Source organism: Haliotis cracherodii, unplaced genomic scaffold (assembly GCF_022045235.1).
Source record: "Haliotis cracherodii isolate W230 unplaced genomic scaffold, xgHalCrac1.p SCAF_3, whole genome shotgun sequence".
NCBI lineage: Eukaryota > Metazoa > Mollusca > Gastropoda > Lepetellida > Haliotidae > Haliotis > Haliotis cracherodii.
In genome coordinates this window covers 48,362,122-48,506,300 of record NW_027266286.1, presented here as the reverse complement: position 1 = coordinate 48,506,300, position 144,179 = coordinate 48,362,122, and the positions used below count along the sequence as shown (strand labels likewise).

At 40.1% G+C, this 144,179-nt stretch overlaps 3 protein-coding genes and 1 pseudogene across 4 annotated transcripts; 2 read left to right on the top strand and 2 right to left on the bottom strand.

The window, feature by feature from the left end:
* The first annotated feature begins 16,069 nt into the window (after positions 1–16,069).
* On the top strand, positions 16,070–16,834 carry LOC139475491 (hepatitis A virus cellular receptor 1-like). Its single transcript, XM_071258691.1, has one exon. The coding sequence runs from the start codon at positions 16,070–16,072 to the stop codon at positions 16,832–16,834; it is 765 nt and encodes a 254-aa protein (XP_071114792.1).
* A 38,969-nt stretch (positions 16,835–55,803) lies between these two features.
* Positions 55,804–58,387, bottom strand: LOC139474739 (small conductance calcium-activated potassium channel protein-like). The gene has a single exon (XM_071257854.1). It carries the CDS (start codon positions 57,767–57,769, stop codon positions 56,396–56,398), a length of 1,374 nt encoding a protein of 457 aa, XP_071113955.1. The 5' UTR covers positions 57,770–58,387; the 3' UTR covers positions 55,804–56,395.
* Positions 58,388–91,637: 33,250 nt separating this feature from the next.
* LOC139473914 (3-oxoacyl-[acyl-carrier-protein] reductase FabG-like) lies at positions 91,638–132,668 on the top strand. Of its 2 annotated transcripts, none has more exons than XM_071256721.1 (9): positions 91,638–91,751; positions 95,805–95,938; positions 99,000–99,092; positions 100,441–100,526; positions 115,241–115,334; positions 117,115–117,184; positions 129,065–129,101; positions 130,722–130,785; positions 131,872–132,668. In XM_071256721.1, the coding sequence occupies exons 1-9, from the start codon at positions 91,703–91,705 to the stop codon at positions 132,028–132,030; spliced, it is 786 nt and encodes a 261-aa protein (XP_071112822.1). In that variant the 5' UTR covers positions 91,638–91,702; the 3' UTR covers positions 132,031–132,668. The 2 variants fall into 2 exon arrangements, with proteins under 2 accessions (XP_071112822.1, XP_071112821.1); XM_071256720.1 differs by lacking the exon at positions 91,638–91,751 and adding an exon at positions 92,012–92,070.
* Positions 132,669–133,777: 1,109 nt separating this feature from the next.
* LOC139475490 (uncharacterized) lies at positions 133,778–136,615 on the bottom strand (annotated as a pseudogene).
* Between the last annotated feature and the right edge of the window lie 7,564 nt (positions 136,616–144,179).

Sequence of the window (144,179 nt, the reverse complement as noted above, 5' to 3'; positions counted from 1 at the left end):
GAAATCCATGATCACGGGCGTGGGTGTTGACAAATCCCCCAAAGTACAGACTTCGCAATACCGGTCTTATTTCACTTTGGGGTATGTTTTGCTGACTCTGCATTTTCTTAGCTTCGGTTCTTGATAAGTCCTTTCGCCAACCCAGTCCAGACTTCAGGCGGATGCCCATTGTGTGTTTGCTTAATGCTTTCGTATTTTCGCGAACCCGGTCCGACATCATCAGAGGGAGCAACTTCATGCGTTTCATATAAGTTTCAAAAATAGCGTTTTGATTAAAGTTCTTCTTCGCAATCGTGTATCAACATCATATGGAGCTCAAAAAACATAATTTCTTATTGTTTCGACATTTACCATTCTGGAGCAAATAAACTGAGGAACAAAAGAAACTGTACTTCTCATTTGATTGTATCATATTATTGATGTTCACTTGAAATAATCTAAAAGTAAGCGATATTATACCACAAACAAAATTATTAGATACATAATTTGATATAGAACTTTTAAAAGTAAAAAACAAATATTGTCATATTACACAGCTGCTGGTGGGTATCTTTCACAAGTTATCTTTAAAAAACTTTTCAAAATGTTAAGGATCATGATGATATGGTTTTAAATTCATTTCTTTCCCAAGTCTTCCCTGAACTAATTCAGTTTTACACAACATAACACACATATTACTTTTTACAAACTGTTGCAGGAATAAGTGATGGTTAAATAGCCCGAATCAAATTTAACAACAGTTCTTACTTTTTTCAATAACATAAACAGCTCGTGTTCTTTCTTTTACTCCCTCAATTTATTCCTTTTTTTAAATGCAAAGACACACAATTTCAGATGTGACGTTTTTGATAAACGTTTGCTAGCAGTATTCGTCATTGGCCAAACGTTGTAAATATGAAACGCCAATGCAAGAAAAAAACAGTCTTGATTATCCAATGAAACAGATTCAGTTTGATGAGAAGGGCTATATAGCTGTAAATTATATGAATGGCCCATTGAGAATCAGTGATGACACCAGGTGTTCGCGAAAAGGGTAAGCATGGCCGGTATCAAAAAAGGTAAGTAAAACAGGACCCGGTGTCATCATGTTATCTTGAATGTCACTTTAATCTCATTTATAATCTTTTCCTGTAACAGAACTAGGTATGAGGCGCAGTTTTAATATTTATTCCCGCATTTATTATACGAACAATTCATTGATTGATATGTTAATTTGACATCACAAACTCTATTTAGTTATAATGACATATGTAATTCAATTTAATGATGTCTTTAAACCGAATTCGTGATATCAGTTCTTCCTTATGATGTTTCTTGAAATATTTAATTTGCTATGTAGATATCAATAAATCGAAGTAGTGACTACATTATTCCCTCGGTCTTCTACCACATTATTGACATTATTAGCACGTGTAGGTCATGTGATCGATCTCATAAGAGAGTTAAAGAGAAGTTTGATAGCGCCAGGTTTGCAAAGGATGGGCGTGGATTGTCATTTACTTTTAGAAGGCAGTTACTGTAGATAATTGGGAATATCAAATTGCGTTCGTGAAAACGTAATGAAGGTACAAATAATGATATCTGCTAATTTAATTTTGTATTCACTGTGCAACTACATACATACCACGACTAAAGTCGGTCTTTTGTAACATTATGTCGACGAAGCCGTGACTCATGAACTAAACAATCAAATCGTCAAATAGACCGGTAATTTACGAAAGAGTAAGTGAATTATTTCAACGTTTATCACACGTTGAGTATGGCTTCAGACAATAGTGAATACCGGAGAACAGCGCCCCAACGTTATACAATATGACGTCACTGTTGTAAATTCGTTGCATGACATCATGGCATTGTTTGAGGTCATCAATGCGTCGTCGCTGTACGTTAGACATTGAGGGAATGTCAGCCTCGTTATAATCCATTTGCTCAAAATGCGCATACTAACATAGAGAAAATATTATGTTTTCTCATTGAAGAGCGTTTTATCCGTATGTGGTAAACTATAAAGTTAAAGACTATTAATTAGGTTTGTGCAAAATAGACGGTGAGTGTTTTCCCGTTATTCCCTTACAGTAAAGTGTAAAGGTTATAAGTGCGCCCAGCGCAAAAGGGGTATATTAAACCCCTTCTTTTTTCTTAACAATACCTATGTTTATACATTAACGACTATGTACATGTATCGTCAGATAGTTTTCATGTTGTGGGCATGATTAACCCGAACCTCAAGTACTCGAGATAGAAGACAATGGTCTCGACGAATCATGAATCCATATCGACACTGTGGATAAGTTACCAACATTCCGCTTGTCTCGAACTGCGGATAACTGGACACATATTGACTTGTATATGCACGACTTTTTCGGAACTGTATTTAAGACGATTAGGATACCGGCTGATGTCAGCCATTTGATTCTGTTCCATATATACTCGAGTATTTACAGACCGCCGGCATATAACTGGAATAGATACTGGGCTAGCCATATGCGATTTATCCTGAAATTTTCGAATAAAAAATGGCATTCGTCGCACTTTTTATTCCTAATTTATATGTATTGTACTGAGACAAGTAAAACATCCACATTCTGATGGAAAGCGTGTATATCTTATCTACAAAACAATATTTCTTTGTTACGAAATTATTTTTAGAATTTTATTTATGTATTATTGATACCTAACACCTGCGCATCTTGTCAAATGAAATTCAACCAAAAGCCAATTTTATTTTCTATCAATTCAAGGCAATATTTACATGATAAAGCATTAAATGAATGTTATGTCGGAAAAGCGTTACTTTTTTCTTTCTGAGTGGATGTTTTATGCAATAATGAAAACCTTGCGATATTAAAAAATCAATAAAGTATATCAAGTTCGTCAAAAACATAAATTAGTAACACAAGAGAACAATCAGTCTCGATTGTACGCTGAAAAAGAAAGATTCTATTTGGCGTTCAACGCAAAATAGCGAAAGACATTATATAAATGGATCACTGAAGTTCAGTGATGACACCAGGTGTTCGTGAAAAAGGTACACATCTCCTGCCTTACCAGTAACACCCGCCACTCACCCAGTTGGCATTAAAAGCAAGACTTAGTGTTTGTTGCCTGATACCGTCCAGCAGTAATCCTGCCATGCAACGGCCGGCTGTGAACAAACCAGGCAATCAAGTGATCGATGGACCAGATGTCCTGGTGAGATCACGACGATATTTTGTCATATTGTTATGTTCACAAGCTGTTAAAACACAAATATCTAACATTAAAATCGTGTACTTTTTGGTCCCATCGCACATCATTTGGTCGATCATTATGTCGTTGTCATTTTGAGGCACTTTACACACTCACAGACAATCAAAAATCACGGACTACACTTGGTACTGTCCGGTTGTCAAATCCATCCATATTTCCTATTTTCATTAACTTTCTACACTCCTGTGTAACTTTATTGTCAATGTACAGCCGCGGGAGTGCCAAGCTCCCGCAATTTTCTCACAACGCCCACTTGTCAGAAATTTTGAGTAAGAAACATGACTAGTAATCCAGAGGGTTGAACTGTTTACTGGAGCTTCCTTTGTCAGTTCATAATTTCTACTGCGTGATCAAAAGACGTTGGTAAAATTAAGCATTGATCTGACTGATCTGACTGACTGGAAAAGAATAATTGTCATTTGTCATTTTTCATCAAAGCATCTTTTCAAACGTTACTCTTACAATTACTATATTGGCCGGATCTCTATATTACGGAATCCTTAATATCAACTACAGTCCAGTTTCTTCGCCCAAATAGTCGCAAGTCACCGAATTTGCCATATTATCGAGGGAGCTGAGAAAGATAATCGAGTGCACACTGATCCATTGTTTGTTTGTTTGTTGTTTAACGCCGCACTCAGCAATAATCCAGCTATAGGAAGGCGGACTGTAAATAATCGAGTCTGGACCAGACAATACAGTGACATCATGAGCATCGATCTACGAAATGGTTGGTTTGGTTGGTTTGTTGTTTAACGCCGCATTCAGCAATATTCCAGCTATATGACGATGGTCTGTAAATAATCGAGGCTGGACCAGACAATCCAGTGATTAATATCATGAGCATCAATCCACGCAACTGGGCATGCTTTGAGCATGCGGTAACAGAAGGCCTATATCCATTTATTATTATATCATTATTATCTGACTGCGCACACTTGTACAAGTCTTGTATTCCAGTAGAAAAAAACGTAAATAGATATTTGATTAGAGGACAATGTTGCACTATAATGTTACAGGCATGTTATAAAAGTAATATAAAGAGGTTATCTATTCACTGTTGATACCTACGTTGATATGTCTTATGTTTCTCATAATATCATTTACATAATTGTGTTTCTAGCGTGAAAGAAGAGAACTCGTTTTCAAATTACCATCATCTATCTGTGTGGTTCTGAAATCTTGCACTATAGGGCTCCTGCTGTTTATCAGTAAGAGCGTTCTGGAGGAGCTCGTGTTCATCAGTACGAGTGTCATGTAAGAGCGTTCTGGAGGAGCTCGTGTTCATCAGTACGAGTGTCAGGAAAGAGCGTTCTGGAGGAGCTCGTGTTCATCAGTACGAGTGTCAGGTAAGTGCATTCGTGAGGAGATCCTGATCTTCAGGACGAGAGACAGGTAAGCGCAGCACGGAAGAGCTCGGTACTCTTTGACACTGATTCTCTCCACCATTTTCATCCCAGGCTCGGCAATCGTAAATACAATAAACATGTTTTGCACCAATAATGAAAAATACCCTCGAGTATAAGCAATGTGAGAGTTTGAGAAGGTACATGTACATTAATGAATCCAGATGGAAAACTCGTTACTGCTTTCTTCACACTGATCAATAATACAGGTTACATGTGCAGATATACAAGAGGATGATCCCAAAGGGAAAGTTACAAAAACGAGGGAGTCTAGCAGATGGAAGTACATTCGTTTCGGTATATATCGTCTTCAAGCGGACATGAGGAATATAGTATGCTGTTTGTTGTCATAAAACTAAAGATGAGCTTGTAATTGCACAGTTGAAAGTGCTCTCGGAAGTTCTACAGGCTGCAGTGAAGGGACTAAAATACCTAGGACTTTGTCCTCACAGCATTGTCTTCACAGCTGTACGTTAATTGGAAGCCCAACTATGTGTAAGAGGCTGTGGTGTACAACTCGTAATGTTTCCTTTGGGAGTACATACACTGCTGCTAGAAGACATAATACAGACCAAACAGAATGTAAACACTTTGGAAAGGTCAACTGGTAAGGATTCGAGAACGGAGTTAATTGCAATGGCCATCGCGGAAAGGTAACGAATGCGAGCTGACGTACCATCCCGGATTAAGGGAAAAGAAAGGGAATTCATTACTGATATCCTACAGGAAGATTAGTGGCAAACGTGGCATGCATCACATCCATTTTGATTTGCAATATTTCATAAAAAGTCTGTAATTTGTGCAATGAGTTGATTCATGTCACACATCTGTTACATTAACGACACATTTTGAGGGCCTCCCACAAGAGATGACATACTGCTGACTCAGACATTATGACATTTGCAGACGTGATTGACCCATAAGATCTCACTAGATGGAATGCATTTGACATAATGATGTAAAGGAATATTGGTAGCTGACATATATTCGATATATTATTTATATTTTTAACTCTGCAGATAGCCATCATAACTATATCCTGCAATCAATAACACTTGGCTGCAGCGTGTAGTCAATGTAATTCTCATTCTGTCTTATTATACCGTTCTCCCAACACTACACGGACAACTGGGAACTGTATTTCCCTACATATAAATAAGATATAGACATTACCATATATCGTCTCCCAACGGACACATTTTCTTAAATGCACTTGAGTATATACTCCTCTTAAACAGAAAAGCAAAGGCAGATTTGTGTGAGGTTGGAAAATACATTTATACGAGGAACCGTACAATGTATTGAGCCCAAATGCTGTGGAGAGAACACTTGGTGACGAGTATGCGAATCCCATCTTGGGGAATGGCAGCCCAATCAGCCTGCAACGCAAAAGCCACCTGCTTCAATGTTTGGGGTTGTGGTTGACGTCGGCGTAGCCGTCTATCCAATTCATCCCACAGGTGCTCTATCGGGTTCAAATCCGGGGATCTGGGGGGCCAGGGGAGAACATCAATGTTGTTGTGTAGACAGGCTCTTGTGATCCGTGCTGTATGCGGTCGAGCGTTGTCCTGCTGGAATACACCGTTGCCGTTGGTGTAGTTGGGGGGACGTGTGGTAGGAGAATTTCGTTGATGTATCGTTGAGCCGTAAGATTGCCCTGGATATGGACCAAACCTGTCCGGCCATGATGAGATTTAACCGCCCACATCATAACGCTACCACCACCAAACTTGTCCACTTCCTGTACCCAGGTCCCGGCGTAAAGTTCTCCCCGACGTCTATAGAACCGTGCTCTTCCATCACCTCGACGGAGGAGAAATCTTGATTCGTCGCTGAACCAGACATCTCTCCATCGCCGTTGAGGCCATACGCTGTGTTGACGACACCAATGCAGTCGTTGTTGACGATGTTGTCGACTCAATATGACGCGTGTAACAGGACGTCTTTCTCGTAGACCTGCTGCTCTTAAACGGTTTCGTACGGTCTGGTCGGAGATTTTGCGCAGTCCGGGTATTTGTGATGCGGTTGAGGTTGCTGTGGTCGTCCTTTCACGTAGGTGACTCAGTGAAATGTAGCGATCTTTGGCGGGGGTGGTTAAACTTGGTCGTCCTGACGTTGGCCGAACACGTGTTGACCCATGCTGTTGAAACCGATCCCATGGTTTTGTGATGGTGCTGGGCGCTACATGGAAAACCCTGGCTACAGCTGATCAGGATTCCCCAACGTGCAAGCGGCCGATGATGTTGTTTCTTTTGCACTTCTGTTAATCTTAGCATGTTGTTGAACTGTCACTGTTCGATTGACGCACATGCCAGGCAATCAAAAACCCTGCACTTTAATACCTTTCATAGTACTGATCGGTGCACGTGCTGTACGTGCAGCTCCATGGCCCTTTTGTCAATGCACTGGGTCTGTTTTTCCGAATCGTACGTGTTTCACGACTAACGGTTTGCATGTCCTTGTTGTGATCATTTTGGTCCGGGAAATTTGTGACTGTCACTATAACACATGAAACCTCTTCATTTTGCACCTCTTGGGTCACTAACTTTGCTTTTATGGCCAAAAATATCCGTATTGCGTTTCTTTTTGAAGAGTATATATAAGAAAGACAAGAAATAAAACTTGCATCCTCTGTTGAAAGTACAAAAATGAAAAATGATAAGAATTAGACTGTGTGGCCTAGAGAAGGCCTGGAAATATATACTAAACAAAAGAAGTCTACTTTTGAAGAACACCAAATTCTTTCATTTTACCATACACTTCTTTTTGTGTGGTAAACATATGATTACTTTACAGTCGTTTTGTTCACCAAACGTTCACCACTTCGGTGAAACCCACAAGTACGGGTATGGTGCTGACAAACCTAGAAACTGGCATATGTAATCTCATGGTAACCGTCATCTCCACATTAAGAATTCACATGGAATTCTGTTTGTACAACGTATACAATATTAAAAACTCCTCAAAACCACTGCATGGTTGGAACTTGTTATGACTGTGTCCATAAACGCTGTTTAGATCATATAGTATTTCACCATGTCCAGAGTTGTGCATAGGAGAACAACTGATTGTACCCCGGGTCGTCTGTCTTTTGAACGCACTGCATGATACTGCACACACCATCAAAATGGAAAACCTTGCACGGTGTATTTGCTTACTCAAAGCACATCATCATAATACGGGTAGCTAGTTGTAAGACATACCATTGTGTGTTGGTATACGTGACCAAACAGAGAGCGTAAATGATACTTCAATTAGAAGGAAACTACGTGGATGCACTGAGGACAATTGATGTACATAACACTTGTAAACTAATACAAGACATTTAACTGGTGTTAGTGAGAAACACATGCTTACGGTATAGTCTTCTTCTAGCTAGATTGTTTATGATTTTGGATTCTTTTTGTCGGTTTAATTTATCATTTGTTGGCAGTCTGTCTGTTTATATGGAAGAGCACGGTTCTACAGACGTCGTGGAGAACGTTACGTCGGAAACCGGGTACAGGAAGTGGACAGGTTTGGTGGTGGTAGCCTTATGATGTGGGTGGTTATCTCTCGTGTATGGTACACTTAAACCGTACTGGCATCATCGCAGTGAGGGAATGTAGCCAAAACGTTATACAGATATCGTCACATGTTCACATAGCAAATACCCTTCCACTGACTAACCCACCTTAACTCGTGATAACAAAAACAATTGAAACCGCCTCACCTGATTCGCAGAGTGACAAAAACTTTCAACAAGACTGTATGACCAGATATATGACCTCAATATAAAACGTTCCCTTTACGTCGAGCATTATATTCCCGTAGATATAGCCCACAGCTCCATTTCACATCTTTTAAAGTGTAATCGGGCATTCTCTTTCGAAGATAATTCAAAGAGCATTATGGAATCAGGGACACAATTTATGTCCGATGCAATTCTATATTTTGACTTGTAACATATGTTCTCGGTTTTTTTTCAGGAGAAGACTAGGCTTGCCTTTGCATATGTTTGTGACGGGAAAGGATAAGCTCACCTCTTTGCGAACACCTGGCATCATCGCTATGTGATTTGCTTATGATACAATCGGAATCGTAAAATGGACTTCATGTTATTATGGAACGGGTTCCATCGCATTCATTTGTATGCGTCTTTTTTATTGTCATATCAAACTGACACTTATCTTACCTCCATGTGAGTATGTTGAGATATGATTTGTTCACTTGATCTTAATGAAAAACTACGTACGCATTGCTCACGCATAAATCCCTCTTTCCCCTACACGAAGAAGACAGGCTGCACGTGGATTCTTGCACTCTGTAAAATAATAGATTCTGGACCAGACAATCCAGTGACTGACATGAGCATCGATCCACGCAATTGGGATACGGTGGCATGCATCAACCAAGTCAGCGAGCCTGACCACCGGATCCTGTTAGTCGCATGGGTTACTGCAGACCTATTCTTCCCGGGATCTTCACGGGTCACAATAATTTCTGAGTGGAGAAAGTAAAGCTACGTCGCAAAACGCTGCACGAATCAATGAAAGTCGCGTGACACAGCACAGGTTAACATCACCTCAATCGAACAACTGTTTTCTTTAAATTTTCAACTTTTTTTTACTGTGTGATTTTATGTGTCCCTCGCTTAGTTTTATACTATCCGGCTCGTGGTATAAAACCAAAACGCGGGACGCATTAAAGTGAGTGAGTTAAGATTTAACGTCACAGGACGCATTAAAGCACGTATCATACCTCCTTGTCAGAATCGTGAGATCTGATAGGTGCACTTATTGATAAAATACTGTGTAACCCGCCTTGGAGGGTTATAAATTTCTCAGCGGGGAATAAATTTTTTATACCACGAGCACTACAGGATGCAGCGTGCATTCTTAGAGACAGAATAAATCCTTTATGTCCCGCTTCAAAGCAAAAAGGCGCACGCTTTTTCCGAGCCAATGGATGTCATGTGACATAGCGCAAGCTAACCTCAGCTTAATCGAATTTTGAAATTGATTTGAATTTTGTTACAATGTCATATTAAACATGTCGCTGAGATAAATTCGTTGTAGTAGGATCACTCGGGGTACATAGTGTTTTATGCGTCCCCGGTTTGGTTATATACAACTCGACTCAGGCTCGTAGTATATAACCTAACGCGAGACGCATAAAATCCGATGTACCCCTCGTGATACTGCTACAACTTATAATATACCACTTGGCATACTGCTAACCTTTTATCAGCAAATGATGCACGCGGAATGATCCATGATTAAAATGGTTTTGATGTTGCCTGGAATACGGCCATGATCCAGCACGATTTGAGGAAATGATAGTTCCATGAAACGCCTGTTAAATCAGTTTTTCTTTGAATTTTTCGCGAATTATGTGCAATGTATCCGCTGATTACTCGTGAATGATTCCCACAAGCAATGCATAAGACTATCATAAACTTTGTCCTCGTATAATGCACACTTGTACCAAACAAAACATATCCTATTCGCTAATAATGATCTAAAAGCGATGGCACACAATGAAGGAAAAACGAACATACATGAAGTGAAAGGGCATCGTCTCAGAGTCTGAGCGCACGCGTGCGAGAGTCACGCATTATCTTTCAAACAGTGTTAAACATAACTAAAAACGGTCCCAATTTGCAAGCTATTATACATCCTCTGCTACCTCGACTGCATACTGTGACGTGAGATAATAGAGTTCCTCAAATAGCATCTGTCATTGCATTTTGTCATTAATCCTAAAGATAATGCTCTTTTTATATGACATGTTGAAAATGATATATAACCTGGTTGTATGCGTAGCGTCAATATTTCGGAAAGTTCAACATGTTGCAAGAGAAAGAGTTTTGATATAGTCTTTTCTGAATATACACTTTGAAAATTTAAGCAGCGCTTACCATATGTTTACATTTAATATAGCATTTTGAAATCATATTCTGTGTTTTGTTCTCACTGAAAAAGAGAAATCGATATATCCAAGACGTATCTTGAGAAACAACAGGTTGTTCAAAACTTGCAACAAATGTCCAAATGAGACCAATAACATCTGTTCGGTAGATACTTTCAAACATTCTAAGAACATTGACTTTCGATGTACACGAAAACAAACAAGGGTCCTCAAGTTATAGTTATAGTTATTCGCATCCTTGGGGACCTAACTTCAATAAAACCGATCATTCATCACCATACATGTTTGTTAATTTATGAGGAATTTCTCATATTCAAGAGATACTAAATTGGCTCTATGCACATCTAACAGACTGGTATGTTGTGTGAACAGATGCTCATGAACGCTTCGGATGACGTGTGTGTGCGTGCGTGCGTGCGTGCGTGCGTGCGTGCGTGTGTTTGTGTGCTTGCGTGCGTGCTTGCGTGCGTGCGTGCGTGCGTGTGTGCGTGTGTGTGTGTGTGTGTGTGTGTGTGTGTGTGTGTGTGTGTGTGTGTGTGTGTGTGTGTGTCAATCGCATCCCAAATAGCCCAGACCGAACGAAACCGTTTCAGACCAGCATGTCTACGAGCAGGTCGTCCTCCACCCGTCATATTGAGTCGACAACATCGTCAACAACGACTGCATTGGTGTCGTCAACACAGGGTTTGGCCTCAACGGCGATGGAGAGATGTCTGGTTCAGCAACGAATCAAGATTTCTCCTCCGTCGAGGCGCTGGAAGAGCACGGTTCGGGGAGAACTTTACGCCGGGACCTGGGTACAGGAAGTGGAAGGTTTGGTGGGGGTAGCGTTATGATGTGGGCGAATATCTCTCATCATGGCAGGACAGGTTTGGTCCATATCCAGGGCAATCTTACGGCTCAACGATACATCAACGAAATTCTCTATCCACACGTCCTCCCAATTGCTGCCAACGGCAACGGTGTATTCCAGCAGGACAACGCTCGACCGCATACAGAACGCATAACAAGAGCCTGTCTACACAACGACAACGTTGATGTTATCCCCTGGCCCTCCACACCCCCGGATTTGAACCCGATAGAGCATCTGTGGGATGAATTGGATAGACGGCTACGCCGGCGTCAACCACAACCCCAAACATTGTAGCAGATGGCTTTTGCGTTACAGGCCGAATGGTCTACCATTCCCAAGGATGTGATTCACATACTCGTCTCTTCCATTGGCAGTAGATGTCAGGCCGCTGTCGATCCCAACGAGGGACATACTCGATATTGATGGTTGTTGACCTTCACCTTAGACTTTTCCTATGTACCGATAACTGAGATGACTACAATCACCAAGTGTCCTCTCCACAACATTTTGGCTCAATACCTTGCACGGTTCCTCGTTTAATGTATTTACTATCTCACACAAATCTGGCGTTGCGTCACGGGCGTTTACCTCTTAGGTGAAACCCATAAGCACGGATATGGTGCTGACGCGCCTAGAAATTAGGGTAACGGTAGGTGTGGAATATGAACCCACGATCATAGGTTTTCTGGAACGCCCGAGGGGCGGTCGGGTAGCCTAGTGGTTTAAGCGTTCGCTCGTCACGCCGAAGACCCGGGTTCGATTCCCGACATGGGCACAATGTGTGAAGCCCATTTCTGGTGTCCCCCGCCGTCATATTGCTGGAATATTGCTAAAAGCGGCGTAAAACCATACTCACTCACTCACTCACTCACTCTGGCACGCCCTAAGGGCTTAATTATGCACAACGAATTGTGGCGCTTAATCGACTTGGCCATCAGTGCCCCCAGTAATATTGATGAGTCTGATGGAGGTGTAACGATGTCTACTATATGTTTCGTGACAGCTTCGGGCTACAAACCCTACAGTTACAGAACAGAAATGAAAACATGTGTGTTTCTAGATTATATGTCTGCTTCATATGGAAGCGATAGATATATTTGCCTTGTGAATGATGGCCTTACCGCAGTGGTATCAAGCTGTCCTGAACAATGATTGTCTTCACAAGGTACTCTTGTCGTTGTCATATATTGTTTGTTTGTTTGTGTTTAACGCCGCACTCAGCAATATTCAAGCTATATGACGGCGGTCTGTAAATAATCGAGTCTGGACAAGACAATCCAGTGATTGACATCATGAGCATCGATCCACGCAATTTGGATTCGATTGTCATACATTGTGAACTTTCGATCTTTATTTCAGACTGATTGTATGGCAAGGGGTCATTCACACAGGGACCAGGCCTGATGTCGTAGATGTCGCAGCCTTGCGACTGCAATGTTCCTTGGGTGAGATGTTGTCCCGGACAATGATAGCTAATGTGCAATGTCCTTGGACATCGAACATCCGCTAACAATATCCTAGGACTACTAATCAGTGGCCTTGGCTAGAAAATGAGGTCCAATCAGAGTCGTTTGGTGAACTAATTTTTATTGATGCCTTGAATGCTGTAACCCTGATCAAGCCACTTTTAAGCAATGTCGTATGACGCTTTTTGAAACCTTTGTGGTTCTCTGTTAATATCTATAACATGGTTGACAATGGAATCTTAGATGGGAGATGGTCGCGTTGTCGCATTGTCGCCCTTACAAAAACAAGCAGACAGTGTTAAAGGTAACCAAAGCGCGACAATGCTACATTGCGACATTTTGGCCATTTGTCGCATTGTCGCCTTTGGTAAAATAAAAAAGATTTAATGAGAAGCATGATAATGCGACAATGAACCAAATGGCCAAAATGCTGCATTGTCGCGCTTTTCATAATCTAAATCACACCCTATATTCGTCAGCATGTCGTAAACATCTGCAACTAGTGTGTGTGATGTTTATGCAGTAATTGTTGATGCGAATAGCAGTCACTTTCACGTTCACGTTCACGTTCATACTCATGGTCACGTCAACTCCTCAAAACTTATCTCAGACTGTCTTTTCCATTATTTTTTAGCGAACCGTATAGTCGCGTGCAGGCTATAAGCTTGACAGTTCGCTTACATTTGTATCAATGACCCAACTTCTCGGTATAACGAAGCATCGTGACCCAACATTCTGTAGACAGTCAAACATGAATCCCCCATTTGTCCTTTCCGTTGAAAAGACTGATGGCTAATACAATGCCTTCTATCTCAAGGCGTATACTTTGTTACAGTAGTTACTTCAGTATGTGTTCGGATCAATGAAACAGATATATTGCAAAACAGATGGTGTGCCAATGTCCACGAATGTTGATATACTGCTAGTCAAAAAAAGGTGATCACTTGAAAAAATAGATTTGATTAAAACGTTATCAAAACTTTACTTTTGGTTGAAAACAGTCACCGCAACTCTTCAAACTTAAGGTCCAAAACACAACTATGATACCCGTATCAAATACATCACCATTGAATAACCATTTGTTTACTTTTTAGCCAACATCAAACATGGTGTATACTTTCGTCTACCCGGCAGTCTGTATGGTCTTTCTTTCGAAGCCAACGATACCAATGTAAATAGGATTTGCAACGCATATGGAACGTTATAGTACATAAAGTTTAATGTCATCGCCAGGCTTTTATCTAAAAGTGTTCAACAACGGACAAATGGCATGTGAAGTCTTTATACATGTATGTGCATGTTGCGATGTCGAAGGGTTGTACACAATATTAATGATGTGTGTATTTGTCTCCTCTTTACAAGTTGGGTCCATTTGTTTTACCAAGCACAGACCGATATATGCACTTTACAGTCATGATATTTGAAGGTTGATAATTGATCACAACTACTTGCTTCCGTAGGTTCATTCGGTTTCTCTCATGATGGTGTGGTGTCACGTGACCCGTGAAGATCCGGATAGAATAGGTTTTCAGCAACCCATGCTTGCCGTAAAAGGCGACTATGCTTGCCGTAAAAGGCGACTAACGGGATCAGGTGGTCAGGCTCTTGGCTTGACTTGGTTGATGCATGTCATCGTTTCCCAACTGCGTGGATCGATACTCATAATGTCAGTAATTGGATTGTCTGGTCCAGACTCGATTATTTACAGACCGACGTCATATAGTTTGAATATTGCTGAGCAGCAACAAAAAAAAACAACAAAAAAAATATAAAAAATTGTATAGTGCAGACGTGTGTGCTGTGGTTGCTGTTGTTGTCAGTGTCAACTTAGCTTGGCAAAAATCATTTGTTGATTATAAATGCTTATGGATTATTTATCTTAAACATATTATGTTTTGATCAGAAACAACATTTACTAGTAGACTTCAACTTTAATTACGGAGGAGTTTTTCGTATTGTAAAGATTGTTCCGTAGGCATCCTCAACACCCAACTTATTGACACATCCTAATCTCTTGTAGGCCTTTTTCTTGTATATATTCACTTTTTAAATTTCTTATTGAAACAAGAACAATGGTTAGAATAACAATATATTGTTTGCCGCAATACAACTTTCCAACATACACCAATGCACCAATATGTAGGTATACGCTGTTGGACCACCTAGGCCTGTTGTTTGTTGGTCATAAAATGTTGGGTGACACTGAGATCGAAAAGGCGCTTAAGTTAAGATTACTCACAAGGCTTAGTCGCAGGTAATCTGCTTTCTGTTGGGACATCTGCTATCTATAAGGTTATTGGCTAGGGGTTTATGCTACATGTATATGCATCGGTTATGTCCAAGACGATATGCCAGCTGGTAGTAACGGGCGAGAGAAGCAGCAAAAATGTACCCATGATCAGTATCAGTGAACAAATGTGAAATAATGTGAACAAACGGCATCCTGAAAGAAAAAAAACCCTCACATATTTCATATGAAAATTCTGGAACAGAAAACCGTTATTCGACACTAGTTTGTGATTTGAATATCATTACTTGTGATGTGCAAAGACTTGTTTTAAGAACCCACGTTCGTGAGTTTATTAATAAAAATTATAGAGAAAAAAGCTTACAACGGGGGTCACTGATTTACAAATGGCAACGTCATAGAACATAAAAGAAGATGACGTCACCAAAAAAATTAAACGTGACGGCCAATGACCTCATACAGCAATAGTGAGTGAGTATGGTTTTACGCCGCTTTTAGCAATATTCCATCAATCACGGCGGGGGGACATCACACATGTGCTTCACACATTGTACCCGTGTGGGGAATCGGACCCGGGTCTTCGGCGTGACGAGCGAACGCTTTAACAACTGGAGTAGTCCCTGGTATCGTCACCATCATGTCGGAATCGTACAATGGTTCTCCTATGATTATGAAAATGATATTTTTTGCTTTTAATTTTGGTATGTATGAAAATAAATCAGGTGTGGTGCTTAAGTTTAGTATCTATTGTAGTATTCCTGTATACGTGTAACAATGTTACATACTGTCGCAACTGTAGGTGATGCGGATTGCCCCCAGAGCCGTTTTACTAGCCGTACAAATGGATATTTCATTCGCAATACATCAGAAGAAATAAACAAGGGTTGGCGAGTTATATGCATTGCAATGGTGAGGGGTACCTGGGTATATAATTTTAATGCTTCCATTTAATCACCCTGGCACCACCGCCACCACCCTTAGCCCCACCATCACCCTTAGCCCCACCATCACCCTTAGCCCCACCACCACCCTTAGCCCCACCACCACCCTTAGCCCCACCACCACCCTTAGCCCCACCACCACCCTTAGCCCCACCATCACCCTTAGCCCCACCACCACCCTTAGCCCCACCACCACCCTTAGCCCCACCATCACCCTTAGCCCCACCACCACCCTTAGCCCCACCATCACCCTTAGCCCCACCATCACCCTTAGCCCCACCATCACCCTTAGCCCCACCATCACCCTTAGCCCCACCACCACCCTTAGCCCCACCACCACCCTTATCCCCACCACCACCCTTATCCCCACCACCACCCTTAGCCCCACCACCACCCTTAGCCCCACCATCACCCTTAGCCCCACCATCACCCTTAGCCCCACCATCACCCTTGGCCCCACCACCACCCTTGGCCCCACCATCACCCTTGGCCCCACCACCACCCTTGGCCCCACCATCACCCTTAGCCCCACCATCACCCTTAGCCCCACCACCACCCTTAGCCCCACCATCACCCTTAGCCCCACCATCACCCTTAGCCCCACCACCACCCTTAGCCCCACCACCACCCTTATCCCCACCACCACCCTCAGCCCCACCATCACCCTTATCCCCACCACCACCCTTAGCCCCACCACCACCCTCAGCCCCACCATCACCCTTAGCCCCACCATCCACATAATTAGACTCAGTACCAAATAGATGGATTGTTGGACTTCACTGGATATGTGAAGAGAAATGCGTCCCATTGGTCGCACGTGATGCCATCGTCAAAGATTAAATGCGTGGTATTCTTTTAATAGACTCTTTGCTCTCAATCTACAGGTTAAGAAGTATATGTCTTATTCTCTAAATAACGGGGGGCCTATGGTCGACCTAGGCCATACAGTGATATCACTTGCACATGTGTTTGAGAGAAGTTTATTTGAAACAGTTACTATGAAAGTAAAAATCAATAAAAGCGTTTGCAGTACATGGAAAATCTGGGGCAAATCTTCACTACCCCACAATTATAGAAAACCCTTAAAATCCGCATTTCCATTGTGACATTGTCTCTGGTTGGGTAAAATACATGTGGCATGCATGAATTTGGGATTTCCGCTATATTTTGAAACATTCATGCTTCTATGAACAACAAAAACACAAAACCGTTTTTCAGATAGCATTTTTTAAGGTTAGAACGAAAGATATTGTGTGTAATTTACGAACTGTTGATTAATATAACATCTTGGCTTATTTGTGCATGTTGCTATGCTGCCTCTGTAAATATAGGATACACTTACTGTTTTGAGACACCTTCATTCGATCTTTCACTTTTCTATGCATGGCCCCACCCAGTGCGGATTTCAGATCCCCAATTGGTCCCCAGTGCCTGACCTTTTTTTGGAATCGAGTGCTTGTTCAGATACGATTATTTATAGAAAGTCGTTTAATAGTGGAATGTTGTTGCCCGTTGTGTTAAACAGCAAACAGGCACACGATGTATGTGAAAATTAAAAATGGTTCGACATAAGTTATGTTACATGTCATTTGGGTAAAATCGTTGTCATAATTCATGTATAAATACTTGTACGGACTATATGTAAACATTTAACTTAATTTAAGCCATTACCGTCATACTGAATGTAAGCAACATACCCTGGGTCCTATCCGCAGTGGGTGAGGCCAAAGTAACACTTTTGCCAATGTTGTTTCAATTGTCATTACAAACACTGCGACAGACGTCATATATGGATTTTGATCTGATTCCTTAAAAGCTTCACTTTAGATCAGTAATTATCCACATGAATAACCGAACATATAATTAGATTGAGATTCATAGAAAACCACATCACAATGTATTCACTATTTGAAGAAGATGTATACGAACTTGTGGACGCATTTAGACACTTCTCGACAACATAAAGCCAGTTAATCCTGGTATATAAAATATCCAATGTTACACACGATTCTGGTTATTATTTCATACTAGCTCCAATACACAGTGACAATGCCCACGAAATGTTCATGTTTATGTGTGTAACGCAATCCGTCACAAACATGGGAAAAAGAGCCACCTGCACAGTATGACCTCGCCCCGGGCTATAAGTTTCTGGGAACTAAAAATAAACGACAAAGCATTTTCCCTAATCATAAGTGAGTGAGTGAGTTGGGTTTAACGCCATTCTTATCACACAGGCAGTAGTGAGTGGGAGTTGATAAACGTAACAATGAATGAGGAAGCCCTGGAATCAGAGACGTCAAATGTAACCATGATAAACGTCGATTTTGTTTTGAAGCGGCACAGCATTTTTTATGTAACAGATATTATGTTTCCAATGGCCCTTCTGTCCTACATGAATGCCTTTGTCTTCATCCTCCCAGTGGAATCCGGGGAAAAGGTGTCATACCTGGTCTCCATCTTCGTAGCTGAGTCTGTGTTCCTCAACTTCGTCAATGATGTCCTGCCTAGGTCCAGCAGTCCGCCCAGGATGACATATTTCCTCATGATAGAGTTGTGCCAGAGTTGTCTACCGTTGATGATCACCATGTTTGTCCTCAAACGACACCACCATGGTATTCACGCAGGGGGTTGCTTCAAGAAGACCAACAACGTGGAGAACTTTGAGGAAGGTGTATCAGTAAAGTCTGGATCGGTAAGAGAAGACCAATCTCCTGCAAAGAACACTTCAACTCGGAAATCTGATATTATTTATTATTCTATTTCCATCCTGCTGTCCTGTCTTTCATTCACTGTTTTCTTCATATAAGTTATGACTTAAAAGGTATGTGGTTTTATTTTTTTGCATTGATATGCTACTGAGGATATCCTATTGTGGATATCTTCCATTCGGGCCTGGGGAATTCTCACGGCACATAACATAAGACGGTGACATAGTCATAGTCAGCCTTTGAGAAAAAGTAAATACTAACAATAATGTATTAATCTCAGCATACTGGGAGTGAGTTAGTAAGTATGGTTTTACGCCGCTTTTAGCAATATTCCAGCAATATCACTGCGGGGGACACCAGAAATGGGCTTCACACATTGTACCCAAGTCGGGAATCGAACCCGGGTCTTCGGCGTGACGAGCGAACGCTTTAACCACTAGGCTACCCGACCGCCCTCCGACAGCACAAGAGAGACAAAATCAAAATCTTCACATTTATATAGATCCACTGTCATCATGATACAAAGCCAAAAAAAAAAAAAAAATAGTTTCCCTAACGCAAATCATATTCCATCTAATGTTCTGGTCCTTACGACTCTTGAAGTTCTAATAATCCCAACCAAAGACTAACTTGAATAGTTCTGCCTGCATGACACGTAAAGAAATATTGTTTTGAGTGAACGTAATGAATTCTTACATGAACAACCAGAAAAGCAATGCGAGGAATAATGGGAAACTGCATGGAAGAAAATATCCCTAGCAATAGAGACATCGTAGTTATCGAGAATACAGGGTGTGGGATAACCGCTTGCCAACTGTGATGAGAGGTAAACCCAATACTGATAACAGTTCGCGAGTAACGCTAACAGCTTGTGCTCCAGACAGAATCGAATAAAATGTTGGAAAAATATAAAATTGTAATTTCCCGCATATTCCTTTTTTTAACAAAAAGCAACCATGTATACTGTAATCAGTGTCCACTGTTAAAAGGGTAAAAGTGCAGTCAGCCATGGTAAATGGAGAGACAATAAGGTGATTAATTATAGTCTGTTGCAGAATATGCAGTATAAGTGTATTCATTTATAGATATATACATTGCACATAAACTGATGAAAAACACGATAAGACACAGTGCAAGAACAAATTAAGATGCAGTTTCTATTAAAAATAATTATATGAATATGATTATAGATTTAATTAACATTTTTAATGATTACGGTCTACATACACCTCCAAACAAATGTACAGTCCACTCGGGTAGCCTAGTGGTTAAGGCGTTCACTCATCACGCCGAAGACCCGGGTTCGATTCCCGACATGGGAACAATGTGTGAAGCCCATTTCTGGTGTCCCCCGCCGTGATATTGCTGGAATATTGCTAAAAGCGGCGTAAAACCATACTCACTCACTCACTTACAATCACAGGGATATGCATAGGTGATTGATTACCTTGGGGTAACATAACCGTTAAGAAATCAAAGTAATCTTCGAAAATCAGCTGCTGACATTAGTGAACTTCCTTTTAAATGTCATCGTTTTATATATATTACACACATGATAATTATTACGAAAAGAACGGTTTGTATATTCATGCTTGCTGTCATGCTACATGTGATTCTAATTCTTCTGCGTAAGGACCGCCTCCGTGGTCTAGTGGTAGAGCGTCCGCCCGGAGAGCGGAAAGTCCGGGGTTCGATTCCCGGGCGTGTCATACCAAAAGACGTTAAAAGATGGTACTTGTTCTTACCCGGTGTGGCGCGCGACATTAAGGGGCGAAAACAAGGACTGGTAGGCTCGGAGTCAGTACACTGTGTCTGAGTGGGGTATCCTGCGGCATGATATCTCTGTGGGCTAGCACTATAAATCGGCATCAGTCCGGACTGGTACAAGCAGCCTCACACACACACACACACGTGCATGCACGTTGCTATATAAGTGCAATAATCTTGGACGCGACGTTAAACCCCTATTCACCTCACCTCTTCTGCGTAATGCTCTTCTGCGCTCCTCCCTACAAGCGATTTTGATAGTGACTACAGGGCTTCAGGCTGTCCCGTAGTGTGTTCCAAATAGATTCCCAATTAAAATCTGCATCGCACTTTATTTGCTATAATAAAGTGCATGCGTCGTGATCTAACGGTAAATACAACATGAATCACTTACTGAGACACTTACCTTCAAATACAAGTACTTATATTTTAGATCGTGTGACATCATATATTTACTTGTTGGAAACCGGAAAGGTAAAAAGTATTTATCTCGGCGAAAGCAGCCAAAAATCCGGACCTCTCGATGAGTTCAAACCGATATAAGTAAATATAGAGTTGTGTGATCGAAAATATAAGTATATATTTTTTAAGGCAGCTTTTTTAGGAATTTAATATTTGTATTTACATCATCAATAATGGTAAAATAAAAAGAATGTCAAAGACTCTTTTATTCCTCACCCATTGAAAATGTGCACATGAATGTACAAAATGTGACAGTGTAATTGACACGACCACTGACACGAGTCTTTCAAATTAAATTACCGAGAGATTTTCCAGCCTCTTCAGCTAGCGCATTTGACGTTCGGGACCATCGCTTGTTGGCGCTTTGATATTCTCTGAACGAGAGACATGTTCTTCACATGAATGATGTCTTCATTATTTGGAAGATGATTGCTATATATTAAACATATTGTTTATGAATAAGGCTTGTTCCATATTTAAACCACGTATATAACTGATATAATACATGTCTTATTTATTTAATGCAAATATTATTTATATTACAAAGACGTGTCTTATTTATGTAATACAAATGTTATTTTCATTACATAGTCATGTCCTATTTATGCAATACAAATGTGTACATTCTATGGCCATGTCTTATTTATGTAATATAAATGTTAATAACTATCCGTATTACACAGATGTGTCTTATCTATGTAATATAAATGCTATTAATATCACAAAGTCATGTCTTATTTATGTAATACACAATTTTATTATATTACAAAGTCATTTGTTAATTATGTGAGTAAGTTAAAGTTTTACGTCACATCGGCAGTACCTCAGCCATATAGTGACGAGCTTAATTATGTAATGCAAATGTTATTCATATCATAAAGTCGTGTCTTATTTTGGTACTACAATTGTTATTTATATTACACAGTCAAGTTTTATTTATGTAATACACAGGTTATATTCAGGTTATTTATAGTTTATGTAGGTACAAATGGTATGTATATTACACACACATGTATTATTTATGTGATACATATGCTATTTTTATTACGAAGTCATGTCTTATTTATGTAACACCAATTTCACGGATGGCCCAGTCGTCTTAGGCGCCGCGATTCGCTGAGGAGAGTTGCGTCCCTTGGGCACGCCAGAAACCTATGATTGTGGGTTCGAATCCCGGTTCGACCTGATTATGTTTCTAGGTTTGTTGTGCTCGTGGGTTTCATCAAAGTGGTAAACGTCGAGGACATGCATCACTTCGGGCTTTCCTCCCACACTAAGCCGACACGCCGCGATATAACCGAAATACTGTTAAAAGCGGCGTTAAACCCAACTCACTCACTACATTCAGATGTGGTTACTTATATGCAGGCAACAATGGATGCAGCACATTTTGACTGGCGAAACCAAAAGTCAATTGATACAATAACCCACGTAGTCCTGTACATCAAAGATGTTTTTAATCATAAATATAGTGTTTTTTTTAAAAAATGACGTTAAATGCACCATAAAGATGAGGGGTCTCCCTCCAGTTTCACGATGACCTTAGGTAGCACGGTAAACGGAGATTTGTACTGCGATTCTAAGCTTGTTTCCAACAACTGTGTGTTCATGTAGTTACCGGGTGCCGCAGCTTGACGCCTGGAATGTCTCGGGTTTCGAACGTTCCCTACAATAAAACACGTGTCACGTATGATGTCTCCTGAAGAAAGCGACTTATTCCTGAGTACATCAAGGCAGCAAATGGGTTCCAGGTAGGATGATGTGGAATTAAGAATGCACAACCTCTTAACCCGAAATAGACATGTTGGGTTGTATACTCCACAGGGAGCTCAGACTACATCCTACAAGACACTGTTTCATTGTCTGGGACATGGACTAGTGTATGGAGATTGAGTGAACTGTTCGAGTTAACACTTTGGACCAGGGTCGGTGATTCTGAAAACGAAATAGTGAGTGAATTAGTTTTAACGCCACTTTGAATTATTTCAGCAATGTCATGGCGTGTCATTTTTAATAATGGAATCATTTTGGTGAAACTCTTGTATCACGAAAACCAAGGATCAAAATCGTTGCGAATCTGTGATTCGAGTCCATGTCAATGGAACCACAGACGCCACTTTTCGGCATTTTTTTCATTAAAACATAATTTTGTTTAAAGTGAACATTTCATCAAGAATTTGGAAAATACTCGATTCTGGTTTGTCAGTCAGAGGTTTAAAATCACAATAACAACCTCTGTTCATACTGTTGATTTGACGGCCGCATCTCACCGTCTCTTGTCAGTGGATACCCTGCCTTGGCACAAACAGCGTATCTGAAACGATATATTTATGATATGACGCTTTCCTTTTATTATCGTCTTCGCCACCAGGCATTTATGTGCTTTGTCATCTGCTCAACTACAAATTTAAACAAACCATTCATTTTACATGTGCATGTAGTCACGTACAGCCGCCTGATTAAATACAGTGGACAGATTACTACACGTACGTTCCTCATTGCATCCACTGCGGTGATGCTACAACGTTGCCGGTAGCGGCTATGTTACTGTTTGGTGGAACATCGGCACGTGCAGTGTCTACAACTGACTGAAGAGGCCGTAACGTTACCCTTTGAGTGAAGAAAGAGCGTAGCGAGAATAAAATGGTCTCGGAGTGTCATGATCCAACTTCAACATACATCTGGATACGAGATCTATCTTGACATGTGTAGCGTGTGTGTCAACTGACTATAGTGTGCGTTCGTGAAAGGTGGTAGTTTTCATGAATGTTAATGAATGATGTGGGCATGCAACAGTCAACAATATTCAAACTTTAAACTTTGAGTGGCGATTACCTAAATGTTGTTACAGCCCTCGCAATGACAATATCCGTGCCTGTGGACTTCACTAAAGCGGTAACGTTAATGTCTCATAGCTTCATCACTTCGGACTTTACGCCCACATTAAGTTGATGATTTATGTCTCAAGCATCAAGCAGCAAATGTTATCCTTTGATACCCTTTTAAAGGTTGCCAGGGACATTTGTAAAAACAGATATTGCTTATAATAACAACACTAAATATTTATTTCACAAAAAAGGGAACTATATGATAAACATAATTAATGTTTGATCAAGTATCACTTCATATTTGATTTTTTTGAAGATTTGAATCCTAGTTTACTGATGTATTTATTACAACTAATTTTGTAGTTACTATAGAATTTTTTTTATCTAAATTTGATTCTGTATTTATGTCTTCAAGTCAAGTACCTGACACCAATGGTCGATTGATGCACTACTAAAATACAATGGCCTTACAATTCTAAATACATTATACGCATGTCTATACACACATATCCACTGTTTAAGAATAATGGCTCCCACAATTCAATTAATATCACAAGCTGTTGTACCACACCTTCCTTGATATATTCTCTGTATACTATTGAAATGGAATTGAAACATATATAAAAAGTTGATCATGAGACTCCGTGATATAACAGCCAAAACCTTTTGATCTTTAAAATTAGATAAATGTATCAGTTTATATGAAGCAAATACGAATTCATGCCAAAATAAGAAATTGCATCGGACTTCATTTGGTCACTTGGAAATGTCCTCCACATGTCCAGTATTGTCTGTCTGTAAGCTTTCCGAACGATGTATCCCTGATCAAACAACCACTGTCATTCACAGCTCTCTCCCTTGTCGTCATGACAACGCGGGCGGATTTTTTCATTCAAGGAATAAACACTTGAATATGTAGCTTTATATTTGAAACGATTCACTCGCATCTGTAAATCAATAAACAGGTCCATTCGCCGTTTATTCTGGATGGTTGCAGACTTAACAAGAGCTCTATCTTAAATGATCTCTGTTTCACTTAAACACTTGTTCAACAGTCAGTTTGAAACAATTGCATTATTTGCGATGAACGATTGAAACATTATGTACTTTTGCATTATTAGTGTGAGGAGTATTGATCGCGGTAATTGTTGTGCTTCACTCCAGAGCGTCAATGTCGGTGAATGTGTTTGCAGCAAGGTCGAGTTGTTTTGTACGCTGGCGAAGGTATACCGGCCCCGCCATCCGATCACGCCTGGGCATGTTTTCTGAGGGTGTTATTCATGCTCTTGTGTTGTTTTAGTGAGACATGTGACCTGTATAACATGTTGCTTGGACATGTGACCTGACTCAGCGACGTGTTACCATACTTTGTTATTTGGTCATGGGACCTGAATATGTTACCTCGACATGCGATCTGAACATGTAACCTCGATATGCAACCTGAATATGCTACTTGGACATGTGTTTCGAATGTTATATTACCTGGCCGTGTTGCCCGACAGGGTTACTTGGACGTGTTACCTGGATATGGTACCTCGACATGTGACCTGAACATGTTTTCTGGACGTGTTAGCTTACTATCTTCCTAGGACGTGTTACTTGACCACGTTAGTTTAAGCTATGCTACCTGGATAAGTGACCTAAATATGTTACACTGTGATTCGGACGTGTGACCATGTTATGTTATTTGGTCATGAGACCTGAATATGCTACCTCGACATGTAATCTGAATATGCTACCTCGACATGTAACCTGAATATGCTACCTCGACATGTAATCTGAATATGCTACCTCGATATGCAACCTCAATATGCTATTTGGACATGTAACCTGAATATGCCGCCTCGACATGTAACCTGAATATGCTACCTCGAAATGTAACCTGAATATGCTACCTCGACATGTGACCTGAATGTGCCACCTCGACATGTAATCTGAATATGCTACCTCGACATGTAATCTGAATATACTACCTCGACATGTTGTCTGAATATGCTACCTCGACATGTGACCTGAATGTGTCACCTCGACATGTAATCTGAATATGCTACCTCGACATGTAACTTGAATATGCTACCTCGAAATGTAACCTGAATATGCTACCTCGACATGTAATCTGAATATACCGCCTCGACATGCAACCTGAATATGCTACCTCGACATGTGACCTGAATATGCTACTTCGACATGTAACCTAAATATGTCACCTCGAAATGTAACTTGAATATGCTACCTCGACATGTAATCTGAATATGCTATCTCGACATGTAACCTGAATGTGTCACCTCAACATGTAACCTGAATATGCTACCTCGACATGTTACCTGAATATGTCACCTAGACATGTGACCTGAATATGTTACCTCGACATGTAACCTGAATATGTCACCTAGACATGTAACTTGAATATGCTACCTCGACATGTAATCTGAATATGCTACCTTGACATGTAATCTGAATATGTCACCTCGACATGTAACTTGAATATGAAATTTATGCTACCTTGACATGTAACCTGAATATGCTACCTCGACATGTAACCTGAATATGTCACCTCGACATGTGACCTGAATAATGTTACTTGGCCATTTTACCTGGGCATTTTGTAAAGGCATATTACTTAAACATGCTACCTTGGCATATGACTTGAACAAGTTACCTTGATATGCCATTTGAGCAAGATACCTTCTTTACTTGGACATTTTACATGGTTATTTTATTAGTGTATGCTACTTGAACAAGTTACCAATAGCTTGGTACGTTACTTGGAGGTGTTAACTAGACTTGGTACCACGATATGTTACCTGGGCAAGTTACAAGGACATGCCCAATAGCGTGGATCGATGCTCATGATATCAATCACTGGATTGTCTGGTCCAAACTTGATTATTCACAGACCGCCGTCATGTAGCTGGAATATTGCTGAGTGCGGCGTTAAACAACAAACAAACAAACTAAAGGACAGTTTCTAGGTTTGTTTTTGACGAGGTTATTCTTCCTGTCGACATATTTGTTACAGGAGGGATCACCGGTGACCCAGGTGGTCCAGTGGTCAAAGGCACCGCAATCGCTGTGAAGCTTAAGAGTTGCGTCCAGAAACATATGGTTGTGTGTTCAAATCCTGGTTCTCCCCGATTATGTTTCAAGGTTTGTCCGAACCACACCCATTCACGTGGGTTTCACCAAAGTGATAAACGTTAATTAAGGATCTGCATCACTAGGAGCTCGCCTCCTACATTAAGCTGACGCGCCGTGATAAAAATGGAAGACTGTTCAAAGCGGCGTTAAACCCAACTTACTCTCAATTAATGTTAGCACATAATGTGTATCCTTCGCACAAGTTTATCGTTATATATCGAAGCATAACTGTTATCATTTTAAGCTCTTGTAAATATTCAGAATATGAAGAATACATGTACTCCATGCATTTTAGGTAAGTTTTAACATATGCATGGTGTAAAGAGACGCGATTCCAGCATTTTGCCGTATTGATCTTTGTTGGTGGACCACATTCCTCCATCATGGCAAGTGAAGGACATACTATATCTGGCAGGGCGCAATTTACATCTATAAAATGCAGATGTGTTCTCGCATGGCAAACACGCAATTTAGTATTTAAACATAAATCAATGTGCATTTAATAAGGCGATTATTCAACCTTTTTTTCTGCAATTGTCGGTCATGCATTTGGATAACGTCATTTTAAAGGTATTCTAAAGCTATCAGTCTTGGGAAACCTTCAGAGATATTTAAATTGTGACATTACCAGGGTTTCAAATGTCACCTAAATTGAGCTATAGTGTTTAAAATGATAACCGATTACAATAAGACTAGCATATTGAGAAATTAGCACAACACATGCAGCTGTTTCTCCAGGAGAGTATCTGGCTTTATACCACAAGAGTGTGATATGGCCGTTGTTTCGGCGGGTCGTTAGTCTTCGCAATGACTCCATGCGTGCAACGGGGTTGATATGATTCGATAGAGACGAATGAGGGCGAGTATTGGTTCACACACACACACACACACACACACACACACACACACACACACACACACACACACACACACACACACACACACACACACACACACACACACACACACACACACACACACACACACCGAGACTGTGGGTATTTTTTACCCCTTATCATCCTTGGGGAAGGCGCTAACCGCCACATAACAACCACTTGTGTCGTCGTAAAACAACTCTCATCTGTTCCCCGGCTAAATCAGGGTCAGTGTGCTTGGAGCGAGCTCCACATGAAGGCAGTTATCACACAAAACGTCTGTAAAGTAAAACCACAAGAGAGGCGGAACAGTGTTTGTTCGTGAAACAGTAGCTACCATGGCTTCACGAACACTTCACGGGTTTATACATACGTCGTTAATTCATCATGCCGTAAATACATACGGGACACGAGCAAATCAACTTCCAGTACGGATTCACCCTAAATATGGCTGAGAAGACCGTTAGGGCTGAGTTGAGTCCAATGCTACACATGTAGGCAACAATGTCCAGATGACCACTACAAATGACCCACTGGCTATCGTATCAAAGTAGCCAAAGGCACATACCTCATCATTGTACAGCGTTAGTATCACCAAATATGGAAACCAAAGCTTACCTACAAAATCCCCGTCATGCCACATGTGCCAATTGTTGTTCTATAAATGCCTCTATATATTGATGAATTGTATTTTAATTACAATATTTAAAGATTTGGTCTTTACATGAGGCTTTTCTCCACTTATCCGTGTATGTCTACGCTCTTTCTGAAAACGACAAACATGTACAGTCTTTTTCATCTGGCTTTTCAAAATCACCATTTACTACAATCAGGATGAATCCATGAAAATACCCATGACAACGTATTCATATTGTTGAAAGAGTAGCGGGCATATATAACTAACCTTCTTCATCTACGTGAGGCCATTATATTCACTGGAGGCTGATTATTGCCTGTCACGCATGTGGCCATTATACGGGGAACTGACCGGATGTGTAGTTAATTAATGGGACTCCCACGTTAATGATAATTGCTGCGAGATTTATGGGGATGAAAAGAATAGAAATTTCAGTTCTAATTAGAAGGAAACAGGACTGAGTTATTTCATTAGAATAACATGCAATCTATAGATCACATGGCTAGTGACAGTTGATATGTTGAATGGTACCAGGCACCTGATTCTAAAATTGTGATATCTTCAGATATTGGTATTAGGGAGTGAGTGATAATGAATTTTATACATTGTATCACCAATCAGTAATGATATATTTATATGATATCTATAGCATTCTACCACAATAGAAAAACCCTATGGTCATTCCGGATGAGAATAGGTCTGCAGTGTCTTATTCCTGTCGTTGGAGATGACTACGACAGAGACCCGGTGGACAGGCTACAAATGTATGTGGCTTGACTTGACCACATATTGTGGTGTGACCATTCCACCTCCAACAACGTCATTGATCACAGAAAGTCTGGCATGAAGTAGAAATTTCGAAAGTAACATTAACAAAATGATCATAAAAATGTATATAGAAATATTGTTAAACACATTGTCAGAGATAAATTTACAAAATTTACACTTTTCAGAGGGGTACACAAAGTACGTGATCTAGACTACCAGTTGTCGGACTTTCATTTTGTGGAAACCTCGGTGGATAAGTGGGCTAGATCGCTGACTTTGTGTGCAGGCGATTAGGTGCCTCACTCTCGCGTTGTGGGTTTGAATCCCGGACGGGATTCAACCCCCAAAAGTACGAGAATCTGTACTTTACTAAGAAAGTGTGTTCCCAAATATAACATTCGTGGAGTTGAAAACATGAGTATTGCCGGAAATGGAAAATGTCGAAGCATTAAACAAAATAATGAGGATAACTAATTCTGAACTGAGGGTGTGGTCAACTCCGCTCGGCGATAGGTTAATTGTTGTGTGATCGTACCCCGACAAGATGGGTATGCTTCAAGTCACTGGATTGTTTGGCTCCTCATCGATAATGTACAGGTGTTAATTGAAAAGCTGGAATATTGTCATTCCTAATTTAATCACTTTCAAAGCAACATACCATATTCGACGTAATAAACGCCCAGGGCACTCTCAAAATTAGAAATAGGGGGCTCTTATTAGAATATAATTTTGGCGAGAAAAAAACAAACAGAGTTGGAAGATCGTAATTTCGTAGTTTATATATAGACAAATGTAAACTGTTATCCTTTGGTCGACTATGTAGACAGAATAATTCCTTTATATCGAAGAAACTTTTCTTATGGCTATTAGGCAACTGTATAGCAGGATTCAACATCAACAGCAGTTTTATACTGTTTAGAAAATACAATATAAAAGAAATACTGCTTGCTTATCTTAAATATGGCACTTTTATGGACAAACAGAGATGGTGCTCTGTGGTCAAGAAGGTTCTTAATCAATATGAACAGTCATTAAACTCCAGCGTGCCTCACAACAAACCAGGGCTACAAACCTTTTATGAAATTCACCCGACAGTGCGTATGCATCATTTGTGGAAAATAGCATAGTTACGTTCATCCAACACACAAACTCTACATATCATCCATGATATATCTGGCATCAGTAAAACCTGGTTATTTTATATGTACACCATGTCACACCATAGTACCGGACTGTACAAAACATGTCATCATTGACTGTGAAGGACTCATGCAACAGAGAAATGAGATGTGCGATAAACTTTCTTCACTGCTGCATATAAACGATTTTATTAACTTTTGTGACCAGGATGACAATGCAATGTTGAACTATTTGCTTGGAGGAGATAACAACACCTTATGTCGTGTTGATTTTAGCACTTGGGTACGGTTTGTGTTGGTTGTCTCAAAGTTTGTACATATTTGCAGGTTACACATCAAACAAAGCATGTTATAACCGTCACTGTTCACTAGCTCCTACCTAGAAGGGCATTGTATTCATTTTTTTTGTTATCTGCGTTTTGTTAACTATAGGTCATCTATGGTTTGACCTAACTAACTGTCATATGTACTCTTCAATTATTGGAGGAAATAAAGAATGCCTGCCTATTAGCAAATATCGCTGTGGGCGCTTCTTAGAGCGGGGGCGCTTATTACGTCGAATACGGTAAGTGGTAATCAGCCTGGTTACCTGGTGTCAATCATGTGAGCATACATGTCAACTGTCATTGCTGTCAGTACGGATACGTCACGATGCCTTTTGGAACGTGTTACGTTTGAACGGTATCTCATTTGCATCACAGCGTGACAGCTTCATGCGTACAGACAGCCCCAGGTAAAGCAAGTCCTAAACGTTTACGCACTCGGTACGGCTGATCAAGGGATCAAAACAACTACAGTAAATGACACCTCAGTTCTGGTCTTGAAACGTCAATGTCGACGCTTGCTGTTGCTGCCCGTCTAATTCAGGTGTGAAGGCCACGAGGACGATATATCCAGCCATTTTTGACGTCACTGTAGAAAACCCAATTTCAGTTATAGTTAATTGATGTTTGCAAATACAACAGCTTATAGCTCTCATTATGTGGGTGCTCAATATTTACACATGTACATGAGATTCAATCACTATTCAAGTATACGTAGATGAAATGTTGAGATGACAAAGGTGCATACAAGTATACGTTGGTGAGATGTTAAAATGACCAAACCTCATACACGTATACGTACATGTATGTCGACATGACAAAGCTGAATTCAAGTATACTTAGATGAAATGTCGAAATGTCAAAGCTGTATTTTAATAGGCGTAGGTGAGATGTCGAAGTGACAAAGCTTTATACAATTGCAAGTATACGGAAGTGATAAGCTGCATTTAAGTATACGAGAGATGACCAAATTGTATTCAAGTATTCGTAGATGAAATGTTGAAATGACAAAGCGGCATACAAGTATACGTAGTTGATGAGTCGAGACGGCAAAGCTGCATACAAGTATATGGAGGTGATATGCACAATGACAAACCTCTATAAAACTATACGTAAGTGAGATGTCGAGATGACCAAACTGCATAGTAAATGGACGTGATATGTCGAAATGACCAAGATGTATACGGAGTATTCGGAGGTGAGATGTCAAGCTACACACAGGTATATAAATGTGAGTGAGCAAGATTGCTAACCATTATTCAAGTTTATTGAGGTGAAATGTCCAAACTGTATACAAGTGTACGAATCTGGGACGATCAATGTGTTGTATACAAGTGTACGGAGGCGAGACGATCAATGTGTTGTATACAAGTGTATAAAGGTGAGACCATAAATATGTTGCATACAAGCGTACGGATGGAGACGATCAATATGTTGTTTACAAGTGTATGAAGGTGAGACTGTCAATATGTTGTATACAAGTATACGGGGGGAGAAGATCAATGAGTTTTATACAAGTGTATGAAGGTGAGACCATCTATGTGTTGTATGCAAGTGTATGAAGGTGAGAAGATCACAATGTTGTATACAAGTATACCGGGGGGGGGGGGGGGGAGGAGGGGGGGAGAGAAGATCAATGTATTGTATACAAGTATACGGGGGGAGAAGATCAATGTATTGTATACAAGTGTATGAGACAATCAAGTTGTTATATACACGTGTATGGAGGGGGGACAAGCAAGTTGTTATATACAAGTGTATGGAGGGGAGACAAGCAAGTTGTTATATACAAGTGTATGGAGGAGAGACAAGCAAGTTGTTGTATACAAGTGTACGGAGGGGAGACAAGCAAGTTGTTGTATACAAGTGTGTGGAGGGGAGACGAGAAAGTTGTTGTATACAAGTGTACTGAGATGGGAAGATCACTTTATTGTGTACAAGTGTCTGGAGGGGAAACGATCAAGTTGTTGTGTACAAGTGTATGGAGGTGAGAGGAGCAAACTGTATACAGTTATGTGTGTCATGTCGAGATGACCAAGCTGCATACAAGTATACGGAGGTGAGCCGGCGAGATGACCAATCATCATTTAGTAACTGAAGGTGAGATGTCGAGATTGTCCATCATTATTCAAGTATACGTAGGTGAGATGTTAAGATAGTCAATCAATATACCACTTCACCGACTGACAATTATTGCTCGCACAGTCGAGCCTGGGAAATAATGCACACCGCGTTTAGACAGATATCAGAACAATTTAATCTTTGGGGAAATAATTTAGGGGAAACTGCAGATTATCTTCCTGGTTAGAATTATATTTATGGGTATGGCTGGAACTGTGCGAACGACGTATATTATAAATTCTCAGGAGAGAATTGGGGAATACACTGTGCTCATTTTGTACAGATAACATTCGACCGAACGAAAGCAGACTCGAAAGGTTCAGCGTAGGATTGCTGACAAACATGTTAACTGAGTTCCAGTACTGGTTGTGCAATGAAAGACCACACATCTATCATACTGACTCATCATCAAACTCACTTATATTGATTTCAATTTAATGCAAGTGTTTATATATTCATGTCCGTCTATAGAAATGTTGAAACTAGTGCGATGTCGCCTCTTTCAAGCTACAACGCTTATTCAAACTGAAGCCAATTCGTTTTGCGCCTCCGTTTCAATAGAATTAGCGTAAGCGTTGACTTATGGTATTTCATTTTTACCAAAGATTGCAAAACATATAAGTTGTTCTTAGGACACCACAAGATGTAGTCCCTTTGGTGTGCCAGGATCCAACGATCGTCGTCGTAATTACTATTATTTTTATTTACCGATTAAAATTAACAATGCAGCAAGGAGGGTTTGGGTGATCTTGGCACAGTCAGGCTGGTTTGGCTCATCATCAGCTCAGAGGCCTTGTTCCCTCTACACGCATTTCAGAAGCGAGGTCCGCGTATTTGCCATGTTTTTCCTCAATCTTGTCAATCACGTTAGTGTCAAAAGGGACAGAAACTTCAATGATATAAATGATTTCATTGGATTTATAAAAAAAGGACAACATCAGGTTTGCTGGCCTGGATATGTCTGAGGATATGTCCTATTCCAAAGGATTTTGTATTTATCATTAGCCATTACGCCCTATACATATTCCGAGTCGTACCACGGATGGACCTCTGTGTCAAAACATCAAGCATGACGAAGACGGTAATAAAATGATCGAGCCTACCCATCATGTCGCTCAAGATACTGTGTTTGTGCGAAAGCTGAGCATCCACTAACAATGCGTTGCGTCTCATTAAATTCATTACATAATCGACATTTCATATTAATTTACAGTTTGATGCAAAATCACACATTGTCGGTTTCGAGTGGGAAGTGACTGCTCTTGAGCAGCCAACAAAAAGCCTTCTGTTTCATAAAAGCGAAGGAATCTGCAGGGTTGCTGATCTTCTCAACACACTGCACATAAACTCGACGCAGTGGTCGTTCAGAAAGCCTCTCCCTGGAAAACTGAGTCTGGGCCGATTTGATATGGCACTACTTGGATGTCACTCATTTCCGTACCGTCCAGCAATACAGAACCATCAACAAAATCAACATTGACATTGAGATTATGTCCAGCAGTACATAACCCTCAACATAATCAACACTGACATTGAGAGTATGACCCACATACTTGGCTCGTTTAAGAAAACTGTGGAATGCCTTGTTTTCGTCTTGACATGCTTCACAAGAGGATCATCAGAGAAATGCATGTGTGCAAAAGTGCACAATACAATTATATCATGAAGAGCCTCCACGTTAATCAAACCACGCCCTTCCATCATAATTAGTACAGGGATCGAGGGAAGTGCGAGGGTGGTATCTATTGTCTGACATGATTAATATTCTTGTGAGGGTGTCAATACCCTGAATTTTTTGTTCGTCCAATCAAAAACACCGAAAGAATACGAAAAGAAAGTATTTGTGGCTTGGACTATATTGCAAGCGTTCAGCTCTGAACTCCAGATTTTCTTAAGTCCACATTTGTTCTCTGCCCGAAGTTTGTCCTTGATTTGGGCATTCTGGAGTTTGTCTCTAACCTGCATTCCCAAGTACGTATAGGCCTGACCTTCCACCCACGAGATGGTCAATAACCACCCCCCCCCCCCCCCCCCCCCCCACCCCCCCACCCCCAAGTAAACTAACTGATCCTCCCTCTTCTACCTTGCCACGTTTCAGAAGAAGAATGTTGCATTTATCGAGTACAAAGGACATGCCGATATCATTAGAAAATGATTCGACAATTAGAATCTGTTTTTTAGTGTGGATCCTCCATTGCGAATAAGTTCTAGGTCATCCATGTAAAGGAGGTTATTATTATTATCATTATTTCGCAGTGATAACATTGATATCGACTGGGGGTCACTCCGCTCCAAGCAATTTAATAGCAGCGTGGCCTAGTCACTTTAGTGCCCCCGCTTCATCTTAGATAGTTCTTTTTCCACCGCAATCGTTATTGGACATTCCTTGTCGGCCTCGTATGTGTATAGGACAATGACATATCGATGGAATACCATCAATTATTAAGGGGCCAGAAACCATGTATTATGAATAAGTGGGCATTCATTTTGTCACATGAATGCTTGGACGTTCAATACAACTATGTTCCCAGCAACCAAACACCCACTGTGCTTTCAGAAATAAAACAAACTGTTACATATAAATTGTCATTTTGCTCTGCGATAATGATTACAGTTATGATCTGGGGGACTACACCAAAGTTCAATTGCTTCTTTCGCAGCCCTCGAAACCCATAGCTTTCAATGCAGCAAACATTAAGTTCACAACGGTAATTTATCGAACAGCTAATTGAACATTTTTTCATTTTTGCGTTATACCGTTTTTCATGCTGGGGGTAGAAATGTATATGAGGAATCCACGACAAGTCACGTCCGTTATTTACGCTAAGGAAAATTAAATGGCTCCAACAGGTTAAGCAGAGACCGAATTGACATGTGTTTTCGTCACCGTTCCGGAAGCTACAGTAGATTGTACTGGACTCTAGCGCGTCATCAAGTCGTAGGGGATGCAGCCCGCTCCACCACAGCGCTTGCCTTCTCTTCTACAGCGAAGGCGGTATAGGAACGAGCTGACGTTGTGCAGAGAACTAGAACAGGACCGAAGTGCAAGCCAGTATGTATATCACATGTGGGCTGCGTCTCTTCACGTACACACGGAGCATTCCTAATTGAAAGGAATGCATCATATACATATTGGAATGGAGCCTATTCAACCAAGTAGAACTGTTCATGAACGAATAATAGATCGCCAGCTGGTCAATATAACATACAAGGCAGAATATCCGTTGAACGGTATTTCGAAGTCAGCATTGCTAAAGGAAGGTCAGGTCGACATATCACACATACAGATACTCCTGTTATGCATGAAATACATAATTGATACAGCTCGTGGGGTGGTGGTAACGCTCTCTCTATCGTGAATCAAGTACCCGAACGCGTGGGCATAGACGACACACAAATGTTCACTGCTAAACTGAAACCATAAATTCATAATATTATCTAAACAAGCTGAAGTCAGTGACTTGTTAGTAAGCGATTATGGCCTGATCCTGATTGCACATTCACCTATTGAAGAGATATCATGATTCCACGTCTCTTGACCTGCTATTGTTATTGCATGACAATTCTGAAATGTTACCCGGTTATGGAGATATCATGATTTATTTACATATCTGCGATAACCTATTATATAGATATACTGATTACATTTCTGCGTTAACTTATAGTTCATGATTATACTTTTATGTTGACATGTTATGTAAATATCATGACTACGTCTAATTGTTGATACTTTTCGACAGCACCGGCATAATAAACATATTGTGAGGAGTATTCCAGGGTTGTACGAGGGGGGCGTATACGCTCTTAGCCTCATATAGAAAATTTGACCTGACGATAACAAAATGATATTTTTCAAAATATAATCCCCTTCCATACTGATACTCTTTTGCCATACTGCTTATCGTGTTATGAATATACCTTTATGGCCTTTATGACATCAGGTAATGTCCACACCAAAAGATTTCACTATTTTGAAATTACTTCTACTTGAGAATCAGAGTGAGTGAGTGAGTGAGTTGGGTTTTACGCCGCTTTTAACATTATTCCAGTTATATCACGGCGTGTCAGCTTAATGTGGGAGGAAAGCCCGAAGTGATGCATGTCTCAGACGTTTACCACTTCGGTAGACCCACGAGCACGGGTATGGTGCTGACAAACCTAGAAACATAATCGAGGCGAACCGGGATTCGAACCCACAATCATAGGCTTCTTGCATACCCACGGGACGCAACTCTGCACATCGAATCGCGGCGCCGTGGACGACTGGGCCACCCGTGGCCCCGTGTGGATCATCTCCATCAATCTTCGTATACCGCCTTCAGCTGCATATACCCGCACTACCACTGTCACTGACAATGTAATTAGTTGTTTTCTGACACTCCAGGTGGTCTCTTGTGGCGTTTGTGCTCACTTCTGTTTCATATCAGAATCACAGTGGCGACGCTTACCTCATCCTACCAAGATCCAGTGTAATAAAGTATACGATGAAAAAGTTCGACTTTGATCAAATACACCAATTTTAACTAAATTCAACCAGCATCATACTTGGCTTTGCCTACCAAAACCATTTTCACAGTTTCCAAATTGAGCCAATCCTGAAACTTGAAAGATGGGAAGCTTGTGTGTTGAGAGCTCCGTGCAGGTCTAGCCGTGGCTTCAAGCTGACAGCGCTGACAGCGCGTTATGTGTCCCCGGGGAGACTGTTAGCATTTCATGTCTTTAAAGACTCATCTTAAGAGTGTGCTCCGTTGGACTCTATTCGAGTAAGGTCATTAAGTAACGTGTGTGAGAGTTGCTTACAGCGTTCACGAGACATCGATAGCGTGTAACAGCTTCTATGAGAGAAATAAATCTAATATTCACGCTGATAAAAGTCGGGGTAAGGAACAACGCGTAAGTGAAGAGGAATGTTTTCAATGCTTAACTGGAAACCATATATATAGTTTCCGTTCCAAGCCGACAGAAATATATGCACACTGGCAACTTCCACAGAATTTTCATTCAGTGATGAACTGTTTCAGTGCGCGTTGGTTCGCTGCGAGTCCGATGTTTTGTGAGCTTGGAAGTGTATGTCAGTCTTCTGAGTGTTTTTCGAATTGGTTATATGCCCATTGGGCAAGCGAGTATTTCAGCAAGTCAGCATCCCACTTGGTTTTATCTGAGTGGATATGTTGTGAAATACGTGATACATGAAAATAACAACCATATGCACAATATTCCTTGATACTGATCAGGAAAACAAGATAGAAGTAACACCAAAAACCACGTGGTTCACCTATCGTGAATATGCCCGTGTTTGAGTGTCAACAAAAGGCAGGGCAATTATAAATAAAGGCTTGGTCCTTCTCCGTATATTATCATGTATTTTTATAAGTATGTAAATAATGTTGTGTTGGAAATTTCTACACTAGTCGAATTATGGTGCCAAACAACCGGCTGCCAACAGGCTGAGTCATAATAATCGTTTTCTTTATCATTCACTGTTCCGATGTCTGGCTTTCTGAAGAGAGCTTCTTGAAATATATGTTTTGTTTTTTACTGTACAATTTACTGTAAAAACATTTGTTTACGCAACATCGTCATTATCATTCACACAATGTTTTAGATATACATCCCCCAATTTTGTATGCTATTTTTTCAATGCGAATTTTGTAAATTTTCTTTGCAACGATACCTAGAGTACATGTGAGCACCATTTTCGTTACAAAAACAAAGTTATTGACTTCAGTCCATCAAGTGGTTCTGAAGTTTGAATGCGAAGGGTTCGATAACAACGCAGGATCGTTGACACACGTCGACAGTATCTTCTAAGGTACTTCAGTAAGACTCCGTGTTCTAGTGGATAGAGCTTCTGCCTGGAAAGTGGAAGGTCGATCGCCTTTCACGTCATACCAAACGACGTTAAAAGCTGGTACTTGTTACCCTATTTAATGTTCGGCAGTAAGAGATAAAGCAAGAACTGTTGATGCCATCTGGCAATGAACGAATTGCCAGTCAGTCTCTGGCATATAATCACCTACACGTATATACAATAGTGTTATATTTGTAGTGTGGAGTCGACATTGAGCTAGACATACATGGTAGTGTCATCATATAAGTTTCACGAAAGGGTCTCGATTTATACAATAAGTAATTGCTTAAAAGAGGAACTAGGTTCGAACCAATTGACAGTCCCAGGAAACTTGATTTCAGTCTTTGTAAACAGAGTTACTGTGTGTGACTTTGCCAATTACTCGACGTCGCATGGGAGGTGCACTGCTATGCGGGGTCAGGTAATAAGGAGAGATTGTTATGATTTAGCCGGAATCGTAAATGGATTAGGAATTTTTTACAATTATGGAATTGGTTTTGTCACTTTTATTTATAAACACCTTTTCACGATCACCTGGTCGATATAATTTTCACCGATATTTTGCCTTTTACACCCAATCCAATCTTTGTCGGCAGATACTTTTGACTGATACGTTTCTAGCGTGGACGTTTCACTAATTTAAACATTACCTTTGATGGTGTAGGTTAATAAAACAGTTAGTGATCACACTGATGAAAAAATGTCCAGATTGGAAATAGGCTCCTTTTTGTGGAACAGGCAGTGCCCTTTAAAAAATAATATAATAATCATATCTTGTTCTGTAATTACACGGAGCCAGTATGATAACCATCGATAACGACACTATCTTCAGAGAACATCCACATGCGAGCATATCACTTATCACCCGTAGTGGAACCGTTCCTTTAATTGCCACTGGATGTGTCCTGTAATTCCATGCATAGACAATATTTAAACGATTTGAGCTGCATGTCATTTATGTCACAACGTGCCATAACTGTGTAGGGGAAAAAGTCCAAATGTTCGAGGGTCGGTTATGTATAACCGTTTTGACAAAGTCCATGGTCTTATGGATTGAGCGTCCTCCTAGAGAGCGGAAGGTCGGTGGTTGGATTCCCTGGCCGCGTCATACCAAAAGACGTTAAAGGGTGGTACTTGCGCTCGGCATTAATGGTGTAGAACAAGATCTAGTCATCGCGGAGTATAATCTGTGTGAGATAGTCATCATATCAAATTGCAACGCACACACACACACACACATACACACACACGCGCGCGCACACACACACGTCGCTATTTGAGTGTAATAATCGCAAACGCTACGCAACCCCCGTTTCTCCTCACCTGGGCTCGCCCTCAGTGTGTGCTGTTAACATTTGGAATTTTTCTTTAATTACCATTAGTTATTTAGTGAAACACTCGATGCGGATAACAACATCAGCTCCCAGTGGAGATACGTGTTGATGTTAACACAACCACAGATAGCATTGACCGCATGACATTCGCCAGTATGACCGTTATTGGTGCATTTCTGATACAGAGTACTCACTCACTAATTAAGAAGCAGTTGCTGGATAGTTATTTTACTATATCCACAACAATTAGTTGTATGACTAAGGGGCGGTTGGTTGATTCTCCTACAATGTGAAGGAGATGATGTAGTGCATGCATCAGAACTCTTTCAACCATCGCGACTAAAAAGGCTACAAATGGTTATTCTATGGTGATGTATTTCACACAGTTTGCAGTGTTTCGGCCACTGTTTGTATTTTTTGTCAAATTCATTTTTAAGTGTATACAATCTCTTGCCCGGCAGTTTATAAGTTATCAGAAGGTAACCAAGCAATTGGGGTTTTCTGCCTGTTAGTACTGATATATAGTGGGGTCACTAATATATGGAATGACTGTATTATGGCTCGGATGTATTGTGTTACACTTTTTAGTAAATTTATTGAACCTAATAAAGTCGATATATTAATTTAATAATAATATCATAGATACAAATATGAACTTTTGGAGCTCGACAGTCACATGCTGTCGTTGTACGAAGGCATTGAAAACTGTTAATTGTCATGTCAGATAAGGCCACAAGGTTGTGCTGTTTATCCTGACACAAGCTGTGTTGAAACAGGTCCCTCTGGCGGTCAATGACTGGAAGAAGGTGAGGATGACGAATTTGATTAATGTAGCGATTTGCTGTCAAATTTCTCTGAACCACAACCAAGTCAGATCTTGTGTTGTGGGATATAGCCACTATTACGAGTTACGAGTGCTATAACTTGCACGAGCATTTTGCTTTACTGTTTTCCTCCATGCCATTTTTGAAGAAGTGTGAAAACAATGCCGTTTAAGACATAGTAAGACATGTGGTCAGGTGCAATGAACTACATACTACCTGTGCGTTTCTTTTTTTTAAGAGTGTATGACGAGAAACGCTTAAAGCCTCAATTAGAGATGTCAAGGTCATTACGATTCCCACGCAATTATGCATCGAGACAACACAATAGAGAACGGAGTAACATATTTCAGAAGTCTTACACATGAAATATTAACATGAACAGAATACGTACAGCTTTGGGCTGCGAAAACGAACATGTCTTTTTCTGATGAAATTTAGGATTATAACATATCCAATAAAAAGGTTTCGAACATTATTCTTCATTAATCCAATACATATACTTGCCAAGCATTGATTTATAATATTCAAATAACTCTTTTCTGAAAATTCTAAATCTTATTTCTATGGAAATTGTGGGTCCACCACGGAACATATACTCTTCAAAAAAAGAAACGCATATTTTTGGCCATAAAAGCAAAATAAGCGGACCAAGGGTTGCAAAATGAAGAGGTTTATTGTGTTATAGTGTCTGTGACAAATTTCCCGGATGAAATAGATCACAACAAGGACATGCAAACCATTTATCGGGAAACACGTACGATTCGGAAAAACGCAACCAGTGCATTAACAAAAGGGCCATAGAGGTACACGGAAAGCACGTGCAGCAGCACTATGAACGGTATTAAAGTGCAGGGTTTTTTATTGCCTGGCATCTGCATCAATCGAACAGTGACAGTTCAACAGCATGCCAAGATTAAAAGAAGTGCAAAGAAACAACGTCATAGCCCGCTTGCAGTCAGGGAAATCCCGATCAGCTGTAGCCCGGGTTTTAAATGTAGCGCCCACCACCATCACAAGGCTATGGAATCGGTTTCAACAGCATGGGTCAACACGTGATCGGCCAAGGTCGGGACGACCAAGAGTGACCAACCCCGCCCAAGATCGCTACATTTGACTGCGCCACCTACGTGAAAGGACAACTACAGCCCCCTCAACCGCATCCCAAATACCCGGACTGTGTAGAATCTCCGACCAGGCCGTACGAAACCGTTTAAAAGCAGCAGGTCTACGAGCAAGACGTTTCTACGCGTCATACTGAGTCGACAACAGCGTCAACAACGACTGCATTGGTGTCGTCAACACAGGGTATGGCCTCAACTGCGATGGAGAGATGTTTGGTTGAGCGACGAATCAAGATTCCTCATCGGGCGAGGGGATGGAAGAGAACAGGTCTACAGACGTCGGGGAGAACGTTACGCCGGAAACTGCGTACATGTGCGTTTTGATGTGGGCGGCCATATCGCATCATGGCAGGACAGGTTTGGTACATATCCAGGGCTATCCCACCACACGTCCTCCCAATTGCAGCCAACGACAACGGTGTATTCCAGCAGGACAGCGCCCGACCGAATAAGAGGCATAAGAGCCTGTCTACACAACAACAACGTTGATGTTCTCCCCTGGCCCTCCCGATCCCCGGATTTGAACCCGATAGAGCACTTATGGGATGAATTGGATAGACGGCTACGCCGACTGCAACTACAATCCAAGACGTTGCAGCAGTTGGCTTTTCCGTTGCAGGCCGACTTGGCTAGCATTCCCCAGGATGTGATTCGCATACTCTCTTCCATCGGCAGGATATGTTAGGCCGCCATCGATTCCAACGAGGCACATACGTTATTGATGGTAGCTGACCTTCACCTTGAACCTTTCCAATGTACCGAAAACTGGCTCAATACCTTGTACGGTTCCTCACACAAATGAGGCTTTGCGCTTCTTTTTTTGAAGGACATATATGGAAAGGTAAATGGGGATTATGATAGTTTACCCTGTCAGTCTCCTTATGCATTTGATATCATGCATGACCTTACACAGTAAATTATCACCTTTCACGTGTCTTCCTTAATATCATTATGCTAATTCACAGATGTAAGTAACGGACAAGTACATTACCATATTCATTCATTGCTGTCCTGCTTTATAAGATCTGTGCCATATTCGACTTGCAGTGTCATTGATATGCATAATTCATGTCGGTGACATTGTTTAGCAATCACCTTCATCATCTCATGAATGTAAGCGGAGTAACGTCCGATATAGGTTGTAGCCGAGAACACAGCCATAGAATTAGGCATATATGGTCCACATGGTATTTGCAACAGGCATTTTGAAAAACTTATACTTTATGATGATTTAGCTGAGTATGTTCTCTCACCGAGTAGACTCAAAGGAGCAATGACCTTTGGTTATTGTTGTGCTTCGACGGATTCTAGCAACGTCCCTGGTACTTCTGCTTCTATGGGCACGTTACGTCCAGGGGGCAAGGGCAGGCCAAGCCTTCTAAGTTGCGTCCCTTGGGCGGGCCAGAATCCTTTGAGCATGGGTTTAAATGTCAAATTATCCTTGATTATTCATTTTGGTTTGGTCAGCACCTGGCCGTGCTCGTGCGTTTCACTTTCAGGGTCTGTTTAGACAGGGAAATTGACTTAATTATGGCTCTTGTCATTTGCAAACTATATGAACTCATCGTTGAAGTCATGAGAAAATTGGTTTACGTGGGTGTGATGCCCGGCATCACTGTTTCCTTGGTTCATAAATCATTAAATCTGAAGAACAAAATTACGAATATTTCAACGTTTGAGACGTCGGAAGAAAGTAGAAAAAATACATAGTGTGGAGCGACAGCTGCTCTATTATATTAGACGTGTGATTTGTATTAATCCGCATAGTTCTGGCTCTGGATAACGATAATGGTCCATATGGGAGCTGATATATAAGCATTGCAATTTGTATCAAAACGGATCCGTCCGACGCTGTAAAACGGCACTGGTTGTTATGATAGCTTGCTTATTATACTAGTATTGTAAATTGTATCAAAGCGGCTCCTTCTGACGCTGTAAAACGGCACTGGTTGTTATGATAGCTTGCTTATTATACTAGTATTGTAAATTGTATCAAAGCGGCTCCTTCTGACGCTGTAAAACGGCACTGGTTGTTATGATAGCTTGCTTATTATACTAGTATTGTAAATTGTATCAAAACGGATCCGTCCGACGCTGTAAAACGATATTAGTTCACATGACAGCTTCTACATTAAACTTATATTGTAATCTGTACAATTGCGTCTCCTTTTGACACTGTAGGGGGCGGTCGGGTAGCTCGTCACGCCGAAGACCTGGGTTCGATTCCCGAAATGAATACCATGAGTGAAGCCAATTTCTGGTGTCCCCCGCCGTGATGGTGCTGGAATATTGCTTAAAGCGGCGTAAAACCAGAATTACTCACTCCGACGCTGTAAAGGATTCATGTTCTTCTGATAACTACTATGTTACACAAGTCCTGTTATTTGTTTCAATGCTGCCCCTTCTGGTGATGAAAAACAGGTTCTGATGACACATGCTACATTATATTGCTGTCATAGTGACTGATTTGGGACAACCATTGTCTGAATGAACATTTAATTCCAAAGGCTAATTACCCAGTAGCCATTTCATGTAATACAGTAGCCATTACATGTAATATATCTCCATTACATAATTGCCAGACGCTAATCCCCGTTCTTAACCATCACCAGCAGTTCATTGTAAAATGACTGTCAGCCAACCTGGGCTACTATATCACTTCCCATTAATTACTGTTATTTATATTATGTCATTTGTAGCCTTAATTGATGATCTCCCGAGCTGTGTCGGTTAATCACACCCATAAGTCCCAGTGCTGGTGTAGGGACGACCTCGAGTGGGATGTGCCGCTCGTTGGAAACGTCCTGGAGTAGAGCTGGAGCTCCGCTCACCTCATGCATGCCTGAGATTGAAGGTCCGCTCGTCGTTGTGTTTGTGTTGTCAGAGCAGGTATTCTACTCATTGTGTATTTGTTGTTTATATGTTGTGCATAAAACGTTCGGGGTCAATGATGCCAATTTTGTCCTTGAATCCACCAAAAGTCAATTCAAAATGTGACACTAGAATTAGAATTGTATCGATGCGGCTCCTTCTGTAGACTTTCAAACGATACTGTACCCAACGGACTACTACATGAGCACGGTTTCAACAACTGCAAAATACTACAGCCTATTTCAACATGGTTCTGTCTGACAATAGGTACATGAAACTGTACCAACATGGCTTCTTGTTGGAACTTGATAAAGATCAGTGTATCGGCAAGAGCCCTTCTAAGACCGATCGCCTCCTCCGTGGTAAGTTCTCTCGTACCGCCGAAGACACGGGGCTAGAATGTGACAACGCGACATTTTCACACCAACAACGTTAGAAGATTGTACTTTCCTGCCTGACATTCGACACTAAGGGGTGAAAGATGATGACCGGTCAGCTCGGAGTCAGTATATTGTGTCTAAGTGGAGTAGCCATGTTAAACTACGGCATGGTATCTCAGTATCTAATACTGGTATCTAGTAATATTAGTTCAAGCAACCACCCCCCATACACACCCACCCACACAGACACACTTACACCACTCACACTTACCCCCCCCCCCCCCCCCCACCACACACACACACACAGACAGACACACACACACACACACACACACGCGCGCATGCACTTTTAAATGCCATCATTCAACCAACAGTTTACGACATAATACAATGTATTTATTTCTACTTTCACCTTGCCGACACGTAGAAAAAGTATATATACTTAACACGAACATAAAGAGCGGCGTTGTGCACCCACAAACGTGTATAATCATTTGTCGACAATCCAAGTTCAATTTCCATCCGCAGGGAAATATACAGAAAAAATGTCCCGTGAGCCATGGCATCAGTTTGTTGAACCAGGTTGAACTGCATTACCGCTGGAGTGTTACCTTGGTCACCAGAGCTGCTTTGAAGTACAGCCGCAAACAGATTGGATCTGCCGCATTCCCCCATTGTAGAAGCGTCTTTGAGAGGGTCCACCGGGACTCGCATAATCACTTGGAATGACAGAGAAGGTCGATTTGTAAATTTATACACCAAATGTATCTGTGAGGTGAAAGATAACGGTTGGCATTAGTGTTCACACATTATCACATATTTATGTTTGTTGGGGACAAAATTGTTGCTACTTTGACACTCCGACATACTAATTCTGCTTCGTTGCTCACAGTGACCTTTGAAATAAAATGAAGAGAAATATATGACATGTACTTGATTTGATGTTTATGGAATACCTCCTGCAAACCCATACCAACAGGGTTAACCTTACTAATCAAAGTGACCTTTGAAATAAATGAATAGAAATATATGACATGTACTTGATTTGATGTTTATGGACTGCCTCCTGCAAACCCATACCAACAGGGTTAACCTTACTAATCAAAGTGACCTTTGAAATAAATGAATAGAAATATATGACATGTACTTGATTTGATGTTTATGGACTGCCTCCTGCAAACCCATACCAACAGGGTTAACCTTACTAATCAAAGTGACCTTTGAAATAAATGAATAGAAATATATGACATGTACTTGATTTGATGTTTATGGACTGCCTCCTGCAAACCCATACCAGCAGGGTTAACCTTACTAATCAAAGTGACCTTTGAAATAAATGAATAGAAATATATGACATGTACTTGATTTGATGTTTATGGACTGCCTCCTGCAAACCCATACCAACAGGGTTAACCTTACTAATCAAAGTGACCTTTGAAATAAATGAATAGAAATATATGACATGTACTTGATTTGATGTTTATGGACTGCCTCCTGCAAACCCATACCAACAGGGTTAACCTTACTAATCAAAGTGACCTTTGAAATAAATGAATAGAAATATATGACATGTACTTGATTTGATGTTTATGGACTGCCTCCTGCAAACCCATACCAGCAGGGTTAACCTTACTAATCAAAGTGACCTTTGAAATAAATTAATAGAAATATATGACATATGCTTGATTTCATTTTTATTTAATGGAATGCCTCCTGCAAACCCCTAGGGAAGGAAGGGTGTTTACGCGGACGCCGTTGGGAATGTTTGCATATGACGAGATGATATTGTTAATGATGTGTGCTGGTATTATTTGCCGTTGGATCAAGAGATGTGTGAATAGGTTTTATGTTTACTGTCATTCATAGGCATTCGTGAATGCGTCGTATTGTCATTCGCTTCACTTATATTGTCACGATGGTTTTAAGGTGTCATTGGTTTAGATGCTTTGAACAGTAAACCAGTTATATCACGGACTGTCCGCTTCATTTGTGAGTTTTATGAGTATGCAGGTGTGTGTGTGTGTCTGTGTATATAGATATGTGTATGTACACTGTGTACGTATGTGTATATGTGTGTCTGTGTGTGCATGTATGTGTGTGTATCCGTGTGTATGTATCTGTCTATGTGTGTTTTTGTGACTGCGTATCAGTGTGTATGTATGTGTGTGTATGCGTGTGTATGCATGCATCTGTGTGTGTTTGTGTGTCTGCGTATCAGTGTGTATGTATGTGTGTATGCGTGTGTATGCATGCATCTGTGTGTGTTTGTGTGTCTGCGTATCTGTGTGCATGTATGCGTGTGTATGCATGCATCTGTGTATGTTTGTGTGTCTGTGTATCTGTGTGTATGTATGTGTGTGTATGCGTGTGTATGCATGCATCTGTGTGTGTTTGTGTGTCTGCGTATTTGTGTGCATGTATGTGTGTATGCGTGTGTATGCATGCATCTGTGTGTGTTTGTGTGTCTGCGTATCTATGTGCATGTATGTGTGTGTATGCGTGTGTATGCATGCATCTGTGTGTGTTTGTGTGTCTGCGTATCTGTGTGCATGTATGTGTGTGTATGCGTGTGTATGCATGCATCTGTGTGTGTTTGTGTGTCTTCGTATCTGTGTGCATGTATGTGTGTGTATGCGTGTGTATGCATGCATCTGTGTGTGTTTGTGTGTCTGCGTATCAGTGTGTATGTGTGTATGCATGCATCTGTGTGTGTTTGTGTGTCTGCGTATCAGTGTGAATGTATGTGTGTGTATCCGTGTGTATGCATGCATCTGTGTGTGTTTGTGTGTCTGCGTATCTGTGTGCATGTATGTGTGTGTATCCCGTGTGTATGTATCTGTCTATGTGTTTTTGTGTGTCTGCGTATCAGTGTGCATGTATGTGTGTGTATGCGTGTGAATGCATGCATCTGTGTGTGTGTCTGCGTATCTGTGTGTGTGTATGTGTACGGAGACGGAGAAGGACAAAAAACGCTTAAATAAAATATTCTGGGTGTTTATATAACTACCAAAGGACGACAATGTGACAACACATTTTTCTGTTGTTGTTGGGGTGGTGGCCCATCAAACAATTTAACTGCTATATACTAGTCTATATACTAGTTAGTGTAATTTGTATCAATGTGGTTTCTTCTGACGCTGTAAAACAATACTGATTCTTATGACAGCTGCTATATTAAACTGGTATTTTAATTTGTATTTAATGCGTCTCCTTCTGGGGGCGGTCGGTTAGCTAAGTGGTTGAAGCGTTCGCTCGTCACGCCGAAGAACGGGGTTCGATTCCCGACATGGGTACAATGTGTGAAGCCCATTTCTGGTGTCCCCCCGCCGTGATATTGTGAGAAAATTGATTAAAGCGACGTAAAACCATAATCACTGACGTCTCCTTCTGACACTGTATGGGGCGGTCGGGTATCTTAGTGGTTAAAGCGTTCGCTCGTCACGCCGAAGACTCGGGACTTCAATGTGACAACGCGACATTTTTCTGGTGTTGTTAGGGTGGAGGCCTGTTGGTTGCATTTTAGTGAGAGCACCGAAAGCTGACAATTCACAGATCATGGCATTAATGTAATGGTTTCCCCTTCCGCATGCACCGTATTTTCTAACGTTCTTAGGTAAATATGTCTTTAATATTTTAAGGTGACGACGCATTGCCATTCCCACACCCTATCTACTTATATTGAAGTGTTGTCTCAAATTACATTTCCAGGGGACTAACATAAAGTGACAGCACGATGTCCAAAAGAAATGCACCTTTGCTAGAATTCTACCGTTTGTGACCATTTACTGCATTCGCTGGACACAACCAATAATATTGGTATTGCTTTAACAGGTTCACGTTAACATGGCGTGTATGCTCACTCAGATATGTCCCATTTGCAATGTGTGAGAACAATTCACAGCCAGCCACCGTGGTGAGGAGGATTCATATCACATTGTCCCCATCCGCACGTACAACACGTGCAAGGATATACAACAACAATAGGTTGGCGCTAATCGCAATAATGAAGGTCTTACTGCCGCTGTTTCCGATATTTCTGATAGCCTAGGAAACTAGATAATTACAGTTTGCGTTTGCATTGGAAGGAGATCGGAGATATTGATCAAACCAAACAAAGAAGAAAATAACACAATATACATCGCTTTGCCTGCCTTCACGCGGAACGTATTTACCAATCTACCTTATTACTAAAATATTAGCATATTGTGTATCGCTTTGTTTACATTCACCATTTTTTGGTGTTTACTTTTCACATACACGCTTTGCTACCAAACTATCAACAATGGCAAATAATCACATTATCGCCTAATGTACATTCCAGTGTTCAGTAGGTATGGTAAGGTTAGTAATTATCAACTTCCCCCAGTGTACTCGCGAAAATGAAATGATTTATCGATCTGATCACATACAAGGTGTAGAGCAATATTCAGTGACGATTGCAAGACTTTAAGTGTATTTCTCACAACACATGCTTGTTAGAGCCCTCAAAGGTTGAATCGGTTCAAATCAATAGCACATCTTCATATAAAAGTGCTCACAATACAAGAAAAAAATGAACCCCTTTGTTATGTGTCAACGAGTTGTGTTAATTATAAATGTACGTGCCGATTGCCATGGTTCACCTGCACGACATGCTGTGAGAATCCATCAACGGAAAGCTGGTATATTATTTACGACACCTTACTAATCAAATGAATCTAAATGATTAATTAAAATAAACAGTGTGGTATTTGATATTTCTATAAGTTTTAATCATGTTTGATTCACATACAGGAGGACCTTTTGATCTGCAGAGCTTATCTTAGTAATTTAATATGACCGACATACACAGTATACGTACACGGATCAGATACACTGGTGAATGTTAATATGGCACGAATAGGGAGGAGCAGTGACTTGTGAACTTGGTTACATATTGGGTAGAACAGGTGCTCGGTACGAGTAAGGTAGTTCAGATAGTCGGGTAATAGTTGAGTAGGATTCTTGGTTGGAAGACCAGATTGGGATTACGTCCGGACGAGCAGGTGATGAGGTACATTTTGGAGCAAATGTTCAGGTACACGTACAAGGTGCTGAGGTACACGTATTGTAGAGTTGATAGTACCGTACAAGTCAGGTAGAACATGTGCTGAGGTACACGTCTGGTAGAGTTGATAGTACCGTACAAGTCAGGTAGAACATGTGCTGAGGTACACGTCTGGTAGAGTTGATAGTACCGTACAAGTCAGGTAGAACATGTGCTGAGGTACACGTCTGGTAGAGTTGATAGTACCGTACAAGTCAGGTAGAACATGTGCTGAGGTACACGTCTGGTAGAGTTGATAGTACCGTACAAGTCAGGTAGAACATGTGCTGAGGTACACGTCTGGTAGAGTTGATAGTACCGTACAAGTCTGGTAGAACATGTGCTGAGGTACACGTCTGGTAGAGTTGATAGTACCGTACAAGTCAGGTAGAACATGTGCTGAGGTACAAGTCTGGTAGAGTTGATAGTACCGTACAAGTCAGGTAGAACATGTGCTGAGGTACAAGTCTGGTAGAGTTGATAGTACCGTACAAGTCAGGTAGAACATGTGCTGAGGTACACGTATTGTAGAGTTGATAGTACCGTACAAGTCTAGTAGAACATGTGCTGAGGTACAAGTCTGGGAGAGCAGGTACTGGTTTAAGTTGGCTTGTGCAATGAATTCGTAGAGAGATGGTACGGTATCTGCTCGGGTACATCTGGTAGCGTAATTGCTCAGATTCTGGAAGAGCAGATGCTCGGATATATGTCGACTACAGCAGGTACTAGCTTACAAGTCCAGTAGAACAGGTGCTGACGTCTGATAGTGTAGGCACTCGAGTAATAGTTGAGTAGAACAGGTGCTGACGTCTGATAGTGTAGGCACTCGAGTAATAGTTGAGTGGAGCAAGTGCTGACGTCTGATAGTGTAGGCACTCGGGTAATAGTTGAGTAGAACAGGTGCTGACGTCTGATAGTGTAGGTACTCGGGTAATAGTTGAGTAGAGCAAGTGCATTCATAGAAGACTGGTACAATAGGTGCTCATGATCGAGTCCAAATGTAGTAGCGCAGGTGCTCAGACTCTGGTAGTGATGTGCTAGGATATAAGCCGAGTACAGCAGGTGCTAGGATATAAGCCGAGTAGAGCAGGTGTTCGGACTCTGTTAGTGCATGTACTAGGATATAAGCCGAGTACAGCAGGTGCTAGGATATAAGCCGAGTAGAGCAGGTGCTCAGACTCTGGTAGTGATGTGCTAGGATATAAGCCGAGTACAGCAAGTGTTCGGACTCTGGTAGTGATGTGATAGGATATAAGCCGAGTACAGCAGGTGCTAGGATATAAGCCGAGTAGAGCAGATGCTCAGACTCTGGTAGTGATGTGCTAGGATATGAGCCGAGTACAGCAGATGCTCAGACTCTGGTAGTGATGTGCTAGGATATGAGCCGAGTACAGCAGATGCTCAGACTCTGGTAGTGATGTGCTAGGATATGAGCCAAGTACAGCAGATGCTCAGACTCTGGTAGTGATGTGCTAGGATATGAGCCGAGTACAGCAGATGCTCAGACTCTGGTAGTGATGTGCTAGGATATAAGCCGAGTTCAGCAGGTCCTAGGATATAAGCCGAGTACAGCAGTTGTTCGGACTCTGGTAGTGCAGGTGCTAGGATATAAGCCGAGTACAGCAGGTGCTAGGATATAAGCCGAGTAGAGCAGCTGCTCGGATTCTCATAGAGTAGGTGCTAGGATATAAGCCGAGGAGAGCAGGTCCTCTGACTCTCATAGAGCAGGTGCTAGGATATTAGCCTAGAAGAGCAGGTGCTCATTCACACGTCTGGTAGAGGAAGCGCTCACGTTCCAAGTTGGTGCAGCAGGTGCACGAATATAAGTCGTATAGAACAGGTACTTAGGTATACGTCGGGTAGAACAAAAGGTACAAAGCGGGTAGTGCAGGTTCTCGGGTATTAGTGGGATAGAGCATGTCCTCGAGTACAAATGTGGTTGAGCAGGTACTCGGCTATACTTAGGTTGAGCAAGTCGGGTGTCGAATTCGAGGGGATCTTGTTTCTGAAGAGTATGTGCTGACGAACAATCGATGTAACTGCTCACCATTTACCCCCAAAGTGACACACTGTACTGGTTTGTAACCGGCGTCCAATGTGACAACAATACAGATGTTCACCAACAAAAAACTTCCATCTACTATAAACCTACTTTCAAAGTAATGACGTTAACGCCCCCAAGAAATCAGATATTTTACAGCTCTGAAAATACGACCAGCTGTTAATCACATAGGATTATATTGTCATATGCTTCATACAGAAGTAATATCATAATGCTGTTCGAATGTATGTTTTAGAAAACAGCAAAAATAGTTTCTGTTATCAAAAGTATGGTTAGTATGTTACAATGCCGTCTATATTCGCCTCTCATTTTTATTGTTGGGTGTTATTGAAGTACATCTCAAATGTGCTACGCTAGACGAACCAAGTTATTAAAAAAGACTCAACTATATTACTGATGGAGATGAATAAAGGAACATCTCAATATTTTATGCTGACATTATTGGTAGGTGTTTTTAAGTACATCTCAACTGTGCTATACTAGACTAACCAAGTTATTAATAAAGACTCAAATATATTACTGATGGTGATGGATAAGTGAACATCTCAATATTCTATTCTGACGTGCTGAATGTGTATGCGCGCTATTTCAAATCTACTGTAAAGAACTGTTGCCCTATATTTCTCATTGTTCCCTTATTCGTTTCCATCAGTGTTACATACTGTGAAAAAATGTGTTTAGATTAAAAAGACCAACCCAGATGTCCCATATATTTAGGATTGTGTTGACCGTGTTTTTTTTTGTCTAAACGTGGAAAGATCCGTATCCCCCTCCCTTCACCCCTCTTGACATTCATTGTAGTAAAACGAAAAAGGAGCGCCTTTTACATTTTTTATTGTGGTATATATGGTAGTTTTGGGGTTAAATAAAAGAAATGTGGGGTCTATTCGAAAAATCAAGCATACGTTATTCTCAGCAACCGTTTCCTGTTTGAGATAATTACTTATAGTCATCCAGAAAAAACACATGTATGAATACAAGTCGGTGGGTATGAATACAAGTCGGGGGGATACGAGATGCAGGTGCCAGTGAGTCCGATTTCACTCCTTATTTCCATAGTACTTATAAAACTAAGTGGGGAAAAAGGAAAGTACACACAAAGTATTCATCTATGGTTGATGATGGCTAAACGGAAACAAACAAGAAATGGTTATTCGATGGTGAGGTATTTGATACAGCTATCATAGGCGATATTACAGCCATGCATCATATCAATGAGCATCTCACAACAGGTCAGCCGAACAACGTTTTGATGACAATTGCATTTTTTCTTCAAATCTTATTTTTAAGTCTATACTTTCTTCAGTCTGGCAGTTTCTTTTATATCTCTACCATATGTCACCCAATGCCCAATGTGTGAGTGAGGGAGTATGGGTTTACGCCGCTTTTAGTAATATTCCAGCAATATCACGATGGGGAGACACCAGAAATGGGCTTCACACATTGTACCCATGTGGGAAAGCGAGTCCCACCGCCTCCTAATGCCCAATGATATGCAGTTTCTTTAAACTTGTTCAGGTTATTAGGATAATACACAATGGTAAGCACTTTGTTGTAAACATGATTCAGTTCCAATCATGTCTAAATTATGGGAATGAAGTGATTAGGTGGGGTTCAGAAACTAAACGTGGTTGGATAGAATACACCAAATATGTATTCCGTTTACGATTCAGACACAGCCTAAACATGTTTACAGCGTACTGCCTCTCCATGATAAGTTGCATAACTTCTTTCTTCGTTACAAACCTATAACCGTCGGTGCCAATTTAGAAACACACAGTCGAGTTTTGTTTGTTTGAAGTTGTACTTGGAAGTAATTGCCTGCAAAGTGTTTTGTTTTTGTAAGTATATACTCTTCACAAATAGAAAGTGTACATAATTCGATTGTTCAAGTATTGGCAAGAAATGCTACCTTCTTGATACTGAAATCTAACAAAAAGTGTAATCTGCAGCAAATACGTCACAACAGAAATATATTTACATGAACGTTAATAGGTGAGCTACATATCTTGTGAATTGAAGAAAGCAGCCAGCTACGTACTTGCAACATCAGATCTCAATCCATTCGGGCTGACACCTCAGATGGGTATGACTTTAACAAGCTGCGTGTTGAGTTCACCAGAGCCCGTGTTATGCCAGTCTGTGAGACGTTAATTTGCCAAGAGTGACAGAAGCCAACGGCAGCAAAGCAATTGGCAGCTTACAAGCTGGGACCACACAGCAAGACATGACAAAGCACACAGGTCTGATCATCAAGTTATGGATACGATCCAACAAGCACTGGACCAAGATTACCTACCCCTGGACCAGATCAAAATATTTGGCTTCGACACCACCGCGACAAATGCGAAAGTATTGAGCAACCTCAATCCCTGACCAAGTCATGGGACAAGGGGAAATATCGGATCAGGACTTGTTTGCCGAATACACGTGCGACGGAACGTCCTAACGTCACTTCAACGCCTTCTTTGATGCAGTCACTATCTGGTATAGACACATGTTTACATACGTTTACCCCTGAGGCGTGCTAATTGACGTACACGTGTCTACTGATGTATAGTTACCCTGTCTTCATATCCACAGAAACATTAGGAACGATTGTTTGTTTACACCTGACTCACCAATATTCCAGCTATATGATTGCGGTTTGTAAACAATCGAACGTGGATAAAATTTCCAGTGGTTGATAAAACGTTATACACCGTCGGGCACTGTGATAAGCAATGAGCCAAGTAATCTCTTTTGGACACCAGATCCATGTAGTCACCCCTTACGACCACGCATAGGTTGCCGAACCCTTTTAACTCGGAATCACCACAAGAGGAATTATGAACGCAAAATATATCCACGTATGTTATACATACAGTAAGTGAGTAGCATGGCGGGGAAGCACAATATTACCTCGGCGTGTCAATTTCATGTTTGAGAAGCATTTCAAAGGTTTATTAACATTTGATTATCTTATAGTTCTTGATTACACTAAATACACAAAGACAATGTCTAAACGTTGGACATGACCTCATCACAGTGTCTGGAAATGACTACGATACCATGAAGCATTGTCCCGTATGAGGAAATCAGGTCGTAGGCCCTTGCCATTAATGAGGGATCAACGAGCATGGATAAGATGCTGACAGGCTAATGTTCTTACACGGTGCGACCAGCAGCTCCTGTCACTTATAAGAGACGCAACCTATCTCCACAGGATAGGAATCTCCCTGCGACTGCCGCCTGGTTTACGGACGCATTCAACATTCAACATTCACCTTTCCTAGCGTCACATACAAAGTGTACATATTTTTCATACCAAACAAGCCGAATGTGACAAATATCAGTTCACTACCGTCATAGTATACAAGACTATAGAAAGTACAATGCATGTTTTTTTATTACGCAGTAAAACCTTCATATATACTTTGATCATTCAAACGTACACATTAAATATCATATACAAGTACATAGTAGCGTTGTAATGTAAAATTTTCCGTAAAACGATTCACAATAACGCTTAAACAATATGGAACAGTGATCGTAATCGTCAACACCATGACTAGTTACCTTCTCAAACATTGTGTGACACGGTCTCAGATTGTAATTTTCTAGTGTAGATACATTGAACATGAGAAGACACTTTTTGGGATAAAGGTGGTCGAAGGATGCACCTACTTCTGACAATCAAGTATCCAGATCTGTATTTGTCCTCCGCACATCAAACACGATGTACATTTATAACATCTAAAAAGCATGTAATAAGGTTAATTACGCACCTAGTTTTGATTTCTTCAAATATATACTAACAACGATAGTAAACAGCGCAGTACTTGTGAAGGACATGCGTTAAATGGAGGCAAAGAAACCAGAGTTTGCAAACTGTACCACAGTAACATCTGGACAACTTTGAAGGTCATAGTATTCATTTAGTGTACTAATATAATGACATTACCAATCGGTGCTTCAAGTCAGGTCCCAGGAGACGGCACATCTTTCAAAACGTCAAACAGGAACGCTAGCAGCACTTTTTGTAATTACACTTACACCTTGGGAACTACTTTCCTGTTCGTAGTCTGTTGCCTATGGCAACGACATGATCGTATATAAGTGATAATTTAGCCTCCATGTTGTTGGCTTTTTCTTCCAGCGCCACCTGGCGGAGTCGTATTTGATCTACACTTTCTGACATTTCAAACTGGGTCTTGCTCACCTCCACAACGGTGACCGCTTGGTCCATTAGGCGGCGCTGTGCACATTTGATTTCCCGGATGTTATAAATGGCGCGGAGCAACTTCCGCTGATGCGCTAGGACCTGTCTGTCTTTCTTGTCAGTGTTGGCACTTTTTTTGTTCAGCTTGTATACAAACCAGCCACATTTCACAACATTAGCTGCTTCGTGTTTCAGTCGTTTATCCAAATCGACATCCAGAACGAAGTCATGAACGTATTTCTCTGCCCGTGATAACTCCAATTTTCGAGCCAAAACCGCCACAACCAATGCAGTACACCCGGCTCCCATTATACCCGTAATAACCGATATACCACGTCCACAGTAAGAGTTAGGCACAATATCACCATAGCCTATAGTGAGGAAGGTGATGGCGATCACCCACATGGTATTGAGGAAGTTTGCATGTATTTTGTCCCCGTACATCTCACACAACCTGAGAGCCCAGCTAGCAATGACGAACAGGGACACCATTATGACGGCTAGGACGTAGTCGGGGTATAGACTCATCAGAGACTTAAAGATAAACCGGAAGTTAAAGTTGATCCTGTTGAGCGCCCCTAGACTCTGAGACGAAGCATCTTCAAATAGTCTGCTGTGGAGGAGTATTGTCCGGCAGACGAGATACAGACGTAGGAACATCGGCAACGACAGCACAACGTCTAGAGGCACGGAGACGTTCCCCCTGCCAGGATCGCTGTCGGAGTCGGTTGAACTCCACGTTATGTCGAACTTCCCAGGTATCGGGTGCACGACGCATACAGTGAATTCAAGACAGATCGACAATATTCTCCTATATCCCATTGCTAGTCGCCAGTCTTCTACACTATTGTTGACAGTGAAGAGTTGGATGTCGAGTTTATGGTACAGCCCTAGAAAGATCAGAAGGGATACAGTACAAGCCGTGGTACACATCTTAAACAGGTTAGATACAAGGGTTCCCCTGGTTACAACCTTAGCGAAAGCTAGCTCCGTCTCTATCACCATGAACAAAATACCCGACACGGCCAACGCAAGCGCGATGTCACAGACGCGCTTGCGTTTGGCGAACAATTCCTTTCGTTTCGCAAGTTTACTTCCTACCGTGGCAAACCTCTTCGACTTCAGCTCCTGTTGCTCAAAGCTGGTGTATAGTTTGTGTTTCCTGTGTCTGTTCATTCCAACCAGTGGAATAGCAGGATCCTCGATTATTGAGCTCATTCTTTCCCAATGATGTTGAACGCGTCTTCAATACCACAAAGGTAGACTACAGTCAATAGACCATTGGTATTCTCCAATCCTTCAGCCGTGATCAGTAGAGTATGAAACAAGCGAGTCTTACTCGGTTGAGTTGGCGCACAGTGCCATCAGGTCACACGACTAAACAAGCCTATACACACATGAACAAGCACGTTCTGTTGATGCTAATAACATGAGGTATATTGGTACAATGTCCCCATGATTGTAGTGTTTTACCATTTAGTACTGTCAACTGACTCGACGGCTGTTCTGATGCCTAGGTGACAGCTGAATGTATTTACACCACAGCAAGTCTAGTTACATACCCATACACAACAGATGTGAATAAACCACGCACCTGTCAATACTCACACATCAGGTAGTACCAACATCCATCGCTTCTTAACCGTAGATATTCTCTTTGTTGTTGACGGTACGATCGTTTGAGCACAATCCGGAGATTGGATTATAACAAACACAGAAGCTTGTATCAGCTTGCCTGTAAACTGTGATAAGCCGCGTGCTTGATTCTGAACGTTTATTGAATCTAGGAGACAGTCCTGTTGTGTTTATGCCCAGCCTTCCGGGGCTCCCTCTCCTGGGGTTGTCTCGGCAGCCTCGGGTCCGCAGCTGTTCAATAACATACAATTTGTCCTCCTGTCAACAGTAGCGATTCATTTTTTGCTGCAGGTCACACGTGTATGTTTCATTGCAATATCGCGAAGAGAGAGCCCATTCTCTCAATGGAGAAGTTTCTCGCTGTGCCACGTGGGCGAGGGCTAACAGAGCAGGAGGCGCGTCAGGCTGGGGTCATTTACATACCAACTGCACTTATCCGCGGACCATTGCCTCGATCTCAACATTCCGGGCGGTGCAATCATTGATTTTGGTCAGCCCTCTAGAGAATAAGCCAATCTTAATTGGAGCCATATCGGCTAATTACAGCGTTATGGGCCCCCTTGACACAGCCAGTCTGCTTACTTAGTCCTCCCTTTAAGCAGAATATCACTCACCAGTCAGCATTCGCTCCTAGCCTTGGTGATTCCTCTCTTTTTACCAGAAAACGAATTACCTCCGCCCGTAAACAATGACAACGACAAAAGTCAGTGGAAACTAAGAGCATCAGGTCAATTTACACGTAATTGTCGGCGACGTACATGTTTGAGGGAGGAGATGGCTGTGTGTGAGATCCACGAAGTCAGATACGGTTTGAGAGAGTGCAGTAATCTCATCCGGTCAGTGTTTGACCACTGGGCATCAGATAAACTCAGGCGTGTGACACTGACAGCGGGATGCGGCCGTCCTCCTCCCTACAGTTTCAAGGCAGCATCTGTGCCGTCATTGATAGCACTGTCGTACTTACACAGATCGATACCATCCATCTCACGTGGCACAGCAGTTAATAAAATAATCATGAAACTAAACGCGAAAATTATTTTCAAGTGCTTTGCTTTTGGTCACACGATGCACAAAAGTAGGGGTGGATTCCCTGGTGACTGGATGATCACAATTGCAATTCCTTTTAGAGGGGGCAGAGTTTCGCGACTGAACTGACGATGCAAGAGACGTAAATACAAAAGCGTTTGTCTCCTACCCTTTCTAGTCCCCGCTCGCTTTGCCCTGTCTCTGTTTCCACTGCTTCCGAGGACGTTTGTATCTGGTGCTATTTATTATGGATATAGGTCTAGTGAGATGCGGGGATCTGCACAGTGCGTGAATACAAGATCCATTTTCCCTCTTCAGCAGCCCTAATTTAATCAATCAGCGTTATCAACCCGACTGAAAATAATGTTTTTCAAGAAAATGAATTGGATTTCTCAATCGTTCGTTTAGGAGATATATTATCTGTATTAAATGTGACGTAATGCCTACGTGATATGGCATCTACCTTGTAGAAAAGTATGTATGTCAAGGTTTCTGTTGTTATTTCAGAGCGTCACGTCAACTCATGGAAATGTGCGGAAGCCAATTATATTTACATGTGGTTGGTAAACATACCACCTATCTCGGATACAAGAACCTTTACTTGCGACAAACACTCTGCTTATGGACTTTTAATTGTACAGATACTTGCTAAAATCGTTGCATTTGTGTCGCTAAGTGTGAGTTTGATGCCACTTTTGTAGCCCAAGTCAGCTTTATCAACTATTTATCACTGACAGATATAAACCCCGTTAATCGTTCACGATGAACGAAACAGTGCATCGTTGTCATTATTCTACCTATCCGACACGGTGCGGATGCAAAGCCAAGCCCTAGGAGAAACTAGGAGATAAAATTATTTATATTTTAGTTTTGAAATTCGGGTAGTTTCAATGTAGAATTGATCCCTCTTATTTTAATCTGGAACTGAGCGTTTAGCTTGAGGTCTCAAATGTACAAATAATGAGGTATATAATCTTTAAATTACCACGAAATACCACTTTAAATTTTAAAATACAGATTCTTTATCCTAGTGTTTCATCTTCATTCTTACATGGAAAGATTTAATGCGGTCTCTTTGATGTTACTGAAGATGAAAACTGCAAACTTTTTTTAAATACCTACCGATAATGAATGAGAAAGAAAAACATTTCTTTTAAAAAAGCTTCCTCGGTGAGGCGGCCGTCAAATCAGAGGTGGTTATTGTGATTTGATACATATGATTGACCGATCAGAATGGAGTAATTTCCAAATTCCTGATAGAATTCGTATTACCGCATGGCCGTGTTCAGATGTGGTGACATGTTGTAAAGCCAAACCTGTACACTGCTGTTAATTTACATGCGAAATAAGGTCTATCGGCAAACAGTCCTGTGCTCATAATTGTCCACGAATATATAGATATGCACCAGGCCAATGACTAATGCCTAGTTAATGTGGTACGCTGATTCCCCACCCGTCGGTGTTGCCAGTATTGTACTCGAAAACATTGGTTGACGTGTCCGTATTGGTAGTCAACGAAACATTTGCGGCCCTGTCGGTTTTGCTCGTACACGATAAACTTGGTTGACCTGTTGGTATTGCTAGTACACGAAGTTGATCTGTCGGTATCGAAAGTGCACGAAAACATCAGTTGACCTGTCAGTGTTGTTAGTACACGAAAACATTGGTTGACCTGTTTGTGTTGCTAGTACACAAAAACATCAGTTGACCTGTCCGTATTGCTAGTACACGATAACATCAGTTGACCTGTTGGTATTAGTAGTTCACTAAAACATCAGCTGACCTGTTGGTATTGCTGGTACAAGAAAACATCAGTTGACCTGTCAGTGTTGCTAGTACACGAAAACATCAGTTGACCTGTCGGTATTAGTAGTTCACTAAAACATCAGTTGACCTGTCGGTATAGCTGATACACGTAAACATTGGTTGACCTGTTGGTATTGCAAGTACATGAAAACATTGGTTGACGTGTCGTTAATAGTAGTACACGAAAACATCAGTTGACCAGTCGGTATTGCTAGTACACGAAAACATCAGTTGAGCTGGCGTTTTTTTTTCTGAAACACAAAGACATCTGCTGACCAGTCAGTATTGCTGGTAGATGAAAACATCAGGTGACTTGTTAGTACACTATAACATCGGTTGATCTGTCGGTATTGCTAGTACACGATAACATCAGTTGACCTGTTGGTATTGCTGGTACATGAAAACATTGGTTGATCTGTCGGTATTGCTAGTACACGATAACATCGGTTGATCTGTCAGTATTGCTAGTACACGATAACATCAGTTGAGCTGTCGGTTTTGTTAGTACACAAAAACATCGGTTGACTTGTCAGTATTGCTAGTACACAGAAAACGTCGGTCAAAGTAGCAGGAATGTTACTAGTTCAGAGAAAACGTCGGTCAAACATGTATGAAGGTTACTCGTTCACAGAAAGCGTCGGTCAAACTTGTATGAAGGTGACTAGTTCACAGAAAACGTCGGTCAAACTTGCAGGAATGTTACAAGTTCACACAAAACATTGGTTAACCTGTTTCAGGTGTCACATGTCGCCGCATACATTAAACCTAATTAAATATATTATATTAAACACCCTCCAGCTAGTTTTTATTGATTTTTGCCAAGTGGTCTTCATTATGCTGTTATTTCTGGAGTAGAATCATGCATATTCGCCTGCTGCCCATGTGTATGAATAAGTTTGAAACTTGAATCCGTAACAGGATTCGGAAAAGCAAAGCAGTGCTTTTCATGATGGATACATGATCCGACAGGTCAACCGATGTTTTCGCGTACCAGCAATACCAACAGCTCAACCAATGTTTTCGTAAGTGTTCACAGTTAGTCTGTTGTGATGCATGACATGACAGATAGCAATATAAGTTATATATGTCGTCTTCAAGATGTCATATGACTCTCAGGCGTTTGTATCTGCTTTTAGAAATAACAAGACATTCACAAACAGAAAAAGGTATTTGAAACTTGACACCGACACAATGTGGCGCTAAGTTATGGAGATGTTTTGTCTGTATTCAGTACCGTTGATAGTGCCAGAAGACTTTGAAATATGACAGGATGACGTTGTGACATTTTGTTTCAAATATAAGCATTATCTCAAGATAGTGTCTGCATAATGCTGCCACGATATAAGATTTCAAGACTTCTAACAAAGGGTTGCAGAAAAATCCATAACTCGTTTTAGCGTCTAAATGGTATTCTGACCAGTACACCTAATCACATTGTGGACGGTATTTTACTTCAAGTACGTGGTTGCCATGATAATAGCATACACCAAGCAGACAGTTTGACCAGAACAGATGCATAGCAGAAAACGTATGCACAATCACATGGAGCACGTCAGGATTAATGTGTGTTCTGAGATATTCATTAGCCTTACTCTATGACAGGGACACACCCTGCCAGACAAGTGTTCGACATTATTCGGGTTAGTTAGACTTTGATAACACGTTGAGGACTATCTATGGAACAAAGGAGTGAGACGACCGTGTGGCTGTCACACGGGGCATTGCAAAGCACTACAGTAGATATTTCTGAACATATATCGCATTCAATGAATTTGTGTGAATACGACAGAATGAAGAGTGAAAGTTTCTTCGTTTTTTCAACAAAGGAACGCAGGACAATTTATATTCTATACCCATCCATATGTGTTTGACGAATATCGAATTTTCGAAGCATTGCTGTTGGTCATGCAAAATACATTTCTGGTATGAACTTTGTCGTTTCGCCATTCTTTTGCTAGAATCACCCATTATTATTGCTTTCAGGGCGCGTTCATAATGTTTATGTTATAAAACAGTCAAAATAGCCAGCCTCCTTAATGTGTTGTGAAATTTCATTTCCTTCTTATGTACCAAGGATATGGCAAACGCGTATGGTTTGACATAATGTCGAATACAGCCACGACATCGGAAGGCTGGAAGGCACATGGACTTATGAGGCAATCGCAGTCATATTGTCAACATGGAGCCATACTGGTGCCACTTAATGTATGTCAATTATACAAGACAATAATTCTGAAAATGGAGTCTGGATAGAGATTATATACAGAGAGGAAGAGATCAAACATAATTGCAGAAATCCGTGTGAATGCGTGAGTGCGTGAATGCGTGAGTGCGTTTGAGACTTAATGGAATTGGTATTAGTCAGTTCCTGGTTGAAGTGGGTAAACCTGGGGTAGGAATATTTCACAATAATATCATATATGCTAAAGTTGAATACAATGTGGTAAGCTTATTTCTGGTGTTTCCCACCATGATATTGCTGGAATATTGCTAAAAGCGGCGCAAAAACTATAATCACTCACTGACTATATACGAGCATGCTTAAGTGAACACTATGATACTATTGCAATACTGTTTCAACAACTGTAATTGCATGTTTAAAGTATTATAGTGTGTTAAACTGACCCTAAAAGTATATCATTCAAACTGAAGCAAACTGGACATATTTCAAACGTTACTCTAATAATCACATTGCGGTGCAACATTGTCATTAAGCGATGGCATTTCCACATGTTACTGAACTGTCCCCTTCAACGCCTCCAAACATGAATTATTCCGATCCATCGCAGACCTTTTCTGCTGTAATTCTATCATCCACTGTGTGAGGGCAGTGAGTCGCCGGACAACAGTGGTCATTAGGGAGAAACAGTGACCATAAGGAGTTTACAGGCTTCTGCGGGAATAATGTTGCCCCAGGGTTAATAGGTAATTTCTTCCTCAGCAACACCGACAGGGTGCTGTTACAGATAGGTTTCTGCCACAGTTACTATATATCACTCTGACAAGTTGAGGATAAAATAAATTATATCATACATCTAACCATGTCTTAAAGAATGCACTTCCAATGGTGTCACACATCCAACTACGCCTTAAAGAATGTAATTCAATGGTGTCACACATCCAGCTACGCCTTAAAGAATGTAATTCAATGGTGTCACACATCCAACTGCGCCTTATAGAACATTACTTCCAGCGGTGTCACCCATCCAACTACGTCTCAAAGAATGTACTTCCAATGGCGTCATCCCTCAAGCTACCTCTTACAGAATGTACTCTAATTCTGCCCAACATCACACAACGCGTGACAGAATGTACTTCTAACCGGGGTACAAATCTCATAACGGCTTCGTGAATGACATTGCACCTCCAACTGTGCCCTCTCACAACGTCTTACAAACAGCTACAACGAATGTATGTCGCTATATAAGTGCTATCATTTTCAACGCGACCTTAAACCCAATTTAACATCACCTCTAACTACATCTTGAAGAAGGTACGTCCAGTTGGGTCATGTCACTAACTATATCTTGCAGAAGGTACGTCCAGTTGTGTCATGCCTCTAACTGTATCTTGTAGAAGGTACGTCCAGTTGTGTCGTGTCTCTAACTGTATCTTGTAGAAGGTACGTCCAGTTGTGTCATGTCTCTAACTATATCTTGAAGAAGGTACGTCCAGTTGTGTCATACCTCTAACTGTATCTTGTAGAAGGTACGTCCAGTTGTGTCATACATCTAACTGTATCTTGTAGAAGGTACATCCAGTTGTGTCATACCTCTAACTATATCTTGTAGAAAGTACGTCCAGTTGTGTTATGCCCCTAAATATATCTTGTAGAAGGTACGTCCAATTGTATCATGTCTCTAACTATATCGTGTAGAAAGTACGTCCAGTTGTGTCATACCTCTAACTGTATCTTGAAGAAGGTACGTCCAGTTGTGTCATGCCCCTAACTATATCTTGTAGAAGGTACGTCCAGTTGTGTCATACCTCTAACTGTATCTTGTAGAAGGTACGTCCAGTTGTGTCATGTCTCTAACTATATCTTGAAGAAGGTACGTCCAGTTGTGTCATACCTCTTACTGTATCTTGTAGAAGGTACGTCCAGTTGTGTCATGTCTCTAACTAAATCTTGTCGAAGGTACATCCAGTTGTGTCATCTCTCTAACTATATCTTGTGGAAGGTACGTCCAGTTGTGTTATGCCCCTAACTATATCTTGTAGAAGGCACGTCCAGTTGTGTCATGCCTCTAACCATATCTTGAAGAAGGTACGTCCAGTTGGGGCATGTGTGGATATCTAAAAAAAAAATTATAATAGCTATGAAATCATTGGACGTACCTCCTACAAGACTCCTACTTAGGATACGTCCTATTTAGTAATACCTCTCACTACATCTTGTTTAGGATACGTCCTATTGTCGAATACATGTACCTCTCACTACATCTTGTTTAGGATACATCCTATTGTGGAATACATGTACCTCTCGCTACATATTGTTTAGGGGACGTCCTATTGTGTAACATCTCTCACTACATCTTGTTTAGGATACATCCTATTGTGGAATACCTCTCGCTACATCTTGTTTAGGATACGTCCTATTGTGTAATATCTCTCACTACATCTTGTTTAGGATACGTCCTATTGTGGAATACCTCTCGCTACATCTTGTTTAGGATACGTACTGTTATGTAATACCTTTCACTACATCTTGTTTAGGGGACGTCCTATTGTGTAACACATCTCACTACATCTTGTTTAGGATACGTCCTATTGTGTAATACATCTCACTACATCTTGTTTAGGATACGTCCTGTTATGTAATACCTCTCACTACATCTTGTTTATGGTACGTCCTATTGTGGAATACCTCACTACATCTTGTTTAGGATACGTCCTATTATGTAATACCACTCACTACATCTTGTTTAGGATACGTCCTATTGTGTAATACCTTTCACTACATCTTGTTTAGAATACGTCCTATTGTGTAATACACCTCATTACATCTTGTTTAGAGTACGTCCTATTGTGTAATACACCTCACTACATCTTGTTTAGGATACGTCCTGTTATGTAATACCTCTCACTACATCTTGTTTATGGTACGTCCTATTGTGGAATACCTCTCACTACATCTTGTTCAGGATACGTCCTATTTAGTAATACCTCTCACTACATCTTGTTTAGGATACGTCCTATTGTCGAATACATGTACCTCTCACTACATCTTGTTTAGGATACATCCTATTGTGGAATACATGTACCTCTCGCTACATATTGTTTAGGGGACGTCCTATTGTGTAATATCTCTCACTACATCTTGTTTAGGATACATCCTATTGTGGAATACCTCTCGCTACATCTTGTTTAGGATACGTCCTATTGTGTAATATCTCTCACTACATCTTGTTTAGGATACGTCCTATTGTGGAATACCTCTTGCTACATCTTGTTCAGGATACGTACTGTTATGTAATACCTTTCACTACATCTTGTTTAGGATACGTCCTATTGTCGAATACATGTAACTCTCACTACATCTTGTTTAGGATACATCCTATTGTGGAATACATGTACCTCTCGCTACATATTGTTTAGGGGACGTCCTATTGTGTAATATCTCTCACTACATCTTGTTTAGGATACATCCTATTGTGGAATACCTCTCGCTACATCTTGTTCAGGATACGTCCTATTGTGTAATACCTCTCACTACATCTTGTTTAGGATACATCCTATTGTGGAATACCTCTCGCTACATCTTGTTTAGGGTACGTCCTATTGTGTAATATCTCTCACTACATCTTGTTTAGGATATGTCCTGTTATATAATACCTTTCACTACATCTTGTTTAGAGTACGTCCTATTGTATAAAACCTCTCGCTACATCGTGTTTATGGTACGTCCAATTGTGATATCATTCTCACTTCATCTTGTTTAGGATACGTCCTGTTATGTAATGCTTCTCACTCATTCTTGTTTAGGGTACGTCCTATTGCTTAATACCTCTCACTACATCTTGTTTAGGGTACGTCCTATTGCGTAATACCTCTCACTACATCTTGTTCAGGATACGTCCTGTTATGTAATGCTTCTCACTCATTCTTGTTGAGGGTACGTCCTATTGTGTAATACACCTCACTACATCTTGTTTAGGGTACGTCCTATTGTGTAATACCTCTCACTACATCTTGTTTAGGATACGTCCTGTTATGTAATACCTCTCACTACATCTTGTTTATGGTACGTCCAAATGTGTTACACCTAACGTACATTAGTGTCATACTCGCAACACGGTCATACTTAATAAACTATTACCACATGTAGAACTTGAGGACAATTATATTCAAATCTAATCTACTCACCTATTATACTTCTAGCTACATTATGCTTTTGTATTGTAATAATCCATACATTCACCCTTAGTGTAGACGATAATGGAGCTTGGTTGTAATTACCATATGAAATCAGGGTGATCACAATAAAAATAACGTGTTCATTTCATAAACTCTCCTGTCTGAGTTATATACAGTCATATAATTGTTTAGGTAGTAATAAACAGTTTAAAACATTAATAAACGATTCTTCTCTGAATATTCCGTGCATGTATAAAATCATTCGCGGTTGTAAATAAATCTGTATCAATAAGATCTGCGGTTACATATTTGTATAATGTAAAAACAAAATTCAGCCGCCGTTGTGAGTACAACGTCATTTATAACGTAGAATAAGACAAATGCATTCAGCCGACATCAGAAACATATCCATACATGTTGGGAAAATGTAGAAGCAATTTACAAACGGTTATAAATATACAGTTATGACAAGGATGTATCTATAATATCTACCCACGCACGTGAGTGTGTTTACTCGAATATAATACCTGTTCCATTCATCCATACATTCATAATTTTATGTTTTTATAAATATTTGTCCATGCTACGTTGCTCGTTGACCATCGGTGACATTACGGCGCGATGGTTTCACGATCGTGAAGGGTTGTCTGATTGAAGCGAGAGGGTATTCAGCTGGTAACTATGTTCGTATAGCGATGATCCAAATACATCATTCTAGGTCAGCTTGATTTGATTAAGTGAAGACGTGATATTCTGAGAGGCTAATTACTACAGACATCTGCAGTCTGAACATCTGTTCTGCCCAACACTTAAATTGCCCAGTCAGCAGAAGACTGTGAAGACCCGTCAGGAACACCGGGATGTCACAGAACTCTGTACATCGTGCACGGTTAAAGGTACAATGGTAAAATTTATAAGTGATTTGCATATGTCTTATCACGCGACGCTGCACCGTCGGACTATTGATTCGTTTTTAATGATGTATAGACCATTGCATGCGTTGTTTGAACTGACTACTTGAAGATTTTTGTGGCGATGTGATCTCTAAGATATCTTAATAGTTCAGCATGATATACAACTCCGTTCATGAAATCTCATGGTCAATGAAGTAGGTTACCGAATGAGTTGGTTCATCTTGCCGAAGAAACGGGTTCGATTTCCATCACGAGAGAAATATGTGAGGACCAAATTGTTCCTCGTCGACATATTGCTATAACATTGCTGAAAGTGGGTAAAACTATAATTATTCACTCTTTTTCGGTTTAGTAAGACAACCACTCTGCCTGGAGAGTGTCATACCAAACGACGTTAAAAGATAGTACGTGTTGTTACGCTGGCACTCGGCACTGAGGGGATAAAATAAGGATTGGTCGACTCGAAGTCAGTATACTGTGTCAGAGCGGGGTATCCATGTTAAAATGCGGCATGGTATATCAGTGGTCTAGCACTATACAACCGGCATTATTTCGGACTAGTACAAGCAGCCATACACACGCGCGCGCAGAATACATGCATAAGTGCAATAATGTTGAACGCAGAGTTAAAACCCCCTTTGACTTCACCTCAATCGGGTTTTTGCAAACACCTTACACTATAAGGATGAGTATTCTTTAAAGACTGCGTTATGTTATGCCAGTGCGCTGATGTCTGTCCGCATATTCTGGTGAAATATACAGCGAACCTAGGATAATGCGGAGGCTACTGTGTTTCCAGAAAACCGAAGTTCGGACCAGTTTCACAGTAAAGTCAATCTTTCTATCACCTTTACACATTTCATATAAATGTTGTGTATCAATACATTGGAAAGGGCTTAAGAAGTGAAATAACAGTGAGCGGCAAGTTCTAGACATATAACGTCTTATCCACCATTAGATATCTATGTGAGGTGTCACATTGGAGTTCCCTGGTGAAGATCTAGCTCCTTCATTGCATACATTGAATGAATAATTAACGATGTCGACATGCTCTTGTGTTGATGAACACCTTCGTGAGATACCTCGAGAACAGGTGTTTATTCCGGTAAATGTTAAACAGTCAAACCCCAGACTTGTGTTCTGTTGAGGTGTTGGAGGTAAATGGTAACTTCTGCTGCGTGTGACATAGAGATAGTTTGGACACGTCTTTATAAACGCCTGTGTAAGAGCGACCAAATTGGATAGGAAGCTGCATATTGTTGTAACTGGCTTCAACTCGAAAACATGACATTTAGGAAATAGCAATGGAATTTTAAAAAGTTAACAGGTAATCGCATGTCCGTGTGGATCATTTTTCATCCATGTCGGTGGCTGAGTGGCAGCCTAATCTAGAGTACGATCGCCACGCCTAGGACCAGAGATCGACTGACAACATACTTAAGATATGTGATGTTCATTCGCTGTAACCCTGTCGAAAAATGGTTGGAATCCTAACTGATATATGTATTAGAATGTGTTAGTTATGGCGATAGTGCGCCCATTCTATAATTCTAAGCAGGACAAACCACCAACAATAGGACTAGGTTGAGTGAGTGAGTGGGTGAATATGGTTTAGAGCTTATTTTAGCAATATCGCGGTAACTATCTCGTTCATGCAGTTTAACTTACAACATCTACTCATGTCGATACACTCTTTGTATATATGATGGATTAACATACACTGACAGTCTACCTCCGATTCACAGATAAATCAACAATGGTAGATCAAGTCTGAACACGGCTGCCGATACTTGAGAACACACTTGCTCGAACTTATGATGTATCGACAGAAATTCTGCCATCATTGTTTTCTGAAAGTTCTTGATTGCCTTGTAAAGTAATCGATCATCCTTTGATATGTTTTATATTGCACTTGTAGTACATTATTTATATCTGGAGATATTGATTAAAATTGAATGCATGATAAAATACTTGAATATGTTGTAAATTATTTAATTGCTTTTGAGAGTCCTTTATGTTCTTGTAAAGTGTTTGGTTGTCTTGCAATGTATGTGGGTTATCCTGTCCAGGATGGTTTGCCTTGTCAAGTCGTTCATGTTAATGAGTGGATGTTTACCGTTACATAAAGTAATTGATTTTATTTGTTCTAACATGCTTCATTTTGTCGTCATTTGGAAGACTTGGTTTTCTTGGGAAATACTCAATTGTCGTTCCATGTGGGAAATATATTGAAAGTTGCTGTTTGTCTTAGAAAATAGTTGGTTATCTCATAAGTATTTGATTGTCTTATAAAATAGTTGATTTTCACAATTTTTGACTTATTAAATGATTGATGATCATATGAGTACTTGATTGGCTTATGAAATAGTTTATCATCATAAAAGTACTTGATTAACTTATGAAATAGTTTATTATCCTACAGTACTTGCTTAGATTATGAAACAAATATTATCGTATAAGTATTAGATTGTCGCATGAAAAAGTTGATGATCAAATATATACTCGATTGTCTTTTGGAATTATAGGTGAGTAGTATATAAGTACTTGACTGGCTTATTATTATATAAATTATTATAGCTTATTAGCTTGTACAGCATTAGGTTGTCTTGAAATTATCTTTATTATATTGTTACGTATTTAACAAAAAATATTCAAAATACATGGACCCTCCTGCTTGCCAGGAATGAGCACGTCCAACGATTACAGAGATCAAATGAAAATCGGATAATGTTGGATTTAGTCACAGACTAGCGCGAAGATAACGCCTCTTAAAATATTGTCATATCCTTGTTTACCTTCCGTCTATTTTATTTCAAAACTAATACGTCCTCTTTATTTTGCTGTTTATATTCGCGTGACGGGGAGACTTAACACTCGAATGGCATAGATCCAATTAGTTGGAAAATCGGGAGAAAATTAGTTTCCGAAAAGCAAATTACATCTGTGTAGACTCGGGGTAGGACCCATAGAAGCAAACATTTGTGTCCTCATCCAAGCTGACGTTCTAAGCAAATAACTCGAACATCGTATTTTACACTGAGCTTTTAAGTCAACGACATTGAGGGGGAAGGATCTTTATAGAGTAAGGTGCTGCAAGTAGCAATTCCATCAGAGGACAAAGTTAAGCCGCTGGCTCTCTGGAAATCCAATCAGATAAGGTCGCTATACCGTCTGTAACTCAGGAACGTAGAGTCGCCCTGCTGGAGATCCGACAGACTTAATCGGTTTAGAGAACGTTTTCTCTCTGTCACGACTGCGGCGACAGGCAGCCATTCTATCAACATCACTGCATATTATTATCTTAATGATGTTAACTGTCAACGTTTAAAACGGGCATCGTATGTACAAGCGGTTCTGAGAACGTCATTTCTCCAAGCCAAGTGGAAGTGTTATGACATTATGCAGTGAATTCATTGAAGTTCATAATTAGTGAATGACATAAATCAATTAGGAGATTCATCATTGATTAGTATTAGCTATTATTCGGTAGACTTCAACTGTGATGTCATATGATACCATCACAACTCAACCGCATAAATGAAATTATAAAATAACAAAAATGTTATTCGAACGAATTCGAAGAGTAATCTGATTCATATCAGTTGAAATATATTGTATGATAAAAACATTTTTAGGATAGTTTGTTAGTGGTAGTGTTAGTGTTAGTGTTAGTCAACATGGATATCCTCCTCAGATGCAAACCCAGAGCCCACCAGCCCTCGTGTCATCCCAACAGAATATATATTATTGAATTTTCTGTTCTTTTTGATAGAAAGGTGACAAACAAGATTGGTGCACGTATCTCAATGAATATGGGTTTGAATTTGTCCGGCCTCCAATTGTTTTCGGTGCCTTAGATTTGGTACCTCCTGACCTCATAGAGAGTGCCCAGATTTCCAACCGAAAATACAGCTCTTCTCACAATGAGGATAATGCAGGCGGCTGCATTGTTTGGGAGAAAGCACATCCCCGGGGAAGATTTCGGTGTGCTCGACCAGGCAGCACTGACTGGGAGATGTCCCATTTTCTGTCTGGGCTGTACTGCCTGAAGACACCAATATATACAGGGTGACCCTTTCGCGCATACTGATCCCGGAATATACACTGCACTGGCTCTGATATTTGCTCGTGGCGTACCTCCTACATTAAGGCTGATACGCCGTTGTATACATCCTCTCACTCATACATACTTTACCGTTAAGCTCAACATGCTCGATTAACAATAAGGTATTGATGGTGCCACAATGAAATTAGAGCACGTCAACGTCTGAATGATTAATATATGGGCACAATGAATAATAAGTGGGGTTTCTGTTATCCTAAGACAATGATTATATATTTAAATATCGTTGCATTTGCGAAGCAAAATTAATAATGACGACGTTTCCAGCGCAAATTACCATCGGGTCAGTGATCAGTGGCCCCATGATTTACGCTAGAAAACGTGGCATTTAGATTTCTGACGTCTTCATTAAAAGCCTGCGTCTTTTGTTCACTGAGGGAAATGCTATCTGCTCAAAGCTGTTTTAATCGATCGGACTCGGTGTACTTCGCTCTTTGCTCGTGGGTGGAAAGATAAATTATTAACTAACGTAAATGATCTGGTAACAGCAAATATGATTAAGTTTCATATGGAGCATTCGCGATAGAAAGAGTTGAATTCGATTAAAATCCTTCTGGTTTGACATTAACACATGCTTAATCGTGATGACAATCAATTAGTTTACTCGTTATGAATATTATTCCAAATATGATTGGAGAAGCACAATATGGCGGTGAGTGCCATGACAGCATCCAGGTTCATTGTTCATTCAGCGTCTGAGACGACGAGGCAGAGAACACAAATGAAATGCATATCACCATACGATCATATTTACGCATATTCAGAAACTTAGCATAATCCAACACTTTTACCAAGTTGGCATGACTAGTACTTCGTGACTTTACCCTCTGTTATCATTTCAGTGGATAAATATACATAATTGTATTTATTTTTCTAAGAGTTATATTGTTTTCGCGAGATGTAACTATGATTTTATTAGGTACATGTGAGATTAGTGGTATCTGTGCATGCGTAATTAGATTACACAATCAATGACTAAAAACAACAACATATACAGTGAAACCTCGGTAATACGGACACCCTACTTTTCGGACTTCTACTGTTGGAAACGTCAAAAGATATTCAAAGGAGATAATTCGGAAATAATGATTTGTTAAACCCTAACTTTGTTTATCCGGATCACTGGAAACGTTTCGATCCGGATTAATAGGGTTTTACTTCATCTATACTCAAGTTAATATAATCACTGGACGCATCAGTGTTCAGGATCTTTCCTGGTAATATCGATATATGTTTGATTGTTATAGTTTCTGTTTACAACACATCGATCAACACACATGGAGATTAAACACCCGAACGGTCAGTGCTTTCAAACAATGCACGGCTCTCTTGGTCCCAATATGAGCTCGATAGTCCTACATTCTTTCTATCCTTAAATGACCGATAGCAAACATTAATGAACGCGGTATTTACCAAATATCAAAGCATTCTCTGTGTGACAATACAGTGGGCGGATAGCTCTATGCCCCATCAGGTTTTAGCTCATCAATATGTACATACAGATTACCATTTAATTGAATGTGACAAAGTGAAATGATTTAAGTTTGACATTAGTCACGATGGTAGCGTATGATTTTGTTTCATTATTTAATTGTTCCACGCGGATTGATATTGATAGCGTGATACAAAATGCATTCTAATGTGCAGTGACTCCATTCTCCTTTGCTCAAAGCAGAGGCAGCAATTTTAGTTAAGAGGCGGAGAGGAGTTGCATGGGTGACCGCGTTCATCAGGTTGACTCTTGAGAGTTTCTGCCGCATCGGCACGGCCGCTCACAGAAACACATGTAGCACGTGTGTTGTCTCCTAAGGCAAGTGACTTTGATTGAAATATGTTCACTCAGACATACATGGTAAGATGAGCTGGTAATGTGGCTGTTGACCTTTAAGGGCCTCACAAGCAGCTAGGGTTGTATACATTATGTGTTCATTCATAAATGTCTTGTTGTTGTATAACTAATAGTATTTCTCTCATACAGGAAGCTGACAATGAACGTATATGTGATTACTACGAAAGACACCTAATCTGATTCAGTTACCATTCCACCCCAATCCCGACCCCCACACAAATTAATCTATTTATACTTCTAAAATAGCTTTTATCCCCCCCCCCCCCCCCCCCCCCCCCCCCCACACACACACACACCACACACATGCGCACATACACATGCATCCCCATTAAACGCTAATAACAAAATAGGAAACCTTACTATGATATATTTCAAAGTTAGACACAAACCTGAACAAGTTAAGACCTGAACATGTCAATATGTGGGGGGAATAAACGTGTTGAAGTTTTTGTGTAGGACCTGAACACAGTGTACAGCTTCACTTAATGACACTAATTATATATACAGGTCGAACAGTGTGAATGTACTTCATTTACAGTACTGACATTTAACACCGTCGTTCTAACCTAACACGTGATCATCGGCGTGTGTTGCGGGGATGAGGAAGCTGCATCTGCTGACGTCTCTGGCATTTCTCAAACTACTCCATCATAATTTATTCAGGTGCTGATTGGCGATGTACCATATCTGAACCAATCCACACGTCCAGCCACCACACATCACAGAGATCACACACGCAGACTCTGCCCTCACACTGACGTCACACTGACGACCATGGCGCACGTTATCTTTACTAGAAGTGTAAAGTTCTTCCGGTGACGGCTGACAGTATATTTTTGTGTACTTCCTAATAAAAGATCTAGCTATCAATACGATCAATATTTGCTTTTAACATTCTTCTCGTTCTTCAAAAGATACTATTGCAAATCAGTAATGGCCGGTCGGGTTAGCCTCGTGGTTTAATCGTTGGTTTGTCACGCAAACGTTCTGGACTTCATTACCAACAAGGGAGACATGTACATGTATAAAGCTAATGTTTGGTGTTTGATTCATTTATATTATTATTATTATTATTATTATTATTATTATTATTATTATTATAAACGTAACTCACGCACAACACAAATAATCCACATGACTCTATTACTTATTAAGATTCTCCAGGAGCCATAAATTACATCGTCAAAAGAAAATCAAGTCAGCCGAGTTCGGAGTTTGGTTTCACTTTATGAGTACAGCATAAAAAAAAAACGTGCAGGCAAGCCGAGCGTGGTAATGTAATCTGCAGCTCGAGGATCAAAAGTTTTACAAGTCTATCAGGAACTCTATTACCCAGAAGCTGTTGACATGTCTCCCTACCCTACCAAGGCCCCAGGTGGTCTCATGTGTGACAGAAGCAACACGTAGGGGGGTGACGGACAACTGCCCCGGGGTCAGGCCATGGAAGGATGCGTTCATTAAGGATACTGGACGTGAACTATTGGTCTGTAGCTGGTCATTATGTCCGCGAGCAGAATTATTCCTTTAACTGACGATAAAGCTGACCGCTAATTGTTCAGCAGAGAAGTCCTCAGGGTCACCGATGAAATGACACGTTTATGGGCTTAAGCAGTGAAGCGTTGCTTATCTGCATACTGCAGATATGTTTCAAGTCCCCTCAGACCACCACCACGGCATTCAGACCCTGCGTTATAACACATGTGTGTTCTAATTTTGAGGGGACACGGACGGCATCGTCGTCTAAGGCTTCGCAATTCGATGTGCACAGATGGGTCTCTTGGGTACGCGAGAAACAAATAATCGTGGGTTCGAATCTTAGGTTCGCCCCGATTGTTTCTAGCTTTGCCAGCACCAAACCCGTCCTCATGGGTTTCACCAACGTGGTAAACGTCTGAGACCTGCATCACTTTGGGATTTCTTCTCATATCAAGCTGACACGCCGTGAGACAACTGGACTACTACTCAAAGCGGCGTTAAACCTAACGAAGCAACTCAAAATTGTTATTACGAAAAAACCTTAATAACAAACAAAATCCTCACCTCATTGGTGCAATTCTTGACCCCAGTGTTAATACAAACTGATTCTGGAGATTCGATGACATTCGTTACATTTACAGACTTGACTTGGAACGTTGATTTCGTATTGGTTTTTTTTGATGCAGCAGGCTATTCGGTGGAAAAGACAAACAAGTGATCGATATCATAAGCAATACCTCACGCCATCGGTACGCCAATCTGACTAAAATCATATGTTAGTGCTCTCTACCTCCATTCAAAGGACAGCAACACTAAGATCTGATTTTAATGGGGTTGTTGGTATTCCTTTAGGTGACATAGTTCAATTTGTTTTAACCCTTGCCCATCCTAAAGAGACAGTTCTCACTTCTGCAAAGCCTATTTGTACACATGACAAAAGTTCAGAGGCAAAATGCACTTTAACAACTAGCATGACTGCAAGGAATACTTCCAGATAGATAGAGATATTCCAGTTTGAATGTGCGGTTTACATAAAGCAGGACAGAGATCATACTTTGTGTGCGGTAAACACATTTCAGAGCGCCATAGGGAAGGAACACCATGAATACATTCAGATTATTGCTTTTAAATGTTGTTATCATCTCATGGGTGCCGTGTTTGTGAAAATATCACATATTGATTTAAGTTTGTGTGTTGTTTCAATGAAACGTTTAAAGCACTTTTATGTCTGGTAAATGTGGAGAAACGAGTTTTGGTTCAAACAAGTATACCACAAAACAACATGTTATCCGCGGAGACGTTCATGTTCCTACCATGGAACGTGAGTGTGGGTCATTGGTGTCTTTGCCGTGTAGAGTATGACAACCTTGCCCTGTCAATATGTCTGAACCAGTATCGCGTAGTTACAATGCGGAAAACATCAACCCGTATGTGAATAGTTCCTGATTTGGTATTCCGGGGTAGAATAGGTCCTCGGCAACCAATACTTGCCGTAAAAGGCGACTATGATTGTCGTAAAAGGCGACTAACAGGATCGGGTGGTCACGCTCGCTGACTTGGTTGATACATGTCATGGATCCCAATTGCGTGGATCGATGCTCATGATGTCAATCACTGGATTGTCTGGTCCAGACTCGATTATTTACAGACCACCGTCATATAGCTGGAATATTGCTGAGTGCGGCGTTAAATAACAAACCAACCAACCTGATTTGGCACGAGGAACACTGTACTTTTGGGCTCCACAACGTGCTGTGTGGAACTGTGTCACATATGTTTTAGGATGATATGGTTGTCGGTTCAAATCTCAGATAAGGCCCGGTATTGACCCTTTTTATGTCCGCACCTGCATCCGTACGGGCTTACATCCCACATTAACACGCCGTGATATATGGAGAATGTCACCCTTCTGTATTTTGAAATGAAATATATCAACTCCAGTCGATGAAAGATTAAAACTTCAAGGTGTGTCGAGTTTTAAACTTTTATCGACAAATGTTGATTCTACTATCCTATGTCATCGTTTTACATCCCTTTGTAAACAGTAATGACCTTGAGTGTAAAGGGTAACCAACTCCGTGGTAGAAAGATACGTGATGTCATTTGATTGTGACGTCATGGTAACGATGACGTCACGATGGTATGTAAATCATTGTGATGAAATTTTCTTTGAAGCAACATCGTCTGGTATCGCTTGATCTTACCAAACGATATCTCCAGAGGAGTTCGGTTGGGATGAGTGAGTGGGTGAGTGAGGGAATGAGTTTGGTTTAACACTATTTGGAACAATATTTCAGTCACATCACGGCGTGTCAGCTTAATGTTGGAGAAAATCCCATAGTGATGTAGGTTCTTAGACATTTACCACTTTGGTGAAACCCACGAGCACGGGTATGTCCCTGGCACACCTAGAAATATAATATTGGTGAATTGGGATGAAATACAACACACATTTACGTGTCGTGTCACCCACGTCACACACTTGGAAAAGGCCAGGTACACGTTGTGTCGTCCGTTGTTATACCGATAAACGCATGTATAATTGCTCGGACATGTTTCTCATCCTCACAAAAGAACAGACATTTTCACAGTAACCAGTTTACTATCATTGAAAAGGGAAGTTACCGAGTTCACTCACTGCCCTCTCCCAGTCCAGCAATGATAGACTCGGGTTCATTAAGATAATACAGTTTTCAAGAAGAATATCGATGTTAGCGTCCTAAGCATTCTCTTTCACCTATTAGTAGTCATTTGACGGACAGGGTATCACTGGTCATTAAGACGACGCATTAACCAGCCAGTGTGTAATTCAGTCAGCTGATTGGCCATTTCAAGTCCATTACGGCTGGGCTATGGGCACGTGGGGGTCAACCTAAATGTCATTAGCAGAGGGGAGTCGTGCCTTGGATAAGGCTGACACATAGAAAATTACTGTTGTCACCTCAGCTAGGGGCGGCACCACTGTAGACAGCGTGGCTCTTCACATCCATACTCTGACAAACTCTATTACATGGTGGTGTTAGTCTGACAACGGGTGTCGTAACACTGTGCCACTACAGGACAGGGCACATCCTGTGCATCGCCGTCTGGATTCGGCTCTGCTATTAAAGATGTCCGCTAGTCTGTACTCAGGGTATTTAGCGAGTGAGTGATTTCGGTTTAACGCAGCTTTTAACAGTATTCCAGTTTTATCATGGCGTGTCAGCTTAATGTGGGATGAAAGTGATGCAGGTGTCAGATGTTTACCACTGGGTGAAACCTACGAGCTAGGTAGGGAACCAGGCTGGCGATGTCGCATGTGCCATGCAGGGGGCACAGCTCATACGAATATATTGTATATGATATTACAAGGACGACTCCCGACGAACGACAGTTCGAGTTGCGCAGTGTACACATACCAACTCATTCCAGCAGTTCCTTGTGGTCATTCTAGATTGATCCTTAAATAATTTCAGTGAAACCTAGTTACTCTCGACTTCGTTAGTCCGGTAACTAATCTACTGAAGAAAGCAATAAATAATTAAAGGGACATTACTCTAAACCATGATTCGCTAATTTGACGGGATTACACTGGATGTAAACGTGTTACATGTAATTTAACGGTGATAAGTCATATGGATTTGAAGATATCACTTTACAGTATTTAAATTCCGTTTATATACCGCTCTTACTGCAACGCCATTATCCTTTCGGGTCAGTTTTAGGATTACGTTACTGTTACTTGGCAACGGCCACTTCCGGCGGCTATCTTGTATGTTACCCTTGCTGAAGTAACGTTGAAGCACGTTGAAATATTTGAACTGTTTTGGTTGTTGCGCCTTTCCAAACTGGCGTGGTGGCACCTTCGGTCGATCCCTGCTCCGAGAGGTACTTTTCACACATACATGTACGTATGCAATAAATCTGCCTCATATTGGACGGGAAACTGACACTGATTATATCATCGTCGTGGGACAGTCAGCATGGCTAACACGAAGCAGTGGTGCACGACGAAGACTGAGACGGTTAACTCCTTTTAAAACTGGAGACAAAACAGTGTATACCCTCTCGTTGGATCCTTCTCTCCCTTTCTCGTCACCGGCGCAACATGGGGCAAGAAAAGTCGCACCACACCGCTACGAGGCTTCGTCGATGACGGCGAGAGAGTTGCTGAAGGTAATCGCCACGCTGCTCTATAGAGGGTATTCATGTTAGAATTGATGTTGGTACAAACAACGGACTATTGCCCTGTCATTTCGCGGAGTACCATAGTCTAAACTTTTACCCCCACTGAGAATATTTGTCAGACTATACGTCTCCACTACGGATGCCAGTCAACATGTGTGCAATTCCTTGACTTCAGTGATTTTCACCTTTAACCCGATGAAATGTCAGAGGAATTGTACCAGTGCTTGTCAGTATTTGTAGGGGATAATCTCCTGCGTCTGGGTGTAGGGATTGCACACCATGGCGGCAACATTGAGGACTCATTCGCCCGAGAATCTCATCGTCCTCAGATGGCTCCAGCTGCTCTACCAAGACTTGCCACGATTGGTTAAACAACGTTATGCAGAGAGTTACGTTCAAGAACATTATCCTCTTAAATTGGAGATATCACAGGCACTAACATCTCTTTTAGATGCGGCTCGCACTTTCGAAGAGGTCAAGGTAATGAGAACTGCCATTTCAAGATTTGGAGGCCGTCGTAAGTGTACAACCCGTCAGACGCTCAAACCGAATAGAACCTCAGCATTCACATTCAGCACAGTACCCAGTCAGCTCGTCAGGCAGACGGTTCTTCTCCACATAAAGTTCTTGGTGAAACAAGTTTCACCGTCATGGTAGGAGTTTTTGTTTGAGGGCTTGGTAATCGAAGACTTGGACGTCGACATTATTTCCGGTATCCCATTCATGAAACACGGCGATGTCTTTGCTCGTCCAGCAACTCACCAGCTGATTGTTGGGGATGGGACAAGTTATCCCAATGAATCAAGTCCCACGGATCACACCACAGTGTACGTAGAACCCACTTGCCCCGGGTACAGTTACAACCATATGGCCTGGTGAATATGTCGAGCTGACTCTATCAGGTGACTTACTTACCAAAGACGATCTGTTTACCACAGCACGAAGAGCAGATGAAGCTCTGGCTGACAGCATACCAGCTTGGCTCCGACCTGATTTGTTAAGCAGTGTTGCAGACAGAATTTGCATACCCATTCTGACTGACCAACCACAGATGCTAAAAAGCCCCAACTTTCACTCATGCCAGTTACTATACTTGAATGGATATGGCAACAAGGCAACCCCAGAGCTAGCCTGCATATGATATCAACGTTATCCACATGTCGACCTCCTGAGCGAGTGAGTGGGTTGAGGTCTTTCATTGGTCCTTACAGGGTACTGTACCGTGTTTTGCTTTACTGTGCTGCCAACGTTTGCTCACTCGACAGTATTCAGTCACAGGACAGGATAATTTACCCAGTCAGCTCTTACATCGACCCGCACAATGACCCTACCACTTCCCAGTGATCAACTTCGGAATCGTCTCTAACGGCTCCGTCACAAAACATGGAATAGGCGCCACACTGTATGTTTCCCGTGATGTCAAGCATAAGCTAATTGTCTTCTAGGTGCTGTATCCTCACTGACAGCAAGCCATGTGTCCAAGCCTTTGAGAACCTGTGTCGTAACGAGTTCTCCGCAGCCCTAGAGTTTCAACGTCCTTGTCTTCTGCCAGTCGTTACCAAGCTTCAGTATGGCACCTATCAGGCACAGCCAACTGCGCAAATGAATCTTGTCAAGTGTGCTCTTTCGTTCAAAGCACAGAAAAATACCTTGTCCTTCACCTCTCTACGTAGTATATTATTTGTGGCGATGCGAGGTTACCTTACGCAAGCTGAGCTGCCTGGTTTGCCATCAAGTCCGAGAGCTCTGACCTACAATGTACCCATGCCCATTTTATCCAGACTAATATCAAGTACGTCAAATGCTACCTCAACGTGCCTTCCATTGCCAAAGATGGCCTGCTTGTTGTGCCTCAGAATGAACCAAAAGCTGCTGCAAGGGAACGCATCATCATATCTCGGGAGGTTCTAAGGCGTGTTGTCCACCGTTACTTCTATGCTCTTGACACGGCCAGTGCCACTGATCATGCCCCTACGAGTTGGCATCTTTGCTCATCTCTGTACTAGATGTCACATGTCTTGGAAAAGCAAACGACCGGTGATCCCGCAGAAGTTGTTGACCCCCTCTTTGCTGCAGACATTATGAAAAAAGAACGACAGTTGGTTCTTGTGGCAAGAGAATGAGCAACATCCTTCAATGCAGCATGAATGATAAGAGATGAAAGCCATGAGAACCTACGTAATGCACTCATCCAGTGGTGCATCCAACTCAACCCCTGACTGGACCCCCAAGTGTCATACGGGTTGACCCAGACCCAGGCTTCACATCTCTCTTTAATGATCGAATGCTGAGACAACATGGTTTGTGCGTGATGATTGACAGTGCAAAGAACAGCAACAAAAATCCAGTTGTCGAGCGTGCCTTACGCTCTTCGGCACGCCAGAAACCTTTTATTGTGGGTTCGAATCCTGGTTCGCCCCGATTATATTTCTAGGTTTGTCAGCACCGTACCCGTGCTCGTTTCACCGAAGTGGTAAACGTTTGAGACCTGCATCACTTCGGGCTTTCCTCACACATTAAGCTGACACGCAGTGATACAACTGGAATACTGTTAAAAGCGGCGTTAAACCCAACTCACTCACTCACTCACTCAAGAACAGTGTGCTCCAGAGTCCTATGATGAGGAAGTTGTAAAATAGATCTTTGCACAAAGCCCACCCAAATTACCTGTGGTACCCTCTGAGCCTTCCATACCCCAAGCTTTGCTGGCACCCCCCATCGATGGATGGTGCAATTATCAGTGCCCCTCGATCAGAAGAATCCGCTTTGCGGACTCAGGACAACCCTCCTTGTGAGACAAATAATCACTTTCACCACATGAGTGACACAAGTGTTCCCACTTGCATCCCAGCCAAACGGCCCACACGCTCCACCTTCCAAGTTCAAGGACTATCATCTGACATTTTGACATTTCATCAGTGCCAAAGCTCGTGCATTGACCTCTATGTCATTGTTTCCCTTTTCTGGTAGTGCTCAAGGACAGAGTTACTCGTAATATATTCCCCAGTTGTTCACATTATGTTCGAAAGCCACGTTCATGTTAAAGAAGGAAAAAAGTGGTTCCCTATTATCACTTCGGACCAGTTTTAGGGAAAGGTTTCTGTTGCTTGGCAGCGGCCACTTCTGGTGGCCATCTTGTATTGTATCCTTGCTGAAGTAAAAGCAGGTTGAAATATTGGAAATGTTTTGGTAGTTGTGCCTTTCCCAACTGGCGCAAACGTGAAACGGTTTAGTTCGCTACATAGTCACTGGACAAGAAAAACGACGAATCATTACGTCTGATTTCTTGGAGAGTATCTGGAATTTGTCACTGATATTGATTTAGTGCTGTTTTTCATGAGTATTGTATTTTAATTGTTTGTATCATCATTTATCCATGTCGGAATTGACACAGCATGGAGAATCGTCATGATTAATTAAGAGGCAAGAATACTTAGCATTCCCTCAAACATACCTCCATCCCCGTCACCCACCCACCCACGCCGCAACTCACACTTTTGTAGTTATTTGTCAGCCAATATCACAGTATGTGTTGGTGTATGAGAAGCCCTTGCAGAGACTGGGACCATGGAAAGCCACTGAGATGTAGTATAGTTGTTGTTATAAGTATAGTAATTAATATTCGCTGCAGTTTTTAAGAAATGATTACATGGCAGTAATTACTCAATTACTCACACAGTAATAATTACGTCGTCCAGACCTAAACCAACGATGTCAACAGACAGATGCGCCATTAGTGAAAGAGTTGACGTACCATGTTTAAGGAGGTGATATTGATTTACGACGTTCTGAACTTGTTTTGAAGCTACTATTCAAACAAATAGGATTACCGTATCCATTGACCTTGATCAGAAATAAATACGAACTAAACAGTAAAATAATAAATTATTCAATTAATGCTGGAGTTGCGGACAAAGAGTAAAACTAATACCCCATCAAATAAACTTCATGCACAATAAATTCTTCGGCATTCTTTGTTCCATGCTTGAGCTGTTTCTTGTATAATTATTCCAAGTACAGAAACACGGTGAACCGGGTCGTCTTATGGTTAAATGCATGGGTGTGTGTCTTGTAATTTGAATGATTGAACAAATTTTCTTAAATGGGATTGGATACCGTAAATCGTTCACTGCGCGTTCATACTTTGAAAATAATATGCTTTAATGGAATGGATGACACACTAAATAAATTATTAAGTTTGATCAATATTTGTGAGAACAACTCTAGATAGTGCAACGGAAAATTACTGATTGCGTTTGTACGCTTTCATGTCCATAAACAATGTGTTGACAAATTTTGCGGATGTTATTTAGGAGATAACCCTTCTGTGTTTGGACATTCTTGGCTAACGTATACCACCAGACACCTGCGGTACACATTGTGTCATTGACTAACGTATACCACCAGACACCTGCAGTACACAATGTGTCAATGATTAACGTATACCCCCTGACACCTGCGGTACACACTGTGCCATTGACTAACGTATACCACCAGACACCTGCGGTACACATTGTGTCATTGACTAACGTATACCACCAGACACCTGCAGTACACAATGTGCCATTGACTAACGTATACCCCCTGACACCTGCGGTACACACTGTGCCATTGACTAACGTATACCACCAGACACCTGCAGTACACACTGTGTCATTGACTAACGTATACCTCCAGACACCTGCAGTACACACTGTGTCATTGACTAACGTATACCACCAGACACCTGCAGTACACAATGTGTCATTGACTAACGTATACCACCAGACACCTGCAGTACACACTGTGTCATTGACTAACGTATACCACCAGACACCTGCAGTACACACTGTGTCATTGACTAACGTATACCACCAGACACCTGCAGTAAACACTGTGTCATTGACTAACGTATACCTCCAGAGACCTGCAGTGAATACTTTGTCATTGATTAACGCATACCACAAGACCAAAGTTCAATACAGTTTTTACCAAAATTGCTTAAAGCGAGCAGTGATCAAGTTCATACTGTGTTCAATGTTCTAAGGTCTGATATCACACACCGATATGAGGGGAGACACGTGGAGTTGACAGGTATGACGTTGTTGGCACACCGGAAGTGTGAAAAACCTGGAGTGTTAAGGTCGGGGCAAGATGTGCTATCAGCTAGGATCTGCTGCAAACTTCCCACCAGATACGAGACCCAGACGACAGATGACAGATCAGTGACAGCTGATCGCTGACCTGCGGCCAACGAGTTGAAACATGTTAACGTGTTGCCATCTTACAGAACAGTTCCAGTTATGTCGACTGATCCTGTAATGTCGATTGTAACCTATAACCTACTGGGTCTAGGTTCTCGAAACGGTCTTAGTTAAGATTTATCATAACAGCTTAAAGACAGTTCAAAGATAAGTTATCTTAAGATTAAGATAAGATGCATTTTCAAAACTATCGTAAACCTGTCGCATGTCTTACGAAACTACGACAATTCAAAATAGGCTACGAGAGTCTTCGATCTCCTTAAGAGAACTTTAACAGAACTTTATGATCGTGTCTATAATCAAGGCTCTGGATTATGGTTCTCTTCCCAGCACAGAGTGAGTTTCACAACCGTTGTTATTCTGACATCACGGCGGTTGATATGACTCAAACTGTTGTAATTATTCAGAGAAATAATATCACTGACACATGGTCCAGTGACGTGTATAACTACATATCTACATATCTATCTATCTATCTATCGGACCTTCATGGCAGCCGTAAAAAGCGCTTCTAATCGGCAATGTCCGACAGCTATTCGACCATGTCCGTCAGCTAGTCGACAATGTCCGTCAAGTAGTCTACAATGTCAGTTTCAAAGTCGGCACTGTCCGTTAGCTAGTTAACAACGTCCATTATCTTGTCGGCAATTGATGTCAGCTAGCAGCCTTTTTTCATTTATTGCTTCAAATACTCCTGGAGTTTGGATGGCGGCTTGAAGTTTGTTTTAACAGTTTAGTTCTTTTGTTTCAGCTTACCTTCACATCGCGAATGTGAGTTTGCGTGACTGGCCTTTGTCGGTCATGCATGCATACGGATGCAGTCCATATGCCATGGTCTCTTCCACGACAATGTGCAATTTTAGGGTTCTTAAAAAGAGATTACTGCAGACGTGGTGCCTCTCAGGTACCATTTATCTTACAAATCTTTGTTTCAAAACGCATCTAACGCATTAGATACGTTATGAAACAACTCGTATAAGATAAGATACATGATTGTAATTGGTACCTGACACACTCTTGTAGCTCTGATCGGCTTGGGAAGCTAGATGACATGCTATCCGTAATTGCGATCATGTCGGTGTGTGTGTGAGTAAAGACTTTGCAAGTCTCCACAGTGTAATTAATATGCCAGTAGTAATTTCGGGTAGCGCTGACAGACCTTAACTGCCCTCCATTTTAGTGGTACCGACATTAACATGATAAATTAGGGGTGTCGGCTCGGAGTTAGCATACTGTTTCTGGGTTGGGTATCAACATAAAATAGCTGTAAGTTCGAGCAAGTACAAGCAGCCACACACACACATGCATGCGCGTCGTTTTTAAGTGCAATAATCTTGAACGCCCCATTTCACCTCACCCCATCACACGAGCAGAAGCCTAGGCAGAATATTAATAGCATTAGTTTTCAAAAGATAATACTTTCACTTGTGTAATTATGTTATACATTTGCAATCATATATGTCCTATGATTTATATCTGAAATTCGTCAATTTAAATCTTTGATACTGTTAACATGAAACAATATTTAAAGCTTGTATAGAGACTACAAAGGTATATACATCACAAGAAGAAGAATATCATCATTACAAGAAGGTTGTCATCTCCATGTAATATTTCTAGGTACGCTGTCCGTTTCCAGTATGTGTTCAGATGTTGATAAGAGAAATTATTACAGTGTAATTAGGGTATTAATGAGTAACAGATATCCAAATGTATCATGTATATTTTCCAAATCTTTTTATGTTTTTAATCAAGATGATCACGTGATTTGATTCACTACGCAAAGTAAAACCTGTTTTATTATTATGTATATTTTGATTATCGATCAGATCGTCTTCACAGTTTATTTTGAAACAAATGAAAGTGATATAAGAAGTGGAATCTGATTGGTCAATAGGAGGGACATAGAAGGGACATAACTCGTGATAGCCACTGGTTACGTTACGATCGAGCCCAGAAATTCCAGCCCATTTCGGCAAGCGTGGAAACTGGACTGTTATAGTCAGTTAACTGTCTTGCCTTGTATACGGAAAAATGTGTAAAATAAGAAAAATGTCAAGTAGGTACAGCTTTAACAACCAGCCAAGGGTCTGTCGGCGATCGAGTCACAATAGTGGTCATCGGAGACCTATTATCAAAATGATAGGCTCAGGTTAATGTCTGAAAAGCAAGTTTCATTTGGAACTATATTGCCTGTGGTCACTATCCGACTGATTAATCACTGACCTTATGACGTAAGATATTAATGCGCACGTTCCAGGAAAACATTCAATGTTTAGGTTGTTAGTGATGAAAATGTTTTCGACATTTTATGATAAAGAGGTTGTCACGCTTTTGTGTTTCGGGATGGTAAATACCCTGTATTTTGAATAAGTACGATGCATTCCTATATAATACCGTATATTTCCTTTGTGACAAGGTTCAGATTGAAGGACCTTGAATTTCCATTGTGTATGCATATTAAGTTTTAATTCCCACGGGTTTTTTGTTCCCTTTATTTATATTCGGTAACTGATAAACACCTTGGGCATTTATTGTATATAAAATGTCTTTTTAAAGTGCAAACGCTCGGCTTATCATGATTCTATAGCCTTGGCTCACAACCTGGCCTGGACGACTACCTCCGTGGTCTAGTGGTAGAGCGTCCGCCCGGAGAGCGGAAGGTCCGGGGTTCGATTCCCGGCCGCGTCATACCAAAAGACGTTTGAAGGGTGGTACTTGTTGTTACACTGTCTGGCGCTCGGCATTAAGGGGCTAAAAAGGACTGGTCGGCTCGGAATCAGTATACTGTGTCTGAGCCGGGTATCCATGTTAAACTGCGGCATGGTTTTTCAGTGGGCTAGCACTATAAATCGGCATCAGTCCGGACTAATACAAGCAGCCACCTGGCTGTATCCCCTGGCTATATGAGTGCAATAATCTTTGACGCGACGTTTAACCCAATTTCGACTCACCTTACCTGGGGTGGACGACTACCCGGGCGAAGGTACGTACTATATCGTCCCCCTTTTCGTGTACGTAGCTGAACGCTATATTTATTCAGATACTGCCAAGCTGGACAACAGTTTATATGCAACGTCGGTGCTCGGAAGTTGAAAACCGAAGTCGCTGTACATATGTACATAATCCGGTTACGTAACAGGCTCGCTGACTTGGTTGATGCAGGTTATTGTATCCCAATTATTGTGTAGATCGATTCTGACTATGTTAGCCACTGGGTTGTCGGGTCCAGATTCTATTATTCACAGACCGCCGCCATATAGCTTGAATGCTGCTGAAACAAAAACTAACAAACAGACAATCAAAAGTGTTGGTGGAATTCAATACCTGCCAGTCACCGCTTATCATGGTTGCATTGCATATCACTGGACTCCAATGTAAACATCAACAAAATCTCTTATAATGTTGTTATTCCTTGAAGAGTAACCTCCCTTACATGCCTGTCGATGGTTCTGGTGATGATGCTGAGCTCGCGTCTCTCTTGTTCACCCGATTGGCATGCTAGTGATGGCGTATAATGCTGGTATAGCATGATGGTTTCTAATAGCCAAGGTGGTCTAGTGGAAGAGCGTCTACCCGGGGAACGGGAGGTCGGTAGTTCGATACCCGGCCGCGTCATACCAAAAGACTTTAAAATATGGTACTAGCTGTTTCCCTGCCTGGCGCTCGACATTAAGGGGTGAAAACGCCTGGTCGGCTCGGATTCTGTATACTGTGTTTGAGTGGGTATCTCAGTTGGCTAGCACTATAAAGCCGGCATTAGTCCGGGCTGGTACATGCTGGTACATGCGCGCACACACACGCACGCACGCACGCACGCACACACGTGCGCGTCGCTATGTAATTGTAATATTCTTGAATGTGGCGTAAAGTTGGCTATACCTATGAACACACCTCCAAATCTTGATCAGCGTCTATCAACACCATTGGGGCACGAAATCATCAGGTAGACTTGACTAACGGGATCGGGTGGTCAGGCTCGCTGACTTGGTTAATACATGTCATCGTATCCGAAATGCATGGATCGATGCTCATGATGTCAGTCACTTGATTGTCTGGTCCAGACTCGATTATTTACAGACCGCTGTTATATAGCTGGGATATTGCTGAGTGCAGCGTTAAACAACAAATAAACGAATAAACAGAAAGAAAACAAAACAGAACCCTTTGTCTCTTGCGTCACGCATGCAGGCAGTACTGGGAGCCCATTCTGATCCTGAATTCTCAGAGATATGTGTGTGGTTCAATGTTCATGTTTCAGTTTGTTTGCTCGTTCGTTCGTTGTTTAACTCTGCACTCAGCAATACTCCAGCTATGTTACGGGGGTCACTCGCACACTTTTGATAGAACCACCTCATTTTACAGGCCACTTGGGCAAAAAACATCGATCAACACACCCGTCCCGGCTCTTTGTTTAGATTATATAATGGTTCAGATTCAGATTCTGTATTTGTCTTTTAACCATCACCCTTGGTACATGAGCAATATTGTAACATAAACTGTTGCAAAGGTTAAACTCAGTGGTTGTCCCGATAGTTTAGTCACGCTCAAGCAGTCAAGTTGTATAATCAGCAATAACAGAATGTTGAGACCATTCGGATTTCGTAGGTCTACACACAACTGTATATACACTGTACTTATGAGCTGAGAGACTAATGTTGCATTGTTCACCGATTGTTTTGTTAAAAAGGAAACGTGTACCGGTGGCTTCTTCACAATTTTAAGACATGAAATGACATCACTTCACTCCCAGTAGTCTTGTGGTCTTCCTTTCCGAGAAGCACCACATCTTATAGGTTATGACAACAACAAATTTAGCTATGTCTAATGTGCAAGTAATAACAGAATGTGAATAAACCACCAGTACACGATGTCATTAACAGTTTTGATTTTTTTACAAGAACATTTGGCCTTTTGTCCCAAATGTTTGATCCGTTTGTTATGACTGACGCCTCCCTTCTGTAATAACACAGATAAACACAGCCAGATAAAAAAAACACAGCGCTGTTTCAATCGCAAGAAAAGGCAGCGGTGATTAACCAGTTCTTTGCAAATGATACATGGGCAGGATTAGTTTTCAGTGACCAAAACAACGGATAATACTTCCATCCGTAACCTCTGTTTCTTTTTATTTTTTATTTTTTTAAAGTTACGCATATTCGAAGTTGGCGTCAGGGTTAGGGTTAAATTTGGAAACATGGACATGAGCGGAAATCTTCCGAAACAACAATGCCTCAAAACACGAAGCAATCAAGCCAGTCGCTTAGAGATCAAGGCTATTTCATTCCACCCGTCTACTATGAGCGGGTGAATTTGGTTTTAGCAATATTCCAGCATTATCACGGTGGGGGACACCAGAAATGTGCTTCACACATTGTACCCATGTCGGGAATCGAACCCGGGTCCTCGGCGTGACGAGCGAACGCTTTAACCACCAGCGCCGCCTACTATGAACTCACTAAACAATAAACACACCTTTGCAAAGTTATCCTGTTTAATTGGCTTCATGTCTCATTGGCTTCCACCTATGTGTTCTCTGTCCATCGTGTTGTGGACCGCCTCCGTGGCCTAGTGGTAGTGCGTCCGGAGAACGGAAGGTCCGGGGTTCTATCCCCGGTCGCGTCATACCAAAAGACGTTAAAAGATGGTACTTGTTGTTACCCTGTCTGGCGCTCGGCATTAAGGGGCTAAAACAAGCACTGGTCGGCTCGGAGTCAGTATACTGTGTCTGAGTGGGGTATTCATGTTAAACTGCGGCATGGTATCTCAGTGAGCTAGCTCTATAAATCGGCATCGGTCCGGACTAGTACAAGCAGCCACACAAACACAAACACATACACGTACATGCACGTCGCTATATAAGTGCAATAATCTTGGAAGCGACGTTAAACCCAATTTCACCTCACCCATAATGTTGTCATTACCTATTACTCATGTTATCTCACTCATGTATGAAATTGTTGTTACTGTTAAACATCATCTACTGTTAATCCTCCACCTACTATACATGTACAATGTTCCTCATTCAGACTTGCTTGACAACAGTATAAGGATCTATACCGAAACATCGCCTTAACAGTATTGAAGAAGTTGTTATCCATACATCATGTCTACCTCTCATTCGTCAACTTCTAAGTACTGCCTATCTAACAATTTGCTTAGGCTTAGAAAAAAATATTTTTCATAACTACAAACAATTAACAAGGAGCCCCAGTGAGATGGGAGATTCGGGCTGAATCTGTGGAAAATCTAGACGTGCTTCATTTAGAGCTATGGCAAGACATGAGGACTGGGTGGAGGGAAAATGATATGGTTTGGGGACTGTGAGACAGACTATATATGACAATTCAAGGTAAACATAATTAATGGATTATTTTTAAACGTCAAAGTGAAAAATATTTACGTTCTAGGAGTAGTTTTCCCGTTTATATTTTTTTATCATTCACGAGTCCGACCCTGCTCAATCCCATAAGCAATGTGGGTCATCGTGTTGAATGGGAATTATCAGTGTCATCACTCCCTGACCTCATTTTCAGTCAACGTGCTTCACACACCATGGACCTATCGCTGGGTAACCTGTCAGGAAAAGTAGCATTAATTACAGGTAACTTCCACAAAAATTATAGTGAACACTTTTTGACGATATTCTGAATACATTTTTTTTATTTTTACGTATACCGAAAATAAATCACGTGTGAAAGATAATACAACACAAATAACAAAAGAAAAAGTACAGTTGAAAACACGTTCTGTCTGATTATGTGCCTATTAATCGCATGAAAAGTTGTGAAACAATTCCACAACGAATGCTTCAATGAGCGCCTTCATAAGTACGCCCACCGGGCCAGCTGTTGAAAGGTGAAGGTCATTCAAGATGGCGGCCTCCATTGCAAACCTCGCTGGCAAGGTTGCACTGATCACAGGTTGTTTCATTGTTTAGTACACAATTGACAAGTGATCTTAACAGAATCTTCGTTCTCGCCTTCATGTATTTATTTCAAGGATGCATTTCTAGTGATTGCAGATGGATAAAACAAGGACAATAAAATATCCATCCCACATCGTCGAGATGGTTATCGGCAGTGTACATATTCATGTATCTAGGTTACGAATGTTACGAGCAATGGGCAAGCATCACTACGATGTATGTATTGGTTGAACTATACAACACTTTACAGGCGATCTGGTTGTCATTCATCTGTGAGACGTTACAATGTCCTAAAACACTGCTTTCACAAACGACAGATTGGCCATTTTCGCCTGACCATTAAAAACCCAGTTAGTAATTGAAGCGCTCATAAAATGTCACACTTTGATCTCAGGAAATAGACCCATCACAATTACTCGGGTTAGGGGTTGAAGGGAAACAGCACTCCAACTTTCAGTTGTCTATCGGCGCCATTGTGATTACTCTGCGTAATCACAAGCTAGGCAATTCTGACCTGCGAGGGGCCAACTGTAAAACCACATTGACAGCAAGGTTTAACCCCCTGAATCCTGTGATTTCAGTGGATGATGCTTACTGTAACCTTTCACCTTGCACATGTATCTGGGCATGTAAATGTGTATGTACAATTATTATGTAGTTTAGTATACAGAAAATGCATGTACATATTATTTTTGTAACAATGAAATTCAGTTCATATATTCAACCGCAACGACCCATATTTTTCAGGCAAATTGCATCCAATACAACAATTACTACTCCCTTCTTGTCATCCATGTTTCATGGTGTAATCCCCAACCTGTTGTTCATCCTCATTCACTTGATGCTCAGTTAATGACATTATTACAGGTATAGTTAGGTGTAGACCTACTCAGATTACCTGACAAAGTCTGCAAAATATCTCGATAACGTTCACCGATGCTTCTGAGGGTGTCAAGGTAGTAAGCACTCTGCGGTTCGCATTGTGTCTTGGGTCATTAATTGATAACCATTGGGTTATATGTACATGTATCCAGATCTGATGTGGTGATGTACTACATGTTATGTAATATGCATGTGGCAGTGCAGCAAGAGGGGAATGGAGAATGGATAGTAGAGTTGCAAAAAACATCAATCAAAGGATTTACCTATTATATGCTAACTCATTAATCACTGTTATCTCGCACAATGGATTTGTCAAAAGTTAGTGTTTATATATGTAGATTGACTCAAGCATATCTGGGCGTGAAGTGCCGATGTAAAAACAACATACTTTGTTCAAAGGATTAGCTGATAATACGTTGATTGTTCATCTAAATCTATGGATTTTTTTAAACAACCATGGACTTCATGAACATAGTTGTCATGTGTGCTATTTCAGCGACAAATAAGACTTAACACCTATGTGAAACACCTGAAACAAACTTACTTGATCAGTTGAGAAATAAACATCAAAATTCTTTGAAGTTTATATAAAATTTAATGTGTATTTTCTAACCAAATCACTGGTAGATTGACAGTAAATGTGAATACAGCTGATTGCTCTTTCCGGCTTAGTTTACGAGAAAATACACACGGTAATCTTTTTTTCTGCATATAAAACAGAGCTTAGCAGAACAGAAATTACAATTTAAATAGTAAATCATCATGTTTAGTGATAATTTATCTGAATTTCACATTTGTATTGATCAAGTTTGTTATCACTGGTTTGTTTACCTGAATTCTCTGAAGCGATACTATGTAGTCTTTAATTGTAACAAATATTATATTTGGGATAACACTTTCGTTGTAAAGTACAGATTCTCATACTTTTGGGGGGGTTGAGTCCTGTCCGGGATTCGAACCCACACTGCCAGAGTGAGGCACCTAATCGCCAGCACACAAAGTCAATGATCTTCAAGGCTTCCACAAAAATGAAAGTCTGACAACTGGTAGTCCAGATCACGTACTTTGGGTAGGCCAGGGATCCGGAAATATTTTTTTGCCAATCGGACATTTGCATTTGGCCACGCCATTCCTCATATCTGTTGAATGTTCATGCATGAAAAAAAGAGTAAACTCAAGTAACTCTTTCATAACATATATACGTGATATACATACAATTTATTAACAATGCAATGACACAGATCTAATATGTACCATTCCAACCCATCGTGATGTTGGTTTGACTAATTTGGCTATGGAACGGTTTCCACTGTAAAGCTGTTGGTTTTGTCTAGCCTTCCAGATTCGCATCGTCGGTGTTGGGTCGAAATCCATCAATTTTGGTCCACAAAGCGATATATGCATAAGTCTGTGTAGACTACCAGTTGTCGAAATTTCATTTTTGTTGAGTGGGTTAGATCAAATTTTAAATCCGCAAAGAAGCCCATGCATAAATCAATGCGTCCAAACTTGGAGTGTTGTTTCCCTTTGAAGTATGATAAAAATTCCTAACAGGTTTATAAATTTAAAAACCAGTATTCGTTATCCAAGTTATTGATAATCATTTACAGCTATGTTTGTGAAACTATCAATATTGATATTGTCACAATCTGATGTATTCTACGGTGGCCCATACCCACCACTGGTGAGATCATTTTTCACTGTATGCCTCAATATTTTGTCAGATACTTTTCGTTTCAAATTGGCTTACCGTGTGCAACCAGAATTACTTCCAGGTCAGTGCCCTGGCAATCGACAGGTTGGAGATTGTATCCGTAAGATTAAACTTTGATTCTAAAGTAGGTATCAGCCGGTCGATGAGTAATTAACAATGAGTAATTAGCAGAGTGAAATTAGTGATGATTGTGTGTTAACTGGGCCCTTATGACCTTTATAAAACTAGGAGTATCTGGCAAAATATAGAGGCATACAGTGGATAATGATCTCACCAGTGGCGGGTATGGGCCACCGTAGTATTCACTAAAAGATATATATAAAAATAAAATATATTTGCAAAGGTCTGCATGTGCTATGTGACCGACAATCTCGTGATTGTTTTGCGGAACATAACCAGTATTGCACTGTAGGTGTTTTGATTAAAGTATATATGTTTAATTATCATGAAAACTGTTCATAGGACACAAAGGCAAGGAACAACTTCAAGTTCAAACCATGATGGGTTAAAGCAGTCGCTTGAGACACCAAAGACCTGGGTTCGATTCCCGACATGGGTACAATGTATGAAGCCCATTTCTTGTGTCCCCCGCCGTGATATTGCTGGAATATTGCTAAAAGAGGCGTAAAACCATACTCACTCACTCAAACTATGATGTCCCAACACATAAAGTTATTTTCCCATTCACACACCTTCTGTACAACTTTGGACCCGTGAAGATTCGGGGGTAGAATAGGTCTTCAGCAACCCATACTTGCCGTAAAAGGTGACTATGCTTGTCGTAAAAGGTGACTCGGGTGGTCAGGTTCGCTGACTTGGTTGATGCATGTTATCAATCCCAATTCAGTGGATCGATGCTCATGATATTAATCACTGGATTGTCTGGTCCAGACTCGGTTATTTACAGACCGCCGTCATATAGCTGGAATATTGCTGAGTGCGGCGTAAAACAACAAACCCACCAACTATACAACTTTGTCTTACTGGCTGTAACCACAATGACAGCTTTCTGTATTTCACCCAAGCCATGGTCTCTATTAAGATAGATGTATGAGAAATAATGACTTCGTGTCTACTTCCCAGATACACTAGTCCTGAAGTTTGATTGTGAAAGTGTTATGCATGTCTCACAGGCGCTAGCTCTGGCATTGGTGCTGCAACTGCAGTTCTTTTCTCCAAACTTGGCGCCAAGGTTGCCCTGACAGGAAGGAAAGAGGAAAATCTCCAGCAGGTTGGCGCCGAGTGTGAGAAGACCACATCCCAAAAGGTATTCTATGCTAACGAGTTATTTTTGGACAGGAAGTACATTTTTCCAACTTAATTATCTCGGCTTCTTCACGATCTGCTTGTTTGTCTGATTTCAGCAGTGAATGCATCTATATTTATGATAACGAACAATGACTTATTGTGTGATTTGTGTTTATGGTAAAAGGACAATTATTTTTCAATTTTAGAAAGTTTAGTATTAAAGTTTAAATGCTTGGCTATGTATATATTTATATATGTATTTTCAATTATTTATGCATTCAATTATTTATTATTTTTGAGTATGACACGTATAGTTTTTTTATGTGATATGGGATACGTTGAGATATAAATGGAACGATGTGTTCAGTGAGATTCTTTAAGACAACCTGGGCTGAACCATTGTAACAGTAGGTAGACCAAGCTGACTATCACAGCCCTGCCTTGTTGACAGCTGAAACTGTGTGACAAATAGGGTGTGTGACAACTGGGTAGTGTGACTAATAGGGTGTCTGACAAATGGGGTGTATGACAACTGGGTTGTGTGACTATTGGGTGTGTGACAAATGGGGTGTGTGACAACTGGGATGTGTGACAACTGGGGCGTGTGACTATGGGATGTGTGACAACTGGGGTGTGTGACTATGGAGTGTGTGACAACTGGGGTGTGTGACTAGGGTGTGTGTGACAACTGATATGTGTGACAAAGGGGGTGTGTGACTATGGAGTGTGTGACAACTTGGGTGTGTGACTAGGGTGTGTGTGACAACTGGGGTGTGTGACTAGGGTGTGTGTGACAACTGGGGTGTGTGACAAAGGGGGGGTGTGACTAGGGTGTGTGTGACAACTGATATGTGTGACAAAGGGGGTGTGTGACTATGGAGTGTGTGACAACTGGGGTGTGTGACTAGGGTGTGTGTGACAACTGGGGTGTGTGACAAAGGGGGTGTGTGACTATGGAGTGTGTGACAACTGATGTGTGTGACAACTGGGGTGTGTGACAAATGGGGGTGTGTGACAAAGGGGTTGTGTGACAAATGGGGTGTATGACAAATGGGGTGTGTGACAAGTGGGGTGTGTGACTATAGGGTGTGTGACAAATGGGGTGTGTGACAAAGGGTGTGTGTGACAACTGGGGTGTGTGACAACTGGTGTGTGTGACAACTGGGGTGTGTGACAAATGGGTGTGTGTGACAAAGGGGTTATGTGACCACTGGGGTGTATGACAAATGGGGTGTGTGACAAGTGGGGTGTGTGACTATAGGGTGTGTGACAAATGGGGTGTGTAACAAATGGGGTGCGTGACAACTGGGCTGTGTGACAACTGTGGTGTGTGACAACTGGTGTGTGTGACAACTGGGTTGTGTGACAACTGGGTTGTGTGACAAATGGGGTTGGTGACAAATGGGGTGTGTGACAACTGGACTGTGTGAGAAATGGGGTGTCTGACAACTGGGGTGTGTGACAAATGGGGTTGAACAGACTGGTAACTACTCACAGGGACTGGTAAATCTGACTGATATTTTACTGCAGTAATGTGTTTTGTAAAACTTAGGTACCCCAAGTTCTAGTAAAATGTTCGACTCTTTTAAGGTATGTTCAAGAATGCTTCAGGTGAAGTTTCACCCATGCATTTTGTATTTATGTATCTTTCTCAGTTTTGTTTAGAGGGTCCATTGGCATTTTGATCACGTGGTTGTATATTTGGTATAAGTGGTCAACAGAGGTGGTTATTGTGATGGGGACACGGGTAGCCTAATCATCTAAGGCACTGCGATTTGCTGTGCAGAGTTGTGTCCCTTGGGCACGCCAGAAACCTATGATTGTGGGTTCGAATCCTGGTACGCCCCGATTATGTTTCTAGGTTTGTCAGCACCATTCCCGTGCTCATGGGTTTCACCAAAGTGGTAAACGTCTGAGACCTGCATCACTTCGGGCTTTCCTCCCACATTAAGCTAACACGCCGTGATATAACTGTAATACTGTTAAAAGCAGCATGAAGCCTAACTCACTCACTCACTGAGAATTGACAGTTGAATTGAGTAAAAAAGTAAAAAATGCTGAAAAATATGTTTGGCCACAGGTTTGAAAATCAAAAGTTCACTGGACATTTTGAATGCCCCAAAAATAATGTGGCTATGTTGTCTTGATGTCATACATACCCCTTCATGAGAGAGGGTGAATGCTTCTTTTTCTATGCTGCATTTGAACTTGCCCTTACATGTGTATTCATGTGCATTTTGTGCAATTTGATCTTTGTAGCCAGTGCATTTGAAATGCATCATGTCCATGACCTCAATATTTGCATTGCAAAAAATATGTCAGTAAGCTGTCAGTTCCGGGGTAGAATAGATCTTCAGCAACCCATGCTCACCGTAAAAGGCAACTATGCTTGTCGGAAGAGGCGACTAACGGGATCAGGTAATGCATGTCATCATCGCCCAATTGTGTGGATCAATGTTCATGATATCAATCACTGGACTATCTGGCCCCGACTCGATTATTTACAGACCGCAGTCATAAAGCTGGAATATTGCTGAGTGTTGCGTTAAACATAAACAAACAAACAGTTTGAAACAGTGTAGTCATTGCTGTATTTTGGTAATTCTTATGTACCTAAGCACGCTATTGGTAATAAAATGTCTGACTCTCATTATGTGATTCGACCCATGTACCTTTGTAAGCAAGGATTATATCCTACCGAAATATTATCCCGGGGGAAGTTTTACTCAAGAGTATAGTATCCTACCTTAATGCCCCACTGGTATGGGTTCAAATTCATGAGGAAGAATCATCCTGACACTAGAGGATTTCATCCCCGGGATAAAAAATAGGGTAGGATGATATTCACTCTTACACCTTCAGATCCAAGGGCAGACACCTTGTCCACATAAGCAAAGAGGTTAACCCCGTCAGCAAGCTGATAACATTAAAATGTCATCTGTGGGGACGCAGTAGAAAGTTTTTTAAACAAGCATCAAAGAAGACATCTAATAATGATTTTGTGTATAGTACTGTGGAGGCTGGACAGATGAGAATGATGCTACCGGTCACTGTACCTATTGATCTGTTGTCTGTTGCAGCCGTTCCTTGTCACAGGGAACTTGGTGAAAGAAGCTGATGTGAAAAATGTCCTCGATGCAACAGTCAAACACTTTGGTAGACTGAATATTCTGGTAAGGTACATGTTCAGGCCTCGATTTAGCCATGCACAAGTGCAACTTACTAAAATCCATATTTACAACACGTTGCATGTAAAAATAAGGTTAAAAATTTGTGCTTGACTAACCCTTATTTATCCACACAACATCGATCTCTGAACACACTCAATACCTCCAAGCTTTATTTACCATACTATATCACTAATACCTTTGTTATGTGTAATTTGTCATGCTTTCTTTGGCTTGACGTCATCAAACTGTTGACAATTAAACATTTGATGCACATGTTTCTATTAGATTTTTCAGCAAAATGTTATTAATTTAATGGACTGGCCTATGTGACCGGCAGCAGACTTGGTCTGTGTTTCAACTTTGATAAATTCATGGAACCTGGGTGTAACCTGGTTTTGTCTTGTGCAACTCTGTTTTCATATCAACATGCACCTGGTGCAAGTTAAATTCTTAGGCACAACATTTGGAATTGAAAAGTTACTTCCCTTCGGCATGCCGGGATCCTATGATCATGGGTTCGAATCCCAGATTGGTTTGTCAGCACCACACCTGGTGGGTTTCACCAATATGGTAGGGGTCTATGCACAGTCTAAACTGTGGTGTCACTGATATGTGATGGAGATATTAATGTTAATTGCTCTGACACTGCGCCGACACTCTTCCGACACAGTTCTGACACTGCTCCGACACTGCTCTAACACTGCTCTGACAGTCTTCCGACACAGTTCTGACACTGCTCCGACACTGCTCTAACACTGCTCTGACAGTCTTCCGACACAGTCCTGACACTGCTCTGACACTGCTCTAACACTGCTCTGACACTCTTCAGACACTGCTCCAACACTGCTCTGACACTGCTCCGACACTGCTCCGACACTGCTCTGACACTGCTCTGACACTCTTCAGACACTGTTCTGACACTGCTCCGACACTGCTCCGACACTGCTCTGACACTCTTCAGACACTGTTCTGACACTGCTCCGACACTGCTCTAACACTGCTCTGACACTGCTCTGACACTCTTCAGACACTGCTCCGACACAGCTCTGACACTGCTTCGACACTGTTCCGACACTGCTCCAACACTGCTCTGACACTGTTCTGACACTGCTCTGACACTGCTCTGACACTGTTCCGACACTGCTCGGACACAGTATGGTATTTAGTCCCTATCCCATCTCCCTTTTGTCCCAAACCACACATGATAAGATGTAGTTAACAAGATGTAACTGTATATTACATATCGCTTCATTAACACAGAAATACCGGGTGTCATCAGATAATATTTATTGTGCATGTTAAATGTCTCTAGCATAATGTAAATGTTATGTTCCAAGGGTTGTATTTTCAGGTGAACTGTGCAGGCATTATAGAGCTGGGCAGCATAGAGAACTCGTCCCTTGAACAGTATGACAGAGTCATGAATGCCAATGTCAGGTAGGAACGCCATCAATATCATTTCAACAGTAGTGGGGGGGGGTCATGGGTGGCCCAGTAGTCTAAGGCGCCGCGATTCGCTGTGCAGAGTTGCGTCCCTTGGGCACGCCAGAAACCTATGATTGTGGGTTCGAATCCCGGTTCGCCCCGATTATGTTTCTAGGTTTGTCAGCATCATACCTGTGCCTGTGTTTTTCACCGAAGTGGTAAATGTCTGTGACCTGCATCATTTCGGGTTTTCCTCCCACATTAAGCTGACATGCCATGATATAACTGGAATAATGTTAAGAGTGGCGCTAAACCCAACTCACTCACTCACTCAACAGTAGGGGTGTACTTGGACCTTCTCAGAGGCTGATTATTCTGCCTACATCTGCAGCAAATCAAGGTTCGTAAAATCCACTCGTCCTCTCGTATTGACGAGTGGCAGCATGTGCAGAGTGAGAAAGAAGTAAAGACACACTCATCGTACTGGGCGAGAACACACATTTATTTCAGTTGTATCGATTCAGCTCTTATCATTTTCAATAAAATATGCACGATACTTTCAAACCTAACATGTGTTTTTATCTCACACACATTTTCAGCAGTAACAACGAAAAACAAGTCGCTCATAGCATAAATAGATGGCACACTTGACAACTGTTACAGAAATAAACAGATAGTGTGTTGGCCACAGCTCTACATAACCCCCTAATTAATAAAACAAACAAAAAACTAATCCTTACTGACTCACTAGGTGGACTCCAAGCTACTAAAAACAAAAACATAAAAAAATTACCTAAATTAATTCAACAGATACTCAAAAGCTCTAACAAGCTCTGCAATGTAGGTAAAGAAATAGAATTTGTATGGATCCTTGCCCACGTCGGAGCGTTTGGTAATGAACACGCCGACAAAGCAGCCGAAGCATCACTAAAATTAGAAGAAATAAGCATTAACCTACTAAAATCCTCCAAAAGTGGCAAAACCAATATCAGAAATCGAACTGTAAACTAAAACAGGTGCTCCAAAAGCCACTCAAAAAACAAAGGTTCTTCATAAACCCCAAACAATCAACAGGGCAATAATCAAATTACAGACAGGGCACACTTAACTAAACTCTCACCTACACAGAATCAGAAAACACCAAACAGGTAAATGTCCTCACTGTAACCAAATAGAAACACCTGAACACGCACTATTACACTGCACACACCACCAGCAACACAGAACAACCCTCAAATCCACAATAAAGTGTAACAAACAAATGTCTCTGGCAACACTACAAAACAAACAACAAAACTTAGGCATAAGGCATTTTCCTAATTAAAACAGGCCTACTAGGCCACATCTAATAAATTACAAAATCATTCTATACCATGCTAAGACCCTTAAAAAAAATTAAAAACCTTAAAAAAAATTATTTTTTTTTTTTATCAAAAATCCCAAATAATACACAACCACACAAACTCCCTTAGTTCCCCTACCTATAGCACGTCATTCTTCAAAATTCCAAATTTCCCCCAAATTTAAAAAGAAAGACTAAAGTACCCCAGGTTGCTCTTCCTTTTCGGAAATACCCCCCTCAGCAAAACCACTAATTAGCCTGGCGGGCAGTGTGCAATATGCACATAAAGTCAGAAAGCGCACCTAACAACACCATCTCTCAGAAAGAAATACCAGTACCGAGAGGAGGAAAGTAATAGCAGTACACAGAGGTATTTTTCTAGAAGGACATATAGGAGGGAATAAAATTAGGGTAGGGTAAGAACTAGCAATGCAAATAGTAGGGAAAGTAATAGTACAAACAGGAGCGAAATGTATAGAAATACTAATGGGAGGGAAAGTAATAGCAGAACAAATAGGAGGGAAAGTAATAGCAGTAGAAATAGGAGGGAAAGTAATAGCAGTAGAAATAGGATTGAATGAACCAGCAGTACAAATAGGAGGGAAAGTAGTAGCAGTACAAATAGGAGGGAAAGTAATAGCATAACAAATAGGAGGGAAAGTAATAGCAGTAGAAATAGGATTGAATGAACCAGCAGTACAAATAGGAGGGAAAGTAGTAGCAGTACAAATTGGATTGAATGAACCAGCAGTACAAATAGGAGGGAAAGTAGTAGCAGTACAAATTGGATTGAATGAACCAGCAGTACAAATAGGAGGGAAATTAATAGCAGTCCAAATAGGAAGGAAAGTAGTAGCAGTACAAATTGGATTGAATGAACCAGCAGTACAAATAGGAGGGAAAGTAATAGCAGAACAAATTGGATTGAATGAATCAGCAGGACAAATAGGAGGGAAAGTAATAGCAGAACAAATAGGATTGAATGAATCAGCAGGACAAATAGGAGGGAAAGTAATAGCAGAACAAATTGGATTGAATGAATCAGCAGGACAAATAGGAGGGAAAGTAGTAGCAGTACAAATAGGAGGGAAAGTAATAGCAGTACAAATAGGAGGGAAAGTAATAGCAGTACAAATAGGATTGAATGAATCAGCAGTACAAATAGGAGGGAAAGTAATAGCAGAACAAATTGGATTGAATGAATCAGCAGTACAAATAGGAGGGAAAGTAATAGCAGAACAAATAGGAGGGAAAGTAATAGCAGTACAAATAGGATTGAATGAATCAGCAGGACAAATAGGAGGGAAAGTAGTAGCAGAACAAATTGGATTGAATGAACCAGCAGTACAAATAGGAGGGAAAGTAGTAGCAGTCCAAATAGGAGGGAAAGTAGTAGCAGAACAAATTGGATTGAATGAACCAGCAGTACAAATAGGAGGGAAAGTAGTAGCAGTACAAATAGGAGGGAAAGTAGTAGCAGTACAAATAAGAGGGAAAGTAGTAGCAGTACAAATTGGATTGAATGAACCAGCAGTACAAATAGGAGGGAAAGTAATAGCAGAACAAATTGGATTGAATGAACCAGCAGTACAAATAGGAGGGAAAGTAGTAGCAGTACAAATAGGAGGGAAAGTAGTAGCAGTACAAATAAGAGGGAAAGTAGTAGCAGTACAAATAGGAGGGAAAGTAGTAGCAGTTTAGTTGTGTCACAAGTCCCTTACCCACGCACCCACCAAGCTCGATTAGACTCACCAGCTTAAATTGCACGGTCGTCAATCTCCCGGGCCCCTGGGACTGACAAATGTGAATTTAAAGATGGAGATAACGGCTTGTGTACCAAAATTACAATTGTTGAGAGTCTCAAAACAAGTATATATATTTATATTGGCTTGGCCGCATTGATTTTTTTTATATCACTTCAACATATGATAAATTGAAAACCACATAGTTTCTAATACAATATCCTGTCAGAAAACACATGCTCACATTTATATTTGACTAAGAAACACAATTCCTCATTCATAACTTCCACTAGCCGAGTCAACCTAACGGACAGTGATTATATGTCCTACTAACATTTACAAATATAACAGGTTTTTGTTACCATGGCAATGTCATGGAATCAGCAATGCACAATTTACAGTTTGTCATGTATTCTTTTACTTGAAGCCTGCTGTGAAATTAAGGTCTACTTTGATATGCCGTTTATTCATATTTTCAAAAATGCAAGTTTTTCAGAAACTTCAACAGTCAATGTAATAATGTAAAGAAATAAAAGTGCATGCAACTCTCTGATTGGTTGTATAACTGTAAAACACTATTAGGGACTCTGCAGTAGAGAGTCAACCATTGTCCATCCTTTCGTCCATTCTGTTTTGGTGACCAGACAACATCTATATCAGATGTAGAGGAATTTTGTTTAGAATACATATGGTTTGGGGTATGTCGGGAATTCCCAATTTGTTTCCATTGAAATAGATTTTCTTGTGTATTGGCTAAAACACAACTCTGAAGCTATGCCTGGGATTGTAAGACTCAAGGGAAAAAAGCTGAGGGAATGTGAGACCGAATTGAAAGCACTGAAATTAATGGTTGACGTCACATGTTTTTAAAATGCGCAAGATGTGATCGCCAAAGGGAATGTTATAGCAGTACAAAAAAGAGGTATTTTAGGAATACACATAGGAGGGAATTAAATGGCAATGCAAACAGTAGGGTAAAAACTAGCAATGCAAATAGGAGGGAAAGAACGAGCAATAGAAATAGGAGGGAATGTAATAGCAGTACAAATAGGAGGGAAAATAATTTAACCATAGTTTAACTTGAATAGCCCACTCAGACACAGAATACTGACTATGAGCTGACCAGTCCTTATTTTAGTCCCTGATTGCCTAGCGCCAGGCAGGGTAACAAAAACTACCAACTTTTAATGCCTTGTGGTATGACGTGGCTGGGGATCGAAACCCGGAGCTTCCACTCTACAGGCAGATGCTCTACCACTAGACCTTAGGAGCTAAAATGCTGTGATTACCAATCCCATGCTGTTATTGTGATTAATCATTTGATTATGTGAACATGTGAATGCCCTGCTATGTGCAGATGCCATTACATATTGTATTCTGTTGTTGACTGGCCACAGGGCGACTAACTGGATCGGGTGGTTAGGCTCACTGACTTGGTTGATGCATGTCATCGATCCCAATTGCGTGGATCGATGCTCATGATATTAATCACTGGATTGTCTGGTCCAGACTTGACTTTACAGACCGCCATCATATAGCTGGAATATTGCTGAGTGTGGCGTTAAACAACAAAGCAACCAACTAACCTTCTGTGTGAGGAACAGAACTTATCAATCAACCAGTCCAAATGCAACTTCATTTCTTCACGACCTTGATGCAGAAATCGTTAATCTGTCTCAGGGAAGCCCACACAGAACTTTTAAACCTGAAGTGACGTCATACTATTGTTCTGCTGTCGGGTTAAATCTCATAAACAGAGATGTTACTGCATCTTCCCGAGGCAAGAGTTAACTCACTTTAAAAATCCAGTTTGAACCCTTGCTGAACTGGCTGGATTTCCTGGGCTCAATCGTTCGTAGTTCGCTATTAAGAGTTATGTCCCTTATATGCCTCTTCTATGGACCAATCAGATTACACCTCTTGTATCACTTGCATTTGCTTCAAACAAAATGGCCACCCTCAGTCAAGATGATCTGTACAATAATCCAGATCTTTATTGTGATAATACGGATCTTACATCTTTAAGTGCATCAAGCTTCGTGAGCACCATGATTAAAAACATGAAGATTTTGGGAAAATATCTGTTGACGAGTTGGCAGTGCACTTGCTTTGCAAATCCTGCAATCAACTGAAATCTGCAGGACAGTTTATGAACCGGATTTCGATTTCATTGAATGATTTTGATTGGACTATGCATGGACTTGTTAGTCCAGCCATAATCTAACTCCATAATAACTGCCTAGTTCGGCAAGAGTGGAAAATGGACTTTTATGAAATGTGAAATCAAATGGCAAAAGTTTTCTTTATATTCCCGAGGATCGAACATGCAACTTTTGCATCTGTAGCCCAGTGAGCGTACCACTGGACTACAGATGTGCTAATAAATCACAATGTTTTTAAGAATGTGTTTTTAAAGTACCCTAATGCCAGCAACAGATATTTTACCCCTGTTTCCTAAGGTTCATAAAAAATGTGTTTGAAATATAAAAATGTTGATAAATGTTGCTTATGTTTCATTTTTGGTTTATAAGTTAGGCTCGCCGACTTTGTTGATGCATGTCATTGTATCCTAATTGCGTGGATCGATGCTCATGTCTGGATTGTCTGATCCAGACTCAATTATTGGCACTAATTGACGGATTAGAAAGTTCAACTGATGCCACCTCCCGTGAAGGAGCTTTGAAATATTCACTCATTCAAGAATTGGATTAGAGTAAAGGCTTTGAAATATTCACTCATTCAAGAATTGGATTAGAGTAAAGGCTTTGAAATATTCACACATTCAAGAATTGGATCAGAGTAAAGGCCTCGAAATATTCACTCACTCAAGAATTGGATTAGAGTAAAGGCTCTGAAATATTCACACACTCAAGAATTGGATCAGAGTAAAGGCTCTGAAATATTCACTCATTCAAGAATAGGATCAGAGTAAAGGCTCTGAAATATTCACTCATTCAAGAAGTGGATCAGAGTAAAGGCTCTTAAATATTCACTCATTCAAGAATTGGATCAGAGTAAAGGCTCTGGAATATTCACTCATTCAAGACCTGTGAAGACCTGGGGTAGAATAGGTCTTCAGCAACCCATGCTTGCGGTGAAAGGTGACTATGCTTGTCGTAAAAGGCAACTAACGGAATCGGACAGTCAGACATCCTGACTTGGATGATGCATATTATCGTATCCAAATTGTATAGATCGATGCTCATGATGTCAATCACTGGATTGTTTGGTCCAGACTGGATTACTTACAGACTGCAGTCTGTTAAACAACAAACAACCAACCTAGATTACTCTACCTATTTACCTAGAGTAAAGACTCTGATTTTAATGACATTACCCCATTGTTCATATTTTCAACAATAGGGTTACCTGGCCAGAACTATATCAGATCCAGGTCTCCGTGGCTGATATATTGCTGACTGGCTTAAAAGGACACCCTCTCATGATCAGCATTATTTCCTTTGTGTCTGTTACACTCAGATTTAACTCCTGCCTGTCCACCTAATGTCATTGTTATTCAATATCTGTACAATCAAGTCTCAGGAACTACAGTGAAGCCATATATTACCCCTGACATGTAATTGCTTGGTGCCAGACACTACTGTGTGTGGCCATGGATCTTGCTACATGTTATTGTGATGCTGAGCATCTGTTTACCCAGACTTGTTTACACAAACATGGTGAACGAAGTGTATTATGATCTGACGAGGATGCTATTTAAAGTGAGTCCTTGAGGCCATGGAGACGGATATTTGCAAGTGAAATAGATGGAGTGGCTTTGGATGATATAAATGTTGCTGTTTGTTAGCTTAGCTGAAAAAAATCTTTTGTTACTTCTCACATTTTCTAACAATTTTTAAATCTTCTTATTAGCTTTTAAATTGTGTCCTTGTGTTCCTAGCTTTGTGTTTTTATGGGTACAATGTGTGGAGCCCATTTCTGGTGTCCCCCGCCGTGATATTGCTGGAATATTGCTAAAAGTTGGGTAAAACCATACTCACTCACTCACTCATTTTGTGTTTTTATATTTGTCATATTTCATATTTACTGTGTTTTTATGATGTAAGGCAAGTAGCCATAAGAAGTAACTTACTGTTTGTGTGATTTACAAGACCGACCGACATAAAACCCCTAAAATAGGACAGAAATATATGATTTCAGATCCTTTTTGTCTAACTCTGTTTTACTGTTATGTGAACTGAAAAAAACACCACGAGATTTTATCTCCACAGCTCCTAAGAAATTACGAATAACAAATAGAGCTATTAATATTCTATCAAGAACAAAACAATCAATGATCTTTTTGTATCATTACGAAATCATACTTTCGTTATGGTGTGAGGTACGAGTTTGTTTTTCATTCATAAGTAGCATTACTAATCTGAATGTTGAAATTTATTTTGTTATTTGCTTCAACTACCTATGTTGAATTTCTGGCCAAACCTTTTGTAAACCAACTGACATAAAAATAAAAGCCCTGTTAAATGCATGTCTGATCTCAGTGTATGAACAGCACTAATTCTGGATGGTTTTACAAAATGTTCAATGTGGTAAGATTTATCAAATGAAACGAAAATATAATTTATTATCAGGGTTAAAAGCTAAACTTCTTTCTGGTCAATCTTGTGATTGTGGCGTTTCTGTATGAGTGATGTTGGTTTATTGGTTGCATGTTGTTTAACGCCACACCCAACTCTATTCCAACTTAATGATGGCAGCCTGTATAATGTCAAGTCTGGACAAGACAAACTAGTGATTGATATTATGAGCAGTGACTTCACCGTTGGGACAAGCTGACATGCTGTCAGTCACGACACTGAGTCAAACTACCAGATCTATGAGGTCATCTTAAGTTGTTGGGGATGAATGCTAAGCTGGAATCCGGTAACCCCATGGAGAGTCTGATTTCGATTTGATGTCAAGTTAAGCAGCCTGTGTCAATGTTGGTGAGGATTAACAACGCGGATTAGCGCCTAATACATGATGACATTTAAGTTATGGGGACATGCACATGTCATGGCTACAGGGTAATTAGCCTTTGGAATCAAACATTCTTTAGACAATGGTTGTCGTAAATCAGTCTCTATGACAAAAGCCCGAAGTGATGCATGTCTCAGATGTTGACCACTTCGATGAAACCCACAAGCATGGGTATGGCGCTGACAAACCAAGAAACATAATTGGGGCGATGTAACCTTAGGTTCCGGGTACTTTACCCTTCTACCTGGTTATAGCGAACCGGGATACAAACAAACAATCATAGATTTCTGGCGTGCCCAAGGGCACAGTGAATCGCGGCACCTTGGACGACTTGGCCGTCCGTGCCCTCTCTCCTTTTGAAATGATGTAAGCAGTGGTCCAACCTGTCTGGGTCCCAGGTCATTGTGTGCTGCAACATGATGGGCGCAAAGATAAACGGTACCCTTCATTGCACCTTCATTCAAAATAGGTTGATTACTATTGAATATCTCAAGTAGCATATTTTGTCCTAGTTGTATGTTTAGAATTGAACATTTGTTCAGTTCTCATCCAAAACACAAACTGAGACTAAGGGAGATAACAGGAAGCATGCTGGGAAAATCTACGTCAGAAAACAATGAGGCATTCTGTCAGTCTGGAGTAACAGCATCAAAGAAATAGTGCAAACCTATAGCCTTTGTGTTTTTTCCCACAAGTCCTTAACTATTGCAGCATTCAGATCTAAGAAATAGTTTTCATACTACCATAGACTTGATGTAACAGTGTTCCTGTTTACAGGTAATTACCAGTTATTTAGCGGTAAAATTAGGCTTGGACCGATAATTCATGTGACTGCCAGTCCCTGTGGACCGTCAAATAAAGTACCTTATAAAACTTTGTTGTTGAAAAAACCATGGCTGATATTCATATAAGATTTTTGTTAAACAAATTCAGCTTGTCTGTTACCATCAGCGTTTCCAGTTGTCTCTTTTGTTATCAGGAAATAAGATTTAGTTAGCTTCGAGGTTAAATATATATTTTTGTGACTTAGCCTCAAAACATTTATAAAAAAGGAAAACCTGTGACTGAACTTCTGGTGAATGACATGTAGCTCTAGTTAAGTTACTTAATAGATGACATCGTTGCATGGAATATGATGTTGAAAGAATTAAACCCAGGTAATTTCCATATGTTTTTATATATACTGAACCGCAAAAGAAACATCACCATGGATAGATATGTAAGAAACCTTATTTGTCCAAACCCTGTAAACATACTTTGAGACATATTAAAGACATGAAACTTGTCAAAACTGATCATCAAGGTTGAAATTAAAGTGTCAAATGTTCTTAAAGTGAAACACAAGACTACTCTCTGAGAAAATGGCATCACAAGTCATTATCCGCCATGTGCATTGATGACTGCAGTGCAATGTCGATACATGGAATGGAATGGATGAGATGGTTGATGAAGGCCATAGGCACTTGAGCCCACACTCTGAGGAACACCTGACGCAGTTCAGCTGCAGTTGTCGGCCTGGGTCGGGCGTCATTCAGCCGTCTTTGAATCTCGTCCCACAGGTGCTCAGTGGGATGTAAATGGGGACTGAGGGCAGGCTACTGCATGGTTCTGATGCCATTTTGCTGGAGGAAGTCTCTTGTTGCTCTCACAGTGTGGCACAGGCGTTAACATGCTGAGAACTCTTGGTTGCGGCGATGTGCCAACTGAGGTATGGCGTGTGGTATCCATAATTGATCAATGTACTGAGCTGCTGTGACACCATTGCCTCTCCCTGGACAGATGTTCTGGAAGACCACAGGGCCGACCTTCTGTACAAGACCAATTCCATCAAACACCATGATGCTCAGACCACCCCATGAGTCTCTCTCAACAACACAAGCATCCGAATAACGTTTTCCACAGTGTGGCCAGACTCTCTCTCTGCCATCTGTTGTTGAGATACAATAACGGCTCTCGTCTGAGAAGAGGACTCTTCTCCACTGCTGGTGGCATCAACGCTGGTGCTGTGTTGCCCACTGAAGATGGTGTCAGCTGACGTGTCAGAATTGGTCCTCGGTATGGCCTGTGATAGTGCAGGTGTCTGCTCGTCAATCGTCGAAGCACAGTGTCCGCACTAATGTGTCGCTGATGTGTCCCCGTGGTCTGTTGAGCAATTTCAGCAGCAGTAATAAAGTGATCTTGAAGATGCTGTCGCACTCTCTGCCGAACCTGACGTCGGGTGGTGACCCTTGGTCTTCTACTATGTGGTCGGTCATCTGTTGTCCTGGTGGTCTGGTACTGTTGCCGGAGCCTGTATATGGTCCTTACGTTGACGTGTTTTTTATCATCAAATTTCATTTTTCCGGACAAGGTAATATTACCCAATATTTAAATCACAACTTTTCATGCAATGTTACTTGGGGTGACGTTTTTTTGCGTTGGTTCAGTATATGTTGAAAGTTGGTACTGACAAAAATTAGTGGGGACTGGTAATTTTTAGAGTTGCCTGTCAATCCGGACTGGCAGTTTCCAAAGCCAGTGGAAACACTGAGTAATAAGGTCAGAGGAACACCAACATTTGCAGCATCTGGACATCATTTATGGCCTTTATCATGAATCCATTATTATTATACATGCATGCCTTTACTAGTTTGAAGATGAAAAGAGTAAAAAACCTGATTTTTAATGCTACTTTGATGTCGACATTTTCTCTTACATCGGTTTTCAATTTTTCTAAATCTGACATTTTTGAGAAATACAGTAAACTACGGTTATGACGAACTCAAAGGGACCACCAATTTTAGTTCATTATAACCGAAGTTTGTTTTAAGCATATTTTCACAGGGATGTAAGCAGGTTTTCCCCAAAAAGATGAAAAGTCTAGGTTTTTTTTAAACACTTGATTGCATTTTAAGCAATTTCGTGGAGTTTAGACAACATTCACACCAGGAAATATAATAAGTCAATAGCAAAAGTCAATAAGTCAAATAAACAAAGACGGTAGATGCCATAAAATTTCGAAGTTAAATCAGTACTTTAAAAAATCGGGCATAGCTTCCACGCACCCAGCTACCCACCAGGTCTGGGAGCAATACTTCCATAAACTTCAACCCCCATCCTCCAGACACAAGGACAAATGTCACAAGCGTGCAATGTCTGACCCTTTCATTACATTTTAACGCAGAAGATGATTTTTTCCGAGGATTACTGTTTTTAAAAACGCGATTTTTCTGCGTTTCCACAGAGATTTCACATCCCTGTGTACAGCAAGTTGCTGTGATAAAAAAAACAGTTCATCATCCGCCTCAGTTCATTATAAGTGTAATCGTTATAAATGTAGTTTACTGTATACCAAATGCATATCTACCATGAATCTATCAACCAATCAGTTACTCATTTGCAATATACATACCAGTCATCATAGTTAGAAATATGAGACAATAATATAATGTCTATTTTAAAATGAGATGAATGGTACACTAGAAAGAGATGTGTTGACTATAGTGGCTACATCATGTGAATAGATTCCGGTGTAGAAAAGTTCTTCAGCAACCCAAACTTGCCGTAAAAGGCGACTATGCTTGTCACAAAAGATGACTAATGGGATCGGGTGGTCAGACTCGCTGACTTGGTTGATACATGTCGTCGATCCCAATTGCATGGATCGATGTTCATGCTGTCAATCACTGGATTGTCTGGTCCAGACTCGATTATTTACAGACCCCCCGTCATATAGCTGGAATATTGCTGAGTGCGGCGTTAAACAAACAAACAAACAAACAAACATCATGTGAATACTTCAGTAGGAACTGGAAGTCATGTCATTCAACCATAAAATGCTTATAACTTTCTGGTTAAGATAGTTAGAGGCACAGGACTTTTGGTTTCAAAGGTGTCTTGCGTAAGATATGTGTTTTCCCAAGTGGGAAGTGATTGTTATTAAACCTGATAATAATGTAACTGGAGATACAGCTGTGATGTAGTCAGGGAAAGATGGGGATGGCATCTGTGTGTGCATGTAATGCAAACAGTTTCCTTGTTGATAAAGGAAACAATTATGGGCATGTCATTTGTAAATAGTGTTGATGGGCCAGTCAGGTGTATATTGTGGGTGTTCCTGTCATTAGCCCTACCCTTTAAGGTGCTGTTAGGAAGCATCCCTTACCCATGACAGAAACCTGAGATCGTGTGTTCACCCTGATTATGTATCCAAGTTTGTCAACACCATATCAGGGTTTTGTACGAATCACAAATGTTGATAATGAATGCAGAAAAACATAATACTGCATCCTGAGGGATGCACAATAATATCCATTGTACCTACAGCACATCAAGGGCAGTTATTGGTGTCTGGCATTTCATCCATCAATCATCACCACTGTCCACTTGATCATTGATTCATTCCAGGCTCTAAAGTAATTATCCAAACGTACAGTACATTACACCATCTCATTACTTAACATATTGCCAATCAGGATCCTCAAAATTGATTATTGGAGGTCTCGAGGACCCCCATTTCTGTAAGTCATGATAAAACCTTGACGTCCCATACTTGACTGTGGGTTTCTCCAAAGTGGTAAATGTCCAAGACCTACATCACTTCAGGCTTTTCTCCCACACCTTGTTTAAAGTGGTCTCAAACTCACTCACTCACTCATGTTGTCACGGATTTCAGTCCAATGTCAAGATATTAAATGGGGAATAAGCTCAACTTCCTGTCAACCATGTTGGTACTAATATGGTTAGTCTAGAAATAAGGTGTGTATTAACAGTGATACTTTGTCTTTATGCAATAAGGGTTACATCTTCCCAAGGCAAATGAGTTAACTGACTATAAAAGTCCAGTTTCCACCCTTGCCGAACTAGGCTGGTATTATGGAGTTACATTTTGGCTGGTCTAACGAGTGTTTGCATTGTCCAATCAAAGTCGCGCTCCGAAATCGAAATCCGGTTCGTAAACTGTCCTGAAGATTTCGGTCGAATGCAGGATTTGCAAAACATGTGCATCGCTAACTCGTTGTCAACAGATATTTTCTAAATCTTTTCATGTTTTTAATCTAGGTGCTCATGTGATTTGATGCACTTCAAGATGTAAGACTCGTTTCATCACAATATATACAGTCCGTTTGACTCCAAATGAGAACGATGAATTGCAAAATAACTCGAAATCCAGAAAAGTGTATGAAACATCAATACGGTACTTAACCATGTCTCCTTTACGGTTATTAGAGGTCGGAGTCTTGCTTTCTGGATCCTGCACACTATGATACGGTGCATTGTCCATCACAATGAGAGACTTGGAAGGCATAGCAGGGACTAATTTATCTTTCACCCACTCCAGAAATACATTGCCGTTCATTTCTGTGTGGTAGTCCCTGTTGTCTTTGGCCTTGGCTCTAAAGGCGAGGTCACAGTCTGGGAGAAAACCCTGACTAGCAGAACCAGCATGGAGAACTATGAGTCTTTCACCTTTTCCCATTGGTAACTTTCTACCAGACTCCTTACAGTCACCACTGGGTACCAACTGACTGCTGGCTGTGTGTGACGCATTTACCCATGTCTCATCTAAGAAGACGGGCTCATATCCTTCTTCACGTTTCTGCTTGATGGTACGAAGGTAATGATTTCGGAGACGAACAATGTCAGACCGTTCACACAACACAGCCCTATTTTCTCCAGTTATCTTTTTGTATTTGTAACCAAATGTATGCAACAGCTGCCATAGTTTGTACTTTGTAACACGTAAATCATGGTCAGTTTCAAGGTGTTTCTTCAAAATTCTTAGGGACAGGTACTTATTTTCTGAGTGCAGTATAACAATTGCACGTCTGACTTGATCCCTGTGAAAACTGTCTAATTTATCAACCTTGCGTGGTTTTGACATGTTCCCTACCTCCTTGGCCTGACAATTTGTGTCTCGTCGACTAACAACATTTTTAAGTTTCTGAGGGGACATACCAAGAGCTTTTGAAGCTCGTTTCAAGAATTTATTAATTGCATAAAAAGGCTTTGCTCTTTCTGCTTCACTTCTAAAGAAATCATACACATTCAACATCAACTGTTTAACATCTGCTGAGTAGCGCATCTTGTCATTGTATGAACACGGTCACTGTGTAGCACGTGCAGACTGTGCTTGCGCTGTTCCTTCCACGGTTTGTCCCCCTACGTGTCATGTACACATTTCTATACAAAATTACATGATAGTTTCTTAAAGAACTTCATCCGTCATGGGTCTTAAAATAAACAAAATTCAGATTTTGTTGGGTACAGGGTATTCATGGTCAAGTACCGTATCGATGTTTCATACACTTGATTTCGAGTTATTTGCAATACATCGCTCTCATTTGGAGTCAAACGGACTGTAGATCTTGATTAACGATCAGAGCGTCTTGACTGGGCGCCGCTGTTTTGGCTGAAGCAAATGCAAGTGATACAAGAGGTGGAATCTCATTGGTTCATAGGAGAGGCATAGAAGGGACATAACTCGTAATAGACACTGGTGGCGCTATGATTGAGCCCAGGAATTCCAGCCTAGTTCGGCAAGGGTGGAAACTGGACTTTTAAAGTCAGTTAACTCTCTTGCCTCAGGAAGATGTTAGGGTTACCATCAGCTGATTGATGTATATCGATAATTTAAATGTTTTTTCAACATGTTTTTATTGGAGAATGTTCCTTTTTATTAGGTCGGTCTTCCACCTGACGATGTTGGCAGTGCCTTACCTTACTGAAACCAAGGGCAACATTGTCAACGTCTCCAGCGTCAACGGCATGAGATCAGTATGTATCTAATATATAACCTAAACCCTCTATGTAATACACCATACCCTAAGAACTGCCTCTGTGGTGTAGTGGCTAAAGTGTCTGCTCTATGAACGTAAGGTTGATGGTTCAGTCCCTGGCCATGTGATGCAAGTAGATGTTAAGAGATTAGTGTTAAGTAGTAGTGGGACGATACACCGATGCATCGGTGGATCAAGATCTTTTACTTCTTGATACACGTATCGATCAGAATAGGACACAAAGTGAAAAGTATTGATTTTTACCTTAAATATTTTCCTCAACAAATGTTTCACTAAACACTAATTACTAGTGAAAATGAGTAGTGAAAACGTAACCACTTTCATCCATTGCACCATACGTGACACTGCCAACTGTAAATCGTTAGTGCGCCATGTATTTGGCCATTTTGTCTAGGAAAACATGGCTCAGGCACCACAGAAATGTGAACATGCACGTATTGTGATACGTATCAGATTGTAAGCAAGGTATCATGATTCGATCGCACAGTTGGTGTATCGTCGCAGAACTAGTGTTAAGGGGGTAAAACAAATGGTCGGCTCTTAAGTCATTCTGAATAGGGTATCCATGTTAAAGTGTGGTATGCTAGTTCAAAGCATCCATAAACTAATGTACATGCATGATGTTGTAAGTCTCCAATAAGTGAAATAGTCTTGAATGTGATGTTAACCCCATTTTACCCCACTCTATGCCTATCCCATGAAGACCTCAAGGTCATTTTCATCATGATTAGATGTTAAGAATAGCAGGCAATTTGTGTTACCCCATACCAGCTGAATACATCATAGCCATTATCATCATGATTAGTGGTTTACAATAGAAGGCAATTTGTGTTACCCCATACCAGCTGAATACATCATGGCCATTATCATCATGATTAGTGGTTTACAATAGAAGGCAATTTGTGTTACCCCATACCAGCTGAATACATCATGGCCATTATCATCATGATTAGTGGTTTACAATAGAAGGCAATTTGTGTTACCCCATACCAGCTGAATACATCATGGCCATTATCATCATGATTAGTGGTTTACAATAGAAGGCAATTTGTGTTACCCCATACCAGCTGAATACATCATGGCCATTATCATCATGATTAGTGGTTTACAATAGAAGGCAATTTGTGTTACCCCATACCAGCTGAATACATCATGGCCATTATCATCATGATTAGTGGTTTACAATAGAAGGCAATTTGTGTTACCCCATACCAGCTGAATACATCATGGCCATTATCATCATGATTAGTGGTTTACAATAGAAGGCAATTTGTGTTACCCCATACCAGCTGAATACATCATGGCCATTATCATCATGATTAGTGGTTTACAATAGAAGGCAACTTGTGTTACCCCATACCAGCTGAATATATCATGGCCAGTTGCATCATGATTAGTGGTTTAGAATAGTAAGTAAAGGGTTGTCTGGCTCGGAGGCAAAGATGAGAAATACCTACTGCCTACGATGGTACAGTTGACATGTTAGTATGGCAGCTACTAGTATCTGGAGCTGCAACAGTGAATATATACGGGTATAGCATATGACACACTTCCCACCCAGTAGTTTTATTAAACTCAAACTGGCCTCCATGTTCATGATGACAGACATTATTACTCTATATGTTACTGACCACCTTTGCAAAACACCTGCCTAAGCCTCGATTTATTGACTCACTGTAGGTATAGCGTGCCATGATGTCCTCTGTCTTGTTGTACAAGGAGGTGATGGTGTTGATGATGATGATATCCTGTCTTAGTTTCCAGGTGTGTTGGCCTACAACATGTCGAAGAGTGCCATTGACCAGTTCACCAGATGTGTGGCGTTAGGTAAGTTGTGCACTGTACAGAGAGCCATGGTTGTAGTGATTGATATCAGTAGGCATTTAGTCACAAATAATGTCACTGAGGTCTTCCCATGCTCCACCTCCCAACAACCATTTCTCAACCATCCCCCAAATCTATTTACATCAGATCCTAGTGCTCGCTGCAACTACACAGAGATCTGAGGACGTCCCATTACACGTCACGTCAGAAAGACCTTTTGTGAACCTTTCCCGACCAACGAAATGACTGACAAGAAGTCGCCTTAGGCTTATCAGGAAGCAGTTTTCTCATCCTTTATGGCACTACTTTCAAACTGGCGACTTCCTTTTCAGATTAACACTTTGAAAAATATCAATTCAAAATTTCAAAACTCAACAAAAGAAAAATATAATACAAAATCACAGCTCGTTAAACATCTGGCCATTACCAGAGAGTATCGGCGTGAAATTTGAAATCTTATATTCATTTTTTCTGATGAAGAAATATTTTTATAAAACTAATGGTGTCATTGTTTGACTCTTTAATTTATACTTTGCTTATCGTTTATTTTACTATCTGACCATAAACAAAACAGGTGAATCTCACGTGAAAGTTTGATGAGGCCATCGCTTTTGTCAACCAGTAGTTTTCCTAGTATGTCTGAACAATACAATCAGTATTTAGCATCACAATCATGAATTTCACTGAAATTCTAGACCTGTGCTTGTGGAATATGACTTAGTCGTCATCATCCTTTTGTCAACATGTACAGCAAACTATGAGGTAATGTATGAAAAGGTATCACAAAACTGTTTGCGTAATTTTGAAGATAAAAAACCCAAACACCATTGTGTCCAATTATTGGATATTATTTCTCATCTGTCATGTAATTCGTTTGGCACAAACCTATGACTGTTATGCCACCGAATAAAGGTGAGCTTCTGTACCTGTGAAACTCTGGCTTTGAGTACAGTTTTGTCCTATCCTTGGTTATGTTAAACTCCAGTCCTGGCAAACTCGTACTATTTTTATCACTATTTTAAACCCAATGTGTCAAACTGGTTATGGTGAATCCCAGGCTATGTCGAACTCACAGTCTTGTTCGGGCAAACTCTTGAATGTATCATTATTTTAACCCACAAGTGTTGAAGTGGCTCTGTCAAATCCTTGGCTCTGTCAAATCCTTGGCTGTGTCAAATCCCCGGCTGTGTCAAATCCCTGGCTGATTCAAATCCCCGGCTGGTTCAAATCCCCGGCTGTGTCAAAAACTTGGCTGTGTCAATCCCCAGGTGTGTCCAATATTTTACGATGACCTGTCTGTTCCTATCCATGTTTTTCTTACCGACTCCGTGGCATCTGTCGATGTCCAGCTGTGTCAAACTCACAGTCTGATCCTGTCAGACTGTTACTATTTTCATCAGTCTTTTAACCCAGATGTGTCAAACTGGTTTTGTGGAATTCCCATGAGTAAAATCAGTTATTAATCACCCTATTAATGGTGTAAATATGATATGACGTGAAACATCAAAGGCAGGAAACCATTGATTAGCCTGAGTTAATGCTGCCACGATTAAATGACTTGACTCAGTAAAGTCTGTCACTAATATCACTTTAAAAAGTAGTGATGACTTCAATGTTAACATTTGAGACAGTCAATACCCAAGCCTGACAATTAGCGGTCACATGATCTTCTTGCATGTGCATCATATATCATCGCATAATTGCAGTGTGATTACAAACTGCGAAATGTTTGATACAAATCTGCATTGTGTTCTAATCACAGTACATGTGTTGAATAACATTATAAGATGGAGTTTATCAGTATGAGCAGAAAGCTGAGCAATCTAGTATTGCACCTGATTTACAGAGGAATAACTGGATCAGATGCAGCAGAACAGAAATAAACATCATGTGGATGCATATATGTAGATCTGACAAATGCTTCTGTATTAAAACCGTTCAATGATTTTCAAGAAACTTGGCATATACATTGCGCGTCAGATTAAATGGTCACATGTGCTATTTTCTAAATGTTCTGTTCTTTTGTTCTTATCAAATGAGGGTAGAATTTGTTTCTGGGCCATAGCTTAAAAAACGTTTAACATGTTTCAACAAAACTTTGCATATGCATTGCTCATCGAATTGGACTAACTCTCAAAGGACTCTAGGGTTCATTTCCAAGCAATAACTGTCAAACTAATGGATATATTTGCATGAAACTACCGGTATAAATGTGCAATGACCACATTTTCAACTACGGTGATCCCTCGCTACAATGCTACCTTCTGGGTCCAAATAATTGATGAGCATTTATGATGATGAGCGGTTTAACAAAGGTTAAGTCGTAGGTGGTAGATGACCCACAAGACAGTATACATACCTAACACGATCTATGTTGCACATTTCAGAGTTTAAAAAAAAGTTTAGAGTAGAAGTTGTTTATGATTCATAGTATAAAAAAAAGATTATCGAGTATTATGCTCTTATATGCTCTTTCAAAAAAACACATTGTATCCCCTCAGTGACTTCAGGTGAATAAACAGGTATAACAAACTTGGTCAATAAAAGTATTAGATTTGACATAAAACATTACTAGACATGATGATTTACCATTCAAATTGTTTTTCCTGCTCTCCAAGGCATTGTTTTATATGCAGAGATTAAGATTACCATGTGTATTTTCTCGTAAACTAAGCTGGAAATAGCAATCAACTGTGCACGTTTCCTCCCAATCTACTGGTGATTCAGTTAAAAAGTACCCTAAGATACAACTTCAAAGAATTTTGATGCAATTGTCGGAAGAAATTGTATCTGAAATTATTATTTTATAAAATATCCTGAAGTTATATTATCATGTAGCCATCCTGAAGTTTATATTATCATGTAGCCATGATGAAGTTTATATTATCATGTAGCCATGATGAAGTTTATATTATCATGTAGCCATGATGAAGTTTATATTATCATGTAGCCATCCTGAAGTTTATATAATCATGTAGCGATGATGAAGTTTATATTATCATGTAGCCATCCTGAAGTATATATTATCATGTAGCCATCCTGAAGTTTGTTATCATGTAGCCATCCTGAAGTTTTTATATCATCATGTAGCCATGATGACGTTTATATTATCATGTCGCCATGATGTAGTTTATATTATCATATCGCCACAATGAAGTTTATATCATCATGTAGCCATGATGAAGTTTATATTATGATGTAGCCATGATGAAGTTTATATTATGATGTAGCCATGATGAAGTTTATATTATCATGTAACCATGATGAAGTTTATATTATCATGTAGCCATCCTGAAGTTTATATTATCATGTAGCCATGATGAAGTTTATATTATAAATATGATAGTCAGATGAAGTACAATTGTGACCCCCCAGGAGAAAAGGGACCTTATTGGTGAAAAATCACATTTTGACTTCTTATTATATTTTAAAACTACAGTATCTTAGGACCACAAAAATGCAATTGATAAGCTTCAATTCATATCTATTACAGAGATACATAGCATCAAAGATTTGGACTCATTTACTGCAAAGTCTCATTTTCAGAATTTTTATGTAATGATTGCAGTTTTTCCATATAATGTCTTGATAATTAAAAGTAGACATGTATGGTACAAAGTTTTGAAGTAATGTTTTTATTACATTACGAACTAATGAGAGAAATGTAAGATATTTTTGTACAGTTTTACATATTTACATATTGGTATGTATCACCATTCCTCCACTGAGTTGTTCAATAAATTGAAATCTTATTTCACTGGAATACTCAGATGCCCATCTGTCTGATATTGTGTCAGGTTGATGGTGACGATGCCGTGTAGTGTAGAGGACAGGCAGCTGCCGGACCCTCCACTACCGACAGATACAAATCACACTATTTCTGTTGTCATTCAACCACCTGGGTAAGGAAAGCTGGATGCCTGAAGGCCACAATCATATGTCACCTCAGATAAATGGCTTCCAGCCATCTCACGGGAGTAAATCACGGATTGGAAAGAGGAATGTACTGATTTCCTAAGGCTGTATAGTGGATCTTTCCTGCAGTTCGCAGCTGGTCAAGAGTGTATTTCTGTGCCTGTCTGTCTGTAAATAGTGGACATCATTGTAATATGTCACATGTGAGGTACATGATAATTAGAGTCTGCATGATGGATGTTAGTCGATGTTTGGTTTTGTAACCTTGTTTTGCGGAAAGTCCAAAGACAGCTGTGATGTGTCCAGTCATTCATTCTTCTTTGTCCTAGATCCTGGTTAGAATAGGCCTTCAGCATCCCATGCTTGTTGTAAGAGGTGACTGACAGTATTTGGTGGTCAGGTTCGGTGACTTGGTTGATGCATGTCATCGTATCCAATTTGTGTAGATCGATGCTCGTGATGTCAATCACTGATTGTCTGGTCCAGACTTGATTATTTACAGACCACCGTCATATTGCTGGAATATTGCTGACTGTGGTGTTAAACAAAACAACAACTATCTTTGTCCTGGAACAATGACACAATGATAGTGCAATATGCTTACAACAGAAACTGCATCCCATGAAGATCCGGGGTAGAATTGTTCTTCAGCAACCCATGCTTTCCGTAAAAGGCGACTATGCTTGTCGTATGAGGTGACTAACAGGATCAGGTGGTCAGGCTCGCTGACTTAGTTGATGCATGTCATCGTATCCCAATTGCGTGGATCTATGCTCATGATGTCAATCACTGGAAGGTCTGGTCCAGACTTGATTATTTACAGACCGCTGTCATATAGCTGGAATATTGCTGAGTGCAGCGTTAAACAAACAAATAAACAAACAAACAACAGAAGCTGCACTCTTGGGTTGATTTGCTCAAGTTCCAGTGTGTGTTCAGCATACATGGTCATCTCAGCACCAGGCAATCATTTTTAGTTATTTTATAGGCCTGATGGTCACTTTTAAGTCACATTTCCAAAAATGATAAATATGAAAATGACCCCATATGCTGAGAACAAATCCACTGTTATATACATTAGGGGTGTCACGATAAATCGAAATATCGATATATTGCTATTGGTAAGCACTTAAAGTCAATAGATCGATTGTGAAATCAGTTTCTGATCAATAGAATCAATTTCAGTTGGGAATATCGATAGTTACGATTGTATTTACCATATCAATAAAATACATGCAATGCTGTTCAAATTTGTTTTTCTTTTGATCATGAGAGGTAGTAATTTACACATGGTAATGTGGAAGTTTCTTTTACTTAAATTATAAGTGTACAGAAAAAACAAATCAGTCATACCTCAAACTTTACTTATTATTTGTTGTTGTGGTTATCACATTCAAAGGAAACTTCAGTTCCAAGGTTTAATTCAACTCTAAAATCCATCTAAAATGATACACTGAAAACTAATATATTTATCGCAATAGTTGCTTGCAATATCAATAGTTATCGCAATAGTTTCTTTCAATATGAATAGTTATCGCAATAGTGATTTCCAGACCACTAGTCACCCCTAATATACATCAGCACCCATCAGATTACCCTTTGAAAAAAAACACAAACACGTCGACATGCCTTAGTTCAGAGAATAAATGTGGCAGTGCTTAGCACAAGGATCACAAAATCAGGTGAAATTAATAGTGATTTCAGCATAAAGTAGGTGCATGGATGACTGTTCTTGACATGTATTTTCACTATCTTTAGGAGTAATATTAGTTATACAGCCCGAATGAAACAGTCTACCACACTTGGATATAAACTTTTATGGCTTGTGATGGGTCAAGGTCACTGCAGAGATCATACAAGGTTTGTTTACATGCATGTTAACTACAGACATATTTATCATCCAAAACCATTTCCCTGGTAGATATTAATTTGCATATTAAATGACATCTCAAATGTTTCTGCCGGTGAAATTTGTTTTCACTCTTGGCACTGGTTGTTGCTGCTTGCAAAGTGAAAAAGATAGAAGAATGATAATGGATGATGAATAGAATGTCACCTTTGTTTGTTTTGATGTCAAATGTATCAACACTTGCTAATAAATGCTTCCTAGTTTTAAAATGTTATCGACTCATATTGATATATTTGATATAAAAACGCACAAGGAATTTTCTGTTTAATGTATGATAATAAAACTGTGGTCACCATTGAAAGACTTGAATGGACTAGGTTTTGTGTCAGAAGGATGCAATGAGAATAGTTTCATTATGTTGATGGGCCACATATCAGTGTATCCATTATTGCTGTGCCAGTATTTGATGACTAATGGCTTTTGTCAGGCATATCATGTTTGGCACATCTCTTTTATCAAAAAAATACCCCAAGGGAATGTAACAAAAATGGAAAATAAATGCCATCTCTCAACTAAAATGTTAGCGTATGAAACAAAATACATGATATCCTCAAACTTATGTTGTACATAAGCATGAATACGAGTGGTGTTAATTTCAAGATTTACAGTACTTAAGATCTTGCAGTGATATATTTACTTATCCAGTTGGAAAACGGAGATATTTTATCCGCCATTGTGCTCAGTGGAATCCATTAAAAAAACACTAAGGAACAGCCCTGTTACGAAGTAAATTGTAATAAAAAGGTAAATTGTAATACTTGCAGCAAATTGTAATAATTTTGACGTAAATTGTAATAACAATGTAAATTGTAAGAAAATTTGACGTAAATTGTAATACGCAAATTGTAATAAAAATTGACGTAAATTGTAATAAACTCAACTTGCGGTAAAATGTAATAACCTTTTAAGTAAATTGTAATAACCTTATAAGTTTAGTGAGGTCGTTATCGTACATTGTTGTATAATTATATGTATATATAAACGCATTGGAATTTCATTTCTATGGTTCTCCAGAAGAGATTAATTACTAGAGTGAACTTAGTTTTCTTATTTATTTGAGAAATACTCTGTGTGTTTTGTACTTAATTGTAATATATCCTATTGACGATTTTCATCATAATTGTTCATATTTAACCTAATTGAATCATATTTCAATTGGTAAAGTAGGTAGTAATATACACAATGGAATAATTATAACGTAACAAACTTACACAAATATATTGATGTGTAATTTGTTCATATTTTATGCGGAGAGGGGTTTACTAAGTTGCAAGAACTTGTCTCCAATACAGTTCTCATTTTGTTCTGTGAATAAAATATGTTTAAACTAAACTAAACTAGCAAATGGATGACATGTCATTCTGCAGTAGTCTGTGTGCAAGCTGATTTATACATGTTCATATACATAATATCAATTTATTATTATTAAAGTTTCAATTCTTTTAACATTGCTCGGAGGATGTAAAGCAAATGATGACAATGTCCTGGGCGATGTACATGTTGGTATGTGAACCCGCAAGGACTACCTTTATCAGTTATTTTACGTGCAGCTTGTGTCATGTCTGTATTGTTAGAATGATACTCTAGCAACTGTGCACATAAAAATTTATGACCGAAAGATCCATCCTCAGGTTAAAAATGATGGATTACATTAGGTACATCTATTCGACAAATAGGTTAATTGATTTATCATCCAATAGTAGCTTAGCTAGGAGTCCATTGCAAAAACATTGAGTTACGAGTTACCGAAGAGAGCTCTGTGCAACCTGACACTGAAATTATGTCTATTTGCATTGGAGGTTTACTTAATTTGACAAGGAGCACATGGCCGTTTCCTTGAATCAAACGAGACAATTCCATCGTATTTATACATTATATTTTGACGAAGAATTCAAATACAACAGATGAGTGACAGATGTCCTGTGCAATGTCAAAGGGAAAAAAACCAGCCAACAGCAAAGGCAGCATAGATCTTACGTGCATGGGAAAGGAGAATACTTAATACTTAACATTATATACAATGCTTTTATTAATATCAAAAGAGGGGCGTGGATATTCTTTACCTACATTGCATTTACTATTAGATATTGTGTATTCTCGATCTCTGTGAACTTCTCACAGATAAGGAAATAATAATAAATAAATGCAAACCATGTTAACTTATGCAATATTTGTAGCAATGTATGATTAACATATGGATCATTAATATAACAAAGTATTTCCTTTCATAGGAAGAAGTATATTTAATTAAATAAATGAATAAAAGTAACTGTCTGGATTCCTTTCATATGTCATGAAGAACTAACAACAACTTACTGACAACTTTTGCTGGGATAATAACTGCTTGCCCCAACAACAAAAACAGAATCCTTCATGATATCGGCACGAAATCATAATTCAAAGCATACACAAATAATATCCGGTATCTTCGGGCATGTCTTGTTGAGTTTCAAAGAGCATCAGATTGTATGATAAATTTGTTGCAATCAATCATTGCTGAAATATATCTGTTTTGATCAAAATTGAAAGGATGGAAAATCTATAATGAAAAGGGTTTTGTCAATAACGTAAATATTCTCTTTGACCTTATACGAAGAGTATTCTAAGATCATTAAACTCGGCAATCGTTGGTGGATTGCTCCAAGCAACCTTGATACCAAATTTGGTACCTCACGTGTAATGCGGTACATAATTTTCGAAACAGATAATTACGTTTTTCATAAGTTATCACTTATTTGTGACATATATACGGACCAAAATTACCTCAGAGGATAATCTTCTCTGGGGGTTTAAGAAGATTAAAATAATTCCAGCTAACATCAAGCACTGTAATAAAATATTGAAATTATAGCATACCTTCTTAAAATTCCAATGAAAAGAATAGTGACTAACTAAGAAACCAAATTATATTTATCTCCGATACTCTGCCCTCATCAGCACACACACACAGAGGTGTGTGTGTGTGTGTGTGTGTGTGTGTGTGTGTGTGTGTGTGTGTGTGTGTGTGTGTGTATGTATGTATGTATGTATGTATTTATGTGTGCGCATGTAGGTGTGTATGTAATGACAGTAAATGTGAGCTCTATGTCATTGGTATCACATATATGACTGCACTTCTACATACTCTAGATGACAGTATCATGTACGTAGATGAAAGTATGTAAGTGGACGATAGTATCTAGATGGCATACTATCATCTACATATTTGTAGATGAAAGTATCTTCTACGTAGATGATAGTATCTTCTACGTAGATGATAGTATCTTCTACGTAGATGATAGTATCTTCTACATAGATGATAGTATTTTCTAAGCAGATGGTAGTATCTTCTACGCAGATGACAGCATGCCATAAACAAGTGTGTCAGCAGAAGTTGAAAAGAGCTATTCAGCATGAAATCAAATTTGAAATGGGGTAAAACAGTTGTTACATACTGTATGAAATACCCTCTGAAGACATATATTGCAGTCTCAAATTTAGAAGTTTTTACTCAATTTCTGAAGAAAGTGATCAGGGTAGGCAATTATATATGGGAACTAGGTTAAAACAAATCGGAGCAAAATATAATTTGACTTTTTGGTAAGTCACCAGTCATTTCATTGGAATTTTAAGAGAGTATGTTATTACAGTGCTTGATGTTAGCCCAAATTACTTTAAACCTCTTAATCGTTCACAGGAGGTTATGTTTTCAGGGGATTATTGTACGTATATATTTCGTATCAAGGTTTCTTGGCGCAATCCACCAACGATTGTCGAGATTAATGATCTTCAAGTACGTTTCAAGGTCAAAGAGAAAATTTACTTTAGTGACAAACATATTTTCATTATAAATTTTCAAATCCTTTCTATTTGGATGCAAGCAGATATATTTCAGCAATTGATTGCAAGAAATTTATGATAATTCGTATACTCTTTGAAACTGTACAAAAGTTATCCGAAGATACCGGATGTTTTTTATGTATGCACGTGATCTGTCAACTCATTTGTTGTATTTGAATTCTTTTTCAAAATAAACTGAATTGTATAAATATGATTAAATTCCCTCGTTGGTTTCAAGAAAAGGATCATGTACTCCTTATCAACTCATATAGCGTTTCCACTGCAAATCGACACACTGGTTGACCAGCCTGTGTTTGTACCCTTCGTCATCACTCGTTCAGTCGTGTCGAACTGGTCAAAGTACTGTTGAAGCAAGTCATGCAAAAAACATCTTGAATAGCCTTATAAGAGTATTGAACAATATGTCACAATTAAGTTATTTGTCGAATATACGGTTGTGTAACCCATCAATTGAACCTGAGGATGGATCTTTCATTCATTTAAATTTATCGATGTTGACACCACCCTTTAAAGGCGATTGTACGATAAAGCCTATACAAACCATCCCTAATTTAACAGTTTTGTACGTTTGACATCATACACAGTATTTCTCCAATTGTACATGTGAAACGCAAGCTCAACTGACAAAGATCATTTCTAGTCAATTGGCGTCTTGGACACTACGGTAGTAAGGTTATTACGTCAAATATTATTACAATTTACGTTGTTATTACAATTTACATCAAAATTATTACAATTTGCTGCAAGTATATCAATTTACCTTTTTATTACAATTTACGTCGTAACAAGCCCCTAACTCTGTGTAGCGACAAGTCAAAATCAGAAACTTATATTGTGAGCAGCAGAGTTATATGGTTACTGTCGCTACTGCTACCCATGTTTGCGACCTTGGTACTATTCCAGTTTCCCTGATTACCAACATTAAAGCATCATTTAATATGTTATAGACTCACCATAATGATATAAACTGAAAGGGATTTCACAAATTACTTAGCCACTATTATTAATGTCCTTATTATTCATCAGTTCATGAGTATGGCATTTTGAAACCTCGTTGGGCATAAACAATACACAGCAAAAGAGTGGAAATGCCAAAATTGTAGGGATGGGGGTGTGGGAGCATGAAAACAATTACAAATTTGAACATAATGTTGGGACTGGTTATTCATTGTAGGGTGAGGAGGTCAAGGCAAAATATTACATGTATTTGGGGGACCAATCTCATGGCAAAATAGTCATAAAAAAACTTATAACCTAGGTTTGTCTTCATTTGTGCAACAGTTCTGTATATGTCTTTTGGATTTACGAAATTAAAAGATACATGTAAACACATCTAATAGTAACTGTTAAACCTTTTGAATAATATTTTATGGAATGCATTATGTTTATAGTCTCTTGCCACTGCAAACACATAAAAAGAGATAGAAGCCTTTTTTACAGATGATGGTTATATATGGAATATCTAGTATATTAGACTGTAAATATACTGCTTTTTTAGAAGAGAGCATTAAATTTTTCTCAAAACACCTACCAACCTTAACACGTTTTTGCCACATAATCAAATATATATATTGAGCTGCACAAATTAATTTTGTTAAACCATAGAATCCAAAAGTTTGGCTTTGAAGCTGCTGATTGAATGCAGCTGTTATCATCTCTGTATTACTTCTGTGTTCTCTTAGTTTTGTCCATCAGCATAGTTGTGCCAAAAACGTTTGAGTTTGTTTGCCCGAAATTGGCTCTTAGCCTTATTTTCAGTAGATTTTAGTGCTTTTGTGAGGACTAATATTCAGTTGATCCTAATAGACCAAACTTTGTGGCTTAAGTCACAGACTGAGTATGCACCAAGAATTACTCAGAGAATTGCAGTCAACTGTGGTGAGACCTCTTTACTTGGTGCTACATTTCCCAACTTTCAGGAAAATATGTCCTTTACACAACTGCTTCACTGGCACTTAATAGTGTTAATTTTTCCATCTGCAAGCAACAAGTTACACTATATGCACTGTTTGAAATAAGAAAAATACCATCAGAACCGACAGACTTGGTGCAGACCCTGACTTAACTCTTAGACCCTTATTTAAGATACTGCAGCTTATACAACGACTTGGAACTTTAATTCAGGGATCCGACACAAGATCCACCTACCACAAGCCTACGTGCAGGCTCTTGTTTCAAACACTGACTACATGTTACATCTGAAACGTTTTGTCTTTCAGAGCTGGCACCAAAACAAGTTCGTGTGAACAGTGTGAAGTGAGTATATGTCAACATACATGCTACTTTCAGCACAGTCGCTTGATATTTGTGTGCCCACTTAAACATACCAGGAAGAATGTCTGTCACTTCCAAGCCTGTTCTTATGTCATCTCTTACTTCACAACAAAGTCTTTTAATGTGCAGCTAATGCAAGGTGATGATCTTTCCTAATTGGCTGGTTGTGATGGTGGTTTGTGACCTTGAAGCCCATGTGTTGATCTCAGCACTGGAGACTGATGAAGTGGGGCATCAGTGTCAGGCCAGGTGAACAATATGTAGGACATAAGGCAGTGATAGGCCAGCCATCAGTATCTTGCAAATGAAGTATTAGAATAAATAAGTTGTTTGAAAGTCATAGAAGTTGTGTTGAATATTGCTGTAATTTTGAGTCCTGGATTATTAAGACTTATATATATGCCTTCTTCTGTATATGTTTGTATTATTGGTCTAAATCAGATTTGTTAAATGTTGTCTTATTTCATATTATCTTTAATAAATATGTAAGTACAGAGGACACAACTTTAAAATATTTTTCTCATTTTTTGTTATGGATGTTGGAACTAAAACCTTGATCCTTTGTGGCATAGTCTCCATTAACTAAAACTTGATCCATCACAGCATAGTTTCAATGAACTAACACTTGATCCGTTGTGGCATATTCTCTATCAACTAAAACTTGATCCATCATAGCATAGTTTCCATGAACCAAAACTTGATCCATTTTGGCATGGCCTCCATGAACTAAACCTTGATCCATCATAGCATAGTTTCCATGAACTAAAACTTGATTGTTGTGGCATAGTCTCCATGAACTAAACCTTGATCCGTTGTGGCATAGTCTCCATGAACTAAAACTTGATCCATTGTGGCAAAGTCTGCATGAGCTTCCCTGTGCAGAGTGGCGTCCCTTTGCTACGCCAGATACCTGTGATTGTGGGTTCGAATCCCGGTTCCCCCGATTATGTTTCTAGGTTTGTCAGCACCATACCCGTGCTTGTTGGTTTCACTGAAGTGGTAAATGTCTGAGACCTGCATCACTTTGGGCTTTCCTCCTATGTTAAGCTGACACGCTGTTTTATAACTGGAATACTATTAAAGGTGGCGTTAAACCCAACTCACTCACCCAAAGTGGTATTATAGCTCGCCTCACAGTGTTATGATTCAGAGGTAGAATAGGTCTTCAGCAACCCATGCTTGCCGTAAAAGGCGACATCGGGTGGTCAGGCTCGCTGACTTGGTTGAAGCATGTCATCGTATCCCAATTGCGTGGATCAATGCTCATGATATTAATCACTGGATTGCCTGGTCCAGACTCGATTATTTACAGACCACCATCATATTGCTGGAATATTGCTGACAGCGGGGTAAAACAACAAACAAACACACATTTTTTACATTGTCTGTAATTACTTTTACGTCCACATTGTTGGATAAAGAACAAAACATGGCCCATTAAATATTTTTTACCCTGTTACTTGTACTCAATTTTGTTTGTTTTTATTTTGCTGTGTGTTATGATTCAAATGATTGATTTTGTTACTGCTCCTGCATTCTGTGTAGCAACTGACTTGACTAATGTATTACATGTAAAGTGTTGACACCATGCTTTCCATCCAGCCCTGGAGTGATCATCACCAATCTACAGAAGCGTGGAGGTCTGGATGAGGCGAAATATACACAGGTATGTCAACACTGTTGAATTGAGATGTCACCAGTTATCCTGTGTATTCAGTTTCTGTTATGATAACTACCCTGGACCCATTTGTGACCATTATTACGGGTCTGGTTTGAATGACATTTTGCTCAAAATATAAATCATGTTCACTAATGATGTCTGTGTGTCAATCACAATTACAATAGCAAGAGTTGACATCTGTAACACATCAGACTATTTATACTTTTGATTTATAATATAAAATTAAAATTCTATGTACCCGGTTTTGTCACCTTTTGTAAATGCCTTACCAATCATTTGAGGACTGACCATTTAATAGTGTTTTTTTTGGAGCCAGGAATTGTAAAATTGTTTTAAGAAAATGCTGAAAGAATAATTTGGCCTCAGGTTTTTCAGATAAGAACAGCTGGATAAGAACAGCTTTTATGTCAGAATAACTGGATTTTTTTGTAAATGAAGTAATTTTGCCAGTAGTGATTCTGATGACACTACCAATGTTGATCCGTTGATCTCTTCAGTGGTTGTGGAAGGAAATTTAACTCAAGTACATCTAATTCGTTTTTTGATGGTAAGAAAATATGGCAAGTGCTGCCAAACACCTGTGGATCGATTTTATGCCTTGAGAGTAGAAAGTTGGTGGTTCGATCCCTGGCCGCTCCATACCAAAAGATGTTAAAAGATGCTACGTATTTGTTGTGACCCTACCTGGCACTCGGCATTAAGTGGATAAAACATGGACTTGTTGGCCCAGAGTTGGTATAAGGTGTCTGCATAGGGTATCCTTGTTACACTGGAGCATGGTATCACAGTGGGCTAGTTAGCATTATAAAACCAGCATTAAGTCTGGACTGGTACAATTACATGAGCATGCACCATCATACACAGACACACCACTACATAACGAAATAATCTTGAATGCAACATTTAACCCATTTTCAGTCACTACAATCAGGTGAACATTGTCAATAAGGAATTATGAATCATGATGTGATACCTTCTGTAAATAATACAAGACTGGAACACCAGATGTTATTGATAATATGATGCTGAAAGTGTTGAAATGAATTTCTACTTCTCCTGTTCTATTTACAGTTCCTTGAAAGGTCAAAGGAAACCCATGCACTGGGACGCCCGGGAAATCCAGATGAGGTTGCCAAAACCATTGCCTTTGTTGCTTCAGATGATGCCTCTTTCATGACAGGGGCACAGGTGCCTTGTGATGGCGGGAGGCATGCAATGTGCCCAAGATAAACCTACTGAAGTTGTACTGTGGTGTTTTATGCTCAGTGGAAAAATGCTTTAAACTTTATCTTTAAACATACCACGTGATTCTACATGTGGTAACTAATCCTGCAATGTAATTCATGAGGCATTATCGTCTGATTGAATGGCATACATGTTTCTACAAATATACTGTGTCTGAGTGGGGTATCCATGTTAAACTGCAGCATTGTATCTCAGAAGGTTTGCACTATCAAACTGACACAAGTCTGGACTAATACAAGGAACATCACATCACATTGTTATGTAAGTGCAGTAATCTTGAACATGTTGTTAAAGATTGTTTCACCTCACCTCCTCTACAAGTCAACCTTTATTTTGTGAAATGATTTTATATTCATTTTTAAACATGCCATATGATTCTACCTGTGGTAATTTATTCTGCAATGTAACTCATGATACATGACTGTGTGACTGTAGCATGGCTGGGGATCATCTGAATGTTTAAGAAGGAAGACTGTATTTTCAACCACTTGTCATGATAGAATAAAAAGATAATCAGATTAGTTGGAGCTTCATTGTTGCAGTATGTTATACAGAAATATTCATTTGTGATTATGCTTCACAGTGCTTCCAAAGTATTTCTGATTTAAATATGCAATAAACTGTCTTTGGAAAGTGTTATTTTATTGATTTGTTGGAGTATGTCAAGAGTGTAATTTTCAAATGTACAAAAAATGTATTTCTAAGAAAAGAAAACTTCAAGAAATGAATGATCAGTTGATTTACTTTTTTGTAAATCAACGGATCGTTCCTAGTCATCAAAGGATTAACAGAAAATACATTGATTGATTAATCACTGTTATCTTGCACAGTGGATATGTCAAAAGTGAGTGTTTACATGTCTAGATTTACTAAAACAAAGGGAATACACTCATATCATGGCGTGAAGTGCCGATGTAAAAACAGGATCCTACTATTTAATGTCCCTGACGTTCCCGGGCAGTTTCATCAGATGTCCGGTAGTTTAAAAATACAGTGCACTCAATAAAACATGTCTTTCTCAGTTTAGTAAGATCGTAAGAATATCAACTGGTGTACAAATAAATAGAACACTCAGCAAAATATAAACAAACAAAATAGAGTACAAGTAACAGGGTAAAATTTTTTTAATGGGCCATGTTTTGTTCTTTATCCAACAAGGTGGACGTAAAAGTAATTACAGACAATGTAAAAAATGTGTGTTTGTTTGTTGTTTAACGCCACAGTCAGCAATATTCCAGCTATATGACGGCGGTCTGTAAATAATCAAGTCTGGACCAGACAATCCAATCAACCAAATCAACGAACCTGACCACCCGATTCGTACAAGCATAGTCGCCTCTTACCACAAGCATGGGTTGCTGAAGACTATTTCTAACCCAGATCTTCACGGGACGTATGTTAAGTTTGTTTGTTGTTTTTTTCCCCACTCAGCAATATTCCAGCTAAAGGACGGCAGTCTGTAAATAATCATGTCTGGACTAGACAATTTAGTGATTGACATCATGAGCATCGATCCATGCAATTGGGATACGATGACATGCATCAACCAAGTCAGCGAGCCTGACCACCCGATCCTGTTAGTCGCCTCTCACGGCAATCATGGATTTCTAACCTGCGGACTTATTTACAAATTAATACATAAGATGTTTAATAAATAATAATCAATGTTCATCATATCTATCTGACTTACTTCCTACTTTCCCACAGTACATGAATTATTTTGTTGAAAATACTACTTTCTTAGAGCGAACATCTTTGCTGTTTTAATCCTCTTTTGTTGTTCTGGTTTTCGGGCTGCCTGTGGTGTCTTGGGGATGTTGAGGCGACCATCCCACGAAACAGTAATGCTTTGTTGACATCTGGGGCCCCGCATGAACTTCCGAAAATGTCTGTCTTTCTCATGTTGGCTTTTTGATGTCCAGCAGGCATTAGACAATTTAATGCCTGCCATCCAAGGTGTTAGTTGGTAGTTGCCTTGGCAGTAGAGGGCACCGCGCATGTCAGCATACTGGATTTTTACAATTGTTTGAAGTTTGTCAGTTAAATTCGGGATTTTCAATGATTTCCAATTGGTACCTAATTTGATGATGTTGTTCATGCTCTCACAGGCATTGTTAGTCCAATGTAAAGGAACTGCTTTTGGTCTTTCTTTTGAAGGAAGGAAAATGTCAGTTTTTATAGTTATAATGACTTTAGAAAGGTAGGAATTGGAATCGGGAACAGTTGTTGAAACAAAGTCTTCTAGTTCCATTTGATTTAGTTCGAACTGATAGGAGTCATTGCTATTCACCAGTCCGGAGGGTCAAAAAGGTTTCTGTTGAATGAGTCGTATCTGCTGATCTGAAACGCCAACCTGATGTCGAAGGTGTCTTTTTATATTTTGCTCGATGTGCCGTTCACATAAAATGTGTGTGGAGCGGGGAAACAGTTTCGGAGGGCCTTAATCAAGCCCCTTTCTTCATCAGATCCAATTACCAGTTGTTTTCCTTGTGTTTGAGTCCCCCCAAGATTAGAATCTAGAAGTGTTAGGTATGACCCATCCCAGTGAAGATAAAGGGGGCCTAGCATTATTGGATGGGTCTCTGTACCTTTTCTGTATAAGTTCGGATGTTGAAACACTAATAAAGTCACAAAACATGCCCCTAAATTGAACGTCCTGTCAACTCCAACTACAACTGGCTTTTCTGAGGCACTTGTACAGAACTGTTTTAATTCCTTAATTTGATCCCGTGTTTACTGACGGCAGTTTTCCTTTACACTGAATAATCTCTTGAATGAACTCGTTGGTGTGAGTGGCGTTAATGATGCTGATGTCGTCTGCGGTGTTCTGTCGCTTGGTACCCTTGTCTTTTCTCACTGACTGTTTTAAATTTTGTACTTGTTTCAGATCTCTTGCAGCTAATTGTTCTCCCCGCTGCAGGTGCTTATTGTATACATCTCTTGCAGGCTGTGTCTTCACCTCTTCTCTTATCTGCTCGATGATGGTGTCGGGCGTCCTCACAAACTCGGAGGTAGACATTTTTTTAATTTCCGTGAATGGCACAGGACTGTAAAATTGAAATTAAACGATTTGAGCGAACCTGTAATGTTAACTTCTCAGCAGCATGAGTAAACAGCTTGGATTCTATAATTCAATGGAAGTTTAGACTGAGAACAATGAACGCATACAGATCGTTTGAGACTACTATTTAGAATATTTAGATTCTAATTTCATTCTTGACAAATTATTACAGAGATTTGCAACCTTTACACACAAGAAATAGGCCTACCTCGGGAAACTTACCAGTGTATTCGACAATAGCTACTTGTGGATGAACTGGAGTGTGGCCGGTGGGAAACGGTTCAATTCAGGTCAGCCGCTAATGATAGTCAGCACATCGTTTCAGTTTGTTATATTAGCGTTCAACAATTAGGACTTCGCTATTTGGCGGCTGAGTTGCCATCGGTACTCTCATACTTTTTTTCATTACACAATGAATTCCTTCCTTTTGCTCTAAGTATGTAAATTTGCCATTGACAAAGTGATAAAAATGTTTCTTTGTCGACCCCTTTCCCCACACACCACTATCATCTACAAATTTACTTCGACCGGACATCGATCTGCGGGATATATTGTGAGAGTTGTCACAGATAAATGTTTCGTTTTCTTTTTTTCCTACAGAAATCTCTGACTGAATGTTTTTCGCATTGATAATTGTCTGTAACGACTCCGGTACGTCCATGAACCTTCCACTGTTGGATAGGGAACCACGGACACTTGGTGATGAATCCTGTAGGGACAGCTCATCTTTACTTGGAGTGACAAATGAATCCTCCATGGTGGACACTTAGAGGTGCAATTATTTCGACTGCTGTGTGGTTGACTGTATCCTGAAACAATCATATCATATCAATGAGAGAGATGTCCCTGACATAAGCCACACGTACGTATGACCAGACAATTCAGAGATTAATATCATGAGCATCGATCCATGCAATTGGGATCGATGACATGCATCAACCAAGTCAGCGAAATTGGCCACCCGATCCCGTTATTCGCATCTTACGACAAGCATAGTCGCAAGTATGGGTTGTTGAAGACCTAGTCTACCCCGGATCTGCACGGGTGCGAATTAAATTTAAATAGAAATGTTATGAATATAATTCGTCACGTGTGTTCATATGAACGTGAAATATGAGCCTCGTCTGAGACATTATCGTAGACTCGTATTGAAAAGCAAAAAGTGACGAATTCTCTCTCTATATATATAAACTCGAAACTAGATGAAAGAGGTGCTTACATCGAGTGACGTCAGATCAAGGTCCAGCGTTTCATCTGCAGGAGCAGTAGCACCGGAACAGTTCACGTCCTGTAAAGTGAATAGTCTTAGGTTGTACTACCATGCACTGGTTTTCTATACACGCCGATGAGACAACTGAATTCATATCAAGACAATAATTGGCGTACTTATCATTTTCTAATCAACATTTTTTACATAATAATTTGTAAGATCATGGTACCTTTATTTGGCTGAAATCCATGTCAATCGGGGTTTCGCTGAAGACCGGAGAAGGACGGTTCTGGTTTCATCTGCTAACAGTATATTGATAAAAAAAACTTACAAGAGGTATCCGAAATGAAGCAATTAGTATATAGCATAAATATATGGTTTCACTGGACATACAGCTAATACATGTATATGAGTGACATACGTTTTTTGTCAGGTGTTGAGGTGGTTTGTGTCTTGACGTCGTGACGAGGCTTCTTCTTCTTTTGGAAATATTCTTTACGCTTCATTTGCAAAGACATAATGACCACTAAATATATTGGTCGAAAAATAACTAACCATATCTCACCTCTGATCTCAAAGAAGAGATTAAATTTTCATCAAAATCAGCACTAACCATATCTCACCTCTGATCTCTGATGTTACATCAGAATCAATCTTAGGAGGCCTCACTGATGGTGTTGGCGAGATGGTGATGCCAGCATCCCTGGTCTCTGTCGCATCGAGCCTTCTTTCACCACTGCTACCGTCGCCTTGATCTAAGAGGCAGTTGCTGGTCTGGAACATAAGTGAAATATAGTACTATCAGGAACAGATGTAGGAATATAACAGAATGCCATATATAATATGATCTCATTGAAATGTTACAAATATGCACATGTCATCTCTTCAAGGGCAATGTGTAAAGTATTCATCGCCAGTTGAAGTTGTTTAAAATGACTACGATCGATGATCCTATCCAAGCCTCTTAATTAGTTGTTATTATCTGTTTATTTATTGGTCTTGTCGGAATAATACCTCTAGAGTGTTAATGTTATATTGTTACCAGTTATAACCGACGTTATACAACATTTATTGCATCTAAGAACACATCTATAGATAATTGTTAAAAAAGAAGAAGAAATATAATACATACAAATAACTGACATACACTTTCACTAATATCTGGTAGTCCATGTCCTCTTTTTCATCGGGGGTGAATTTGCTCACTAAGTAGGACTAAGTAGTTAGGTAACCTACTCCACAGTATTTTAATGGGCTTGCCAGATTCAAATGTACGGATGAGGATAGCAAGAGACTGATCCATCATGCCATTGATTGGGGGATAACACGAGATAATGTTTCTTCCAACAACAGAAGCCACAACGTGCATAGTCCAAGCAGATGAGTGTGACTTATCCTTGGCACATTCCAGAGTAGCGTTAGTGTAGTCTGTACTGACAAGAGTCAGACGCCTGTTGTCTGATAATTCAGTGTAGTATGGAGCATTCAGTGTCATTTCAATGCATGTCCTCGATCGCAGTTCTGTGGCTCTGATTTCTGACCCAAAGACACCAATGCTGACAGCGTTGAACAGACAGTTCCCGTTCCTGTCACCTTCAGTGGAGTCTCCGGCATCTTACCACCGTACTGTTGAATAATTGACGCAGCAATCTCATCAACAGAATTTGTGGTCACGCTGTTCGGTTTGTTATTTACAATCAGTTTAGGCAAATTGGAAACCAGGGCTAGGACTTCCGTAATGAGACTCTCAATACCTTTAAAATAACAAAAAAACGCAAGTTTAGGCGAATGCAGATTGTGTTCGCAAGGGCCTTTAGGGGTTGCTTATATAGAAATTTGAAATTTTGAGATTTGGAATGAATGCCAAGAGTGGGTGGAGGACGAACTAAGGGAGCTGTGTGTGTTGGGTGGTTGTTAGAAAAGGTAGTTTTGGTTTTAATGTTTTATTTGGGGTTTAAATGCGACTAATTAGTCCTGTTTTAATTAGGTATATGCCTAAGGCTTTGAATTTTTCTAATTTATTTTGTGGATTTGGGATTGATTCTAATGTAAGTGCGGTTTTAAGATTTAGGGTGGTCTGTAGTGTTGTTCGGTGTGTTTGGTAGTGTGTGCAGTGAATGAGTACGTGTTCTGGTGTTTCTTGTTGTTTGCAATGTTGGCAGTTTCCTGTTGTGTGTAGATTAGCTATTTTACGGTGATTATTTAGTTTGGTGTGGCCTGTTTGTAGTTTAGTAATTATTATTCTGTCGATTTTTTTGGATGGGTGTAGTATTTTTGGTTTAGATAGGTTTTTTGAGTACTTTCCTGATTTGGCTATTTGAGTTTTGGTATATATTTTGCCATTTTTTGTTGCTTTTTTTGTTTAGTGACACTTTTGATTTCTGATTTTGAGCTGGATAAGTTTAAGCTTATTTCTGGGAGTTTAAGGGATAATTTTGCTGCTTTATCGGCGTTTTCATTTCCAAGATGAGTCCAAATGAAATCTATTTGTTTACCTGCCTTAGTTAAGTTGTTTGAGCTTTTGAGTATTTGATTTATTACTTTGGGGCGGTTTTTGGTGTTTTTATTTTTGAGGGCTTGTAATCCACTGAGGGAGTCGGTTAGGATGATGATTTTTTGGTGTTTTTTAGATTGCTGATTGTGTAGTGCTGAGGCCATGCCCATGAGTTCGGCCGTGAATATGGATTGGTTGTTTGGGAGTCGGTAAGATTGGGTGTTTTTTGTTGGTTGTGCGATGTGAACTCCGAAACCTGTGTGCTAGAGTGGTTTTAGCGATGTTAGGATCGGTCTGTTTATTTAGTGTATCGGCTAGTGTTGTGTCTATTTTTGGTATTTTAGGGTTTGGAGTGAAGATATTGGATGATTTATTGTTTTGTTTAAGATTAATTATTTTGTGTTCATTTAGGTAATTGGTTATTCTTTGGGAAATTGGAGGTTAGGGAGATTGGTCTGAATGAATTAGCCTGGTCAGCTGGTTTATTGGGTTTTGGGATTGATATAACCAGGGCTTAAGCTTGTTTCCAAGGTGATGGGACCTGTCCGTTTAGATATATGAGGTTATAGAGGTTTAGAAGAGAAAACAAACCCACAAAAGAACCAAACAATCACAATCTAGAAGTAAATCAACCCTTCACAAAGGAGGAGCTCCTCTACGTAATCCAAAACAGGAAAAAGGGCACAGCCCCAGGATTAGACCTAACTTCTTACCAAATGATTAAAAAACTCCCCCTAAAACTACTCCAGGCACTAATCAAACTATACAATGTCATCTACCTAAACGGACAGGTTCCTACTCCCTGGAAACAGGCCCTAGTCATACCAATCCCTAAACCTAATAAACTCATATAGACTAATATCCCTAACTTCAAACTTATGTAAAGTAATGGAATCAATGGCTAAAAATAGATTACAACATTACTTACCCAAAATAACATCATAAACCCAGCTCAAAGCGGTTTCACTCCTGGCCACTCAACCCTAGATAACCTCGCCCGACTAGAACAAGATATTAAGACAGGACAACTAAATAAACCATATACCACAGGCATCTTCTTAGACTTCTCTAAAGCTTTCGACATGGTATGGCACGATGGGCTAATACAAAAACACAAAGGTCAGATAATAAACTACATCCAGGACTTCCTTAAACAATCGTAAAATAACTGTGGGTATAGACCAAACTCTATCGGACCAATGTCCCCTAGAAAATGGCACTCCACAGAGCAGTATCCTCAGCCCCACCCTCTTCAATATAATGATAAACGATCTATTCGAGGGCCTATCCCCTAAAGTAAACACATCAAAATTCGCGGATGATGGAGCCATCTGGATCCGCAATAAAAGCATGAAAATGGTCCAAAATTTACTCCAAAAATCTCTTAATAAAATACAACAATGGGCTGACAAATGGGGCTTCTCCCTTAACTCAGAAAAACAACAGGAATAGTATTCAAACATAAAAACATGAAACCCGCCTCCCCAATCCTCCAGCTAAACAATCAAACAATCAAATTTAAAAAACAAACCAAATTCTTAGGACTTATTTGTCGATGAACATCTCACCTGGGATGCTCACATCCAAAACCTAACAACTAAATGCAGTAAAGACCTAAACACCCTAAGATGCCTAACTGGCTCTAACTGGGGAGCCTCCAAAGATACCCTCATCTCTCTCTACATATCACTAATTAGATCAAAACTAGACTACGGCTGCGCCATATACAACACCCTAAACAACTCTTTATCTAAAAAACTTGACTCAATACAATATCAGGCTCTCAAACTAATTACACGCACCCAACATAGCACCTCCTACACCTCACTTCAGGCCTTAAGAGGAGAAATGCCACTAAGTCTACGCAGGGAACAGCTAAGCTTAAATTTCTGGGCCGCGTCCCAATCAAACCCTCTCATCCAAAACTTAATAAACCAAAACATCAGCCCCCAAAAACAAGCTCTAGCTCGTAAACACCCCTTACTTACCCCAATATCCCAAAGAATAACAAACTACCTCAATGAACACCAAATTAAAAATCTTAAACAAAACTGCAAACAATCAAATATCTTCACCCCTAAACTTAAAATACCCAAAATAGACACAACACTAGCTAGCCAAATAAATAAACAAACCGACCCAAACATAGCTAAAACTACCACACTAGCATATATACACGAAAATTGGCCAAATTGGCGTCACTTTTACACGGACGGATCCTCAGATCCGACCTCCAAACACACAGGTTTCGGAGTCCATACCACACAACCAACTAAAACCACACAATCCTTCCGACTCCCAAACAACCAATCAATATTCACGGCATGGTCATGGCCTTAGCCCTCCATAATCAAGAATCCAAAAACCACAAAAAAATCCTAATACTTACCGACTCCCTAGGTGGACTGCAAGCCCTCCAAAACAAAAATACCAAAAACCGACCTAAATTAATAAATCAAATACTTAAAAGCTCCAACGACCTAACTAATTAAATATATGGCAGGCAAACAAATAACCTTCTCCTGGATACCCGCCCACCTAGGAATATACGGTAATGAAAACGCCGATAAAGCAGCTAAACTATCCCTCAAAATCCCAGAAATAAGCTTAAACTTACCCAACTCAAAATCAGAAATTAAAAGTGTAAACAAGCAAAAAATCACCAAAAAATGGCATAACCTTTATCTAAACTCAAAAAGCCAAATCAAAAAAGTGCTCAGCAAACCACTAACCAAACCAAAAATTATCCCTCCATCAAAATAAATCGACAGAGTAATCACTAAACTCCAAACAGGACACACCAACCTAAATAACCACCTAAAAAAAATATAAAAACACACTACAGGTAACTGCCCACACTGCAAACAACCAGAAACCCCAGAACACGACCTCATCCACTGCACACACTACCTTACACATCGAACCGCATTACAAACCACCCTCAATCTAAACAAGGCTCTCAATCTAGAAGCAATACTAAACCCACAAAATAAACTAGAAAACTTCAAGGCCTTAGGCGTATTCTAAATAAAAACGGAACTAATAAAACGCATCTAAAAACACAATAATCTACCAAATCAAAATCACATAAACAAACAAACATCCACCATACCCAGCTCCCTTAGTTCTCCTCCCCAACCCCATCGGCATCTATTCCAAATCTCAAAATTCCCAAATTCTATATAAGCAACCCCTAAACCCCCCTCTTGGGTTGCACAGACCACTTTCGTCCCTTTCGGAAACACATTAAATGGCCTGGCCAGGCCCTTGTGCGAAATACGTATCAGTCGGAAAGCGCACGTTAAATCTCCAAAGTGAGTGAGTGAGTGAGTGAGTGAGTGAGTGAGTGAGTGAGTGAGTAAGTAAGTGTTTCTCACGGAGTCTTTCTCAGTTTGGTAAGATGGTGAGAATATCAACTGGCGTACGTGTTTGACAGCGGCCAGAAACTTCTGTTACTGTTACTTCTATTTCAAGTTTTGTTGACCACACTGTATTTTTAAACTCCCGAAAGTCTGACGAAACCTCCCGGACATTCCCGGGCGTCCTCGGACATTAAATAGTAGGACCCATGAACACGGGTTCTTTGTTCTTTCTTTGTACAGCTGCAGACTTGTGGGATATTGTTCCTTTGTGTAGATATTCACGGATACATTCCTCGAACAAGGAAGCTGGCTAAAATTATACACATAAATTTGGTAGGTTGTAATTATGATATTTGCATTTTGTTTTCCTTCATTTGCTGTAGCTTTGGACAGATTCATTCCTGTTCCTCTACGTCTTGGTTGGGAAATTCTTCGATGCGCGATAGACGTTGTTTTCACAAGTATTTTCCTTTGTAAGCGTGTATATATTACTGTCAATTTGTAAAATGTGATTCTCTCAGACAATTTATAAAATGTGTAAATATTGCAGTCATTTTGACTGAAAAATCTGTCCATTTCTGTAACAGATTGAGATTTTCAGTCTCTTGGTGATGATATTAAACATAAAAATGTTTGGAATTCCTTATCATAATAATACAGATGGACATATTTAAAAAAAAAATTCAGTCAGTTTGTAAACTAACTGAATATTCAGGCTTATAATAAACTTCCTAAGTGAAAATGTTGCACAATTTGAATTCAAAAAATATAAACACAATAAAATAAGCAATGCTCAGGAGAAATATTTATTTTGTGTTGCACGTCAAAATAGTGTATACGAAAATCGCACAATAACCAAGCAAGTGACTTATCAAAAGTTCGTCACCATTACCGATGCTACCCACAAAGATACCTACATTTCCTTATTATTTCCAAAACTGTTATTCATTTTGTTGATAGATGTGACCATACGCCCTTATGCTATCAATAAAAGTGACAAACGTGCTGACGAATTCCGCAGCACAGGTCGCGAGTGTAGGTTTCTGCTATATCATCCGGGTACTCACGGGAAAAAACAATAACAAAGGCAACAACCAGTCCCGGGGAATTGCTTTAGATCAGTGCCCCTTCAATCATTGTTAATCTGGAGTGTTTCCGACAAGAACTTTTAACAGTCTCATCTAAAAAATGTCAACAGGTAATTACTTCAAGTGGTAAAGATTTAATGTAAATATATGTTGCATTTCATAACATTTTTGTAATCTAAAGCTAATCTGTTATAAGCTGGAGAATTCTAAACAATGCATCACTGTATTAATATAATAAGCACATTTTCATGTATATTGTCTGTGCTCAATCGCATAATGAATTCTGATCGAAAATGAAAAAAAGTTAATATTTATCATAAATGCAAAAGTAATTAAAGGTGGTAAATTTTATGTAGCATTTATTGATTTCCCTTAAAGCATTCGACTCCATTCAGCGTCATCTTCTATGGAAGCTATTGTACAAACATGGTTTGAGTTCTAAAATGTTACAATCCATCTACAGTAAAGTAAAAGCTTGTGTTCGTGTACAACAGAGTATCTGGTACATTTCATTGCTTCATGGGTGTGAGGCAAGGGTGTATGCTTAGTACTTTTTTGTTTCAGTTTTTTTTATAAATGTATTGGTTACAGAAATGGAACAAAATTGTCGTTTTGGTGTTCAGTTACATCCGGAATGTATTCAGATTTGTCTACTTTTATTTGTGGATGATCTTATTGTGTTTGGCAATACTGTCAACAACTTACAAATGAAGTTAAATATCTTGCATAATTACTGTTGTAAATTGAATCAGTGAATATCGAAAACAAAAATAGTTGTTTTTAAAAATGGGGGAGGTTTATCACGTTATGAAAAATGGTATTATGACGTAAATGCGGTTGAAGTAGTTACTGGATACAGTTATCTTGGTTTGTATTTTAGCAATAGATTACTATGGTCGAAAGCTTCAAGTAATATTGC

Bases quoted from the DNA above. Each gene is read 5' to 3' on its own strand.
- LOC139473914 (XM_071256721.1), top strand. From the start codon at position 91,703: ATGGACCTATCGCTGGGTAACCTGTCAGGAAAAGTAGCATTAATTACA. The intron at 95,939-98,999 runs GTATTCTATGCT...TGTCTGTTGCAG, and splicing joins AGAAGACCACATCCCAAAAG to CCGTTCCTTGTCACAGGGAA. The intron at 130,786-131,871 runs GTATGTCAACAC...TTCTATTTACAG, and splicing joins ATGAGGCGAAATATACACAG to TTCCTTGAAAGGTCAAAGGA.
- LOC139474739 (XM_071257854.1), bottom strand. From the start codon at position 57,769: ATGAGCTCAATAATCGAGGATCCTGCTATTCCACTGGTTGGAATGAAC.
- LOC139475491 (XM_071258691.1), top strand. From the start codon at position 16,070: ATGCTTCCATTTAATCACCCTGGCACCACCGCCACCACCCTTAGCCCC.